Here is a 121,896-nt window from a genome sequence, read left to right as displayed (position 1 = left end):
GGGAATAGGAATAGTAATAAAGCATGATTAACAAATTCTTTCATTAGAAGCACCTGGCTCTTGGTTTTGGCTCAGGTCATAATCTCAGGGCCCTGGGATCAAGCCCTAAGTTGGGCTCCACACTCAGTACAGAGTATGCTTGTGATTTTCTCTCTCCCTCTCTTTCTGTCACTCCCCCTGCTCTCTCTCTCTAAAATGGAAATAGATAAATCTTTAAAAAAAATTCTTTTGTTAAATTACCTACACATGTATTTCTCATTTGCTGAACTGAAGTCTTTCTTTTTAAGAAATTGACTTGATTACTGTCTTTGGGTAAGTCACTCATGCCTCTGTAACCTGAAATGAATTCATCTGTAATATAGAAGGTTTTGATTAGATTATATCTGAAATTACCATGAGTTCCAAACCCAAATAGTAGTGTGTTTTTTCCCTTTAAATCTCTGTGAATTTGCACAGAATCGTAGATTTTACAACTCTAGTGTTCTGTCCTTACTCCAAAATCTAATTGAATAAAGCACCAGCATTTGTTAGCTCATCATTTGTTTGAGGACTCTTTCCCTTATATCAAAAGAAAAGAGAAGGAAACAGAGCAACAGCTGCTACAGTGTATTCACCTGGAAAATGCTGTTTTAATCTTCTATTTTATATTTACTTCCATAAAGCAAAGGCTTTATTCTGCAGAAAAGAGTTCTTGTACTCATTTATGAAGACAGCTGTGCCCACTTGCTCAGCCAGATGTTGAGTCCATAGAAACTAAAAGAGATCATTGGTAGTGTTGTAGTGATTATTGAAGCTGTTTTGGAGATGTAGTCAAATTGAAGAATTTCCTCAATAGCAGTGGAAAATATTTATGAAGCAAAGTTTCTTTTACATAAATGTTTAACATATTCCTGTTTTATTTTAGTTGAAAATGGTTTCAGTGTATTATGGAATTCATAGTCAAGGGCCTAATCTTACTGTTGAGTATCTGTAAGAAAAGGGAACATGGAATATAAGAAAAGACATACTTTGATGTTATTTTTGCTAGTGAAATATATTCCATGGGAATTTGATCTCTGAGGACTGATAAGCAAAGTCTTTTGAAGGGTTTTGTAGTGACAATGTTTTTGTGATATTCAAATCAATACCAGAATAGAATGAAAATTTTCAATAAGAGTAAGATCTCTTTAAGAGCTTCTTAATTGGACTCCCTGCTTCCACTTCCATCAAATTTCTACCAAGTATAAAAGTGATATTTATAAAAAGCAAATCAGATTATGTGCTATATTCTCCCAAAGAACAAAAAATCTTAGAAAAAAAGTGATCCCATCCTCAAAGAGATTTCAATTCTTGGATAGCCTTAGGAGGGACTCTGTAGTTGGGGCCAGTTTCATGGCTGTTGACCTGTATGGTCATGGAGGGCTCAGCACTCACTAAGTCCAGAATGTCTTAATGCTCTGTTCTCACTTTCTTAAAATCCTTAATAATTTTACCTTTGTTTTTTTTTTTAACACTCAAAGCAAGCTTTTTATTGCCATTTTGCCACTATTTCTTACATGCAATAATGAAAAAAAGGCGGATAAATTTCACTTTCTTCCACTACTTTTTGATACACATCTGATACCTCTATCAGCTCTGATTCCAGTCCTATGTAAGTTGATCAGAAAATCATACTTAAATTAGAGAAGGAGATAGCATTGCCCTACTGCTAACTCCTGTGGTTAACTAGCTTTACACATAAGTGGGGAATTGTCTTTTTGTCAAATACACTATAAACTCTTTTAGCTATAATTCATAAAACAGTGCATTGAGATTGGCATGATCGTACACTAAATGCAGAATCAGCTTGGTAGTCCTCTTTTCATTGTCAAATAAGAAATTGTGAAGATAAATGAACCCTGGGAATTTCAAGATCTGGAATGTGATGCCAGCTGGTGCATGGAAGAAATGAATTCAATCAGGCTACCTGATGTTTCCTGCTGCTGCCTGGAGCAGAGCAGTCTGCAAGGTTGTAAGAAGGCCCAATTTGTCCTTGTCTCTCTCATGGTTTAAGTGCCAGTAAAAAAAAAATAAATAAATAAATCAAAATAAAATCTCTTTAACTCTGTTTAAAGAAAGAAAAAATATATAAACTAAAGGAAACTTTATAGCAAGCCTAATATATTGGATTTTGGAGATCAAGGTAGAACTTTGACAACTGATTTTAGCAATTATGGTTTAACAAATAGGAAGATTGTTACTGTACAATGGGCAGTTTCTAAAAATAGAGATATAGCTTTTAAACTGACCTTGTGCTTTTTAACTCTGTGGTTTTTCTCTTTTTTTTTAATAAAATAATTTTTATTGGTGTTCAATTTACCAACATACAGAATAACACCCAGTGCTCATCCCGTCAAGTGTCCCCCTCAGTGCCCGTCACCCACTCACCCCCACCCCCCGCCCTCCTTTGAACTTACTTTTTGTAAATGAAATCTAATGGGACAACTCTGCCTTCTTATTTCTTTAAACAGGTTAAAAAATATCTTCAATGCCTTTTTTAGTTGTTTTCAGTGGGCAAGAATATTTGAATTACTAGTTTACCATTTCCTGCTGGATAGATATCTGAGCTCAGATTTGGTTTCAGTAATGTTTATATATTTGTTCTAATTTATTTTTTGAATCAATTTTATTAATATGTATTTCATTTGGTTTAAAGTTCATTGTTATAAAAGGAGTCATGATTTGCCCTTCTAATTTTTTATGCTTTATCTACAGTTATTTTTTCTTTCTCAGTCTTGATATAATTTATTTCAGAATTCCTTTTGTCTTTATGAATCCTGTTGGAAAAAAAAAATGAATCACCAATTTAAAATAATCAGCTTTTAACTTTTGGGGTGATTTTTCTTTGATTTCTATCTTAATTTTTGCTCTTCCTTGCAGTTTCCTTCCTTTTATGTTTTTCCATCTCTCTCCATGTCTCTTATGATTAACTTAAAAAAATCTCAAAGGATAAAGTGTTTGTTCCCAATATGAAAGTTGCATTATCTTGATATTTAGTTATATTCGAACATTGTAAAATTTTGTATGTGCAAGGATAGAATCCAGATATTGAGATTTATTTAGATCTGATTCTATATTCTTGAATGAAATAAATCAATTTCAATCTTTCTTTTTTTAACATACACAAAGAGGGCAATATATGTCCTTTTCAATATCTTATACATTGTAGGCCAAAAGTTTTAATATGTATTATTTTCATTGTTGTTTCATTCTAAGTATTTTCTTATTCTCATTATTATTTATTTTTAGACCTCATAAATTATTTGCCAATAAACATATTAACATTTCTTTTTTTAAGTTTTTTTTATAAATTTATTTTTTATTGGTATTCAATTTGCCAACATATAGAATAACACCCAGCGCTCATCCCGTCAAGTGCCCACCTCAGTGCCCATCACCCAGTCACCCCCACCCCTCAACTCACCTCCCCTTCCACCACCCCTAGTTCGTTTCCCAGAGTTAGGAGTCTTTCATGTTCTGTCTTTCTGATATTTCCCAGTCATTTGTTTCTCCTTTTCCCTTTATTCTCTTTCACTATTTTTTTTTTATATTCCCCAAATGAATGAGACCATATAATGTTTGTCCTTCTCCAATTGACTTATTTCACTCAGCATAATACCCTCCAGTTCCATCCACGTCAAAGCAAATGGTGGGTATTTGTCGTTTCTAATGGCTGAGTAATATTCCATTGTATACATAGACATCTTTATCCATTCATCTTTCGATGAACACCGAGGCTCCTTCCACAGTTTGGCTATTTGTGGACATTGCTGCTATAAACATCGGGGTGCAGGTGTCCCGGCGTTTCACTGCATCTGTCTGTATCTTTGGGGTAAATCCCCAACAGTGCAATTGCTGGGTTGTAGGGCGGATCTATTTTAAACTCTTTGAGGAACCTCCAGGCAGTTTTCCAGAGTGGCTGCACCAGTTCACATTTCCACAGTGCAGAAGGGTTCCCCTTTTTCCACATCCTCTCCAACATTTGTGGTTTCCTGCTTTGTTAATTTTCCCCCATTCTCACTGGTGTGAGGTGGTATCTCATTGTGGTTTTGGTGTGAGGTGGTATCTCATTTGATTTGTATTTCCCTGATGGCAAGTGATGCAGAGCATTTTCCCATGTGTGTGTTGGCCATGTCTATGTCTTCCTCTGTGAGATTTCTGTTCATGTGTTTTGCCCATTTCATGATTGGATTGTTTGTTTCTTTGCTGTTGAGTTTAATAAGTTCTTTATAGATCTTGGAAATGAGCCCTTTATCTGACAGGTCATTTGCAAATATCTTCTCCCATTCTGTAGGTTGTCTTTGAGTTTTGTTGATGGTATCTTTTGTTGTGCAAAAGCTTCTTATCTTGATGAAGTCCCAATAGTTCATTCTTGCTTTTGTTTCTCTTGCCTACATGGATGAATCTTGCAAGAAGTTACTGTGGCCAAGTTCAAAAAGAGTGTTGCCTGTGTTCTCCTCTAGAATTTTGATGGAATCTTGTCTCACATTTAGATCTTTCATCCATTTTGCGTTTATCTTTGTGTATGGTGCAAGAGAGTGGGCTAGTTTCATTCTTCTGCATGTGGATGTTCAATTTTCCCAGCACCATTTATTGAAGAGACTGTCTTTTTTCCAGTGGATAGTCTTTCCTCCTTTGTCAAATATTAGTTGGCCATAAAGTTGAGGGTCCACTTCTGGATTCTCTATTGTGTTCCACTGATCTATGTGTCTGTTTTTGTGCCAGTACCACACTGTCTTGATGACCACAGCTTTGTAGTACAACCTGAAATCTGGCATTGTGATGCCCCCAGCTATGGTTTTCTTTTTTAAAATTCCCCTGGCTATTCGGGTCTTTTCTGATTCCACACAAATCTTAAAATAATTTGTTCTAACTCTCTGAAGAAAGTCCATGGTATTTTGATAGGGATTGCATTAAATGTGTAAATTGCCCTGGGTAACATTGACATTTTCACAATATTAATTCTGCCAATCCATGAGCATGGAATATTTTTCCATCTTTTTGTGTCTTCCTCAATTTCTTTCAGAAGCGTTCTATAGTTTTTGGGGTATAGATCTTTTACCCATATTAACATTTCTAAATGAATAGAATTTTGAGTCTACATTTTTTGCTCTTAATTTTTGCCCTTATTTTACAAGAAAATATAGTGAGAAGGTCAATATCTAAGATTGATTTTTTGAGATTTGCTTTGGGGACTAGTATGTAATCCAATTTTATAACTCATTTATATTCCTTGTGAGTCTTTTTTATTGTCAGTTGTTTCTATTTTTATCACCTCATGATTGACAGGATTAGAAGCAGGGTGTTAATTTCTCCTAATTCCAGCCTATTTCTGGTTTATCTTTATGCCTAGGATATAGGTTCCCTGACTCTATGAGTCCCAAACTACTTTGGCACATCCTGAACACCAACTATGGATCCTTAACTTTTTAACTTTGCCAAAATCTTTGGTCCGCTTCAACCTCTCAATAGCCTCTTCTGGAACCAGCAAGTAATACTGGAATCAAATCAGGAATGTTCAGATACTCATGATGCCCCAAAGCCCTTAGAAAATCTCAAAGGAAGGATGCTTGGGTCTGCTACCTTCTAATAGTTGAGAGTCTCTTGATGTTTAAATAAAGCTTATGGAATAGTTTTAAAAATATATGTCACTTCAAGAAAAGGTGGGAAATGTTGCTAGTAAGTATAAAATGCTATAAATGGAAATCTTACACATATATATTACCAATATTAGTTCTGATATATAATTCCAATATAGTTAAAATATATAGTTCTAATGACAATTCTTTAGAAAGACTCCTCCTCTAAGTCCCTGAGATATTATTATTAAAGATGTCTCTCCTTATTTTTTGAGTAAGTACAGGAAGACAGAAGGAGAGGGAGCCTGCCCTGAAGCCCCTGGAGAATGAATAAGGATGATGGAAACAGTGTGAAATGTCTGCCTGGGAGTCTGATGTCAAGAATCAAAAACCCAACAAAAACAATACTTCAAGTATTACCATAATCCACTGTATTGTATGATTCAATTAATATGTACACAAGAAGAATAGAACAAAAAACTGATTATCCAAGTGAATACCATAGTCTAGTTTGCCTTTAAAGTTAACCAAAAATTCTGTATAAACTACAATTCTTTGTCAGTAGTAACTTTCTCTTATTATTTTCCTACCATTTATTTAGTGTAGGGAAGTGGTAATTTCAAGACTTGGATTTGGAATTTAGGCTGGAGAAGGGGGTGAGAGACTGAACAGAACTTCTCTGTTTTGGTTTCAAGTATGTAGGCTTCCTTTTTTTTTTTTTTTTTTTTTTTTTTTTTTATTTGCATTTATTCTATGCAGAATTTACTCCCGGGCCATAAGTTTTTGTTTCTTCAGTTTCTTCTGGGATATCTTTTTCTTCTGTGCAACCTCCTCTTCTGGTTTAGGAACAATCTGCTCTTTTTCAGTAAGAATCATCTCAATGTGGCAGGGAGAGCTCATGTATGGATTAATCCGGCCATGAGCCCTGTAGGTTCTACGTCGCATCTTGGGGGCTTTATTCACCTGGATGTGCTCAATGACCAGAGAATCTACATCTAAACCCTTAAGTTCAGCATTACTCTCCGCATTTTTAAGCATGTGCAGTAAAAATTCAGCACTCTTCTTGGGCCACCGACCCCGTGTCCAGCCCCACTGTTTGGCCTGCGCACACCTACCAACTCCACCATTGTAGCGACGGAATGGCACACACTGCTTCTGCAAAGTGACATCTTTCAGATACTTGGTGGCTTTTCGAATATGCATACCCTTGATGGCCTGGGCAGTTTCACGGGTGTTCTTAAAGTGAACACGAAGATTTGAACCTCTCGACTTGCATGATTTTGTAGGGTTTTCTGGGTCCAGCGAGTAGCGAACCATCTCCGGAGGTCACCTCAGGCCGCTCGGGGGAAGAGAGCTGTAGGCTTCCTTATATAGCAATCATGTACTTCCCACTTGGTCTTGTTAACTTAATGGATGTCTGGTTTTGGGGAATCAAGACTCAACTAAAGACAAATTGTGGTTTGTTTTCCTTTCATTTATTATCTGTTTCCTTGAGGTGAGTTGGGTGTGAATATTTTCACTTCAACTTAAAAAATAAACTGTCAATTGAATTAAATACTCTTTTTTCCTTAACCAGTATATTTCTCCCAGGTAGAAAAACCTTGTAGAGACATCAGGTTATTATCAAAAGGGTGCTTGTGGGAGCACCTGGCTGGCTCAATTGGTAGAGCATGTGACTCTTGGTCTCAGGGTTGTGAGTTCAGCCCTATGTTGGGCATAGAGCTTGGTTTAAAAAGGGGAGGGGGGTGTTTATGATTATTTTAAGTTTGGAATTCAGTTGTGAGGGCATGATTCATGCTCTTCCATTGTTGGAAGGTAGGGTGCCTTTTCCATGGACATGACTCAAAATACCTAATGGTCTAATCCTTATTGTTTGGACATTTTCCTATAATTCATGCAGCCTACCTCCTGAGCTAATTGGCATTATATATTACAGTTTGCCTCATGCTAATTCCCTTCCTATGGCTCTCTGTGGGGCTTCTGTCCCACTAGTTACACATGTACTTGGCAGCTCAAAGAGTGGATTATTTTTTCCATCACTCAGTATCTGGTTTATGTATGTTATGTGAAGATTTATTCCCCAATCCTAACCATAATTCATGATTAATTTAATTAAAAGCTTTATTCCTATGGACTCATTAATGAAAGCACTATGTGTCAAACATAACTTTCAGTGAATTGAATTGTTCTGAAAATAAGATGTTCTGCAGGTTTATATAAAAAGTCAGAGCAAAATGCTTTTTGCTTTCTCCACAGAATAGATGTAGAACGGAACTGTGAACAGTGGCATCAGCAAGTGAACAACTAGCTGAACAGTCATCACAGGACCAGAGGTTCTGACCGAATGCAATTGTTAATGTACTCTAATCTGATTAAGCCCCCTTCATGATTTTTCCAGATATACAACCATATATACCTGAAGTATCTGCCATGAGAATTTTTCTATTTTACTTTCAGAAATGAGAATAATTATGGCAACTAACATAATCAAGTGTGTTCTATGTTTTAGGCACTAGGTTAAGCCTTTACATAATGTAGACTCTTGAACCAAGTAATCCCCTTTTCCTCTCCAAAAAGCACTCCCTAAACCTGGCACTTTTTTGACTCTAATTTTAAAAATATTTCTCTTGGGACTCACAGAGGCTAGGTAACTTAAGCCCAGATGTATCTGACTCCCATCACAGTATGCTTTGGTTTGACACCCTCCCACCAACTCTATCCATTTTGGGTACCCACGATCTTTGTATCCTGACCCCTCTTTTTTTCTGCCTTTCCATATAAAAAACTATCTGTATCTATCTAGAAGGGTTTATTTTGACAGTAAACATCACTACAAATTTAAGTCAAAGTGTCAGATCTTTGAAAAACCCCTATTTTTGGCCTTATCCTTAACTGAAGTAATAGATTTTGTGGAATAAATTTTGAAATTGATGGGAAGATATCTTAGGCACAGGAACCTTGCTTGATGCCTCTGAAACCGTAACCCACAGATGTCCTTCTCCTTTATCTATGACTAAGACTGACCTTTTTAGAGACCATTGATTTCTTTGCTCCCCACTCCTGGGGCTGTGAGTGCCATCTCAGATGCAAAAAGAAACAAAAAAGAACTCAGGCTACATATGACGTAGAAGTGAGTCATAGGAAGAAAATGATAACTTATCTATTCCCAGATGACAATTATATTTAGGATAAGCTACCTTTCATCAAAGGCAGGGTACAGATAGACTTATTTTTTATTACTTTTGCAAAATACTTTATAACGTACTTCAGAAATTTTTTATGATAGCTTTTTAACAAGATTTTAAGAGAAATAGACACATCAGACAGATAAAGTGATATTTTGAAATGTGTTTTAGCATCATGTAATTGGTTTCCATACTGATAATTTTCTTTCACTTATTTACACATAAGCAGTATGTGTTAATTTAGGAGAACTAGTGTCTATTTTTCATTTTTTCTGTAGTTCTCATTTTGTACCAAATCTATCTTATATTTTTAAGTGCTTTACCAGTTATTCTTTAAATTCACTCAAAGGGTAGTTAGTATAATCTTTTGCTGTGAGACACTATTGATTTAATAACTTTTATAGAGCCAAAGACTACCAGGTGGAAATAATTGATGACACTGAAATATTGAGCATATTATTAAAAGTGACAGATTTATTCAAGCAGATTGAATAATGCAAGCATGAATGAGATCTGCACACATTATTATGAGATAGTATAACTTTGAATAATTTAGACCTTAGTTATCATTAAAGTTGAAAGAAAAAGAAAATTATTTTAAAATCCTAGAATACTTTTTAAAGAGTATTTATTTATTTATTTATTTGAGATAGAGATAGAGATAGCGAAGGATAATATGAGCAAGGAGAGAGGGAGAAAGAGTAGATTTCCCGCTAAGCAGGGGGCCCAACGAAAGGTTTCATCCCAGGACCTTGGGATCATGACCTGAGCCGAAGGCAGATGCTTAACCAACTGAGCCACCCAGGTGCCCCAAACCCTAGAATACTCTCAATGAGGCTTTTTCTTATGATCATAATATAATATCAAATACATTAATTAACACTTTCACTTTTTAAAATGTTCACTAAGATTACATAATTAATCGGGGCCCCTGGGTGACTCAGTGGTTGAGTGTCTGCCTTTGGCTCAGGTTGTGATTCCAGGGTCCTAAGAACGAATCCTGCATCAGGCTCCCCACAGGGAGTTTGCTTCTCCCCCTGCCTATGTCTCTGCCTCTCTCTGTGTCTCTCATGAATAAACAAAATCTTCTTTTTTTTTTTTAAATCACATAATTAATCACAAGAGTCAGAATTGGAAAATAAGAAGTAGATAGACCAAATATTATCCACGGGCATCATGTAAAACAATACAAATATCTAATAATCTGCCAAAATGTGTTCTTTCCCTTCCTGAAATTTAGGTATATGTTTATTTTTAAGGTATACATTTCTAACTGTTAGAAATGACTACACATTTCTGTTTTAAAATGTTCTTATCATTTTAAAATGGATTTAAAAGATGAAGACCATAAGAAGCTTTCATTTATAAGTACTAGAGTGTGCTGGTTTGATGGTTACCAGAAAGATTATGAATTTGATGCAAATAGACCTTCACAGAGTATTTGGCTTCAAACAGAAGGCTGTGGAAAAACTGGGCAGAATAGAACTTGGGAAGATGCAGCCGCAGTGATGTCACACATCAATCATTCATTCACGCCAGGGTGTATCTTATATAGGGTTCCAGATTCTGTTGGGCACAGGGGCCTCATTCATGAAGAAAGCAGCCAGAGGCCTTGCCTTTGTGGCACCTAGAGCACCAACCTGGTGGGGAAAACAGAGATGAAACAATAATAATCACAGGTAATGGATTTTATAGATCCTTATCCCCACCGTACCTGACCATGAGTAGATACCTCAGGAGACTTCCATAGACTGAATATTTGTGTCTCCTAAAATATGTATATTGGAATCTAATCCCCAGTGTGATGATATTTGGAGTTGGGGCCTTTGTGAGGTCATTAGTCAGGAGGGCAGAGCCCTCATGAACAGGTTATTGCCCTTATAAAGTAGGCCCCAGGGAGCTTCCCTTTCACCATGTGAAAGAACAGTAAGATGGGGGCATCTGTGAACCAGGAAGCCGGCTCTCACCATACTCCAAATCTGCCAGCACCTTGATCTTGGACCTTCCAACTTCCAGAACTATGAGAAATAAATTTCTCTTTCTTACAAGCCATCTTGTCTATGGTATTTTTGTTATAACAGTCATAGCAGACCAAGATGGAGACCTAATCTAGCATAGGGGAGAGTCAAGAAAGGCCTTCCCTTCACCTGAGATTGAAGAGTGTATTAGAGCTAAGTAGATGGAAAAGAGAGAGGAAATATTCTCTAGACAGGCAGAGTATGTTCAAAGGTCAGAGGAAAGAAAGAAAGAGCATGTGGTAAGAGGAACTAAAAGAATGGTGAGGAGTAAGGCTGGGCACTCATTCTCTACTTACTGGCAGTTCTAATAAAACTGCATGTGGAGTACATTCAAATGCCATTGGTTATTTTTAACAGAAGGGTTTAAACAGGAAAATGGTGAGGTCACATTTGCTCTTTTGATACATTGCACTGACTGCTTTAGTATAGTAGATTCAATTTTTTATTGTTGTAAAAATGAGAATAAAAAGAAGCCAAAAGAACATACCAAAAAAATAATTTCTCTTCCAACAAGAAAAGATACCAAGAATGTATGTCTCTAGGATGATTAGAAGTTGGACTTAGCAGGGGCACCTGGGTGGCTCAGTTGGTTAAGCGTCCAATTCTTGATTTCAGCTCAGGTCATGATCTCAGGGTCCTGAGATCAAGCCCTGTGTGGGGCTCCTGGCTCAGTGGGGAGTCCACTTGAGGATTCTCTCTCCCTCCATCTGCCCCTCCCCTGCTCATGCTCTCTCTAAAATAAATAGGTAAATCTTTAAAAAAAGTTTGATTTAGCTTTTTATTTTTCACTTGAAGTGTTAGAATAGAGTTCAGAAAAACAACTGTAAATTGTATGAAATCAGTAATCATATCCTAAACTTAAAGCTTAATTTTGACATTCAATGCACAATGAGAACAAAGAAAGCTATAGTTGGATAAATCAGTGATTATTAACAGTTGATTATTTCTTTACTCCTTTAACAAATATTTATGTCTCCCCCTTATCTAACATTGTTCTAGGCATGGGATACACAGTGAACAAAATGTGGTATCTGCCCTCGTGGAATCTATAGACTATACATTCTAAATCCAGAGGTTAATTTAAAAATCTTAAACTCAGCTGTATAGCTTTGTTTATTGCCATGGCCTACTCAGCCTGCCTTTCTTCACAGTCCTAAAAGCTTTCACCACGGAGTTCATTTAACTTCCAATCCATGCCTGCATTCCCCTCTTCCTACCAGGTCAATCTTGCCATAGGTTACAGGAGTGACCCTTATGCTGGGCATTGAAGACCTCAGAGTCAGTAACTCTGGCTCAAGTATGCCTTGCTGTGGCTCTAGTTCTGTCCTTGGTACCATGAATCCTGTTGAAGGGATTCCCTGGTTTGTACTTGAAGGATTGGACCCTGAACCTCACACATTCTGCACAACCTTCTCAATGCCTTGGCCCTCTGTCAGTGGTCTGTCCTCCACCACTCAGATAGACACTGTGGGTGATAACAATGATGATAATGGTATCAGCAATGGTGGTGGCTGCAATAGCAATGATTTTTAAAAAGATTTATTTATTTACTTTAGGGGAGAGGGGAAGAGGAAGATGGGGAGAGAGTTTTAAGCAGACTCCACACTAAGCACAGAGCCTGATGTGGGTGGGGCTTGTTGAGGGGTTCAATCTCACCAGCCTGAGTTCATGACCTGAGCTGAAACCAAGAATTGGAGGCTTAACCGACAATGCCACCCAGGTGCCCTTGCAAGAGCAATTATAACACAAGCATATATTTATAACTGCTATTTCCTTCATTCATATCACTTGTCTCATGTCACTTTCAGTTTAACATTTTGTCCTTGTACACATATCTTAATATTAGTTCTGACTTCCAGGTTTATGGATACATTGTTCATCCTGAAGTAATTGTACTATAGGATCTAGTTCCTGACTGATATTAAACGATAACTTCAATTATTTTTTTCTTCTAATGGAAAGTTTGTTTTGTCTTAGCTTCAAGAACTTACAAAATATAAACATTTAAAAACTTTTTTAGTAGAAGTTGAAATAGTTATTTTTGTAATTTCACAGTCGCTGAGGTTTTAAAATGTTAGCACATTTTAGTTAGAAAATTAAATTAAGACTAAATAGCTAGCACCAATTCAGTATCAATTAATCTACTTTAGATATTTAGAAATTCATTAGTTGGGATGCCCGAGTAGCTCAACAGTTGAGCGTCTGCCTTTGGCTCAGAGCTTGATCCCAGAGTCCTGGGATCGAGTCCCACATTGGGCTCTGTGCATGGAGCCTGCTTCTACCTCTGCCTCTGTCTCTGCCTCTCTCTGTCTGTGTTTCTCATGAATAAATAAATAAAATATTAAAAAAATAAAAACTTTAGAAATTCATTAGTTGATTAATTCAGTCAATAAGTACTTACTGGGCAATTTCTGTGTGACAGACACTAACTGGCTGTGTTCAGATGGTAGTCCCTTTGGTGAGGACTAAACATCCAACATTTCACTTGTGACGGACATACAAACCATGCACCATTGAGTTGAAGATTTATACAAGGCTTGTGGAAGTGATTTATACCATGTACTAAATGTTTCTAAATAGAAAATACAGTGTATTATATCTGAAAATAATTTCAAAAAGTATTAAGCCCCCCAAATTGCTACTTTGGGCTTCCATATTTTTGCCATGTCCTTGTCCAAGGTACTGTTTCCTTTCTGTCCACACCATGATCTGTCACTCCTTTTCATCACTTAAAACATAATAATTTAAAATGTACTTGTAACAAACCAATCAATCAACAGTTGCATTCATTTACCATCCATTCTATGTATGGTGCTAATGAACTTGAGAGAGGTTTGGAATTCCCCTTCTACACATTCTAGGCCAAGAGCCATCCTGTGTTGTGTATTTGGGGAGAGAAAAGGTTTAAGACATGGTGTTTTGATTTTCAGGAGCTTATAGACAAATTTGAGGGATATAAGTAATATGTATGGAATAACAAATAGTACACATGTATTTAAATGCTGAATTTTGAACCATCCTGAAATTCCAGGAAGAGGAAAACTCACAGGGACTTGATTTGGATGGAAGATGTTGGGTGACCAGGAGTGAGAAGGATGCAGATCAGGGAAGAAATATGATGTGGTCTGGAATTTGAAGGATGGGCACTGTTTTGGGAAGAGGACATTCTCTGGGCAAGAGACAGAAGAGTATGAGAGCAGAGGAGAAAGGAGTAAGAAATATATTTATAGAAATGACAACCTTAGAGTGTAGCACACTATTGGAGAAAATGTATTGTGAGTTTATTGAAAATTAAGTTGGATACTTTAAAGTCAAATTATGAAAGACTCAAAACCAAGCAAATGGTTTAGGTAGATGCAGAGAAAGTGAGGCAGGTTAATATAGATGGCTGTGTTCAAACAAGGTGGATCATGCAGTGGTAGTCCAAATAAACAGAACCAGGAAGACTGGGTTTGGGAGGCATTTATTCTCTTGTATCAATCTGCTCAGAAATCCTTTGTACCCACACCCTCTATGTCAACAAAGAAAAAAGAACAAAGAAACCAGTAAGACATCATTAAGTAATAATCAGGTGTTAAGATGCAGCAGTGACTGTCTTTTTTGAGTAATGGAAAGATTTCTCTCTCTGCCTTATACACTTTATATCCATAAATCTTCAGATTCTGGTCACTTAAAAAGTGTTACACAATAAAGACTCTGACAAAAAGATAAAAAGCAGGACGGATGTTTATTTCCAGAAAAAAAAAAGTGAGATAAATGAAGTATCATTCTCAGAAAACCCTTCATGCTTTTCTAGGCAACCTATTTAGTATCAGAAAGAATATGGCTAATGTCAGAGGTCTTATTACCACATGACATTCTTTTTACATGTGGAGTGAACAACTTTCTAACCATATTCATGAAATGAGACTTTAATCTCTTTTGGATTCTTTAAGAGGCTATGCTTCAGAGGTGATGTGGGGTCTGGCATGCCATGAACAACTCTATAATGTCAAATGCCATTGATTGGATTTGTGCAGTCCAGATGTCAGACACCACTCAGCAAATTGAACGTAATATTGTTGAAACTCATGACAAAGAAGGAAGGACAAAAGGGGATTAATTGTCAATTAGGATCTGAAGAAAACATTCGTTTATGGTTACTCACATTTTAAAGGTTATTTAGCTACATTTTAAAAGTCTGGAAACATTAAGTCATCCTTATTTCTTTTCAAAAAGGATGAAAATAGGAAATTACAACTATAAGGAATATAACTTTAATTTAATATTTCGACATGCATGTGTACTGTAGTAATAAAATTCCAACTTTTACTAGAAAAAAATGAAGAAAATAAATTGTCATTGGCCATCAGTGAGCCTCCTTTGTGTATTAAATGATGATTCATATGCATTCAACACTGGTCACAACATTATTCATATAATGACTGCTTTTCCAAGCTTCTAAATTCTAATGCAAGGTAGAAAACTTGAATAGGATTCAGGGGAGAACCAGAGATCTGCATTGTTAGAATATTAATACATAAATCCCAAAAGAGGAGACTAAAGAAACTAAAGTTATTTAATCTGGGAAAAAAATTTTTTTAAATATGTGATATCTTCTTTAAGAACAGAATAAGAAAAAAAAAAAAAACCAAAATGCTAGCTAAAAGATAAGGATTTTGACATAGGTATCAGAAAAACAACAACAAATACCTTCCTTACAAGTAATTCAACTAGACAGTTAAAATGTTATCCTTTTAGGATGGAATCATGTTCATCCATTCATTCACTCATTCGTTCATTCAAAAGTATTTACTGAGCAGCAACTAATGTACAAGATACACAAGATCCCTTGTTTCTTAGATCTTACATTATAGGAGGAGGAATAGACAGCAAATAAACCAATATGTCAAGAGTTTCAGGTATTAAGAAGTGTTATGAGGAGAACAAAATAAAGCAACGGGAAAGAAAGTGGCCACATTGGGAGTTTACACTTCAGATTGGTGAGTTAGGGATGTCTCTTTGGAGGTGGCAACATTGGCACTAGAACTTGATGAGAGGGAAACAGACATGCAGAATCTCGGAGAAAAGCATCGTCGTAGGTGGGGCGAATGGCAAATGCAAAGGCCCCAAAGTGGACTTGAACCCAGGAGACTCATGGGAGGCAGAAGGCCTGTGAGTGCAGAGAACAGGTGAGGAGGAGGAGGGGAAGAAACAGTCAGAAGGTCGAGGCCCATTCTGCAGGTTCTGGGCTACTCCAAGCCCAGCAGGAAGCTATGGAGTGACTTTGAATGGGATAGAGAAGTAGGATAGATAGGTTTTTCAGTTTTCTTCACCACCATGATTTGACAATAGCAACCCAAATGCTGGTGGTTTTTTGTTTTGTTTTGTTTTAATTGTTCTCTTCCATAGAAAAGAGATTATTCTAAATTTAGATGCAGAATCATTTAGTTTTCCAACTAACTTCAATATCTTAAAAACAAGGTCTTAGTCTATTAAAGAAATGTGTCTGAAAAGACTACAGGGATCTGGTTATCTTGGGAGCCTATTGAAATCTCATCCTTTCTAAATACCATGCCAAGACAGCATTCTCACTCTATTCCCATTGCTTTAAAATAAGAAAGAATATAAAATAAAAAAGGGTATGAAAATTGCCTTTATGAATAAATACTAACCATTAAATTAAGTAAAACTACTCTGTTTTATTTTGTTTCCTAGCTTCATGGTATTGAATCCATACCTCCTGTGTAGGAAAGTATGGATACAAAATAATAATTTACTGTTTATTAAAGTAGAAAAAGAAGGGAGTTAGCAAATATTACTACTTCTATCACTTGTATACTACCTAGAACTTCACATTAAATAGCCTGAAAGAGTGACTCTCCTGAGGTCTCAGACAGACTATGGACTAGAACTTGGAATCCTGAATTTTGGGTTACCTTCTATAACTTTCTAGAGTAAGTTAAACCTAGCACCTGAATAAAGACTTTCTATATAAGACAGCTTTTAAAATTTCATGAAAACTTTGGCTTTTAGTTCCATAAGAGTCTTATTACCAAAATGATAGTTTGTGTTTTTTAATCATAGGAAATCGGGTACCTAGATGGCTCAGTATGTTAAGCGACCAACTCTTGATTTTGGCTCAGATCATGATCTGAGGGTGATGCAGCCCTGCCTTGGGCTCCATACTCAACCATGAATCTGTCTGAGATTCTCTCTCTCTCCTTCTGCCCCTCCTGCTAAACACATATTCTCTCTCTCTCTATCAAATAAATAATTTTTTTTAAAAAATATAGGAAATAGATTTGTGCCTCTCCCCCTGACTTCGCTTTCATTTATCTAAATGACACTTATTTCAAAGCCTCCTTTTGGGTGCTTGATGAGATTCAGTTAAAGGACAAACAATGTGATCACATTCACTACCGTTCTTCTAAGTTATCAAACTCTGAGGAAGTAAGTACAGGAAAGTTGGGGCCAATTAACAGATTCCTGGTGTGGTAAATTATTTCTTTCTCACTATTCTTTAAACTTTTGTCATACTCACCATTTCCATTCCAGTGCTTATAATAGTCATTTATACATAGTAGATTTTCAGCACATTTTGTTGAGCAAATGAATATATGCTGACAGGTAGTATTCTTTATGAAATTCTTTGTTATAAAAATACTATAGGCTCTTATCTTCTCCTAGAGGCATGGCAAGAAAATATTTATTCTATTTCAATGTAAAAAGGTACTGACATTCTTTGTGATATCTGACTTAAAATGACTGTTTATAGAACTTACTACCAAAAAGGACTTGAGGAAGCTTAACAGTAATTCAATGAAGGAAATCAGTCAATCAGTCAAAATGTACTGGTGTATCTTCTGTGTGCCTGGCACAGCAGGATGTGATGGGGATGCCAGAATGGATGTGGTGTGTTCTCTACACCCAAGAAGCTCATTGCCTAATGGAGGCTAGCAATTAACTATAACTCATGGGAGTCAGTACAGCAGAGGTAATCTGAGCAAAGTGCTCTAATGCAATAAAAAAAGACAAATGCAGTAAAACCACAAAATCATTACCATTCTGATAAAAGAATAAGAGTCCTGCACTGGGTGGTTACAGATTAAAACACACACACACACACACACACACACACACACATCCCTGGGCTAATAAAACACTGGTATAAATGATTAAGGGGAATCATAAGACTTTCTTAGAATTATTTTATGGCACTAAATTTATCATGCTTGTCTTTATATGAGTGCAATGCATAACAAAGCTGGCACTGCTTCTATAGTTATACAATTTAATGTATAGGATTTTAAAAATAGTATATTTTTCTAAAATCAATATGACAATAATTGATGATAAAATCATGTAGTATACCTCCATGAATACATTCCTACAGGAAATAAAAAAGTATAGTCAGGCTGAGAGTTTTTTGGTTATCTGATTTTGTATGAGAGTTTAATCTAGAAGTTATAGATAAGTAAAGAGCACATTCCACATCCCAGTTGGACAGACTAATTGTATCCACTTTCATCACCTGCCAGGGACTCCCACCTCCAAGTATGACACAGAGCATGTATCCTGTCTTCCTATAAATGCCCAGCAGTCATTTTGCCAGCAGCATCAGCAATTTCTCCTACAGAGGCTGACTCCTCAAGCTCTCCACTAATCTAAAAGAAAAGGCTTTAAAGCAGAAATTAGGTTTCTTGCAAGTAAGATTTTGACGGCACTAGACTGATAATGAGTGTCAGGGTTTAAGAGGTCTGAGGACTAACCCAAAGAAGATTTGCCTACACAACTAAATTCGGTAGTGTGCTTTGGACAAGGTTGCATGAGAGGGGAAAGTGCCTCTCAGCGGGAAGCTGTCCAGAGCTCACAGAAGGGGCCACCATCTAGGGGAGAGGGAGAAAAGGGGACTTTTGGAGGGTGAGGGAATCAGAGAAAGGACTTGGTGCTTTTAGGTGATAGCCCTAAGCACTATGGGATGTCCCAGGGTCAAGAGGGTTGTAGTGATGTGGGGTCTTATATCACAAGGCTAGATCTTCATGGCCAGCAGATGCCTGGTGAAGTTTTGCAGTGTTATAAAATAGAAAGTTTCTAAATGGCTCAAAATCTGCTTTTCCCCCTGCCATTTGAAAAACAATGAATGTGTAAGTTTGTGTTTTGGTGCTTTATGAACTTTTGAACTAACAGGTCGCAGCCTGTAGTGAAGATACAAACAATCTGAAGGCCAGGACACAGAGGCCATCTTTGACTCATTTATATAACAATGATTAAAAAAAAAAAAATTAGGGTGGGAAGGGCAGAGGGAGAGGGAGAGAGAAAATCTTAAGCAGGCTCCACACCCAGCGAGGAGCCCAAGGCTAGGGCTCAATCTCACAACCCTGAGATCATGACTTAAGCTGTTATCTAGAATCAGACCTTAACCAACTGAGCCACCCAGGCACACCTCTTTTGTATTTTATTTTATTTTTTATAAGAACCAACCTCAGAAATCGTTCCATTACTTGGAAGTAGCAATAAACAGGAGTTTATGAAAGTTGTGGAAAATAGTTATTATCTAAGGTTAAGAATTTGAAATGGCATAAGAGGAAGATATATTCTGCAGAGCTTTTTATTTATTTTTTATTTTTTTATTTTTTTTTTTATCTACGATAGTCACACACACAGAGAGAGAGAGGCAGAGACACAGGCAGAGGGAGAAGCAGGTGCTGGGATTCGATCCCGGGTCTCCAGGGTCGCGCCCTGGGCCAAAGGCAGGCGCCAGACCGCTGCGCCACACTGGGATCCCTGCAGAGCTTTTTAATAACTAATACAGATCACATGATACGCAAGTTGGATGAAATACAGTGTGATGCATCTTATAAGTCACTTATACTCAGTTAATTAAATTATTTGTGGAGTCAAGAGGCCAGATCTGTTTGTGACTATGGAAATACACAACAAAGTTGCTTGTCTTCTGATTTAACCTCCTCTCAAGATTCTTTACACTCCCCCCCATACTAATAGAGCCAATGAATAAACAATTATGACTTGTGACTTCATCCTGTCTGGGCTAGATAAATGGCAGTAAAAGCTAAACTTTCCTTTGCTCTTTTAAAAGAATTTACATGTATGTTTCCATGTTTATATTCAAACAATATTTGGTTTTAAAAACTATTTAATAAGTAATTGATCAACATAGTTCATACAAATTTTACAGAGCTTCAAAAAATAATTTTCTATAAAATGTTTGGGGTAAACATTTAGTAAGTGTTGAAAGGTTTTATTATGATAAGTGTTTATCAACTATACTTTCATATGTAAGCAAGTCTAAATAATTTATTTTCAATGGTCTTAATTTGTATGTTCTTATTACTTTTAAAAGATTTTATTTACTTATTTGAGAGAGAGAGAGGGAGTGAGAGAGAGAAAGAAGGAGAGAGCACAAGTTAGGGAAGAAGCAGAGGCAGAGAGAGAGAAGCAGACTCCCCACTGAGCAGAGAGCCCAAGGCAGGGCTCCATCCCAAGACCCTGGGATCACAACCCAAGCCAAAGGCAGATGCTTAACTGTCTGAGCCACTCAGGTGCCCCATTAATTTGTATATTCTTAATAGCTTATTTTTAGTTCTTGACTTAATATAAAACACACTACTATACTTTAAAAATTCCATTTTTGAGTTCTAACCTGATTTTTTTTAATGCTATGATAAACTATTTATCTTTTCAAATATTGAGAATTATAATGAATCTGGTAATATCATAATATCATTTTTATTTAGAGAATGCAAATTATTCCTTTTGATATTTGAAAACATTCAAATTCAAAATCTAATAATTTAACAAGGAAGGTATGTCATTTTTTAATTGTTGTTGAAAAGCCAATGAAGGCAGGTATAATCTAGTTGGAAGAAAAGATGTCTATATTAGAAATAATCTAAAACAAACATACCGAGATACATGTCCAATATTGTGTATACAAAAGCTTGAGGTATTCAAAACAAATGAAAAAATCTAAGACATCTTCTGTTCTAAAACAAAAACCTGGGATGCCTGGGTGGCTTAGTGTTTGAGTGTTTGCCTTTGGCTCAGGGCGTGATCCCGGGGTCCTGGGATTGAGTCCCACCTGGGGCTCCCCATGGGGAGCCCTATTTCTCCCTCTGCCTATGTCTCTGCCTCTCTCTCTGTCTCTCATGAATCAATAAGAAAATTTTTTTTAAGAAAAATTTTTTAAAAACCAAACAAACCAAAATCAAAACAAAACAAAAACCTGATATAGCTGTATTAAAATCAGCCAAAATAAAATTTAAGACAAAGAATCATTTGAGATGAGAGTTATGTCATAATCTATCATAATACTAGAAGATTCAATATGTGAGGAAGACAATTATTTTAAAATCAAATTCATCTACTAACATATTTTCTAGCAAACATTGACAAAATTATAAGGAAAACTGGCAAAAGCCACATTTATAATAGGAAGTTTAATGTATTTTTCATCAGTGATTGAAAAAGTCTTAAAAAAAAGATAAAGATAAAACACAATTAACAAAGTTGACACCATGGACACTGCACCTAAAAACTACAGAATATATACATATATATATAATTTTTAAGTACACATGGCATATTTATAGAACTATTGGTCCATAAAGCAAATTTCAACAAATTTTAAAAGTCTGAAATTGCATAATTATGTTCTAACTCACCAGAGTGCAACTAATTTAGACATCAATAATAAAATAATTACAAAAGCCCGTTTGTTTCAAAATTTGAAAATACATTTGTACATAGTCCATTAGATGTGATTTTGATCTAAAAGGTAACAAAGACCACCTATCAGCTAATGCAATATTCAAGGGGAAGTATTTAGCCTTCACTGTTTCTGCTAGAAAAGAAGGAAAGTTGGGACGCCTGGGTGGCTCAGCGGTTGAGCATCTGCCTTCAGCTCAGGCCACCATCCCGGATCTGGGGATCGAGTCCCACGTCGCGCTCCCTGCGAGGAGCCTGCGTCTCCTTCTGTCTATGTCTCTGCCTCTCTCTCTCTCTCATAAATGAATAAATAAAATCTTTGGGGGGGGGGGGAGAAGGAAAGCTGAAACATAATGAGTTAACCGTGTCAAAAAATTAGCAAAATATTTCTGTCTCCTCAGCAAGAACAGTGAGTGTGTGAGTTCTGTGCTCAATAATTGGCTCTTAGACACAAATCTTCAGAGGTCACAGTCCTGTTCTCAAGGTTCTGCATCCCTCAGGGATCAGTGTCCTGTGTTGCCTATTGACCAATGTTCAAAAGCACTTGTGTTATATACTTTGTCCAGTCGTCTATTTGTTTAGTGTTTAAGGGTAAATACAAACTTTATGACTGCATAATTATTGGAAACGGAAGTATTCCACAGTCTGAATATTTAAACTTTCAAATAGCAGTTAGCTCTTGAGTTCGTAGTCTAACAGAGTTTTATAAAACCTTTATTCTGAAATTCTGAATATTTATTGATTTTGAATAGCTTTTCAAAAAATAGCTTTCAAAATCAATAGGGTAAGGGTAGGTGGTTCTATGATGGTTGGTATTTCCATGTTAAAAAAATATAGATGTCTGTTTTCTCTGTACCAGCTATTCTGGGAATTCTATACACATACTTAGAATTGGTTATTCACATAACATCTGCCTACTACAAAAACTGATTCTTGTTGAAAGGAATAATGCTGGAAGGTAGGGAGGAATATTGAATCTCCTTTTATTATAAATTGATGATTCTTTATTGTATGAGAAGCCGTTGTATGCTTTTAAATCTTATGATATATTATTACTTTAGCATAGAACATAATCATTGTATGTGGATGTGAAAACTTCCTTTTTCACAGAAGTTTTCAGATATCTAAAGTTTTTCATTGGTTGAAAAATTTGCTGCCTTTTTTTTTTTTTTTTTGATCTTTAGAGAAACAGCTTTGAAGATTTGGGAATGCCTTTTATCTTTCAAATAAATTCCAGGTTGAGCCCATTTACTACCTATTGTGGGCTGCAGATAGCCATAGAAATACCCTATACATTCTGTGTTCTTCATGAATAATAACTTTTTTTAGAAAGAGAGAATTGGTGGAGGAGGGCAGCGGGAGATGGAGAAAGATAATCCCAAGCAGGCTCCATGCCCAATGCGGGGCTCCATGTCATGACCTTGAGATCATTACCTGAGCCAAAATCAATAGTCAGCTTAACTGACTGAACCACCCAGGCTCCCAGGAACAATAACTGTTATTTGATATGCACATAACTCTAGAGAAATGTTGCATAATTCATCTATATTATTGTCAGGGGAAAAGCAAGCCAAGAATGAAAATTTTTGCAGATACCTCTCAATAACTTCAGATCAGTCAACTATCATCTGTGGTGCGGGTTCTGAGGCAAAGTAACATCTCCCCTTTGAATGAAGAAATTATGGTGAAGGAAAAAGAATTTTCCATAAGATATGTGAAGGAGCAATGTGTTTTTAGAAGAAAGGAGAGGCATAAGGCAGGAAATAATAGATGCTGACTAGGAAAAGAAAAGGAAGACACAAAACAAAATAAATAAAAACTAGCACAAATGAACAACCCTCCCCCCAAGATATCATGAATTCAGAGATAGCAAAATAGAATTTGTAAATAGAGGTATGAGTCAAATTTTCAAAAATTTAAGCAATAGAGACAAATTTAAACAATATGATTAAATCATAAACACATGCAAATAAATATGATTCTCTTATATATCTAGATATAACATATACATAGATATATCTATAATCTATAGTACTTTATATCTATATACTTATAACTATATATAATTTATAGAATGAAATATTTTAAATTTTATTAGAGAACTCTCTGCTTAATTATAAAACCTATTTGAAAAAAAAAACACTATAAAACTCTTCTGAGGGTCATTAAAGGACCCTTAAATATCTGGAGAAACACACATCATGTTTTAAAACATCAATTTAATCCAGTTAATATATAGATAGAATGTAATTACTCAAATCCAAGTAGAATTTTCCTTTGGTTTGTGACATTTTTTTTTTATTCTGATAGAGAAAACGCACGCTTGCAAGTAGAGAGGGGAGGGACAGAGGGAGAGGGAAAGATAGAGAATCCCAAGCAGGCTCCATGCCTAGCGTGGACCCCAATGCAGGGCTTGATATCACCACCTGTAGACCACCACCCAAGACAAAATCAAGAGATGGACACTTAACCAACTGAGCCATCCAGATGTCCCATGGTTTGTAACATTTAATGTATTTGATAAAAGAAGTGACAAAAATCACTGCTGTAACAGGGTACATTACAAATTATCTAGGATTATCTATTCAGCACCACTGATATATCCATTTATATGTCTAGAATTTAATTATTATAATTTTAAAGCATTCTTTTAGAGCTCTTGTTTTTCAATTCCAACATTTCAAAGCTATTCTGCTACTTGTTCCAGACGAATTTTTAGAATCATTGTGTCAAGTTCCATATTAATCATTGAAATATTAAAATTTCAGTAATTATATGTTAAACAGATGAAAGAAAATCACATTTTCTAGATCTTCCAATCCATGATCATAGGAGATCTCCTTCTATTCAGTGAGATGACTAAAGACAACCTCTTGATACAATTTTGTAATTTTTTTTCCACTTTTTAGCAGTCCTTTATAGCTTGTTAGATTATATCCATGATTTGATATATTCTCATTGTTAAAATAAGTGGGACATTGTATAGGACATATTGGTGAGATCTAGAAGAGCTATAAATTTTGTAATAGTAATAATAGCTGTTATGTTTTGAATAATTTTCATGAGGTAAATATAAGACATGAGGTAGAGTATCAGAGCTTTAGAAGTATTAACCCTATGAAATAAAAACTTACAGTTCTCCCTTTACATATGAAGGAACTAAAGGGAGAAGAGAGAATAAACTTTCTTGGAGTTTCTATCTCTATACATCACTACTTATCTTTTTTTACATGTTTTTATTTTTTTCCCTTTGGGTCCTTAACATATTAATCATAGTTGCTTTATTTTTTATTTAATTATTTTTTAAGTAGGCTCCACACCTAGCATGGAGCCCAGCACTGGGTCTGAACTCACGACCATGAAAACAGGACCTGAGCTGAGATCAAAAGTCAGATGCTTAACTGACTAAGCCACCCAAGTGCCCCTATTCATAATTACTTTAAATTCCTTGTCTGATAGATCTAAAATCTCTGCCATATTTGAATCTGGTTCTGACTCTTGGTCTGTTTCTCCAGACTGTGTTCTTTGCCTTTTTATCATGCTTTGTAATTTTTTGTTGAAAGCTGGACATGATGTAGTAGGCCAAAGGAACTGAGATAAGTAGGCCTTTAATGAGAGGCTTTTTTTTTTTTTTTTTTAGATCTTTTATTAAAATTTATTTTGAGAAAGAGAGACAGCAGAGCATAGGGGAGGGGTAGAAGGAGAAGCAGACTCCTGCAGACCAGGGAGCCCAATGTAGGACTCAATCCCAGGACCTCAATATCATGAGTTTTTATATTTATCAGTGTTTTTTTTTTTAAGATTTATTTATTTATTTATTTATTTATTTATTTATTTATTTATTTATGACAGACAGAGAGAGGCAGAGACACAGGAGGAGGGAGAAGCAGGCTCCATGTCGGGAGCCTGACACGGGACTTGATTCCGGGACTCCAGGATCGCGCCCTGGCCCAAAGGCAGGCGCTAAACTGCTGAGCCACCCAGGGATCCCCCTCAGCGTGAGTTTTTATGTTTATCTGGCTAGAACTTAGGTTGCATTTACTGTTTGTTGTGGCTATTGGTGTCAGAAGCTAAAATTTCCTCTGGTGTTCTTGTTTTTGCCTCCTTTGTTGTCTTGGGTTTCCCTAGAGACTTTTTTTTACATAGGCTCTGAGCTTTGAAGTTCTTTCAGTTGTCATCCCATTATTATGCAGGTGCCATATTGATTTGGTGATAAAATGGGGTGGGCATTAGGGAAGCATTCTATAGGTCTATGATTAGGTCTCAGTTTTTTAGTGAACTTGTGATTCTGGGCTATGCCTTTTACAAATGCTTCTCAGCTTTCCACCTCTTCCTACATTTCAACTGAGACAGGATGGATGGAAGGGACTAGACTTGGACACTTTCCTTCCACCATGTTGGTGAGGCTTCATTAAAATAATTTCCTTGGAGGGCACTCTGTTAAGGAGAAGAGAATGCTCTGGGCATTATTTAAAAATGATTAACTTTTCTTTTCCACCTGCTGGAAACTTACAGGGGGATTTTCTTCCAATTTTCATAAGGAGAATCCATTGGAGCTCCTGGAGGCAACACTCATGAAAGGGTGGAGACCCTATTACAACAGGCCACTGGGAGTCTTTAGTCCTCAAGCTAGTCCATACTATCCCTCCGGCAATCTGTCCACCACAGTGTAGTATTTCTGCTATTGGCTCTAGCAGCTGCTGCCACTCTAGGTAATCTGCGAAACTGCGTTCATCTGTCTAGCTTTCAGGACAGTGGCCTTCCCTATGACTTCAATCCTCTCATGGATATAAGAAAAGAGTTTTTAAAAAGGTTTTTAAAATATTGTTTTTCATTCCATGCTTTTTTTGTTGGAAGGGAGTGAGACCCCCAGGCTATCTACATGCCAGAATGGAAATCAGAAATCTCCAGCAATAAACTTTTTACATGTTGCAGTGCTGAAAATTGACCACACTGGTTTCCAATTCAGGAAGAAGCTCAGAATCTACATACTAAACTATTGTGTATATGTAAATAAATCTTCCAGTTCATTGAGAGGTCTGGATGCCCAGTATTTCCTTATATTTTCTCCAACTTACTCTTGTTACTTTTAGCCAGAATAACGTAAATAAATATAAGGCTACCTCTGAGAAAAGCTTCTCTATATTCTGTAGGTTTTGTTTGCAGGGTCTTGTGTATGTTTCTTTTTAAATGTAGATAAATTGTCTTTTGTTATTTAGGTGAAAATTGCTGTTTCTAGTATTCTTGTGTATACTTTATCCAATATTTCCACTCTCAGGTATCTATAACTGTGTCTTTCATAGTTTTGCCCCCACTTTTTAATGTTCTTAAAGAGCATATTTCCTTGTTTTCCTGATCACTGATTTCACTTTTGCAAGATACCCTGTAAACATTATAGCTTTACTTTTTCTCTTACAGTTTGGATTTTCTGAAATTCCCTTCTTCAGGTCACTCTTCATTTTTTGATCTCACATTGTCTTCTTATGATTTCCTGCTTCTGTTTCAGTGCATTTTTCTTGAGCTTACCTAGGAAATATTTTCTAAAATGTTCCCCTGGTTCTTACTGAAAACTGTATTTAGGGATACTTTTCGCTGTGTTTTTAGGAAACATAAAGAGGTAAGACTTTTTTCTGTCTACAGCACTAAGATCTGCCCAGTGCTTGGCTCAGCTTCAAAATGAAGTGCGAGAAATGTCCTTGGTTTTCTCACCACCCTCGAGTGCTGGCCCAGCTTCTTACTCAGATCTGTAACAGAATTGCAGGTTGCTTATGTAAATTAAAGATTTTCAACTTTTAGTGGATATTCATCTAGTGTGACTAACATGCTATCTTATATACCTTTACTTTGGGGTCACTCTACTGCTCTAGAGAATCAGCTAGAATGCTGGCTCTTTTTGTTAAGAGTGATGCATTTGATTATTTTATTTTCCTATGTGGTTACCTCTGTTTTCATCCATGTAACTTGTCTATGTATACATTCCAAGAAGCAAGGTATAACCACCTACCACATCATATTCTGCATAAGTCATGGACTAGGGGTTGTAGGTCTAAAATAAATCTTTAAAAGATTTTATTTATTTATTTATATTTATTTATTTAATAGACAGAGAGTGTGTGCCCATGCATGTGTGAGTGGGGAGAGGCACAGAGGGGGAAAGAATCTCAAGCAGACTCCACACTGAGCTTGGAGCCCAACACAAGTTTCTATCTCATGACCCTGAGATCATGACCTGAATCAAACCAAGAGACAGCTGTTTAACCGACTGTGCCATCCAGGTGCCCCTAAAATTTTTTTGAAAAATAAGATATGAAGATAGAAATAGGGGTGGAGAGTGAGAGGGCATAGATCTGCCCTCCTGGAGAAAGAATCCTCTTGAGGTTGGATGCCTATTTTCTGATTAGGTTTGATAATGGAGAGAATAAAATGGAGTAAGCACTGCTAGGAGGATTATTTAAAAGAGCCAGGAGGACATTGGAGAAATGGGGCTTATGCATGTCTTCTGTCTCAAATTCTCAAAATTTGTGCTAAATTCAGCTAAAAGTCAAGGCATCTGCTATGTGTTAAAATGGACATTAAAGAACTTAGCACCCATCACTAGCCCTAGCAACCAGTCACATATACATAGATTAGTGTAATTATAACTAAACCAACCCCAATCCCATTTTGTTCACAGCGTGATTGTAAATTCCTGTTTTCCATTTTAAAAAATTCTAACTTCTTTTGTCTCTCCAGAGCACACTTTCAATTTTGGTCAACCTGTGTCTCCCAGATTGCAATCCCTAAGACCCCAAACAAATTCACACATTTTATTTTGCAGTTTCATCTTTGGTTGGCTGACAGGTTTTGTTTGCAAGTTATTGGTAAAGTCTCAGAAGCACAGCTTCACAGAAATACATGTCAGTTTAACTGAAACTAAGGATAATCTTTTCTCAAGGTGTTTCAGAGTTAAAATTATTTAAAACATAAAATTATTTTTACAAATAATTTAAAAATTTTAAATTGTAAAAAAAGTATATTTTTTTCAAAGAATAGAATATTTAATTCCTTAACACCCCAAATAGCTGTTTTTCTGGATTGCCTTTATTCCACTAGATGCTTATAGTAGATACTTGGGTCCCCCAGGATTGGGTCTTCACTTCTCAGAGGCCAGCCACGGTGGCCACCAGGGGGCATCATAGCCAAATCTCTACCTGAGAATTGCCCTTGGCTGAAAGGAGCTGCCCTACCTGAGATGCCCTCCCCCTAGTGGCAGACCACATCCAACCACTTGTGAAGCTGAGAACAGCCCAGGCCACTTGTTCCAATTCAGGACATCTCTGAAGACCTTTCTCAGCCTCAGATGCTGCAGGAATCAGCAGAGGCATTTGTTGCAACTGTATCACAGTTCACGTTTTGCTCTGTCCAATCATGGTTCTCCTATTCATGTGTTCTCAAGAATACCTTCCCATTTTTCCTACATTCAGTATTTTTGTGGGAATCTGTTTCCCAAGAACCCAACTGGATACAATATTTCCGTTTGCCTTCTGAGATCAATCGTTTTGTCTTCTCTGCCAAGCTCTGCCCTGGGAGGCCTGCCTCTCAATCCTGCTTCTTTAGGTGACCTTGCCTTCTGGTATCCCATTGTTTTTAGCCTTTGGTAAATAAAGGCAGGAGATCAGAGGGCAGGAGGACAGTGGGACCTGAGTACTTAACCCCCATCGTCTTCACTGCTTCATGGTTCTGTCAGTAACTGAGTTCCTCTATGGTCAAGATTTTGTCAGCCTCTTTCCTGTGGCTCTGGGCCTTGGGCTGGTAATGGCTTCCTATTGTTGCTAGTTTAATACCTTCCTCTGCCCACATCTCTGTAAATAGTCATTTCATTAAATTTTTTTCCATTTAGTCTTTTAAGTGTACTGGCTGTTTCTTCCTGGGCCACTGAGGTCATTTTGAAAACGTCATTCTTAATTTACTGGTTCTAATTTCTATCATCAACCATTCAACAATATAAGGTTTAAAAGCTGCCATATGGAACATGTCATCCTCTTGTACAACAGAACAAGAAAAGATATTTTGAAACAGTTCATCATTAGCATAATCCTTTATTACAAAATGCTGGACATGAGAAGGCTCCAAAGGAGCACTCTGATATGGGGAAGGATCGTAGAATTTTCAATAGGATTTTACCTGAAACGGTCAGCCAAAGTTCAGCTGGTTTAGGGGAATCCCCCCCCTTCTCTGTGGAGGGATGTGTTTCAAGACCCCCCTAACACCAGATAGTACCAAACCCTATAGAGATTGTTTTTTTTCCTATACGTACCTATGATAAAGCTTAGTTTATTTTTTTTTAAGATTTAATTTATTTATTTGAGACAGAGAGAGAGAAAGAGGGAGCACAAGAGCAGTAGGCAGAGGGAGAGGGAGAAGCAGGCTCCCTGCTAAGCAGACCGCCCAATGCAGGACTCAATTCCAGGATCCTGGGTTTATGACCTGAGCTGAAGGCAGATGCTTAACTGACTGAGACACCCAGGTGCCCCTAAAACTTAGTTTATAAATTAGGTACAGTAAGAAATTAACAGCAACAACTAATAAAATAGAACGATTATAATAATATGCTGTAATAAAAGTTACGTGAATCTCTCAAAACACCTTCTCATACTGGACTCTTCTTGTGATGATATAAGATGAGAAAATGCCTGTGTGGTGAGATGAAGTGAGTGGAATGATGTAGGTATTAGAACATAATGTGAGGGTACAACTGACCTTCTACCCTATGTCAGGAGGAGGATCATCGTTTCCAGACTGAAATTGACTGCAAGTAACTGAAACCAGGGAAAACAAAACTCCAATCAGGGAGCCTGGGGAAGGACTACTGTAGTTGGCCAAAGATGATTCTCTTAAAATGGAAGGGGTTTTTCTTACAAATTCAAAGCCATTGTTTGCACAATTTGGATTTGGCCTAAAGAAGTAGAGAGGAGCAGTTAGGGATAAGGTCATGGGCAACAGGGCTGGAGGGAAGCAGCTGTGGGGGCAAAGTCATGTGAGAGGCACGTTCTCAGTCCTGTGGGTCTTAGAGTGAGGACATGACTTTATCCTCAAGATGGGCATTAAGACCTTAAGAATAGGGGACACCTGGTGGCTCAGTGGTTGAGCGTCTGCCTTTGGCTCAGGTCGTGATCCCAGGGTCCTAGAATCGAGTCCCACATCGGGCTCCCCACAGGGAGCCTGCTTATCCCTCTGCCTATGTCTCTGCCTCTCTCTGTGTATCTCATGAATAAATACATTCTTTTGAGAAAAAAAAAAGACCTTAAGAATATGTAGGAGAAGGTAAATATAATTTTTTAAAGTTTAAACTTCTTAGAGAACAAAAAGTACAGAAATAGATTAAAATAACTCGGCACACCTTTGAGACATTTACATTAATTTCCCAAAGTGAAATTATGCCTGGTTAAAACAATGAACTAGATACACCTTAGGAAAAGAATGATGACCCATTTTTTAGAATTTAGATAATTGAGTCCCTAAGCAAAGAAGGTTGGTTGAGGAACATAATTTGCCTAAATCATTGTGATTGCAATTTAAGTTCAAGAACCTGAAAAAATACCTAATACAAATTACTGAGATACGAAAATTCTCTTCTCCTTTCTTCCTTCCTAGTTACCGTGTCATTTGGCATCTGACCTTTCACTGAGTAAGAGGAAAAGGAACCCACTGTTCCAGGAAAAAGGCAGCACAAGTTCCAGGAAAATACTAATTCTTTCTCCTTCTTCCCTTAGCTGCATTAGGTTATTCACATTGCGGGTAGAAAAGCTCAGCGCTGGGGTAACGAAAATCAACTATAAGAAAAACAGACATTTACCAGGGAAGGTTGTTAGTAGGGAGTGTAAATTTGCTTCCTTTCCAGTCAACACAAGCGCAGGGGAACTACCATGTACCCCTGTACACCATGTACCCCACACCATGTGAGAGGTTGCCTGTCATTTTAACAGATTCTCTAACTCTGATTTACAACACTGGATAAATTCTGTTCTGAAGCAACTACACTCAGTTGTTCCCAGTGTGATTTCTTCCTTGCTGCCTTTGAAGTATATATGAATATAATTTTCAAGAAGCTGAACATGTGGATTATTTCACTTGTCATATAGATGGTCAGAATGTTGTGTCTCATGGCAACTGCTTTAAAACTTTAACTTTAAATTTTAAAAATATTAATTTAATTTAAATATTTAATTTATTTATTCATGAGAGAAAGAGGCACAGACACAGGCAAAAACAGGCTCTATTACTATGCAGGGAGCCTGACATGGGACTCGATCGCGAATCTGCAGCACCACACCCTGGGCTGAAGGCAGTGCTAAACCGCTGGGCCACCCGGGCTGCCCCAGGTTTTCTTTGTTTTAACTCTAGGAACTCATAAATCCATTTAGCAATCCCTGTTACCAGTCTGCTGAGGTGCCTGGGAACAAGTGGATACAGCTTGCTCTTATCTTAATAACTTATTTATACAAGTACCTTCCTACAGAAGTCCCTTGTGAGATTGTTCTCACCTGTGTTTTATGCTTACCTCCTTTCTGTGTCTTATTCCATGCCTTCATCCCTTCTCATCTTGCTCATCTGCAGTAGCTGATTTTCCACCTCTAAATTAGCCCTACAATCACTTGCTGTATAAAAATTCCTTAGTGTCTGCCTTAGTTTTCAGGACAAAAGCCAAGCAGCAAGATTGGCCTCAGATCGTAAAGGGCCAACCTGATTCTGAAATCTTACTTATTACCCGTTAAAGAAAAACTATTCATGATGTTCATGATGTTGTGCCCAAGATTGCGAATCCGAGAAACCACCAAGGAGCCGACACCGATGCAAGCACACGAGGGTTTATTAGCAAGCTCGAGCTTGGGTCCAAGTGTGCCCGACACAGCGGAGCAGGGACTTGGACCCCGAAGTGGGTTACAGCTGGTTTTTTTATAGGCTGGTCTAGGGGGTTTTCAGAAGAGATGGAGGAATTTCTCAAGTTCTGTTTACATTTTGATATGGGCTTTTAAGGCCATTGAGCTCTGTTCTCATTCTAATATGGGACTTTCTACCATGGGTGTGGGACCTGTTGTCTTTCTGATATGGGATTACTTGCCGAGGACATTGAGGACATTCTGCAGTTTTTCCCATAAAGTTCAGCTCTTATTCACAGGGGCCTAAGATGGCTGTCCTTGTGCTAATGCTAAACTTTAGGAGGGATGGCCTTATTTTTTCTCGGCCTCCACAATGACACTCGTGAAAGATGGTAAGGAAGATTTTATTTATGAGGAACCACTACAATGAGTGTTTGGGAGTGGGGAAGCGAGACATGGCTCACCTTCTAAACACCAGGATAAGCAGCGATTTATACCCAAGGTCAGCAGATGGAAAATTACTAAGAGGAAATGTCAAGTCAAGTCTTCAGGGATTCTTACTAGACTGGCTCAACTGAATTCTTGCTGAAGGCAGGCAAGGATGAGAAGACACTGAGCTGGGGGATGAAGAATTTGATCAGGTATGGAGGGTGATCAGGTTTAAGGATAGAGGAGATTGTCCCTAAATTGACTTAGCAGAATCCTTGCTAAAACTGGACTAAGTGAGCTAAGGGCAGAGCTCAAGGTCAAGGGCTACTCAAGAGAAGACCCACTGTTATTCATTTATTTTTCACTCCCACACTGGTATTCTTTGTAGCACAAAATTCTCTCATTGTATTCTGCTGATTCTTACCATATGGCCTTAAACATGCTATTTCCTCAGTCTGAAATTTTCTTTCTACCTGCAAATAGTTCACTCCTAATTATCTTGTAAAACTCAGCTTAAATATCTCCTTCTCTTGGAAGTGCTTTCTGACCCACAAGTTCAATTTGGATGCTCCTCTTCATTTGGATGCTACTCTTCTGGGCATCCTTTCATTCATTCAACAAGTGTTTATTTAGGGACGATTGTGGATTATTCTAGGAGCAAGGCACTGAAGATGTGGTGGTGTGAATGAAGCTCGCAGCTTCATCTGTCACACTTAATAGTTGTTCATTTAGCCGCTTGTCTCTTCCTATTGTCTTTAGTTCTGTGAGAGAAAGGTCATATTGTATTAAACATTGTGTGCCTAGAACCCAGCCCAGAACATGATGTGTACTAATACTCCATGTTCAGTAAATATCTGTGGAATGCAAGAATTAATGAGGGCAAGAAGTAAGAATGGAAAGTGTTGGGGATAGAGTTAAAAACAAACTCTCATGCTGTATTAGTTTACTAGGGCTGCTGTAACAAAGTACCACAGCCTGGGTGATTCAAACAATAGAAATTTATCTTCTCTCAGCTCTTGGAGGCTGGAAATCTGAGATCAAGGCACTAGCAGTGTTGATGTTTTCTGAGGCTTTTCTCCTTGGTTTGTAGATGGCCATCTTCTCCCTGTGTCTTTACATAGTCTTCCCTCTGTATAGGTCTGTGTCCAGATATCCTGTCCTTACAAGGATATTAGGCAAATTGGATAACAGCCACCCAAAGGTGGCTAACTGGCATCATTTTAAATTAACTACCACTTTACAAACCCTATCTTCAAATATAGTCACATTGTGAAATACTGAGGGTTGGGACTTCAATAATGGAGTTTAGAGGGACACGATTCAGCTGATAACACTTGTCTACCTCCATGAAGGTAGAAGAGATAGAGAAAGAAAGCAGCTTTATTACTGAACTGAATATTAAACTAGAATGTGATACATGTTGCATGTAATCCACTATAGAGGTGGCCAAGACAGGAAGAAATTCCCCCCTTTTGACAGTCAAGCAGATACAACACATTCCACACATGCTCTTGAGAGGAGCAATAACTAGCCCTCAACTGAGAAAGGTGGCTGCTCCACCTGGCACAGAGTTCATCCTAAATCTGTTTGGTGAGGTAGCCATCTGTGTTTGCTAATTGCTTTGTCTAAGGCAAGGATACATTTCCCTTACCTTTACAACAAGAGGTAGTTTGTAATTTGGAGTAAGGCACCCATTGGAAGTTAGGCTCCTGTCCTTTTTTTTTTTTTTTTAAGATTTTATTTATTTATTCATGAGAGACAGAGAGAGAGAGGCAGAGACACAGGCAGAGGGAGAAGCAGGCTCCATACAGGGAGCCCGACATGGGACTCGATCCGGGGTCTCCAGGATCAGGCCCTGGGCTGAAGGCAGGTACTAAACCACTGAGCCACCCAGGCTGCCCATGGATCCTGTCCTCTCATGGCAACTCAGACATGGAAGCTCTATCTTCTCTGATGGTTGTATTTTGAAGAGACGTCTTTCAGGTCCATAGGAAAACATCTTTGTGCTATAAAGCTGGACAGAGGCTTATTTAGCCTTCTAAAAAGATTTATGTACATCTCAAAGGGACGAAAAAAGAATTTACTGTAAAATTTCTAACGTAAATGCTGAAAGAAAAGGGGGGGAATCTCTTTCCTTATTTTTGATAGGTAGAATTAAATCTTTTATTTTTCACTTGTACTTGTCTTTACAAAGACAGAAAGGGGAAGTGTCAGACACCAGGTGTTTCCTTCTCTTCTCTGAGGTGGTACTCATGGATGGGACATTCATATGCATGGCACCATCCACAGGTATCCTCAGAGGTCCATTCAAATCCGCTGTGCTCATTTTGACTCTGTCCTCCCATCACTGCTCTTCAGAGAGTACAATAGAACTTTAGTTATGGCAGGTATAACTTATCCTCTGACTTATTAAAAGGGGAGACTTTCACATACATTCATAATTTAACTATTAATAGCAACAATTTACTTGCTCTGTCCTTTTAAACCACCTTATGGCGTTGTACTTGAGAACTACTAAAAATGACGCAAAATTCTAAAAGGAAAAGAAGAAATTGTGGTCTTTTTCATTAGAATTCATTTAGAACATTCATTACTAACCTCTTCTTTCCTCTAAAAACAAGAGGAAGGAAAACAAGGAATTATGTAGATAAATCATAACACTGATAAGGTACCTACTAACTACTGCTGCCACAGATAAGCTCCAAATTTCTCCAGTGTTACATTCTCCAAAGGCTTTGCTGCTTTGGTCACAGTAAAGGAGAATGTCAAGAAGCATGTAAAGGTGCACATTTTTTTTTTCTGGAACCAGATATTTGTGCAAACACAATAAACATTTTTAAAAAATGATTTGAATTGTGCATAAAAAGAGTAGCATGGAATTATAGAAAGCATGGTGGTCAGTAGATGGTAGGATTATAGACAACTTTTTTTAGACAATTTTTTTAATATTCTCATTTTCTAAATTTTCTACAATAACATAAAATAATTATAACAATAATTTTCTTAACATTTGGACAAAAAGAATTGTTAATTCCATGATTTTCTGGGTCATTTTCTCTAATTCTATGTGCTAGGAAAAAATAAGTATAAGTAGAGCTGTTTATCTCCACTCCAATGTCTGTTGTCTTTTGGCAATATGAAACATCCAGTTCTAAAGAGCAGCTGCTGAAGAGAGTAAATAGTCATTAGCGGGGTTGTACTTACTCTTCATGATTTCCGCTATGATCTTGAAGATGGTCTTAGTTATCCCCAAGATAGCATCTGGATGCACACATCTGCATTCTGTCATTTCCTGTTTAACTGCACTGGAGTATCAGATCATTGAGTTCTAATTACATATTTTAGCTGTGTTGCAAATAAAGAAGTCTTTTTCAGCCTTTTACAAATTTTCTTGCATAATGCAGCTAGATGGAACTCCTGTAGGATGCAAGATTTAGCAGAGCATTTTAAAAAATATCCTGGAGGAGTAGAGTGATGGATGGCCTATATGTCATCTGAATCTTTGGACTGTGTGTTAATTATGCGTTTCTGAAAATGGATGGAACGGCCAGACCAAACTACAAGGCCATTGGCAAAAGCCCAGGAGTCTGTCAAAATGTGGATCTATGAAAGGCCACTTTCTTAAGGGCTAATTGGACAGCCACAAGGTCCACCAGTTGGACTGAGCTGGGAGTACCTTTCCCCACCAGAGATGTGCCTGAAGCCACCGGGAAGTAGTGGCATTGCTTATGATTCTAGCACTACCATCAATGAAGAACATTGACTCCCATCTCACACAGTTGGTCTTGAGGAGCTCACCAAGTAGCCAGAAGAAGAAGTAGAAGCACCATTCCCAATTCTACAAGGCTGTCAGGCAAGGAGCTGAGCATGATGGAAGTCACATCCTCCTGTAATTTTGAAAGACCTTTGATGTCAGGTTGAACGCTGTCCTGAAGGTAAAATTTCCATTTTACCAAGAAGGCATCAGAGGCTTTATTGAGCTTCTGCTGGGAGGTATGTCTAGCCTATGGCATTGTAGGAACTTGAATACAGAGTAGTAATGAGTAGGGGCCAGTTAGGACTTTGGTTTCCAAAAGAGTCTGAAAGGATGCCAAAAGTTGGCACTCAAGACAAATGTACTGGGTTGCCACTGGGGTGGGTACTTAGTCTAAAACCCTTAGGAAGTCAGATAGACTCGTGTTTGGTCTAGTCTCTAGGAGGTATGGATGGTCAAGTTTGGCCAAGGTCCCAACTCATGAGGTAGTGCCAGATGCGAGTAAAGTTGAGGCTTGCTAGAATGCCCATAGGGTAGCATCTAAAAGTGCACTGTTGGGTCTCACCCCCGTAGAAGCTGGTAAAATTGTGGATGATTGCACATACAGGGCCAAGAATTAGAAGAGAACATGAAAAGGCCTAGTATGAGTTGTGTCTATCTGAGTGTAGTGAGTGGTTCAATAGAAAGCAATTGATGGTTGATGACCAGGGGAATCTCTCAGCACCTAGACAATGGAATGATGCTCAGAAACTTGACAGGTGAGGCTGTGCCTTGGATCTTGTGGGGGGTGGTTTCCCAGCACACTGCCCATACCACTTCCTCAGAAGGACCCCTCAGCATAACATCATCTGTACAATACCCCATAAAGCCATTTCCCAATCATAAAGTATTGAAATCCTGGCAGCAGAGGTGACACGCTATGGCAGGGCTGTTTAAATATCTCATTGTGAGCTGCATAAATGTGTATTAAGTCCCTTCAAGAAATCAAATGGGAATTTCTCTATGAAGAGAACAGAATAGAGCACATTAGTTAGAACAGTGAACTTGTGGCATGAGGAACTGGATCCTTAATAGGGGAGACATAGCACTGGAGTTTCCATATCAGTGGTACTGGCATAAGTACAGACCAAATGGGGCTGTTGAAAGGGGAGACTGTGGGGCTAATGATTCTGTCTCAAGCATATCTTGAATAGCAGTGGGTGGGTCCTCAGTGCTGTGTTTAAGTTGATATTGGTGCGTGTTTACCATCCTGACTGGGAGAGAATGAGAAATCAGTGTCCATTTGGTAAGTTCTACCAGGAAGGCCAAGAAGTTGGGCTTGTTTCATATGGTGTGGTGTCAATGCATCCATGCCTGTAATAGGAAAGAAAGAGCCATGGAGGCCAACCCCAGAGGAAGCTTTTGAGGCAAGTGGTACCAACATTTGCATCAAAATGGATTTGTACACTTTTGGTTATTTTACTGGCAATGTCCTGTATGCAGAAGAGCTCCTTCTTGAGAATGAATTTAGAGGAACTGCCAAGAAGGACAGTGACTTGGATCCCCAAATCTAATTGGGCCAAAAAATCTGTATTTTTATTGGACTACGAGGGTGGTATAGGGGAGATTATCACCAGGAGATGGGATAAACCCTGGGGAGCTACCAGTTTCCTAGGATAGTGGCTTAGGTGGCTGCCAGTTCTGGGGATTAGGGAAAGGGGTAGAAGGAATACAAGGGACTGAGTTGGGGTCAGAGCAGTTAGAGGATAGCTGTATGAGGGGTTGATGGGCTGTAGAAGGGGGCTTTAGCTGGGAGAACACTAGTTTTAGGGGCTGCACTTCAGAGATTGGCTGTCCAGTGATTAAGTGGCCAGGAACTCTGAGATTTTGTAACTTTCAATAGAGGTTTGTCTATGTATTCTCATAGGGGGCAAAATTAGATCAGGGATTTATTTGAGGGAATGGGGAGTCCTTTTCATTAGGGGAAATTTGTGTGAGGGTTACACCCTGTGGGGCAACAGAGGCAGAGAGGCATAAATGGAGTATCTGGGTATTTAGATGGGAATTTCTTCCATGTCTAGCAACTATGTCAATGCTCTCCAGTACCTTTTGAATTGTTTTGGCAGTTCCAATAAAATTTAATAGAACTCCCTGTAATTAAGGAGAGTACTTTGTGAAAAGATTCTCTGGACTTGAAGTTAAATGGAGACCCTTCAGGATTAAAAATGAAGAAGAGGTCATTTGGGTTAGAATGGTTATCAAAAAGATAAGAAATAACAAGTGTTGGCAAGGATAAGGAGAAAAGGGAATGCTTGTGCACTGCTGGTGGGATTGTAAATTGGTTTAGCCACTGTGCAAAATAATTTGGAGATTATTCAAGAATTAAAAATACAACTACGATTCCGCAATCTCACTTCTGGGTATATACCTGAAGGAAATGAAATCACTATCTCAAAGAAATTTCTACACTGTCACATTCATTGTTCATTGCAGCATTATTCACAATAGCTGAGGCATGGAAATAACCTAAGCTCCATTGATGGATGCATGGTCATGGATAGAGAAGAGGTGATATACAGATGCAACGGAATATTATTTGGCTATAAAAAAGAAGAAAATCCTGAAATTTGCAACAACATGGATTCACCCTGAAGACATTATGCTATGTGAAACAAATCAGAGAAAGATGAATAATGCATGTAAAGGAAACAAAAGCAAAAATGAACTATTGGGACTTCATCAAGATAAAAAGCTTCTGCACGGGTGATTCAGTCAGTTAAGTGTCTGACTCTTGACTTCAGCTCAGGTCATGATCTTAGGATCGTGGGATTAAGCCCTGGATCAGGCTCCGCATTGGGCATGGAGCCTGCTTAAGATTCTCTCTCTCCCTCTCCTCCTGCCCCATCCACCCCCCATGCTCTCTCCTGCTTTCTCTAAAAAAAAAGAAAGAAAATGCACATGAAGTACTCAGCATAGTGTCAAATAATGAGTCCTTGTTGAAATATGTGTTAATATATTTAAAATGCAGGTATTCTTGAGCACAAACCACCATAGATACTATAATGCAAGGGCTCTTAGTAGTATAGAGAGGCCTCGTCACAACTGAGTTACACTAAAAAAGGCAACACACAATGGATGAGCTCAGATATAGAAGATATCAGAAGAGAAAGAGTGTCTTCCAGGGTAAAAGTTTGAAGAGACTGTAGACTACTGCCTAACCAATGGCATTAATAAGGCTAAAGATTCTGATAATAGAAGGGAAGTGGTCAATTTTGAAATAGGAATATTGGGATGGGATATGACAGAGGCACAGGAGGAAAGGTGCCTGTGGACCAATATGGATGTTGGCCTAGTAGCTCCATCCCTCCAGTGGAAGTAGGTACCCCGTTTTCCCAGCCAGCTGTTCACACATCTTGCTTTACCCCCAGGTTTATTTAATCACCTTCTGATTATAATATCCATTCCCATGGAAACCATGCTGTAGAGAAGAGAATACACTGACTGAATCTATATATTCCAGCCTATGTACCAGTTATATTTTAGGAATAAATTAATAAATCGGTGTTTTATTTTGTTAAAAAAGGTATCAGAAAATTTATATTTAAAAATGCGTATGGAATTACACTGATAAACTTGAAAGCGCTTTACAAATGTTCGCTATTACATTGGTAAAAGCTCACCATATTCTGAGAAAAATCTGCATAAAATGGAAATACCTTCCTGCCTTCCTTTCTTTCCTTTGTGTTGAGGAAATGGTGGGTAGGGTGAGGTGGGCACATAGCAGTCAACAACAGACTAGTGCAGGGAAGTCCTTGCTCCTAAGCATAAGGACCGTTAACAAAAGCCAAGCACAATGATAAACCCAGCTAAATCTCTCTAGAGCTGAACCCATAGTGTAATGGTCACTAACAACTAAAAAACTAATTGAATTTTAATTTTTTTCACAGATGCATTAAAAAACAATTTATCAAAAAAGAAAAAAAAGGCAATTTATCATGGCTTTCAAATGAGCTCTCGTGTGGAAGATTGGGGAGCTCAGTAATATATGCTGAATGATTTTTATTATGGTTCTGGTGTCTGATAATTCTGTATTTTATTTCCCCAAAGAAGAAATTAACATTAATTAGAATTAATTAATTAATAGCAAAGATTAAACTTTTTAATTTTAAACTATATAATAATTTATAAATGCAGATCTTATCTCCCATGTCACCAAACATTTGTTTGGCCAGAATAGAAAGTTTCAGCATTTAGGGTTTTTTTTTAAGATTTATTTATTTATTTGGTTTCTTTTTTTAAGATTTATTTATTTATTTTAGAGGAAGAGAAAAACAAAGAGCATGACAAAGGGAGAAGGAAAAAGAGAGAGGGAGAGAATCTCAAGGAGAATCCCCACTGAGTGGAGCCCAACCTCATGTCCCTGAGATCATGACCTGAGCCGAATTAAGTCAGATTCTTAACCAACTAAGCCACCCAGGTGCCCCCAAAATTTCAGCATTTGATTCAAACTCATTAAAAGAGCTCAATGACTTTATTGGCGATGCATTTACCTAAATAATGAACTGTCTTCAAAACCTTTTTGGGAGACATTGTGGGAGGATGTGTAGTAAAGGCAAATTTGTCTATCCAAAGATTATGACAGGTAAAATTTATGAAATAATGAAGCAAATGAAAAAGAATCAGTTTAAATCAAGCAGAAAGATTTTCAGAAGAGTAAGAATGTATTGAATCATTATTAGGAAGAAATCTAAATTTTGTTTGGAAATAGACAAAGTTCATCAAAATTTGTTCAGAATTTATTTATTTAGATTTTATTTATTTATTCATGAGAGACACACAGAGAGAGACAGAGACACAGGCAGAGGGAGAAGCAGCCTCCATGCAGGGAGCCAGATGTGGGACTGGATCCCAGGATCTGGGATCACGCCCTGAGCTGAAGGCAGATGCTCAACTGCTGAGCCACCCAGGCATCCCTGGTCAGAATTTAAATGCACTTCTTGTATTAACTGAAGCCATTGTCTTTTTTTTAATATTTTATTTATTTATTCATGAGAGATACAGAGAGAGAGAGAAGCAGAGAGACACAGGCAGAGGGAGAAGCAGGCTCCATGCAGGGAGCCCGATGTGGGACTCAATCCCGGGACTCCAGGATCATGCCCTGGGCCGAAGGCAGGTGCTCAACCACTGAGCCACCCAGGGATCCCCTGAAGCCATTGTCTTTATCAATTATATAAAAACTGTAAGATCCAGGTGTAAATTCATATAAACGTGATTGTCCTTAAACGTTTTTAAAACAAATGTAACCCATATTTTAACCATGAAGCAAAAGCCCTGTGATCTTTGCTATTATATCCTTATATTACCTTTTTATACACTTTGTCTTTTCTCCCCTAAAGTGTATCACTTGAAAAGGAATCTGAGTTCACCTTCCCCTAAACCTGTGTATATGCCTCTTCTAAGGACAGGGCATTTGGTGGTAAAAGATTTACTTCAAACATCACCTTAAATCATCTATAATCATATGCTGATAGAAAATAAGTGTTGGTTGACCACATAGTTATCACCATAGAGCTTTTTAGTGAATATAAGAAGTATAGTGTTGTATTGGTTGCTTAAAAAAAAAAAAGATTTTATTTATTTGAGAGAGAAGCAGAGATCATAAGCAGGGAGCGGGGTAGAGACAGACTCCCCACTGAGCAGGGAGCCCACTGTGGGACTGTGGGACTCAATTCCAGGACTCTGGGATCATGACCTAAACCAAAGGCAAATGCTTAACCAACTGAGCCACCCAGGCACCCTTGTTGGTTGTTTCTAAGAGGAAGCAACTTGGGAAAAGAAAATTTGAGTTCAGAGTCAAGTCTAAGTAAAAGGCCAGAGCTTCTATAATTGCCCTAAAAGAAATCTCTATTTCCCAGACCTGTAGGATCAGGATTTCTGAAAACCAAACTCAAAGTCTAATCCTGGAGTTGGCTAAATAATAATGTAAGATGAATCTCAATTCTCACTTAGTCTCTTAGGTTAACATTAGGGCATTGATTATGAAAGATTGGATTCTCAAAATTTGGAATGATCAAATGAGAGCAGATTGAAGCTGAGATAACCAAACCCTAAATTTTGTCAAGCCACCTTTGCCAATAGGAGCATGCCCTTCTCTCCTCTTTTAGCAAGTTAGTATGCCCTTGCCTGTAGAAACTCTACAGGTCTACTGTGAGGTAGGTGTCTTGCACAGACTTCTAATTCCCCTCAAAACTCCCTTCCACCACAGCACAGATCTTAGAGCGAAGTCCACTAATGGAAGCTCCATTCTTGTGCAAAACTTCCATTCAGCCCTTTTTGTTTTACATTTATGTATGACCTGACAACCCAGACTCACCAGACAGCTTAACAAATCCCATGTGATAAAGACAAAACTAAATAAACAATAAGAAACCACACTCTCAAAACCGATGTTGGCAACAAAAATAAAGCATAAACTAAAACAATTTGAAAAAAGAAAAAAACAGATGATGGAAGAGAGTAGAAAAACAAAAAGAAAGATAATATGTCCGTAGAGCAAGAATGGAGTACTACACAAAGAGCAGTCACAGAATAAGAAGAGCTTATGGGAATTAAGTATAAAATACCAGAGATAAAAAATAGTAAGATATTTTGAAAGATAAAGTAATATCTTAGATAAAATAGATATAAAGTCAGATATGTTAAGTAGGAGCAAAATGATATAAAAACTAGAGGATTAGCACTGTAGGACACATTTACATAAAATAGAAAATTAGAAAGAATAAAGAAAACAAAAGGGAGAAATTGTCAAAAGTAGTTCAAGAAAATTTTCCATATCTAAAATGTCCACGGAGGTACCCTATAAAATAAATGAAACAAAACCACAGAAGTATATCATTGTGGTATTCTATAACATTTATAACAAGAAATTATAATTACTAACAAGAAAAAAGAAAAAAAAACTTAAAATAATCAAAAGATGAAATGGAACTGATTTCTCATAGAAACACCTGAAACAAGGCAACAATGAATCAAAGACCATGCATCCTTTATCTGGAAGCAACTGGAAGATGGGGTTCACTATAATGAGAGGATATGCAGAGAGGAAGAAAAAGAAAAATGAAACACACAAAAGACATTCAGAGAGTCCCCAGGATTTTGGCCCAAAAGGTCTTAGGATGATTACCTGGGCAGCAGACCCAGAGGGCAAGTAGTTCATATGGGACTAGGACAGGAGGCTTCAGGAAAGTTTCCTCCAAATGATGAAATTAATAGGATATATCTAAGAGTTTCAACTTAATGACACAATAGTTACACAAATAGGGGACACTTAGGAGTTGAATTAATTATAAGTACATGGTAAATCAAGCAACCAAATAGTAGCAGATTCCAGGAAGAAAAAATTACAGGTCACCATAGTATACTACAAGGCTTGGCAATAAATATCTAACCATCCATGATGTTGATGTACAATATTGGAAGAACAGAGAGACAAGAAGCATGCCTGTAGGGTAAGTAGTGATAGAGAAAAAGAAGTAAGTCCTCAGCTTTCATAGTGCCAAATTCATAGATTATGCCTAAAACAGAAAATTTAGGGATTGCTGGTCTGAATAGATTACACAGAGGTGAAAACCAGAAGAATTAAAATTGTTGCCTGGAGGGTGGGATGGAGGTGAGGGGTATAAGAAAGCTGTTTTCTTAGTAAGCCATGTGGAACTATTTGCTTAACATATGTGCTTGAGTAACTTTGTAGAACTGTTTGACTCAATATGTGCATGTATAGCTTTGAGAAAAGTTTAAAAAACTAAAAACACAATTCATTCATGAATTATTAAACATTTCTGATCATGCCTAAGTGAAGTTTCAGGAGATTAAGCACAAACCAAGATAAATGAGTGGATAAATGTAATCAAATATATTATGGTTCACATAAATTTTATCTAAATGTTACTCATCTTAAACTCAGTAGTTTGAATGAATCATTAATAATGCACAGATGACACTAAAAAAAAGAAGAGCTTATTTTTTAAGTCATTCATCTATTTTTTTTTTTGGCCAAATAATTCAGGGAATGATTTTTCCAGATATATTGTTTGTTGTAATCAGATGAGGGGGCTTCTCCATATATCTTGACACTCAGGACAATTTATCTTTGATCCTTCAGGTTGGAGTTGGATATCCCTAATACCTTGTATAGATGTGTGAATTTCACTACATTTTTATACATTTTTCTTCCCTCTCAATCAGTGGGGTTTGTGATGAGTTATTGTAGCCTTTCTTTTCTTGTCCCTATAAATGTTGGCCAGCTTGAAAGTCTAACGTCAAAACAAAATAAGTGTAATCGAGTGTTGGAAAGAAAGCCATCTGAAAATGGTTATTCCCTCCCACCCCCAACCAATGTATAGGTTCTGGCAAAAGTGTTCCTTCTGTTATTTTTAAGACTGTCTAAGACTGAATAGTTTCTCATTGAACAAGCTATGGAGAATGAATACATCCAGGTCACAATCAACCTGGTCCTCAAAGACCTCCTAGTTTATTTGATTAACTTCAGCCAAAAGACAGATTATATAGTTATGTGACATCTGAAAGTGACTTTGATAAAACTGGGTACATGGTGACCTAGAAACCTTTAGACTTTGTCAGATAGGAGTAAGCATAACAATGTAAATCCCTTTTCTCCCTGTGGTCAATACTCACTGTACCAAAATAACCATTATGTTATCCTTTGTGCTTCTGTTTGCCCTGGCTCCTTTCATTTAATCAGATGCCCCTTTGGAAATTCCATTTTCTCCTCTTCAGCTTTGTTTCCTAGAAAAACTTTTTTTAGCCATGCTTTCTTGCATATGTCTTTCCATTTGGCAGTGGAAGAAACAAAGAGAATTTTGAAGCTGTGACAACTCATGGTTCCCACAGGAGTGATTTACAAATTTGATGTTTTTTAACTCAGCTAAATTGGGATATTTCGTCTTCTTTTCTGAGATGCCTTAAAATAATACACAGGAAAGTCTAAAACAGGCTTACACACTCTAAACATTAGTTTTTTAACAAGCAAAATATTGAATAGATTTAACCCCATGAAGACCGTGCAAATCCATTAAGGTGAAGGAATCCTTCTTTTATTTAGCTCTTCCTCCTTCACCATTATTTCTTAGTGCATATATTTTTTGGATGGTAGAGGACAGGAAGTGGAATTTCTTCTTCCCACAACTACAGCATCCTTGCCTCTTTTACAAAACTGGAAAACCTTATATAGGTATATTTACTATCTCCAGAGACTCTGGTGATAATAATTTCCATTGTATTATCTAGCATCTAATTAGTCCATTTATGGAGGTAAAATCCCCAGCTTCTTTCTAAACCAATTTAGAGTCTAGACCAATACTTCACAAACAGAACAATTCACTTAATAAAGAAGTTTCTAAGAATAAAGAAATAAGAAAAGAATAAGAAAGAAAAGAATAAACAAAAGTTCATTATATCATAGTTTTGACTATTAGTTTCTCTAATTTTTTCTGTTTCTGTTGGATATAATTTTAACAGTGATTTGAGAGTTTTTTTGGAGAAATGAATCCTGTGGGCTATTTGAAGTGTAATAGGAAATTTCTGCTTTTCTAAGCTTGGAAAGAATGAAACAGTTAAGAATAAAAGAATAAGTTGAACATATTCAATTTTTTTACTATACAGAATTAAATATTTATAAAATATTTGGAATAATGAGAGAATTTATTCCATCTACATATAAACAATTTGGGCTCTGATGATAATGCAGTGATTTGCTTGATTTATTGCCTGATTGCCTGGGTATCAGCTTTTTCTTTCTTTCTTTTCTTTTTTTTTTTTTTTAAAGATTTATTTATTTAAGGGGGGAGCGCAGAGGGAGAGAGAATCCTGAAGCAGACTCCCTGCTGAGCACAGAACCCTACATAACTATATCCCAGGACTCTGAGATCATTACCTGAGCCAAAATCAAGAGTCAGCAGCCCAACTGCCTGAGCTACCCAGGTACCCCCTGTGCATCATCTTTTTAACAAAAAGACAGTGAAATTGCATTTGTCACTGTACTTGATGCAAAAAGCTCATAGAGAGGTTACCAGCTGACAGTCTTGTGGATACTAATATCACAAATATTTAACATGTCTGAAGCAAGGATGAGCTTGAGGAAGGGGACAATACTCTAATTTCCATTTTACTGAGTCAAGTAATCTTTTGAATTTTACTCCATAGTCCCCAATGTTCTATGAAGTCTTCCTTTTCTTTCTTTCTTTCCTTTTTTTCCCCACTAACAGAACTGAGACTTAGGGCAGTTTAGAACGACCTTGTCAAATCAATCCCAGCGCAATGTTCTATCATTAGCTAATGATACTGGTGGAAAGTACATTTTGTTGTCCTGAGGATTCTAGGAAGTCTCATGGAGTGGTAACTCAGGAACCCAAAGACTTTAAGAAGCTTCTTAATGGCATTTTTCCACAGGCATAGGACCATTCCCCTAATTGAACACTAACAAAAGCCCTCATAAAATTCTTAATATTTTATTCAACAGATGATTCATTAGAATAATTTTCTAACTTTAGGATTTTTTTAACTTCAAATTCATCATTAATGGGTGTTTTGTAAAAAAGAGAGAGAGAGAGAGAGAAAGCCTTTGTATCTAACATCAAGTCACAAGTTTAGTACACTAAATTTATAAAAGAAAATGCCAAGCACCTACTGTGGGATCTGGTGGAGGCTGGCAGTGTGGGCAGTGAAAGGATTCACCCAAGACAGAACAAAGGAGATAGAAATTTATTGACTACACTGCAAAGGAGCAGTGGTAGGACAGCAAAAGAGAGACTGTCTGCCAGGAGTCAGTGGTGGGGTTTGGGGGGCTGTATTTATGAGGGGAAGGTAAGGAAGTATGGGAAAATATGGAATTTGCCTTTTTTGGTACGTGTACCTGCTTGTAAGTAGTGCAACTGCTCAGAGAGGGCTCATGGGTATTTTGAGGTGGGTCTCCTCTCTAAAGAGCTGTGGAGGCTGAGAAAAATCAAGGCCATTCCACCTCAAGTTTAGCATTAGCACAAGTACAGCCATCTTAGGCCCCTGTGAATAAGAGTTGAACTTTATAGGAAAAACTGCAGAATGAATCCCAAATCAGAAAGACAACAGAGCCCACGCCCGTGGTAGCAAGTCCCATATTAGAATGAGAACAGAGCTCAATGCCCTTGAAAGCCCCATATCAGAATGTAAACAGAACTTGAGAAATTCCTCCACCTCTTCTGGAGGTCCCCTAGACCAGCCCTTAAAACTAAGCTGGCACCCACCTCGGGGTCCAAGTCCCTGCTCTGCTGTGTTGGGTACACTTGGACCCATGCTCCAGCTTATAAATAAACCCTCTGCGCTTGCATGGGTGTCGCCTCCTTGGTGGTTTCTCAGATTCGCAATCTTGGGCACAACAGAGCCTGTTTGCATTCAGCCCCAGGGGTCACTGTGGGCCTTTTTACCATACCAAGCTTACATTTCTCATGCCTGTTACCTAAAAGCAGTCTCTACACCTCTTGTATCCACATCCTATACTAGTAGCTGTAAAGGAATAAGTCCAGCACAACTACCATCCTCCAGGATTTAGTGGTCCGGTGTTTGCTACTGACATGGATCCTAAATTTGCCATTCTACATACTAAATGCAACAAAATAGGCTTAAAGATGTTAAAAAACAAAATGCAACTGAGTAAATTTAAAGATCTAATTGGCTATATTTGACAATTCATGAACTGGGCAACATCCCTCTAGCAAATAGGAGGGAGCTCCCGGAGAGTTGTAGAAATGAAAGGTCTTTAGGGGCAGAAGGAAAATGGGACAAGGAGGTTATTAGAAAAAAAAAAAAAAAAAAGAATGGTTTCTGGCAGGGTCACCTTCCCTTATGGGGGAAGGCAGGAGATCTCATCATGCAGACTACCTCACTAAGGCTGATTAGGAAATTCAAGTCTGATTGGTTTAAAATTCCACTCCTAGGAGAGGTGAAACTGCAATGAGATTAGGCATTGAGTTTTGGTGGAGTTTAGCACAAGTGAATCCATTTGGGTCCTGCTGTTTCTTTTTAACAGACACCTCCAATGGGGCTCAGGGTTGAGAGTGCCCTCTATGTGCTGAGGATGCTCTGATGATTACAAAGCCTTCAGAGGGGATACAAAATAGGGAACTGAGGGATGCTATTTATATGCAGAGGAAACTGTTGAAAATTTCTGAACTGACCCTTAAGTTATTAGATATGGGGAACAAAGGCAAAAAAAAAAAAAAAAGATTTGCTTACTGCTTACAGCCTATTGACAAATCCTTGAAACAGACTGAGTGACCTTTCTCTGGGAGCTGGGCTGTCTCAAGGTTGACACTTTGCTGAGGGCTACAGACAGTCTTGGCTTAACATCCTCATGACCCCTCAGGATCCTGTGAGTCTAATTTAAACATATGGAAATTCCTCTGGAACTTCTATTGTGCCTATTGTGCCTTCTATTGTGCCTATTGTGCCTTTACCCTTCCCACCCTGCCCCAAGATATCTGTGGGCAACCCAAGCATCTAGCCTACTGATACACATCTGAAGGGTCTCTCGACTGAGGTTTTATTTAGCAGTGATAAAGGATCTTTTCCTAAAAATACTTAATCCCTTTAGAATCCTGGAAACTTTGTTTCTAAAATACCCCAGAGGATTGTACTATCCCTAACCCCCTTCCACCTTGAAAATATATAATCAGTCACCCATCACAACCCCAGGGCAGCTCTTCCTACCCATGGGTCCTGTCTCAGTGCTTGAATAAAACCACCTTTTTGTACCAAAGAATTTGTACCACCTTTTTGTCTCAAGAATTTTTTCTTGACCCTTTGCTTCAAACCCCAACATCTCCACATCAGTATTCATCTTATTTCTTATATCAGTTGATAGGTCAATAATTTGGGAAAACTTGGTTGCTCCTCTCGAGTTAAGGACAAACAGGGCTAGGCAGGACTAGGTAGGGGGCTGAGGAAGTAGGCTCACAAAAATCCCCAAAAAAGCTGAGGGGTAAGGAAGTCAGAGGTAAAGGAACAAGCCAGACCACCCTGCCCTATGTGTCAGTGGGAAGGGTGTCTTGTTATAACAGTTACTTGTGACCAACAATGAATAACCAGACCCCAAAGAAGAAGTAGGCCATTAAAGATGTTATCAATAGTCCTTACTCAGTGGTGATATCAATGGAAATGTTAAAAAAGATTTAGGTTCCCTGATTAGGCTTTCAATAAAAGACCAACCTTACAAGCCCTCAGTGGCAACCCTGTGGGGACCCCTCTCACTTCTGAGAGCTTTCTCTGTATCTTTACTTAATAAACTTCTGTCCTTTACTCACTCTCCGGTGTCCGCGAGATTCATTCTTCAACTCTGTGTGACAAGAATCAAGCTCTCCCGTATCACTCTTATTTATGAACAGATAATATTGTTACTTTATAGGGGATATGATATATCTCAGTAACAGAGGCATTTTCCTCAATTCCTTTTTTCAGAGAAATCATCCTCATCTACCTAAAGCTCAACTATGTTACCAACTTCACTGTGATTTGAATTACAAAAGTTATTTCCCATGGAAGGTCAGGCAATCCCTGTCTTTGCAGGCTAATATAATGGACAAATGGCACCTAGGAAAGGCCATGTATAATTAATAATGGAGGCCAAAGTAGTAATTATGGAAAGGCAATCTTGAAGTACTTGTCTGTGTAGGAGAGCAATATATCATATGAATCTTCATTCTGAGTGGCAAAGGTACAATAGATTTTGGAAACTGAATTTTTTTTATACAAGCAATTTCAAATAAGTCATCCGCTTGATGTTTGTAAGCTGCATAGAGTTTTAAATCATATGCTTCCTCTAGCTGCTAAATCACAGGAACATTTTACTTGACTTGATCAATTATCTGAATCTATATGTACCTCCACTGCTTCTGTGTGAGCCAAGAGGGAGTCAAGCCTCTGAAAACTGGGCTGCATAGCTGCTTTAGTCCAATTTCCTTACAATGATGATTCATGCACTTTCATAATTCCAAAGGTCGCTGAAGGTTGTGTTTGTGCAAATTTGGGAAGGCTGGGAGCTCAGAAGAGAACTAGAGGCAAGGTTCTGTCATCATCATGTGTTATCAAAGGATCCGCTAGGCCTTAAACATTTTCCCCAAATGATTTCTTCAAGGGGCAAAAAAATAACAGTAGTGTGGAAAATAAAACCTAAAGCAATCTTGGCAGTTCGAAAAAAATGCGTGCAGGTAGATGATTTTAGCAAACAGAGACCACAGATGAGTATGCTGTTCATCAAATATTTGGTGGACTTTTTTTTCCTAATATAAAGTATCAGATGGTAAAGAAATAAGCCCATAGTGTAGACATTATTGAAAGAGAACAAACTTGCCCAAATTGGAATCATTTGTCCCCAAGGACAACAAACTCAGGCTTAATTATGGTTTCATCCTATTCCTGGAATATTACCTTTCAAAAATCAATCTGGATTTCCTGATCATCACTAGTGAGGTCATCTTCATGATAAAAGCTTTGCCTTTCCTTTCCAGACAAAAGGTGTCCTGGCCTGAAAACATCGTTTTTTTATTTTGGTAATAACTTCTTGTTTCAACCTTCTTCCAATAAAAACATTTCATTTCCTAGGACTCCTTGGAGCCTCTCTCTACTTGCTAGGTCAGATGATGCTAATTCACAAATTGCTTAATAAAGCCGATTAGATCTTCAAATATTATCGGTTGAATTTCATTTTTCTAACATGCTAAAATGAAAAGTTTCCTCTAGTTTATGGTTTCCAGCAGTAAATAAAAATTAACCCCAATATCAAACGTTATGGATTTCTAATGGGAAATGACTAAACTCATTAGAAATAATAACATTCGTTCTGTAATAATAGTCCCTACTTCTGTAATATAATTGGATCCTGCAGAACTTTATTATAAAGTAATATACACAATACTTTTGTTAACAATAAATAAAACAAAACTCCTGCAAACACTAAAAGGGATTGCCTAGTCTGGTGTCTCAAGAACACTCAGATCATTTTCAGGCTCCCCATTCTCATTCTGTACTCACTTTTTCTGTTCATCTCTTTTATTGATTCCAAAAGGTTATTTCTGTCATTTGGAGCCTATCCCTCCCCTCCTCTCATCCCAGGATTATATGGGATTTGTTTTGGGGATTTACTTTTGTTTTCCTTTTAAATTGGCTCCAGAAGAGTTTCAGTGTGGCATATATAAAAGCACACCCTACTCTCCCAAGGGTAAGGACTGATTTTCCTTCCGTGAAAGGAAAAACCTTATACTGCACGAGGTATCTCTGCTTGCCTTAGCTCTTCTGTTACTTACACTCTTTATAATCCTTTTAATGTGTGTATAGTCCCTAGCACACTTCCCATTAGTTACAACTTTGGGTCATTAGGGCCCTGATTCTCAATCCTGGAAGGTGTCACTCTAGTAAACCATCTGTGCCTAAGTGCATGTGCGAGCATACAAGTTTGCATGGTGTTGTAAAAACCACCCAGATGATTTGGAGGCATTTTTCCTCTTCCCTCTACCCTCCATGTCACTGATACAATGTCTCTTTTTTGTTGTTGTTAAGTGGAAATTTCCTTTCTTTTTTTCTTTTGTTAAAGATTTTATTTTTTTATTCGAGAGAGAGAGAGAGAGAGAGAGAGAGAGCACAAGCTGGGTGAGGGGCAGAGGGAGAAGCAGTCTCCTCACTGAGCAGGGAGCTGGATGTGGGTCTTAATCATTTTAAAATAAACTTTTAAATTATTTATCTTCTCCATGTTTCCTAATTTCTCCTTTTTTGTGTATTTGTGTATGTGTGTGTTTATTCTTCAAAATGTACTTCAAAGATTTTACATATTCATTTACCTACTGTTAACGTTCTAAGTCTTCCCCCAACAAAAGGCATGTTTAACACTTACATCTTCTTCACTAAACCAGAAACATATCTAGGGTTGAAAAGATAACTGAACATCATTTTGCCTGTAACATTTATCACTATGTGGCAGATGAATAAATGACTGAATAAACTGTGTTTTTTAGACTAATGGTCACTTGATTTGTATCCCAACTTCTATATCAGATTTTTAAAACATATTTTAATAAGTTCCTCTCTTCTCCTGTTCTTGGCAGTAATGTTTGTTATATATAAATATATAATTATATATTAATATTATAAGTATAACATTTATTGTTACATATGGTCTTATAGAATTATATTATGAGACATTATACTCAAGTTTACATTATATATGCATTATATATAGTCAAAAGAAAATTCAGAGAACTTTACTTGATATGCATGTTCTACTGAATAAGAGAAAAACACTTCTCAAACCAGGAGATTTTCACCCTGTGAAGTTGGTGTGAAGTTCAGGGCATAATGTCACAGGATGGCTTATGAAGTGAATACGGAAACTTTCTTTAACCTTTAAAATGAGTGGTGATTATAATATGGGTTTCCAGATGGCATGGGACTGGTTAAAAGTGATTATCTTATGCTAATTTAAGAGGATGACTTGTTTCATTTATGATTAGCAGAGGCATTCACAAGAGATAATCTAAGCTAAATTTAGCTTATATTCTTGAAATAAGCTAGATTTAATTTTATATGGCTTAAATGGTTTTGTCTGCTTAGGAGATTTTTCAAGTCCGGTCTCCATTTTTTATATATATAAATCTTCATTAATTCTATCTTCATAAGCTGTATTTTCCTTAACCATGTCTCATTTGAATGCTATTCTTTTTTGGAAAATACATGCTATTTATTTATTTATTTATTTATTTATTTATTTATTTATTTATTTAAGAGAGAGTGCATGAGCAGGGGGAGGGTCAGAGGGAGAGGCAGAGAATCTCAAGCTCACTCTGCACTGAGTGGGGAACCCAAGTCCAGGCTTGATCTCACAACCCTGAAATCAGGATCTGAGCCCAAATCAAGAGTCAGATGCTTAACTGACTGAGCCACCGAGGCACCCTTGTTCTTTTTTTTAAGTTTTTTTTTTTTAAGGAAGTTTTAAAGATTTTATTTATTTATTTTAAAAAGGGAGAGAGAGAGAGAGACTATGTGCTTGTGAGGGGAGAGGGGGAGAAGGAACAGAAGAGGACCAGAGAGAGGGGTAAAGGGAGAGAGAGAGGGACAAGCAGACTCTGGGCTGAGCTCAGACCCTGACAGAGGCTTGATCTCACAACCCTGAAATCATGACTTGAGCTGAAATCAAGAGTCAGAAGCTCAATAGACTGAGCCACCCATCAGAGGACTGAGCATCTCTGATACTGTTCTTAAGAGTGGAGCCATGGTGGACCAGTAGCATAATGGACATGTGGTCAGGTGCAGCCTTGGTGTACTTATACTTCTTTCCTCACCAGCACATTAAGTCTGATGATGCTACTCCCACTTTTCACATCAGTGTCTTTAGATACCCTTCCTATGTTTCTGGCAGCCACTAACTACAGTCTTGAAAAGAAAATAATCACATTAGCAAGTCTTTAAAAAAAAGATTTAAATACAATATATAGTCTAACCTTTAGTGTATTCCACAATTTCTCTTAAGTTTATGAAACATATATATATATATATTTTTGCCTGGTTTGACCCTATCTTGTGTCTCATATCCTCTGTTATTATTTCCACATATTTTAAGCCTCTTTATTTCCTAAAAATAAATTTAGAAAGTCACCTCATTGTTACTTTAGTCTTATTGTGTTAGTCATTTCACCTTTCTCTCAAGAGCCATGGAAAACGTGTGTCAAAGCTTTGCGTAGGAGAAACAAATCATAGTGACATCTGAAGTTCCAGAGTACAACCAAAACCAAAACGAAAACCAAACAAAAACAAAACAGAAAAGAAAGAAAAGATAAAGAAAAGGCATAAAATGATGAAAACTGCCAGATAGAAGTGTGGGGTCAGTAACTGTATGTACATCTTGGATTTGCCACTATTTGTATGAACTTGAGTAAGTTAGTAAACAGATGAGAAGATTTCTCATCTTTTGTTAAAACAGTAAAAACTATTTTCCCCATTATGAATAACCTTGTAAAATTTCCTGCACTGTTCTTGGCATTTCGAAGATGCTTCAATACAATTCAACCCATAGTTTGTCAGGAATGGTGCCTGACCCTAGCAAGATGAAGCAATATGCTCCTGTATTAGGGAAGTTCAGGGTCTTCTTTGGTTTCCAACACACCCCTGGCACCTCTTTCCTTCAGAGTATCACTTCAAAAAATGCCCTCCCAATGGATCACAAGAAATGCTGCTCAGCGATGTTCTCCAAATCTCATGTTGGAAAAGGTCTTGATGTGAGGTTACTGGATGAAGGTCTATGGTTTGTAGAACATCCTATTAATAGAACCACAAGCACAGATGGCCCAGAGTTCTTTTCAGGGACAGCTTTCTGAACAACATCCATGGCAGCTGGTTTCTATGACACGGTCTTTACCAGTGGAAGAAGGAATCAGGTGGCCTGGCTCAATTTCAACTGGGTGGCACCTCATGGAATTGGACACTATTTAGCATAAATTTACTGATTTTTGAAACAGATTGTCTTCTGATTTTACTGCTCTTTCCTTATGAAGAGAGGTTTCATCTGCTATGAAGCTTAGCGTGTTTACCTCCTTTCTAGCTCATATTTTGCTTCTGTGTGATTTACTAATGAGAAGTCCTTGTTTTTCCTGAATAATAGCAGAATTACCTAGAAGAACTTCTATAAAAAGTCATATTTCTGGGCTCTGTGCCAAGAGATTCTGATTTTGTAGGTTCAGGGTGAGACTTGGGAGCACATACCATAAAACTCTTTAGGTGATTCTGACAGCGAATCCAGAATTTAAAACTTACTTAAGAAAATGTGCCTCTGGTTGTATTTCTAGTAACTTGACTTCAGCCTTTCTTACCTTGTACCTCATTTCCAGTAACTAAATCCAGGATATGTGCTCCAATGCCCAAGTCCTTTTACGCTACACTACCTAGAACAAACAGTGGGCTTTACTTTGCTGGAAAGTGAAAAAAAAGTTGCCTTTCTCCTCATATTTTTCACCTAAAACAAAGTCCTAAATTCTAAATTCCAAATAACCTGGCCATATAAAAGGGAACAGAATGCCTTATTGCAGACCTGGCTGGATCTGCAATTTTATCTGCTTTTAGTTTCCTGACACTGTGCTGTGCTGTTTGTCAACCAGCCATATTGGTGGCTCCTAACTTCAGCTATTTCTCTACACTACCACCTGTTGCCTGACATCAAGTCCCTGCATTGGGATTCTCAAATTTAGACATTCATATGGATCATCTCCAATGTATGTTAAATAAATTTTTGCACTCATTTGTCTGCTAATAAATCAGAAACTGGAAACTGACCTTAGGATCTAGATTTTTAGAAGCACTGGATAATTCCAGTGGAGTTACTGCTGAACCATACTTTAAGAAGAAGAACTAAGGGGAGTCTGGGTGGCCAGTTGGTTAAGCATCTGCCTTCAGGTCAAGTCCTGAACCCTGAGGTCCTGGGATTGAGCCCCATATTAGGCTCCCTGCTCAGTGGGGAACCTGCTTCTCCTTCTCCTATTCCCCCTGCTTGTGTGCTCTCTCTCTGTCTGTCAAATAAATAAAGAAAAAGAAGAAGAAAAGAAGAAGAAGAAGAAGGAGAAGAGAAGGAGAAGGAGAAGGAGAAGGAGAAGGTGAAGGAGAAGAAGAAGAATTTATAGCTAATTTCATTACCCTAACTTTTGGTTCCTATTTTGTGGGTATATCTTATTCAAGTCTTAACTCCTTTAGGTCTAATCCATCCTGCTGCTGTTAACATGCCACCCATCTGGCTGTGTGATGAAATACATCAGCATTGAATTAGATTCAAATGTCATCTCCTCCATATCGGAGATGAAGCTTATCCTTTTCTGCACTTTCATTGCTTTCTATTTGTTTCCTTCTTTTGCTACTCACCATATCCCATCTTGTGTTATACATGTTTATCCATCTTTAGAAACTGTGATGTCCTCCAGGGCTGGATCCAGGTTGTCTCTCTGTTTCCAGGGCTTGGCATAGTGACCAAGGCCTGGCACCTAGCAACTGATCAAAAAGCTTATTCGATGAAGGAAAGAGTGCTAGACTTGGAACTGGAGGTATGAGGGACTTATGTGATTTCCAGAGGTTTATTCTCTTTTTAGAAGATAGTGATTTGAAGGTATTTTAAGACTTTATTTGAAAATGTCAGGGATCCCTGGGTGGCGCAGCGGTTTGGCGCCTGCCTTTGGCCCAGGGCGCGATCCTGGAGATCCGGGATCGAATCCCACGTCAGGCTCCCGGTGCATGGAGCCTGCTTCTCCCTCTGCCTGTGTCTCTGCCTCTCTCTCTCACTGTGTGCCTATCATGAATAAATAAAAATTAAAAAAAAAAAAAGAAAATGTCAGTAAAAAGGAAAATCTTGCCAAAAAGAACAATTGGTTGTAATGGTGAGAGAAGCAGTATTGTAGGAAGGATGATAAATATGACTACAGTGTCTTTCCATCTGGTCACAGGTTTGACAAGGAGATTGTCAATGGGTGGGATTTGGTAATTATCCAGTAAATATGAGTTAGATGGAAACCAAATTGGGCTTAAAGACAGGGTGTGCAATATATTAGTCTCTATAGCAGTTGCCTATTTTTAGGTCAAAACAAATGAAATCAGCTAGCTTTAGAAATTGACTTATCCAAAACATTTTTTTTCAGAATTTGTGTAATACTTTCTTTAAAAAGAGGGCCCAATATTGGACATTAGTGTTCCATTTCAACACAAAGACACCTAAGCTTTTTCAGAATGCTGAAAACACTAAGAAGCTAGAGAGAGCAATTCACCTCATCATTTCTCCTACAATGTAGTTGATAACCAGACTTGGACTCTCAGTTTTACATATTTCTTTTCCTTTCCATCCAGGGACGGGACTAATGAAAATAAGTCTGCCTTAGTTTTTCACTTATTTCTCTCCTAGAAGCCACAAGAACAAGAACACTTTGCCTTGTCACTCACAAAATGATGTGATGCCAAAGGCATCTATTTCCAAGAAAATTAGCCAGTATCAGAAAATTCCTGGTTATTATTGCAAGAAGTCCTCATGCATTCACCAGCTGGAGTAGTATAAGTGGAAGTTGATGCCAGTAGGACATCAGTGCAAGAGTCTATTTTTTTAAAAGCATTTGTGGGGCAGCTGGGGTGGCTCAGCAGTTTAGTGCAGCCTTCAGCCCAGGGCCTGATCCTGGAGATCCGGGATCGAGTCCCACGTGGGGCTCCCTGCATGGAGCCTGCTTCTCCCTCTGCGTCTCTCTCTCTCTCTCTCTCTCTCTCTAAGTAAAATCTTAAAAAAGAAAAAGGGTTTGTGTGCAGAGATCTGGATATAAAGTATATAGGTAAGCTTTCTTTCCCCCCCTCCTTTTTTTTTTTTTAAGAGTTTATTTATTTGAGAGAGAGCGAGAGAGCATGAACTGAGGGAGAGGCAGAAGGAGCAGCAGACTCCTGGCTGAGCACGGCCGGTCGTGGGGCTCCAACCCAGGACTCTGAGATCACCACGGAGCCCAAGGCAAATGATTGACTGAGCCACCCAGACGCCCCTTCTAGGAAAGCATTCAACATGATGAACTCAGCCAGTGTACTTATCCAGTCTTCTGGATATTATCACAATCCTCTCTCCTTCAATACTCAGGATCCAGGCAATAAGAAAAAACACACCAGTTAATGTAACATGGTTTAATATGAAGAATTGTCAGTCAGGAATTAGGGAACTGAAAATTTATTTATTTTTAAAGATTTTATTTATTTATTTATTCATGAGAGACACAGGGGGAGAGAGGCAGAGACATAGGCAGAGGGAGAAGAAGGCTCCCTGCGGGGAACCCAATGCGGGACTTGATTCTGGGACCTTGAGATCACTCCGAGCCAAAGACAGATGCTTAACCACTGAGCCAGCCAGGCATCCCAGGAACTGAAAATTTAAATAGGTAGGACTAGTGATTCACAGAGGTAGTAACTGCAGGAAGTAGGTTCATCCCTATGGCTGGAATAAAAGAGAAAGCACCAGGATTATTAAATTTAGAAGCTAACAGTAGAGACTGTGGGGTTAAGACCCAGACCTGTAAGGAAGGGGGCTCCCTTGCTGTAATTAGTAGCCTAGAACCTCATGAGAAGGTACCCACAAAACGTGTGGAAGCCTGAAGTTTACAAAATAGATGAATGAAAATCTCTGCTCTTGAGATGCTCAAAAGGTAATGAGGAAGGTAATAATATATGTGAAGGCAATTTGCAAACTGCAAGTACTACAAAAAAGGCAACTTTCTGTTATAGTTATTATATTACATTTCATGTGTATACTTATGATCTTTCAAATAAGATATTCTGGGGCAGCCTGGATTGCATATCTTCTGTCCCATTGTCAAACCACATGTTAAACTGTAGGACTTGATTTTTTGGCTTGGACTATACAATAATCAGCTCTAATCCTACACATAGCAGTCAGCTTCTAAATCTACCTGATGAGGACCTAGGCTTTTCACAGTCCCTACATTGTTGGTATTCGATCTGTTTGTTCTAGTCTAACTTTTCTGAGTTGGCTTCAGATGGTTCTAGTGACTATGTTAGCTTCTTGGAGGCTGAACTGGGTGGAGTTGGGAGGGGAGGGAGTGTTGCTGTTGTCATACCTTTTGAAATATTTTAGGCACACTGAGCAAAGATTGAGTCATCAAATCCAGGGAAGAAAGTGTAAGCTGTCTTACTGTTTGTGATTCTATATTTTGTTTTATGCACAAAAAACAGTTTATTATAAAAGCTTTAAGAGTCAGAAAACAGTTCATCAGGAGTCCACAAATTACATATACTTACAGAGAGAAAATAATTTCATATCAATCTTTCTAGGCTCTACTTGTACACAGGTGGCAAAATCAACATTTGTATTTTGGTTGATTATAAAGAACATGACATCTGAATATGAAATAATGGGTACGGAGAATACTTCCTCTTGATTTAAGATAACAGTCTTTGCTTCACCATTTCATCCCCGAGATGAGATGATTCACATAAACGTTACATAAATACTCTGCATTTTGTCAACAAAGAAATATTCTACAAATATCTGCAGCCAGGATCTCTCCCTGTAATTAGCTTCTCATTATGCAGCTCACCCTTCAATCCACTCAAATCGTCCTTTATGCTAATTGCATAATATTTCATTGTCAGCAGAATGTACAATGGTGCTCTCACCATCTAACAAAAGCTGGATCTTTAATCCAGACATTTTGTAAAATGAAGCACATTGCCTGGCACATAGCACTTAGAAAGTTTTGGTTGGTTTATTGAATAGTGTCATAATTAAAATATGGATAGGTACAACTTAAGTGACACGTTATACCACTGTGATATAGTACTCAACAATGTCTCCTACATAGCCCAGTCCCTCTCTGGATTTCTCATTCTTATACTTAAAATTCTAAATAAATGATATGGAAATTACTTGTGAAACTTAATGTGATGACTCATCAGAAGTTATAAAGACAGATATATTTAAAATATTTATGATCTTTTTGCAATTCTTTTCATCTTCCAAAGAGCAATTTAATGAGTAATAATAGTAATACTTCATAATAAAACTTTTGAGTCTTTCCCCTGTGACCACTAATGTGCTAAGATTTTTATATGATTCACTTCACTTTGTAAAATGTTATTTACAAGTAAGATCCTATTATTATTCTTTTTATAAAACGAAGAAGAAAAACGAAGGTTTAGAGGGTTTAAGTAAATAACTAGAAGATACCCAGTTAGTACATGGGAGAGCCGAGATTCAAGGCCAGGTCTTTCTAACACCAAAAGAAGTAAATTTTCAGAAGTTTTCAGAACTAAATTCGAGCTGGAAAGAAAACATAAAATAAGACTATGTTAAAATGATTGGAAAGTGGAGCCTGAAATTCAGAAAAGGAACTTGAAGTCTTTTGAGTCAGAATTAGAAACAAAACCAAAAAACTTTCAGTCCTATACAATGTGAGTAGTGCTTGAAAATTCATCATCAGGAAATGAAATTTTGTAAGGATTTTGACTGCCTAACACCCCTTCTGTTGGGGAACCACTCCCTTCCTATCCTGTCTGGCGCTGATGGGGCTGCCAAACATTGTGCCCCATCATCATAGAGATGGATATAAAGTAGGTTCTATTTCGCCAGAGAACTCTCTCCTTCCACCAGCATACACACACTCACACACTCACACACACAAAACAACAGAGATCCATCAAATGATCCAGCACCTAATTGGTACCAGGCAATCAGTCCTGTGGCATCGGTATTTGCCCTCCTGAATCAGAAGCTGTTTCTGTGGCTGTTGCTAAACTGAGACATTGTGAATCTTAAGTAGTCGATGGCTATCTTGTCTGGCCCCACAGATGAGACCAACAGTTCAGAGGGAAACAGAGATAAGACAGAGCTGTTGATACTATCTCAGTTCCAGTATTCCAGTGTAATAACTCAACTATTCTGTTTATGGGCAAAGAGACTGTTTCCACTATTTTGCAATTATACATAATGCCACAGTGAACAACTTTGTTCACATATTTTGGTATTGTTGAGATATATCTTTAGCATAAATTCCTTAGAAATAAGATTATTGAAGCAAAAGTTAAAGTTAATATGCTGTTTTATGGAAGTTATTGTCAAATTCTACTCTATATAGATTTTATCATTTTGAATATCTACCAGTAATGTATGCTAGAACCCATTTCCCATAGTCTTGCTAACAGTATGTAATAAAGTTTTTGAATTTTTGAGGATATAATACCATGACAAATGGAACTTGTTTATTTTTTAATTTGCATTTCTCTTACCAAGAGAAATTGAGGTTGAACATTTTTTCATATGTTTACAGACCGTTTATATATCTCTTTGTGTGTGTGTTTGTGTGAGAAAGAGAAATGTACTTTGTTCATTTTCTCTATCTGGTTGTTATATGTTTTCCTCATATTGTAAGCTATTTCTGTGTTAGAGACTTTTAAAATATACCTTGCAGCCTAGTTCTTGCAGTTTGTCATCTGTCTTGGCTTTTCTTTGTTCTGTTTTTTTTTTGTTGTTGTTGTTGTTTTGCTATACACTATTTATTTATCATTGCTGTGTATCTTTAACTTCAGTTTGGCTCACAAATTCTATCCAGAGTTATTCCCCAAGGAAAGAACATATGTAACTGTGACCAAAAGAAATATATGATCAAGGCATTTTGGTTTTTTATTTTCCTTTGCTTGTTATTTTTATGCAGTCTTCATCTATAAAGTTCAGTCACTGTGACAGAGTTTTCATTCAATGTGTCTAGAATGCTGTCTGCACCTCAGAGGAGTATTTTTGAATTCTGGGCAGAGAATGCATCATGTGAGTACATGGTCATGGAGAGCTAAAGCAATTTCCATTGATTACTTAAGTTAATTCACTCAAGTAAATAAATATTTAATGAAGATTATTAAATTGTTTCATTGAATTTTTATAGCAAACACAGATGTGTTTCACTACTACATCATTTATTTTTTATTACTTTAGGAATATGATTGAGTCCTTAAAAACTGCAATGTGTTGGATGTTTGTACCTCCAAGTATGCAGGTATAAAGACAACATTCGTTGCCATCAGAACAGTGGTTTTTGATAAAAGATGGATTTATGAAACTCATCTCCTTTCCTCTGTCATTCTCTTGATAATTTTTACTGTATGTTATGGCTTATTCTAAGTAATTTTGTGAATTCTTCTCTGTGCTCTTCTGATTTGCCAATTAATTATCTAAACACAAATAAATGCAATAAAAACTTAGTTAATATAATAAAACTTTGTGCTTAAATTTTTTACTTCCATGTCAAATACTTAGATCTGTGAAAGTATCAGCATGAGTAGGAAAATTGAATAAAACTAATCCTGGGAGATTGGGTGAACTTAGAAAAATTATTTAGAACTTTCATCTTTATATTTGATTCTAAAATATAATGACTGTTATTATAGACATTTTGAAAAAAAGAAAAGGATGAAAAAATATCTCCCTAGTTCCAACATAATTAAATAAATGAGAGTTGTCATTTTGGTATGGTTTCTTATCTAGTAGTCAATATGTAATTAGAGATTTTTTACACATGTATTATTTTTTTTACACGTGTATCCTGCTTTATGTTTCTTCATTTATAATACTATATATTTTATTTCACCAGATATAAAATAATACTTAACATTTCTGTATTTTTTTCAATTTTTTAAGTTGAATTCACTTTTTAATTAAATGCAATATTTTCATTTGAATCTTTAAATATTTGTAGGACTAGCTATAGAAGAAAGTACAATTAAAAATTTAAATAGCAGATATATTGATCAGGAAAATTAATTGCCATATTTTATGTGTTTAGTGTCATGTGGTATAATTAAGAATAAAAAATGTAGACCTGAATGTTTAGCAGATTTACATATTCCTCTTCAGTCGTTAATGGTAATGTTTATTTTTCTAGAATGCATTATATTTAAATACTGGCTCTCATATCTCAATAATTTTTGTTGAGTTCATATACTCACTAATTTCTTTGTAATTGTATGGCCTAGTCTCAGATGGGTAAAGACGAAAATTAATATTTTTCTATTCTTGAGGTATCTTTACCTCAGTAGATGGTAAAAATTAGGATTTTTTTCATAGAATATATAAATTTTTAATTTTACTTAAGTATTTATCATTGGAATTAGAGAGATTACTTTTTATTCATTAAGAGAGAGTACAATGTATATTGATAAGTTCTCAAGATTACATTTGGAAAGATTGGTCAGGGCAGAAAATACTGGAAAATATCACTAAAAGAGAACACACCAAAACTGTAGTCAAAGGAAATGAAGTTGTAAACTCCTATTTGGTATTACCAAAGCCCTTTTGAAATTGTTGGCAATTTATTCCTTTTTAAAACTGTCTTCCTGGTTGGGCTGCCATGGCATTGCATTTTTCTGATTCTCTGGCTTTTCTTACTTTCCTCTTAGCTCCTTTTAGTTGCTCTACTATACAGCTGTTTCTTCCAAATATTTTAATAGCCATCATTGTTCTTCAGATTAGAATTCTCAACTTGGTACGAAGGAAAAGAAAAATAAATATGATACTTCTTCAGCAGCATTAAAAAGACTATTGTAAACCAATCCCTCTTTTTTTAAAAGATTGATTGATTGATTGATTTAGAGAGCAGGAGCAAGGAGGGAGCAGAGGGAGAGAATCATTCAAGCAGACCCCCAGATCGGTGCAGAGCCCGACCCGGGGTCCATCCCAGGGCCTGTGAGATCACGCCCTGAGCTGAAACAAGAGTCAGATGGTTAATCAACTGAGCCACCCAGGCACCCCCTAAACTAATATCTTAATACTATGTTAAAAACTCAGAATACATTTTACTTACTCCCTTTGTTTATATTCAGCCAAGCCCCAAAAAGACTTACTTTGTCATGCTTTGCTCACATTTCTCCTTCATTTCAGTTCCAGCTACCATAATCCAGATTCTTATCACCTGACTCTTAATTATCATGATATTCTTCTAATTTCTTCTCCTCCCATGTACTGTCTATTCTGTTGCCAGATGGCTTTTCCTAAAATATGGTCCTTCATCATAACTTTCCTGTTTACAATCCTCAAAGGTTCCACATTATTTACGGCATAATGCCTACTCCTGGTCCTGAAGGCTTTCTGCTTCCGGCTTCAATTTAACTTTCTGGATTTTTCTTCCACTCAGTTTTTTGATGCACTATCTCCCATCTGTGCTTTGTTTTGGCTCATTACCTACTGTGTGGAATGCCCTTTCTTTGTCCCTTTATACCTTTAAATATTTAATACCAGATAAATCTCAATTAGGGAGAGGGAGTCTTCTTTATGAACAAATAACATTTATAAACATGTGTTTACATATACCATTAATTGCATATGGCATTAGGATATCAAATTCAATCCATAATTGCTGATTGTTTATGTACTGGGTACTGTGGACCATAAAAATATTAAGTTTATCCATAATCTTGGGAAATGTACAGTCTAGATCAGTGCTGTTTGGTCAAGTAGTCAATTGCCACTGAGGCTATTCAGCACTTCAAAAATGTGGCTAGTGTGACTGAGGAATTGAGTTCTGAAATTTATTTAATTTTGATTAATTTACATTTAAATTTAAAATCTGAAGCAGTGTAAAGGGTTTTTCCTGTAAAATATAAATGTATTATTTTGGTAGAGTTATCTTGTACTTTAATTGTTGCATCACAAAGATATTATTACTGCATTGCAGGATGTGTGCTAGATATTTTTCCTAGTATTACAAATAAATGCATCATCCCTCCAATAAGTATTAACAGATTGACTCAGTACAAATGTTTTCTATGCACTGAGGTAACATTGTAGTGTGTTTATTTGAGTTTTTAATACAGAGAGCACAAGTTACTGTGATACCTACTTAACTGTAACTAGGGATATAATGAGAATACTTACCACTATGATTAAATTATCTTGCTAGTTAAAAAATAAATGTGGCCATATTTTAAACATTTAAATGAATTAAATGTACAGAAATTTACATTACTGATGTAGAATCAAGACTGGAAGAAGCTAGCACTGTGCCTGGAACAGTGGGACAGAGATTGAAACTAGAGGGAAATATGTCTCAAATCTCCCAATGAATGGAAGTTACATTTTACCCCAGCAGAGCAAAAGGAGAAGCTGTTTGTTTTGTAATAGATTTTTTTTTCTTTAAAGATTTTATGTATTTATTCATGGGAAATGGAGAGAAAGAGAGAGGCAGAGACATAGGAAGAAGGAGAAGCAGGCTCCATGCAGGGAGTCTGATGTGGGACTCCAACCCAGGACCCCGGGATCACGCCCTGAGCTGAAGGCAGACACTTAACCGCTGAGCCACCCAGGCATCCCTGTTGTGTAAAAGATTTTTAAAGAAGGGCTTCTGGATGGCTCAGTTGGCAAAGCATCTGCCTTCAGCTCAGGTCATGATGGGGGGGTCCTGGAATCAAGCCCTGCATCGGGATCCCGGCTCAGCGGAGAGTCGCTTCTCCCTCTCCCTCTTTCCTGCTAATGCTCTCTTCTCACTTTCTCATGCTCTCTCTCTCTCTTTCTCAAATTAATCAATTAATTAAAAAAGGTTTTTAAAGATAATAAAGTGGATAATATGAAGAGATATTTTCAGCAGATACATAGTTAATTTGATAATAACTCTTCTCAACAGTAAAAACTTAAAATAGAAGCAACAAAATTAGTCACCTAAAATCAGAATAATAGCCCAATCACAACAAAAAAAAATATTAAAACTTTAACAGAATCTGAGCTGTAACTATGGCCTATTAAAGAAGCTGTTAAATGACTTGATTTTTGTTTACAAAGAGAAAAACTTTTGAATGGAAATATATAAAAGGGGGGATTGCCTGGGTGACTCAGTGGTTGCTCAGTGGTTGAGAGTCTGCCTTCAGCTTAGGGCGTGATCCTGGGGTACTGGGATCGAGTCCCACATCGGGCTCCCTGCATGGAGCCTGCTTCTCCCTCTGCCTGTGTCTCTGCCTCTCTCTGTGTCTCATGAATAAATAAATAAATAAATAAATAAATAAATAAATAAATAAATAAAATCTTTAATATATTTAAATATATATGTATATATACATATATACACATACACACATCCATAAAATGAGTTATTATTTCAGATGGATAGATTTTATTAGAAAGTCTTAAAAAGATATTTTATGAAAAATGAAATATTCACAATTAAGCCAGCAAACAGCCATAATACAAGAGCTTTCTAACAGCATCAGTGATAAATTGGACCTAAACAGGATGTCCTTTTCTTTCCCTTTAGTTGAGTGTTAGAATAAAAGAGTACAAATAGCACCATGGGTATCTTTTGCTAAGAACTTCCAAAGATACAAAGAAATGTCAATTCACAGCTGCATGGACTAGATACTTCTGAATCTTCTATATCTCCAAAGAATTTAAGCTAAATTAAAAAAATAATTTCTATCATGATGACAGTGCTCTAGTATATTGGAATTTTACAAGAGATTTTATTTCCTTGTTCCCTGATTCCATTCAGTAACTCTACAAAGTGTTTAATGAGCACACCTGCTCAGTGTATGTGGGGATAGACTATGAATCACTGCCAATTTGGGGAACTATTGAAGAAATGCAAGATGACAAAATCTAATATCTTAAGTTCTTCACCCATGATGAGTTGAGTCATGGTGGGGTTTTAAAAAGATTTATTGTACTGTTAATTCCAATTCAAGATTTTTTTGAAACTAAGAAATGCTTGCTAAGTATTTAATAAAAACAAAAAAATGGCAGTATGTTTTTTTTCTCTGATATTACACTCTAAATGGATAATATAAAATTGAATTTCCAAGGAAAGGAAAAACTTATTTGTGACTAGGTAGACATGTATGGTAACTTACGTCAAAATTAAAACTGTGCATAATACAAAACAACAATAAAGATTTTACACATTTTTATAAACCGTTGCAAAACATTTTAACTGTAATTGACAATGTTATATAAATTGACTACAGAAACACAAGAAAAATTGGAAGATTGCTTTGTTGATATTAACTTAGAGTTGATTTTTAATTTATGCAATAGTCCCAGCATTCAATGTTAGCAATACTGAATTGACATAAAAGTTAGTGAATGTACTTAATGAATAGGCTTTGCCTCAAAGTCAAACCAGTTTTTTAGAAAAAGATGAGCCAGTTTTGTTACCATAGATATGAATATTAAAGGAAAATAATTTTTTTGGTATTCCATTTAATATTTGGAAAACTTTTACATGTGTTTAGAACAACTCCAGCATGTGAATCTACTTCTTCAACTGTAAATGTTATGAAATCTAAATGCAGATTAACTATTTCTGATGAGAATTTTGCATCTGTATTAAGATGTCTTATAAGTGTAAAAATACATGTTGGATTTCAAAGACAAAATAGCCTATAAAATATCTCATCTAAATATTTTATATTGATCACATGTTGAGGTGATAATATTTTGGATATGTTGGTCCAAGTAAATATATTATTAAAATTAATTCCACTAGTTCCCTATTACTTTTTAATATGGCTACTAAAAGAATTTGAAGTTATTTAATTTCTACTGGTTAATACCGCTATAAACAACTCTATTGACATTGTATTACTATTAACCCCTTAGTATTAGTTAGCTTTTTAAGGTACCTCATTCATGTTCCCTACCAAATTACATTCTACTTGAGATTAGGGATTGGGCTTTTCTCTTTTCATTTATGCACCTTTTATGGAGAGTTTGCCCAGAGGACAGAAGGTACAATCAATATGTATTCCTGCACACAAAGCACTTACAGTCAAATGGGAAAACATCTATAAATAAGTAATTAAAATACAGAAACAGAAGAGTTAGAAGATATGGGTTCAAAGGACCCCTCTGGGGATGCCTGGGTGTCCCATTTGATCAAATTTCTTTTGGCTAAGGTCATGATCCCAGAATTTTCCTTAGGCTCCCTGCTCAGTGGAGAGTCTGCTTCTCCTTCTTCCTCTGCCCCTCCCCACACAGCTGACGACCTCAATCTTTCTCTCTCTGGTTTGCACTCTCTCTCAGACAAATAAAATCTTACAAAACAAAACAACCCTACAAAGGATCCCTGTGCTAGAGCAGAGGGAATGATTGAAATACCCACTACAGCACTCCAGCAGGTACAGAAAATCCTTAGTTAAATGGCTCTGAGACTAATAATATCACAAATGGAATTCAAACTTTTGAATGTAGAATGGAGTCAGAGCAGTGGGGAAAATGCTTTGGGAAAGAATACTCAGAATGGCAGATAGAGTAAGAACTGTGAGAGAAAAGGAATTAAATGATGTTCAGTGTGCTTGGAGGGAAGTCTGGTTTCACATGAAGTTCATGTTGAGAATGAAGGATGTGACACATAGACTCCTAAATTTGGTGTAGAATTTGGGAGTGGCCTCATATAGTAACATGAAAGCATGCATCTCTCATCATATCTGCCTTTTCAAAAAAGATATTCTTTACCTTGCTGTGGTGTTTGAAGCAAGGACCATCTCTTTGAGGAGAGGTTGTGAGAAAGCCTGTCTTAGAAGTGCAAAGTTTAGGACTCTCTTTACTTCTGCTTTGGCGCCCTCAAGTGGTCATTTGAAAACAGTTATTTAAGACCATATTATTCTTGCGATGACCATTGAGTATTCTAAAAAAAGACTATTAAATCTATGCAATACACTTTGCAACTATGCACCATTTTTCCATTAGTTTTTGCCAAATATTTCACTAATGTTGCACCTTTGAAGATCAAGCTTTTGGTAAATTAATCCAGAGAATGTGTCTTTTAAAATAAATGGAGGAAACTACTATTTTGTAAGTGGATTTTTAATTTTTTTTAATTTTAATTTTTTTTTGGGGGGGTATTGCATGGCCTAGAAGCAGTGATAAAGTGCTGGCCTTGGGTGTGTTGAGATAAAGACAGAAGTGAATCATCAGTCTGTTGAAAATTCTCTACAGATGTTTCTGTGCCAAAAGAGGAAACTTAGAATTTTCCATTGTCAAGGAGCATCCCTAAAACCGCCAAGGTTGACTGTTTGGGTAAATGGCCATGTTCTATATCTTTATCTACATAATAATGTACTTCCTTAAACTTCTCATGAATTGTATAGATGAACATCATGCGTCATTGATAAAATCTGTCCAATAGCCAACCTTAGACACGGGCATATGTTTCTGAATGCATGATACTCCTTCTAGTTACATATACCTAACATCTTTTGTGACCAAAGGAAGATTTTCAGTTGTTAAATTTGCATAGTATATGGATCTATCCCAGTCATAAGAAATGAACTCAATACTCATTCTTTTCAGAGCAATTAGCTAGATTTCATGAGAAAACTTTATACTACATTTTTATTTCTGACAAAGTGTAAAATGATGCCACTTTGGTGTGATGACAACAATTTTACATGTATTATAAAACCTTTCTCTTGAAAGTTCAGAGCATTTCATAGTATATTACTTCATTTGTCTTGATACAATTCTTCTAAGGTGGTGTGATTGTAATTACATCTATAGGTTTTCAGATTTTTCAGTTTAGTAGAAGAGCTGCCAGGACTGGGAAATCTAGAGACCGTGGTAATTGATGTTTGGCAAAAGCAGAAAGAATTCTAAGTAACCAACTGGTAATTAACAGATGCAGAAGTCTAGCACATTAAGAATAAAAATCCTAGAACATTGACTATAAACCTAGGTAATATTTTATACATTGTCTAACATAATTCCAATTTTCTAAAACAACATTATGATATGAAAGTTCCTCTCATAAATTACAAAAGAGAAAGGATAACCAATGGTATAGTTGGGTTCTGTTGTACGAAAACTCTAATGAGCAATTTCCATTAGCATTTATGTATTTCTGTGATTGTGAAATTATGAGACTAATTATGAGACTTTAATTTGATCTGGGCTTAACAAAGCAACAATATTTCCCTGTTGAAACCCTTACACTTTATTGTACCTACTTGCCCTACATTTATTGGTAATGCAGACTTCATGTAAGCATATTGGATTTGGATGAAATTGTGGCATCAAATATCAAAAGAAATGTATATTTATTAAGTGTCTATCATGTATAACGACCAACTCAGATATAGTCTCTTGGAATAAAATAATTTGGGGGCTTATATTTGTGAATCTTCAAACAAGTAATATTGGTCTCTATGACTAACTTTGCCTCACTAGTAAAGCAGGTAGAAAAAGACTTGTTTTCTTTAACTTACAAAGTTTATGAGGAACGACTGAGATAATTCATTTAAAAGGCATTTTTTAAATTCTAAAATTCAAAATTTTAACTTTAATTCACTCCATTTATTGTATATTACTAGATCAAAAAACCAGTGAATTCAGAGATTTGTCTCTGTTTATATGTCTCCATGTAACAATAAACAACCAATCATTTCCAAGGTCTGTAGCATAAAAAGAAAAAATGATTAAGTTGATAATCTTTGGTTAGTTCACATAATTATTTAAGAAAATACTTTTTGTTTTACTATATTTTATACTCTTTGTGATGTGTGTGTCTTCTTTGTTTTTTGCATTTCCTTCAGTCTAACCAAATGCTTGGCACCAATTAAGTGCTCGCTATGTTATTTTAAGTTTGTTAATAAATTAATAGACTCTTAGCAGTAACCCAAAGTGTTCCAGTAAAGGCTAAAGTGACTGTAATAGCAATCAAAGTTATTAGTATTCATAATAACTGCAATAGTAATTTTGTAATAGTAATTATTTTCATAGTATGTCAAAGTTGGTTCAGTATTAATAATTAAATTACAAAATGTATTGGAATGCAGAATTAATTGGTGTGATAAGTATGTAAAGGAAATTACCAAAAAGCCAAAGAAAGCTTAACAGCAGAATGACTGCCACTTTATGCACCAGGAGAATGATATCCTACCAAAAATAAAGCAATGCAGAGTTCCACCAAGATAAAACTAGATAGTAGAAACTAAGATAAATGCATTCCAGAGAAGTGAATTTATATACACACCTGGAATGTAAAACATATTCCTCGACGGGCAAGCTAGTAATACATTGAAAATACACAGAGGCAGAATTTTGGAGAAAACTGTATATGAATTTTGCATAAAAAGTCCAGTAAAATGAGGAATGCCTGGGTGACTTGGTTGGTTAAGTGTCCAACTCTTGATTTCGACTTGGGTCATGATCTCAGGGTTGTGAGATTGAACCCTACATCCAGCTCTGTACTGGGTGTGGAGCCTGCTTAAGATTCTCTCTCCCACTGCCCCTCCTCTTCCATTTCTCTTTCTCTTACTTAAAAAAAAAATCCCAGTAAAATGAAATTCTGAGATGTTCAAGAGATAGGACAATGGAAGCTCTGGGTGTTGTTCTAGGCTACTCAAACTTTATTCGTGAATCTGTTTATAGGAGGGTAGTGTTTCTGTGGGCTGTGTATGTATAAATAAGTTAGCAAACTAAATTTTGTAATAGATAAATCTTTTGAAATCAGAATTCTATGTTTATTGTTCTTACATCTTAAATTTTAATTCTGAGGTTCATCTTTCTGAATAATTTGATTGCAAGTTCTCTGGAGTAAAATGATGGCTTTTCAAGTGGAAATATACTTCCATATAGAAAAACATAATTCCTATTGAATGTTTTACCTAACTTCTGACTTTTATTTTTATTACATATATTATGTAGAAATAAGCCCGAATTCTCTAGCATGCCATTCAATACCCCCTACAACATATGGCAAGTATGTATTTCCAGTTCATTTCCAAATATTTACTCCTCCTTCCCCATATTTTTCTGTCATCCATAACTAGCTCACAAATTAATAACTTCAATCAAAGCTTTTGCCTCTTCCCCAATAAAAATGAAAAAGCTCAAACAGTAAACAGGATCATACACACACCACATACTATGTGAATTCCTTGACATTTGACATTTTGATTTGTGGTTGCACCTGTGTTGGTTTCATGTTTCACATTCTGGTTTCATTTTGAGTTGTAACTAGCCATGTTCAGAAATAACCAAGTTGGAGTTAATGAGATATTAAGAGCTTCCCTTTGGGGAAATTCTTTTTAAAAAAAAATATTTTATTTATTTATTTGACAGAGAGAGAGAGAGCACAAGCAGGAGGAGAGGGAGAGGGAGAAGCAGGCTCCCTGATGCAGACTCAATCTCAGGTCCTGGGATCATGACCTGAGCTGAAAGTAGATGTTTAACTGACTGAAGCATCCAGATGCCCCGGGGAAATTCTTTATGGGACAAAAAAAAAAAAACAAAGTTGACAACTATGGATCAATTTCTCAGTAATAGGAAACCAGTGAGATGAGATGTTTTGTAAAGGAAAAGAGGGTTACATGCAAGAATCAGATGTACAGGGTTTGAGAGATCTTGTGGTGAGAGAAGTGATAGGAATTCAGCATTTACTGGACATGGCTATCAGATTTCTAAGTCTGAGTGATGGAGGAAGTTACTCCTATTAATTTAGATAAGAAAAAGAGGAAGAGAATATTTGGTGGAAAGGATTACTTGATCTTCAGTCTGGACACCCAGGGGGGAAAATGGATAATTCTAGAAATTTGGAGATGGAGTTTGGGAAAGACAATGTAATTGTACATTCCTAAAACAAAATGGTTAACCTTCTAAAGAAGTAGGATTTAGTATCTAAAATCCAGAACAGGGATGCATGAGTGGCTCAGTGACTGAGCATCTGCCTTCCGGCTCAGGGCGTGATTCTGGGTTTTGGGATGGAGTCCAGCATCGGGCTCCCTGCAGGGATCCCCCTTCTCCCTCTGCCTATGTCTCTACCTCTCTCTCTTTCTCTGTCTCTCATGAATAAATAAATAAAATCTTGAAAAAAAAATCCAGAACACCGTAAAAACAACAACAAAACAAAAATGATTTCTGGAGGACTCCCATTATAAAATACCCACATTAGTGTTAATAATTGAGAATGGAAGAAACCATATATCTTTTAAAAAATTATGGTTAATAACTTCAGCCTATTCCTACAAGATTTAAGAATGCAATATCATTAATTACCTCCAGATGTATAAAGACCAAAATTCACATGAAAAAAATATTTTTTTAAAGATTTTATTTATTTATTCATGAGAGACACAGAGAGAGAGAGAGGCAGAGACACAGGCAGAGAGAGGAGCAGGCTCCATGGAAGGAGCCCGATGTGGGACTCAATCCCGGGACTCCAGGATCACACCCTGGGCTGAAGGCAGACACTCAACTGCTGAGCCACCTAGGCTTCCCTCACCTGAAAAATATTAATTACTTAAGTGCCTTTTGCTCTTTTAAGCACTGGAGCTCTAGGGTGGGTGAGGGGGATTGAAAGAAGAAGCAACATGTTGTAGAAGTTAACAGTGTGGGCTTCAGTCTGGAATTACACTGGATTAGTTCTGAGGCTCTGCTTTGCCCTTTGGCTGAGCCCGAGTCTCCATTTTTTCATTCGCAAAGGAGATTGCTAATACTTCATAGAGGGTTAATTAATAAGGAGCAAATGTTGGAAAATGTCTAACATGATTGGTAAGAATGAAAATAAATGGTTCTGTTCTTAGACCAAGGATTTAGGATATCTGTCCATTTGAGAAGGTCTCAAAATATCTTTTCATCTTTCCAAGAGATAGTGACCTAACTTGGTCTCCTTTTACATATTGGCTCATATACTTTGCAGGGGCTCTTTCCATCCTTCTGTTCTGAATCATTCCTGTTTGCAGTATGAGATATTTTTCTTCTGCAAAAATAGTATCACACACACAAAAATAGTATCACATACTTAAGTTTTTAAACTGCCTCAAGACTTTTATCTAGACCATTTGGCTTTCATGTTTTAACAACACAAAATAATTTAACTGAAGTAGTAAACCTGTAATGAGAATATTCAGAAATATTTTTATTTTTTTATTTTTATTATTTTTTTAAGATTTTATTTATTTATTCATGATAGTCACAGAGAGAAAGAGAGAAAGAGAGAGAGAGAGGCGGAGACACAGGCAGAGCGAGAAGCAGGCTCCATGCACCGGGAGCCCAACGTGGGATTCGATCCCGGGTCTCCAGGATTGCGCTCAGGGCCAAAGGCAGGCGCCAAACCGCTGCGCCACCCAGGGATCCCCAGAAATACTTTTTGAAACAGGTTTGTTGAGGAAGAGTTTACATACCATAAAATTCGCCCAGTATAACTGGGTAGCTTCATGATTTTAGTACATTTATAGTTGTATAAGCAGTACCACAATCGTGTTTTCAAACATTTCTGCCACCCCCAAAAGTCTGCTAATTGCTTTTGCAGTTAAAACCAGTTCCTACATCCAGCCTCTGCATCCACCAATCTGTCTTGTCTCTATCAATTTGCTTTTTAACATTTTACATAAACGAGATTATACAATATGCAATCTATTGCCCTGGCTTCATTTGCTGAGCATACTGTTTTGGGATTTACCCATGCTGTGACATGTATCAGTGTATATATATTTTTTGTTTATTCATAAACCAGTTGATGGACATGTAGATAATTTTCACTCTGGGGCTAGATGAACAATGCTTCTATGAACATTGTTATGCATGTCTTTGTGTAAATATATATTTTCATATCCTTGATAGATTCTTGGAAGTGAAATTGCTGGGTCAGATGTTTAACTTGATAAAATCTGCCAAGTTATTTTCCAAAGTAGCTATGTTCAATTCCTGTCAGTAATGTAATAGGACTCAGTTTCCCATATCCTCACCAAAACATGGTATTTTCTATCTTTTTAATTATAGCCATTCTAAAAGATGAGAATTCATTAGTGATTTTTGTACATTTCATTGTGATTTGATTTTGCATTTTCCTAATTACTACTGAGGTCCGACATCTTATGTTCTTATGTGGTTATTAGCAATTTGCATATCTTCTTTTTCTTTTCTTTTTGTGGAGACAGTCTATTTAAATCTTTGATCATGTTTTATTTGAGCTCTTTGTCTTATAATTGAGTGGTAAGCAAACACATTTTTAAATAGTAAACTCTAAAATTACTTGCATTCTACTGAGCCACCACTCAAGGAGAATAATAAAAACATTGTTATGTGGAGAATTTTAGCAAAATTAAATTAGAAAATATTTGTATTTCTCAGGTACAGGATACACGGGGGAATTCTATTGAGAGCTGTTTGAAGGATTGAACCTCACCATCCTTATGGTGGGGCTTCCTTCTGCTGTTTTGCAAGCTGGTTGATGTATCTCTAGGCATCTCATCCATATTCCAGACAGAAATAAAGGAGAATAGTAAAATGCCCTTTATTTGCTTTTATTTGGATGCACTACTTAATACATTTCTGCTTATATCTTATGGTCCAGGATTGGGTCAAATAACCATCTCAAACAACTACAGGACTGAGATGGGGTGGGGAGTGATATCTAAAAGATATTAATCACAGAATAGTTTGTAATAGAAAAATTAATCAACATTAGTTAGGAAATGGAATTAGCTAATTATTCAGTACCCATCACATAGAATTTTATGCTATTAAAATTATATCTAAAAGATGATTTAATGATGTGAAAAATATTTTAAGTGAATATATAATATACTAAATAACATATAAAATGACCATGTATTTGTCTTAAAAAATCCTACTTTTTAAGGCTTAAAAGCAAATATATCAAAATTTCAATAGTATTTATGAGTTCATAGGGAAATTAAGTAGAATGGTAATTTCCCTCCAAATTTTGTTAATTTTCAATTTTTCTCTGAATTTGCAATACTTATATTTGTCAGAAAAAATATTGCAATATATCAACCAAGTAAATTTAAAGAAGTAACAAGCCTAACATTGACAGAGTAAAGTTTTTCCTATGGTGCCATATAATAGGTATTAAAAGAAACAAGGTGGGAAAAAGCTTCAAATTTGTGTCTTGCCCAGGAAGTTGGCATACTTGAGTGGACATGCTGTGGTTAGTAATTAAACATATGAAGACATGGGGAATCTACATAAGAGGAAGGAAAACCAGGTACCAGGAACTAAAATTAAAAACAAAAAAGAAAATGAAACAAAAGCCATGTTTGGCTATCTTTACTGCTTTTGGGTTATTCTTGTCTCTTAGACAACCTCATTCATGAAGTCATTACTCCTGTTATTAGTCTCTTAGATTTTAATTCCTTCCAAAAGGTCATATATTCACAGGGAATAACTAGTCAATGAAAGAATATATATTCAATTTGGCTCCAATTTCTACTGACACCCATCATTAAAGGGCTTTAAGACATAGGAAGGGTCTGCTTTGCAGAAGACATAAAAGTTTGGGATGAGAATCACCTAGGCAGGATATAGTGGGTCTGGTAGTAGAGAATGCCAGAAAAGTGTAAGGTCATCTAAGAAGTTTGAATTACTTATTTAGGCTTCTGTCAATTAGACACCTGTTCACCTTTCTACTATAGCAAATAGCCTAGTATCCTGCACATATTAAGTACTACAAATGTTTATTGAGTGAGTCAACAAATGAATTAACTAGCATGACAATTCCCCTCTAGGAGACAAGAGACATCTGCTTAGGTATTGAGGGATCAGCTATGAAGCACAAGGTCAGGTCTGAAGTAGCAGTTAGTGTGCTCTGATGCCAGGTCACCCATCACAGCTCCTGAGATGTTTCCCCATCCTCCATCTTTTTTCCCTGCCCAGGACAGGTCTTGGATCTAAAAAGAAGAGTAGGTTTGAGCATTCATGAGCATTAGCTGGTGCATAGTGAGCATTAAAAATTAGAATTGGACAGATTCGGGTATTTGTCTTCAACTTGCTTTGAAGTAAATACATATTTATGATAAATTTAATACTATTTCAACTCCTGGAACAAGGTTTTTCTCTTAATGTTCTTTTAAGTTATGTTGCCTGGTGTATAGGCTTTGTTATATGTACTTACTGGGATGAATTATATGCTTCAATATATGAAGACACAAGTAACTTTTTTCAAGAAAAAGGAATGGCAAGAAATTGTAATGGCAAAGGGCTACTGGATATTTTTTAATATATTTTTCCAAAGAGATTTGCTAAAAGATCAAAGAAAACATAAATCCTTGAGAACAAGAACAGTTAATCTTCCCTGAAGGCCACACTCTACATACTAACTCTTTAGGCCAGACCCTACACTCTATAAACAATTTTTGCTCTCCTTTCTAAGGCAACCTTTTAAGACATAAGTACTCATACTTTTACTTACAAGTCAGAAGCATCTGGGCATAAGCCTTTCAACTACATTCCTTATTTTATGGCCACAAAACTTAATTTGTAGGCAGATGTCATTACAGGGGATGGTGAGGCAGATTTTACCTAGAACCTAGTTGCCATTTACTCCACCCACTCAATTATACAGACTCAACTAGCTATTGAATTAAGCCAGTCGGAGAAGGACAAACATTATATGTTCTCATTCATTTGGGGAATATAAATAATGGTGAAAAGGAATAGAAGGGAAGGGGGAAGAAATGTGTGAGAAATATCAGAAAGGGAGACAGAACGTAAAGACTGCTAACTCTGGGAAACGAACTAGGGGTGTTGGAAGGGGAGGAGGGCGGGGGGTGGGAGTGAATGGGTGACGGGCACTGGGGGTTATTCTGTATGTTAGTAAATTGAACACCAATAAAAAAAAAATTTTAAAAAAAAGCCTATTTTGTCTGTTAGAACAAACTTAAGAGAAATCTAATTTATCTCATAAACTTTACTTGACTCCAAACTTCTTATTTTATTTTAAATGAATTTTATCTTTAGATAGACTTTCACGAATCTATGCCTTAATAAGGGGTTCAATAACTATTTCATTTGTATATTACATAAAAATGTCTTGGAATCTATTTTTTAAAGAATTTTAAAATTTAAATCTTATTCATGCCCTTCTTTCTCCATACATTTAAAATTTTGTGGTGAATAATCCCTTTGATTCTCATCAATTTTCTTTTTTTCTTAGTTATATTTACTAGCTTCAGGCTGCTTTTCTCTCTCTTGATAGAGAGATAAACAGATATAAATATAGATATAGATATACAGACATGTAGATAGATCAGTTTTATGAAATTGAAAGGTATTTAACTATAGATATGCATCAGTCAACTTATACAGATACCCACTTCTCATTCTAACTATAATCGGTACCAGGTAGAAAATAATAGTAAACAGAGCACTAGGCCCAGATGGGAGGATAGAAATTCCCATGGCATTTTACTTGGTTGCCACAGAAAAAAGCTAATTGTAAGCCGAATGGAATAAAAATTAAAATGGGAATTAGTAGAGAAGAAGATGTAAAGGTGGTAAGGGGCAGCCAGAGAGCTAGGAAGACAAGCCATGGAGCCAACGTTCCAGTATTTTGAAGGATGCTGAGGAAGACAAATGATCACTGGCCAGGTTCAGGCTCTTGGACCTACTAGGAAGTTTTTGGCTGCCTTTGAGTTCAATTTAAATTGAGTGAAGACAGCAAATGCTGTCTAAAAGAATAGTTGGGGTGAACAGAAAATGAGATTAGGTATGTGTCAAGAGTGAGAAAAGACTTAGAGCAATGGTCTGAGGCGAAAGCAAAGTCAAAGGGTTTTTGAGTTGGTTTTTTTAATTGATGAGAAGATACCTAAGATTGTTAGGCAAAGGTCAGGTATTGTAGAGACTGTGTGATCAAAGAGTAGAAAGAAGATTAAGACCAAGAGAAGGAGAAATTTAGGGACTATGGAATCAGAGTGAAAGTGTACACTTGAAGAGCGAAGAACCATCCTTGTCAGGGAGGCAGGAAGAAGCAATGAGGGAGAAAACATGCCTGGTTTAAAAGGAATGTGTGAAATAAAAGGATTGTGTAAAGTTTAAATGGTCAAATATTAGTTATTAAAATAGTATTCTCACTGAAGTGTTGATGGGAATGGAAAATGTTTTGGTAGAAAAAGGAACAAAATATGAGCACAACAGAATATGGTTCATATCAATTTGATAGAAAGAAAGAAATACAGAAAGAGAGAAGGAGGCATAGAAGGAAGGAAAAAGGGAAGGAGAGAGGAGCAGGAGAAAGGGAGGGAGGAATGAAGGTTGGAAGAGAGCTTGCACTTCATAGAGGAAAGGCTGTAAGAAGACAATGGGTGACAGTCCAAGTATCTCAGTTACCAGGGCCGCTGTGAACACACTTGATTTAGAAGTGACAATGACCGGGAGCACTTAGGTGGCTCAGTTGGTTAAGTGTCTGACCCTTAATTTCAGCTCAGGTCATGATCTCAGGGTCTTGAGATCAGCCCTGCGTTGGGCTCTGTGCTGGTCATGGAGCCTACTTAAGATTCTTTCTCTGCCCCCCACACCTACCTTTCTTTTCTTTTCTTTTCTTTTCTTTTCTTTTCTTTTCTTTTCTTTTCTTTTCTTTTCTTTTCTTTTCTTTTCTTTTCTTTTCTTTTCTTTTCTTTCTTTCCTTTCCTTTCTTTTCTTTTCTTTTCTTTTCTTTTCTTCTTTTCTTTTCTTTTCTTTTTTCTTTTCTTTTCTTTCTTTTCTTTTCTTTTCTTCTTTTCTTTTCTTTTCTTTTCTTTTTCTTATTTTTCTTTTCTTTTCTTTTCTTTTCTTTCTTTTCTTTTCTTTCTTTCTTTCTTTCTTTCTTTCTTTCTTTCTTTCTTTCTTTCTTTCTCTTTCTTTCTTTCTTTTCTCTCTCTCTCTCTTTCTTCTTTCTCTTTATTAATGTTAGGCTTGGGTCAGTGGAGCTGGTGTACTTGGGGACAACCTTGGTGTCCTCAGACACAGCATGCTTAGCCAGCTCCGCAGGCAGCAGCAGACACATAGCCCTCTGGACTTCCCAGATGTCAGTGTGGTTGGGCCTGAGTACTGGGCCAATCGGCAGTCTTGCCAGCCATATGCTCAATAGGAAAGAGTCACAGAGGAAAAATTCAGAGAGGAATGAATTTTCAAAGGGGTTGAAAAATCCCAACGTGGAAAGAACAGGCAACTCTATAAACCTCACATCGCACAGGAATCTGAGATTTATAAAAAAAACTGGATGATTTTATTTCCACTTAGATACAGTGGAATTTGATGAACTCCAAGAAGATATGTAGTCTTCAAATTCCCTCCTTTGTTACTGCCCAAATATTTGGAATTTCAACATTTATAACAGATTTATCTTGTTCAAATATTTTCCATTAAAATTAGCAGAACTTCTAGGTAACATTGGTGGATCAAATGGACAGATATATTTATAAGGGCTTTCACCCACAGAAACAAAAAGACCAGAAGAGGAGGTAAAAGCAACAAGATTTTAGAAGCTGGAAAGTAATCAACTCCAAAAGCCTCAGAAAGCTTCAAGCTAACCTTGTAGTGGCTAGAGCCCAGAAGCAAGTTAATTTGTGCTGCAAACATCTCAGAAAGTACAGGAATTGGAAATATCTGGTCATTCTACAACTGAGGTTCATGTGAGGCTGGAACCTGAGGATTAAAATGGTCTACATAAGAAATATTGAAATTTCTGTCTCTGAGAGTCTAAGCTATGTATAAGAAAGATTTAGGAATAAAGATGAGTCACCTAAGGAAGTTTCTGCATACTGGAGTTCGAAATAAGTTTTGACTTCTGACAAGATTCAGAAAAACTGTTGCTTCATATATTTGCAAGTTTGCATGGATACCAATTACACATGCAAATCCAGCACTTTCCCCACCCTTCCTCAAATGAAGGTTTATATATTGGCAATCTTTCATTATAAAATAGGAGCTAAAGTTTTTAGCTTGAGTCATCCCTCGAAATAGGCAGCTGCTCCCTTCTACCAGCTGATATTTCATATTAAATTGTCCCCCAGATATTTCATCAAAATGGCTTGCAGCATACACCCTACATTTATTTACCTCATGTCCCTTTTGTGGCTCATTGTCAATCTGCACAATGGGGAAGTCTGGGCGGCAGCTGCAAATTTTCTGGTTTTCAATACACACAGCATATTTGTCAGCAATTACGTCTCAGGCTCACTATCTGCACTTGTATTCTCAGTACAGAGTAGCGATGGCAAATTAATTATTACAATGATCTGGACTGTGCACTCTCTTCCCTATAATGCACACTGAAGCCCTTCCAGCTCATGGATAATTCTAGCCACCAAGAAGCAGTGATGAAGAAACTACAGCTTCTATGTTTTAAAATTCTTTGTGGCTCCTAAAACTTTTTCCTAAAGATAGAATAATTTTATCTTTAATTCCTAGATAGGTTTGCTACACATACTTATTGCCCTTGAACAGTGCTTTTCAAATTTTTCTTTTTTTAATATTTTATTTATTTATTCATGAGAGACACAGAGAGAGAGAGAGAGAGAGAGGCAGAGACACAGGCAGAGGGAGAAGCAGGCCCCATGCAGGGAGCTCGATGTGGGACTCGATTCAGGGTCTCCAGGATCAGGCCCCGGGCCGAAGGCAGGCACCAAACCACTGAGCCACCCAGGGATCCCTCAAATTTTTCAATAGTATACTTTTAATAGTAGAAGAAACTCATTCTTGGAAGGCTGGGGACACAGAGTAAGATCTGCAGAAGGGTGGAAAAAGGTTTGTTGATCTCACATTGTAATTCAAAGATATACTAGTTTAATGTTCCAATAAAAAGATAATTTTTATATATCACTGTAACACGGGGGAAATCATATTGCAAAAGCTTGTGTGAAGTTTATGCTCTGAGTTTGAGGATACCTTGGCATATCTTCTCATTCCTGGGCTCTGTGCATTCCAGATTTGAAAAGCAAGAAAGATTCCTCACAGGAAGCCATGATGTCACTTGCTTCTAAACCCATTCAAGTGTATTTCTTTTTACTTTTACCCCTTGAGAAGTTAGTTTTTTTTTTCTAAATGTTGTAGATATTGAAGACTTCTTATAAATTCTTCTTGATAACTAAGTTTTATACTCCAATAAACTTATAAATTTCAGAATTTCAAAGGGACTATTTTAAGTATGTAAAAAGCTATTTACCATAGTTCTTAGGTATGTAGGCTTGAAAGTCAGATGATTTGGGTTTGAAACCATCTGGCACCTTTATTTTTTCTGACAAGTGAATTTGACCTTCTTAACTGTTCTATCCCTTAATTTTCTCACCTATAAAATAGAGGTAAATGTAATACCTACCTTTTAGGGTTATTGTAAAAATTACATGAAATACTCTAAGTGAAATACTTAGAATCGTACCTGGAAATAGCACAAATGACTACTGTTATTAGCTGTCTTTCTTGGATAAGAAAATTGAGTCCAGAAGGAGAGAAGTTCTAACTGCAACAAAGCTTTTAGTAATTTCCAAAATTACAACCATACATATCTAGAATTCTCCCATTAAGAAATAGTGACTATTAAAAAAAAAAGAAATAGTGACTATTTCTCTTCAAATGGCCACCAATTCTGAAAATGTTGGCATATCTTTCTATGCAGCCATTCCCAACAAAAAGCCAAAATAATAGGCCATTTTGGATATTCTTGACTGTGAACTCTGAGAGAGAATATAACATATGTAATGCATATATTTATTCATTCATTTGTTCCTTCACTCATTCCAGGCCTATGCACCGAATACCTGCAGTGGGTTCACATAAATTACATGAAGCCAAAAGTTCACATTTAAGTCCATTTTACTACAAGCAATTTGGTAATCCCTAAACTGGGGTTGGGGTTTCTGTTTCAGCATTTGAATACATTCATAAGAACTAGTGGTTCAAATCACAACATTATCCTGAATGGTTTGAGCCCCGCTTTGTAAGCTTGGTCGGACCTTTTCTACTGCTGGAAAACTTTTCTCCAGGAGTCTGTTGCATTATATAAAGCATGTTCTCTAAACTTGCCTTATTTTTTTTTTTTCAAACCCGTCAATTCTACCACTATGGCCTCTTTTTGACAGTGGCCTATAAGGATGTTAACAAATTCATTATTTACAAGTAATGGTTCTTACCTGTCTTTCTCAAAACTGGATGTCCATGAACACATCTTCTCTTCTTCCTTCTCTCAGAGAAGCCAATACCCACCCCTTTGCAAAGGCTAATCCTTTCTCCTGTTTCTGATCCTGTTCAAGTCCTGGGTTTTATCAATATCTTGTTTTCTCCTTCTCATCTGGCTCTTCTCCTGGTGCTTTATCAATTCCTGTTGTTCTGTTCCTCTCACCTGGTTCCTCATTATTAGTGTGTCAGCAGGAGTTCCTGCTTCCAACATAATCATGTGTTTTCCACCAAAAGATCTAACATCTGCAAGTAAAAGAAATTAGAATCATTTTCAAAACAGTTAGCTCATAATTTCACTACACATTACAAATAACTAATGTAACCCATTTACTCAAGTTAGATTTAGTTGTGTATAGATTTAGTACATTATGAGGAAATAAAATATTTGGGCTGTAAAATAATCTCAAAGAATCACACAGTATTTTAAGAAAGGTAGACATGGAAAATCAGGACAAGCTTATAAAGATGTTTTCACAGTGTATTTACTGTGTACTTTTCTGGGACTTGCATGTGCTGGATATATATGTAAAGAAATAATCTCTATCCTTTAAGAGTTTACCCTCAGAAGATGTTATCTGCTCCTCAACCGGCATTATAAACCTATGTTATAATCTTCCTATACTTTAGGCGGGAAAAGAACAGGTATTAGATTCTCCCAACACTTTAGGCCAGAAAAAAAAAAAAACTGATATAGAGATGCTGAAGTTACCTGCTTTTAAATATTTATGTAATGAAATCTCGAGGGGATGCTAGATGACTCATTAAGATTTATTTGTTTCGCTCAAATTGTGATGATTTGATTTCTGCATCTCTGAACAGCAACTACAGATCTATATTTCTCTGTTTCTATTTCATTACTCACTGATAATTTTATTTTATGCTGCTTTGGAATTCATCTCATAAAATGCTATATGTCCTCACATTGTGTTGTGTTCCTGTTGCCTGATCCTTCATGACATAGAAAAATAAAGGTTCGTAGGAAGAAATAATCTGCTCTTTCTTTGGAACCATTTAAAATCAACTGACATTTGAGAATGAAGTAAAGAGAAAAGATGATCATGTTTTCATAAACTGTATCTAGAAAGATTTGCTCTTAATTTACAAAATCAGAATACAAAGGTAAATAAAATAATTATTGCTTTCTAAAATGTTTCCTTACAATAAAGAAATTTGAAATTTAGCTAAAAGGAAATTTTGTATTTAAAAAACTTTTTTGGGGGGTGCCTGAGTGGTTCAGTTGGTTGGGAGTCTGACTCTTGGTTTTGGCTCAGGTCATGATCTCAGGGTTGTGAGGGTTCCATGCTCAGTGGGGAGTCTGCTTGAGATTCTGTCTCTCTCTCCCTCTGTCCAAACTACTCTCTTTAAAATAAATAAATCTTTTAAAAAACTTTTTAATATATATTAATATATATTTTAAATACTATTTAATATATATTATTAAAATGTATATTTATATATATATTTATAAAATATATAAATTTATAAAATATATATATAAAATCTAACAACTTTTTATCATACCCAGACATGAAAGGTTGCCAAAGCTGATCTGGCTCTGGGTCTGGGAAGCAAGGAGCACCCAAAATACCATTAAAGACCTCTCCTGTTGATAGTCAAGGCACTAGAAACAGTAGGTCTGCATCTAGACTGCCTTCTCTAACATATCCATGCACTCCTTGATTCACTGCAGATTGGCTTCTGACCAAAAACATTTACAGAAACTTTTCTCTAAGACGAAGAATTGTTTCCATGTCACCAAATCCAATGAGTACTGTTTAGTTGTAATTTTATTTAACTTTCAGCATTGACACCCTAATCTGCCTCTGTCCTTTGTGACTCTCTCAGCTTCTGAGATTCCATTCTCCTCGTTTTCCTCTTTTGTTGCTGTTCTTGCTGCTGCTGTGGCTCCTTCTCGGTCACCTCTTTGGCTCCTTTCTTTGACATGGTACTCAGAATGTCTGGACTCTGGAACAAACATTCCTAGATATGACTTAGGATTCCAGTTGGGGATAAAGGAATGAACAAGTAAACAAATGAATAATCATCCTTTTTATGGCTTTGATTTCAGAGTGCCAGGGAAGGCCCTCTATACCTACAAAATGACTCTCTCCAACCTACTAAATGGGCCTCCTCACGTGGGGCTTAATCCCAGGACCCTGAGATTATAACCTAAACGGAAGGCAGACTCTTAATTGACTGAGCCACCCAGGTGCCCCATTGGTTTTATCTTATACTCCTCTCATTCCCAAAACTGCCTTCATGAGAATTCTCTGCTTTATCCTTGGTTTCTTTGATGAGAAATATTCCTGACCTTTTTTTTTTTTTTATGCCCATGCACATCAACTCTGATGGAGTAGAATAAAGAATGAGGATGAGACATTCAAACAGCTGCAAAGGAAGGAAAGCCCAAATGATATGCATTGTGCCAGAAGTATAGAATTTACTAAGTGCAGAGAAAGTAGGGTTATAAGTGATGATGTTGCTGAAATATGATAAAGGTCAGGGCCCAGAGTGAGATTCAAGTTTGTATTTGGATCCTTCTTTTCTGTTTTCCTATGGAGGAGTCCTACTCTTATCTCTTGAATTTTGAAAGATTGAAAGGGAAATCTTATAAATTATGAAATGTAGGGTCAGCCAAAAGTTTGGAAAAGAATTTGCCAAGTGGGAAGGAAGTCATGTAGAACAGAAAGAGATGGAGCACTGAAGAGAAACGCTCCCTGCCTTAGAATTTAGCTAAAGGTCAGCTCTACTTTAAAGACTTTCTGTAATCTCTCTAATACATGTATACACATGTTTCTGTATTAAATTATTTTTAGAAGTGAAGCAAATCTTCCCTCTTTCAGATGGATGTTATCACATGCAAACTACTATTAAGAGGGATATTTGGTGCCCAATTTGTAGGCTTAAAGCTTCCATGGAACTCTTAAATAATTTCTTGACTAATTATATAGTTATGATTCTGTCCTCACCAAATATGGGAATCCCTTCAGGGTACCTAATACAATTATAAAAGGTACCTATTAATAAATGACTAACATAAGATGATAATACAATTTTTAATGAGGAAATAAGCCATGTAGAAACTTTATCATTAGAAAGGATATCTACTTAAAATCAATATTTAGTCAGACTAAGAAAATATAGCCTAATGACCGTGATAGGGCAAAAAAATATGTGACTAATTTTTCCTTGGAATAATTCAAGTTAAAAAAAAGTTGCTAAACATGTAAGGCATGCATAACAATGTACAGACAACAGAATTTATACCCATGATTTAACAAACTTAAGAAATAAAATCTTCTATCAATATTTCTGAAGTTAGCAATGTGCCTTTTTAAATAATACATCACTCTGTATTGTTACAGAGTTACATACCCAGATGTAACCACTGTTCTGAATTTGCTTTTCATTCCTTTGCATTTAATATTTATATATGTATCCATAGTGATATATGGTATTATTTCCCTATTTATAAACTGTATATAAATGTTTTATTCTGTATGTATTTTTGGACACTATCTTCTCACTCAACATTTTGTTGGAGATATTGATGCATGTAGACACATGTAGCTCTAGTTCATTTATGTTCCCTACTGTATGTATATATGCATTTATTCATTCATCAACAATTCATTGAGTGCTTACAATGCACTGTTTTAGGTGTTGAGGATATAGTACCTAGTTTATATAAACCTTACATTCTATTTGGAAGAGTCAGTAGTAGACTGAACAGAATAAATAAGAAAATATATCTGCTATCTTAGTCAGAGGTGGCAATATAAAGAAAAATAAGGCCAGAGAGGGGTAAGAAATGCAGGGAAATGGACTGCAATTTTAAATAGGAAGAAAAGGTGTTTCACTTAGTTGGGAACTGTTGCGTAAAGACCTGGAGGAGATGAGGAAGCAAGTCATGGACATCTTTGTAGGAAGAATGTTATAGGCAGAAGCAGGAGAAAGCATAAAGTCCTGGTGTAGGAGCATAGCAGGTGGTTCAAATAATGCTAAAAATGCTAGGAGGCTGGATGAATATTGGGACAATAATTTGTAACTAGTTTATTTATTTCTCCTTTAATTTTTATTATTTCCTTCCTCTGCTTGCTCTTTATTTAGTTTCTTAATATGGAAGTTTAGGTTATCAATTTACTTCTCTAAATTTCCCTCCAGCACTGCATTTATTACATCCCATAAGTTTTGGTATGTTGTTTTCTTGTTTTCATTCAACTCAAAGTATTTAATAATTTATCTTCTGTTTTACCCATTGTTGTTCAGGAACCTATTAATTACTGATTTCTTTGTAATTGCACTTCCTTATGAACAGAAAATACATTTTGTTTGATTTCAATCTCTATAGATTCACTGAAACTTTTTAAATGGTCTGCCATATAGCCTATCCTGGAGGATATCTCATGGGTTTTTAAGAAGAATGTGCATTCTGCTATAGTTGAGTGGAATATTCTGTGCATATCTGTTAGGTCTCCTTGTTGTTGTTTTTAATTTTATCTATCTATCTATCTATCTATCTATCTATCTATCTATAAATATTTATTTATTTATTTATTTATTTATTTATTTATGAGAGAGAGAGAACACAAGATGGGTAAGGCGTAGAGGGAGAGAGAGAAGCAGACTCCCTGCTGAGCAGGGAGTGCTGAGGGGCTTGATCCAAGGACCCAGGATCATGACCTAAGCTGAAGGCAGATGTTTAACTGACTGAACCACTCAGGCACCCTGGTGTTCTTGGTTTATAGTATCATTCAAATCCTCTATTTTGTGGTTGATCTCCTATCTAGATGTTTCGCCCATTATTGAAAAGGATATTGACGTTTGCAACTATTTTGTTGTGTTGTTATTTAATTTAATTACTGATATGAGAACTTAGTATTTTTCTAGTTTCTACATTTCTTAATTGGTAGCCTATTACTATTGAAAGAAATTGCCACAAACTTTGGTGGCTTAAAATAACACAAATTTATTAACCTACAGTCTATGGATCAGAAATATGAAATGAGTCTTGCAGAGCTAAAACTCAGCCCTTTGTCAGGGATGAATTCTATTTGGAGGCTATCGAGAATAATCCATTCCTTGCCTTTTCCTTCTTCTATAGGCTGTTCATATTTTTTGGCTCATGGCTTCTGTCTTCAAAGCCAGCAATGGCCATCAGAGTCCTTTTCACATTGAATCCCTCTGTCTTCTGCTACTGTCATCATGTATGCTTTCCTGATTCTTCTGCCTCTTTCTCCCACCCTTTAATGATTCTTGTGATTGTATTTGGTCCACTGGATAGGATGATTTTCTTATTTAAAGGCCAGCTGATTATTGACCTTAATTCCACTTGCAATCATAATTTCTCCATCCCTTATGTTACATAACATATTCAAAGACTATGGGCATTAGGAGGAGATTGTTTTGCCTACCTCAGTATCTAAAATTTTTTCTTCCTCTATTCCTTCATTATCTTATCTTTTGTGTTTAGTAGATTAGATATCTTTTAATATGCCATTTTAATTTTCTTATAGTTCTTTTTATTATATTTTAAAGTTTCTTTTCTTAGTGTTTGCCCTGGAGTGTTTGCAATGAACATTTTGATTTATAGCAGTCTGGTTCAGATTAATACCAAATAAATTTCCATTTTGTATATACAAACTCTGCTCCTATATAACATAGTTCTCTTCTACTTTCTTCATGCTATTATTGTCATAAAAATTATATCTTATACATTATAAGCACATCAACATAATCTTAGAATTATTGCTTTATGCAATTGTCTTTTAAATCAGTTGGACAAGAAAAGAGATATAAACATGCATGCTTACTGTCATTTATATTTTCCTGTATAGTTACTTTTACCTTTCTTACATTATGTGGGTTTGATTTATTGTCCTTTCATTTTAGCTTCCATGATTCCTTCTAGTATTTCCCATAGGGCAGCTCTGCTAGCAACAAATTCCCCATTTTGGTTTGTCTGTGTATGCCTAATTTTTCTCTTTCAGTATGTAAGGTTTGCTAGATGTAGAATTCTTGGGTGGCGGCCTATTTCATTCAGACTTTTGAATATGTTAGTTCACTGCCTTATAGATTCCCTGTTTTCTGCTAGAAAATCAGCTGTTAATCTTACTGAGGATCTCTTGTATGTAACAAACTGCTTTTCTCTAGCTGCTTTCAATATTCTCTTTTTGTCTTTGACAGTTTGATTATAATGTGTTTAGATGTTTAACTCTGAGTTTATCTTACTTGGAATTTGTTAAGCTTTTCACATGTGTAGATTAATCTTTTTCATTGCATTTGGCAAGCTTTTCACCATTTTATCTTCAAATATACTTTGTGCCCCTTCTTCCCCTCCTTCTGGTATTCCCCTGATGTGCTATGTTGGTCTACTTGATGTGCCACAGGTCTCTAAGGCTTTGTTCATTTTTTCCTCCTTCTTTTTCCTTATATTACTCAGACTGAATAATTTTGATTGACCTATGTTCAAGTTGGCTGATTTCTTGTGCCAGCTCAAATCAGTTGTTAAGAGCCTCTAGTGAATTTCTTATTTCTGTTATACTTTTCAATTCCAAAATTTCTACTTGGTTCCTTTTAACAGTTTCTGTCTCTTTATTGATATTCTCTAGTGAGACAGTAATTTCATACTTCCTCTAGTTATTTAGTGATGGTTTACTTTACTTCTTCAAACATACTTATAAGAGCTAATTTTAAAATTTCACCTAATAAATCCATTGTCTGGTCTTCCTTAAGGGCAGTTTCTAAATGACAGCTTTTTTCCTTGTGTAGGAGTCATATTTTCCTGTTTTTTTTTTTGGCATGTCTCATGATTTTTTTTTTTTTTGGCAAAAACTGGTCTTTTAAATAATATAATGTGGCAACTCTGAAAATCATATTTCTTCCCTTCCCAAGGTTTGTTGTTGATGTCTATGTAGTGACTTCTCTAACAAATTCTGTATATATTTTTTGTTATTTGCAGCCACTGAAACCTCTCCTCAGTTAACACAGTGGTCAGTTAATTATACAAGCATTTCTTCAACTGCCTGGAACCAGTAACACTCCCAGCATTTAGAGGGGTTCTGCATGTCTGTGTTGGGGCATGCATGTCTTTATTCCACTGACAAGCAGCTTACCCTCTGTCTCAGCCTTCAAGTCCTGCTTGTGCAGAGCCTCAAAGAAATTAGGTCTTTTTCTGAGTCTGTGCACATCCCTGCACATGCATGTGACCAATAAACACCCAAAAATATTTAGAGATTTTCAAAACTCTCTATAAATATTTCATTTCAACTTTTCCTTTTAAGTTTTTTGGCTTTTGTCTGAACTTTTGTGACCACTCCAGACTGCTGTGATATGAAACAATTGCTACTGATTGTTTTGGAAAATGTTCAAAGTGGGAAAGGCTGTCCACACTAGCTGATGTCTGACTCTGAATCAGGCCAAATAAAGGCAAGCTGTACCAGTGGGTGTTTCTTAGAAACTACCAGACAGGTCAAATACTGATGATTCTCCAGGGATGGGACTTGAAAAGAGCTTCAAAGCCATTTGTCTACTCCAGGGGCTGCTAAACTTGATTTTTGCAGTTACTGCAATTTTTAAAAGAAATATGCTAATTTTAATTGTGAATTGTGACTTGTATTTGTTCTGAAAGGCTTAGTGATATCACTCCAAGTTCATGATTTACCTACAAAATTTCAGTTGAGTTTTTGCTTCAAACTTCTTTGGAGAATATCAAATATATACTTTTTGTTTTATCTGAGATTTATTGTTTATTCTTATACAAGAACAGACAGTATCAAGGAAGAAACCTATCTTCCTCTTACCCATCTCCCACAGGCATACCTTTCCAATTTTGAAGCATATTTTGTAAAAGTTCCTTATATATTTTCTCCAAGGAAAGAGATCAATATCCAGTTAACCTATGTATAAGTTTTCAGGGCTATTGCAAACTAGGGGATGGAACTGGATGAGGGCAAGTTAAAAAGCCATAAAGTTCTCTGTTCTCACCAAGATTTAGCCACTTTTTGAATAAATCCTCCTCCGACTGTTGCAAACATTTGGTTAATTTTCAAAGTCTTGAAAGTTGATTTTTTACAATATTTACCAGTGCTCTCACTGTTTTTATGGAGAAACAGATTTTCAGAGGTCCTTACTTTGCCAGTCTGGAAGTCAAACCCTTTCTTTGCCCATTATAAACTTTTTTTGCCTTCTTATTTTTCAGTTATAAGTGGTCTTCCTATGTTCTGACATAAGCCTAGTGTCTGATACATGCATTTCATACATTTTGTTCCAGTCTGCTTTTTGTTTCCTGTTTCACTAATGGTATTCTTAGAAGAACAAAAATTTTAATATTGATATAGTCAAAATTATCTTTGGTTAATTTTCTTTTATGATTCTGGCTTTTGAAGAACTTTTTTTTTCTCTTTGTTGGTTCTATCTAAGAAAAAATTGGCTACTCCACGTTTACAAGGATTTTCTCATATTCTCTTTTTGAAAGATTTTTGTTTTTGATTATACACTTAAACCCATAACTATTTCATATTAATCTTTGTGCATTGTATGAGGTAGAGACTGGTTTCATCTTCTCTATATGGATATCTCTTTTTTTGTAAAATAAGAAAAAAATTGACCTTTAAAATTTATGCAGACTCCCTACAAATTAGAGGAAATTTCTGCTTCTTTCATACCATTATGTTTATTAAATAGATTCTTTTCCTGCTTGATCGCTTTAATTTCACCTGGACAATGCCATATTCGATGGTAAATGTCCTTTATCCATCTGATCACATTACAGCCTCCTGTTACCTCTGCTGAGATAGTTGTCATTATTTCTTGGAGATTATAAGGTTGACCATGTGTTCACATTTATAGAACTTTATAATAAAATTCTGTGAGCAATGGTTATAATTCATAGTACATAACTATGATCTTACTGTCTTAATTGTGTGTTTAGGACCTACTCATATAAGAATACTTTAGGTTCTACGTGATGTCAGCCTAGCTCCAATTTAGATGATTACATTATAAGTACCCTCCAGGGGCACCTGAGTGGCTCAGTTAGTTGAGTGCCTTTGGCTCAGGTCACAATCGGAGGAGTGGGGCACAGTTTGGGATCTAGCCACACATCAGGCTCCCTGCTCTGTGGGGAGCCTTCTTCTCCCTCTCCCTCTGCTATTTCCCCTGCTTTATTGTACTTGCTCAAGCTCTCTCTGTGTCAATAAATAAATAAATAAATAAATAAATAAATAAATAAATAAAATCTTAAAATAAATAACATAAGTGCCCTCCACTCCACAAAATGTATAAATGTAAAAATGAAGAAAGCATATATGGAAGTGGATATAGTACCCTTATTTCACTCTACCTTCTACTCCCCCTCTTCAGGCCAAAGATAAAGAGAAGAAAACAAACATTCCACTTTCAGAATTTCTGTCAGGCCAACCTGAATTTTACAGGACTAAAATGTCTGTCTGTGAATCATGGTTGGCCACGTTCCCCAAGTTCCTTAACATCTATCATGATGAACAATCTACACTTCCCTGATTCTGGTCTCCTCCCAGGATGTGCAAATTATGTCTGATTTCAAAAGCGTATCTCTGATTCTGACAAAGCATAAAATTATATTTTTCTAAAATTAAACTAATAATATATGAAAGAAATTCTGGTCAGAATATATGAAGGAAAAACTTCATTAGGTATAATATGTTTGAGATAAAATGACTTGGCAAATACAAAATATATGTGGTATAAACTTACAACCAAATAAGCAACCACTGAGTTGAATAATATTCCTCAGCTATTAAAATATTGATAAATAGGCAGAAGGGAATGAATAGATGAAAGCCAAGAAAAACCAAAGGCAGATGGAATAAGAGCTGATTAAGACAGAACCCTGAAGAATTCTTTCTTTTTTAATCTGGAGATAGAGAAGCATTGAAGCAAAAATGTGATAGTGAATCACAGAGAGAAACTTGAAGATTGACCTAAGAGGTCTAAACTCAAGGTCCAGATGAGTTCCTCAGGCAAGAAATGGAGTTGTCTGAAATAAAAGCTGAAGGGGTGAAGATTGTTGCAGGAAGGGCTGAGAGTCAGCTGGCCAGTTTCCTTGATGTACTCTTCCCTCTGGTCAAAAAAACAACTGGAAGGGAAAAACATTTTCTATATCTAAAAGAAAGACATTCTTATAACAGTAAGCTTTCATTCTTCTACCCTGGGAAGTTTCATTTGCCAAACACTGTAGTTCTCCCTGTTGCAGCCTTAAACTGACATTGGGATTACATGGTAAAGATGTTCCTGGAGGTGATTAGTAAAACCAAAACCAAACCGAACTAAGATAAGGGCTGCCCTTTTCCATGGGTATGTTATTTTCAGGTCCTATATTATCTACACCAATTTTATTTTAATAGCCCAGATGACACTTATAATACAACATATAATCTCATTGATGGTAATAGGTTGCTTTTAAATGTATCAGTCTGGGGAAGAGGGAATTGACAGCTGCGCTTATTTACAATGCTTCCAGAAGTTAGAAGAACAGAGTAAGAAAGATTAACTTATAAATTTGCTACTTCATGTTTCTTTCATAACTCTTACAAATAGAGGTGATTTAAATTTTTTAAGCTGTTAAAAAACAAATGCAGCTAAGTAAATTGTAAGATTTTATTGTTTTTTTTTTTCAATGATTCACGAATTGGGCAGCATCCCATCTAGTAGGCAGGAAGGAGCTCTAAGGAACTGCACAAAATGAAAGACTTTTATAGGCAAAAGGGAGCAGGAACAAAGAAGTTATATTAGGCAAAAAGTGGTTATTATAGGGTTACTTTCCTCTAGGGGAAGGCAGGATCAGGGGGATTCCTGATTAGACTAAAACTCCACTTCTAGGATAGGAGAAATTCTCTTGTCTTGGTTGGTGATGTGGAGCTTAGAATAAGCAACTTAATTTAGGGCTTGTTGTCTTGATTTAACAAATGCATAAAATCGTGTACACAGCTGTAATTTCTTTTGTAAACCGGAAGTTAGTAGGAGCCCTCTTGTCTCTTTCAACGTCAGATATCTTCAGATATCCTTTAGGATTTCAAAGCCCTTTCTTCTGTGCCAGATTCCTTGATTTATAGATATTATTTTGTTAATATCAGCCCAGACATAGGTCTTAGTCTTTCACATTTTTCCATAAGAAATCAACACATAGTAGGCCTTTTGTGAGATTGATATTTTTTTAAATTTCTTTTTATTGGAGTTCAATTTGCCAACATATAGCATAACACCCAGTGCTCATCCCATCAAGTGCCCCCTTCAGTGCCCGTCACCCAGTCACCCCCACCCCTCACCCACCTCCCTTTCCACCACCTCTTGTTCGTTTCCCAGAGTTAGGTGTCTCTCATGTTCTGTCCCCCTCTCTGATATTTCCCACTCATTTTTTCTCCTTTCCCCTTTATTCCCTTTCACTATTTTTTATATTCCCCAAATATAAAATGAGTGAGACTGTATAATGTTTGTTCTTTTCTGATTGACTTATTTCACTCAGCATAATACTCTCCAGTTCCATCCACGTCGAGGCAAATGGTGGGTATTTGTCGTCTCTAATGGCTGAGGAATATTCCACTGTATACATAAACCACATCTTCTTTATCCATTCATCTTTCGATGGACACCGAGGCTCCTTCCACAGTTTGGCTATTGTGGACATTGCTGCTATAAACATTGGGGTGCAGGTGTCCCAGCATTTCATTGCATCTGAATCTTTGGGGTAAATCCCCAACAGTGCAATTGCTGGGTCATAGGGCAGATCTATTTTTAACTCTTTGAGGAACCTCCACACAGTTTTCCAGAGTGGCTGCACCAGTTCACATTCCCACCAACAGTGCAGGAGGGTTCCCCTTTCTCCACATCCTCTCCAACATTTGTTGTTTCCTGTCTTGTTAATTTTCCCCATTCTCACTGGTGTGAGGTGGTATCTCATTGTGGTTTTGATTTGTATTTTCCTGATGGCCAGTGATGCGAGGCCTAGATATGGCCAACAAGCACATGAGATTGATATTTCTTACTGAAGATTTAGGCATGACTGGAATGGGTCACCTTTGAGTGTGTGACTTTCATTGTCTTATCGACCTCTGGCCTTTTCATGTCTACACCTCTCCCTCTCAGATTAGACATTTCTTCTTTGGTAGCTACAGATTTTTTCCCTCTACTTAGCTTTCTCCAGTTTCTATACCCTAAATTTGCTTGATCAAATCCATCCATGATTTCTGTTTACAGACCCCACCCACCTAAACGGCTTTTGTGTTATCCATGGTGAAAGCATTTCAGCAAGACCCTCAGACACAAAAGCATATTCAGTGGAATTCTGAAAATATGAGAATAGGTGAATTTGGAAACCAATCTCAGTGAGCACTATCAGCCTCAGGATTCTGGCAGTTCTTTGATTAGGTCACGAAAAAAACAAAATTAAGAGATATTTATAAGATTATCCATGTGTGGGCAGCCCGGGTGGCTCAGTGGTTTAGCGCAACCTTCAGCCCAGGGCATGATCCTGGAGACCTGGGATCGAGTCCCACGTCGGGCTCCTTACATGGAGCCTGCTTCTCCCTCTGCCTGTATCTCTGCCTCTCTCTTTCTCTCTCTGTGTCTCTCATGAATAAATAAAATCTTAAAAAAAAAGATTATTCATGTGTTAAAGCTACTATATTCCGATACATTTTAAAATTGAGGTAAAACTGACATATAACATTGTATTAGTTTCAGGTGTACAACATAATGATTTGATATTTGTATTACGAGATGATGACACCACTAAGTTTAATTAACATGTATCACCATAAATAGCCACAAATTTTTTTTTTTTTGGTGATGAGTACTTTTAAGATCTACTCTCTTAGCAACTTTCAAATATGCAATACTGTACTATTAACTATAGTCACCATGCTATACATTATATCCCCATGGCTTATTTCGTTTATAGCTGTTAACTTGTACCTTTTGACCTCATTTTGCTCCCTCAACCCTACTCCTTACTTCTGGCAACTACCAATCTGTTCTCTGCATCTATGAGCTTGGCTTGGTGGGGTTTTGGGGATTTTTGTTTTTGTTTTTGTTTTTAGATTATACATATAAGTGAGAGCATGCTGCCTGACTTACTTCACTAACCGTAATACCCTCAAGGTCCATCCATGTTGCCACAAGTGGCAAGATTTCATTATTTTCTGTGGTTGAATAATCCATTATATATACCACATTTCTTCTTCCATTCATCCACTGGTGGACATTTAACACTATTTCCATGCCCTGGCTACTGTGAATAATGTTGCATTGAACATGTAGGTAATTATATCTTTTTGAATTAGTCTTTTCATTTTTCTTGAATAAATACCCAGAAGTGGTATTGCCAGATCGTGTGGAAGTTCCATTCTTAGTTTTTTAAGACCCTCCATACTGTTTACCACAGTGATGGCACTAGTTTACATTTCTACCAACAGTGTACAAAGGTTCCCTTTTCTCCACATCCTTGCCAACACTTGTTATTTCTTGTCTTTTAATAATAGCTATCCTAACAGATGTGAGGTGATATCTCTTTGTGGTTTTGATTTGCATTTTCCTGATGATTAACAATATTAAGCATCTTTTCGTATTTCATGAAAGGACATCTGTATGTCTTCTTTGAAAATTTTCTATTCTGACCCTCTGCCCGCTTTCTTTTTTTAATATTTTATTTATTTATTCACAAGACACACACACACACACACACACACACACACACACACACACAGAGGCAGAGACACAGGCAGAGGGAGAAGCAGGCTCCATGCAGGGAGCCCGATGTGGGACTCGATCCCGGGACTCCAGGATCATGCTCTGGTCCAAAGGCAGGCGCCAAACCGCAGAGCCACCCAGGGATCCCCTCTGCCCACTTTCTAATTGGATTTTTGTTTTTTTTACTATTGAGTTGCATGAGTTCTTATATATTTCAGATGTTAGCTCCTTATCAATGTATATGATTTGCAAATATTTTCTCCCATTTGGTAGAATGTCTTTTCGTTTTGTTGATGGTTACCTTTGTTGTGCAGAAGGTTTTTAGTTTCATGTAGTCCCACTTGTCTATTTTTACTCTGCTGTCTCCAACACATTTTGGGGTCATTAATCAGTCTTTCTGTCCTCTAAAATTTCTACTTTCTTCTCCCAAAAGAAGAAGATGCAACAGGCACCAGACATGAACTCTGAGTGGAGGTCAGGTTTAAATGTCTTACCACTGATCTTCTAACACCAAGTATAATTCTATCTAAATGTCCACTATTTTACATGGGGGCTGAACATTGATGGTACAAACTGAGTAAGGATACCCTGTATGTAACACCTTTCTCATAGAGTATAGTATAGGATTATCTTATTTCTTGAACCAAGAATTCTAATTCTTTCTGGTTGTCTCACATTCTCTGTGTTTATAATGTACCTCATGACTTATATGAAAGAATTCTCTTGCAATAAATGAACCTATATTAAAATGAACAAATGGGACCGACCTAAAGTTAGAGAAAATCTTCAGTTTATAATCGAGCATTTTAGGGCACCTGGGTGGCTCAGTGGTTGAGCATCTGTCTTTGGTTCAGGTTGTCATCTCAGAGTCCTTGGATGGAGTTCTACATCAGGCTCCCATGGGGAGCCTGCTTCCCTCTCTGTCTGTGTCTCTACTTCTCTCTGTGTGTCTCTAATCAATCAAGCAAGCAAGCAAGCAAGCAAGCAAGCAAGCAATTCAAGACAAGTCTGTGTCTGATCACTTAAAAGTTGAAAAAATCATGTCTGGGTAACTCCAGTTGTCATGGTCAAGAATGTACCTGAGGTTTACCATACTAAATTCAGAAATGCTGACTCAGACTTTTCCAGAATTTTTGATAACCTTGTCTGTACTCCACATTCATAGGCTATTTTGTCTTTGAAATAGAACCTCCATATAGAATGTGAAGATTATATCTTTTATGGTATATCTACTCCCCTTTGCAGATCGAATCATTTTTTGTAACCAGGTGCTTTCTCTATCAGATTATTTTTTAATTTTGTCTTCCTAGGTATGTGATTAGATTCTCAGCCTCTTCTAGTAGAATAGACTTTAGACACTGAAGTATATAACTCAATTGTGCAATTAAGAACTGACCTCTGGGTTTTGTTTTCTCCAGCACAATTATTTAAACTACTTGACATTAAAATATGAAGCCATTCTGTCATTTTTGAGCAATTTCCTGAATAATTTCCAATTTCCAAGCCATTTGTACACAGGAAACTGCTGATTAACAAAGGTTGCACCCAATGAAGTCAGGGGCCTTTCATCTAATTACAAACATTTCTTATTATCTTCAATTAAGTCTACTGTGATCCTGGAACAACTTTTCATATTTGCAACCAAGCTGTGGAAAGACACTAATGGATATCAAAAGCATTACTTACCTGACCAGGAACTAAGAGTCAGGATCCCTATCAAAGTCTCTGCTGTAGAGACCTCTGGAGAGACATGTGTAAACACTGGTTATGGAATGTAGAAGTTATGAGGATGAAAGGTACAGCATAGGGAATAGAGTTAATGGTATTATAATAGAGTTGTATGGTGATGGTAGCTAGCATCACTATGTTGCATACCTGAAACTAATGTAACAGTGTGTGTCAACCATACTATAATAAAAATTTTTAAATAAATACTAAATCTTTAAAAAGTATCTGCAAAAACTTTTAACTCAAAACAGATGAAAATGTAAAATTCCAAGTTCTGAAGATAACAATAGATACATTTTCTTATAATGAAGTACTGTCCAACCTCAGTGATATTGATTCAGGAATAAATATTAATTTATTATTGATCATTTTAGAGACATTGATCCAGTTCCATTTCTCTATTTTGAATTTCTAATCTGTATACTATATGAGCAACAACATCACTGCATGAGTTGTGCAGAATTTCTTCATTTAATTCATTTGTATTGTCTTCTTTTCGAGCCCACTTAAACTCTCAAGTGTCAATGTCCTGGGTATGTTAATTATTTATATGCATTTTATTTCCTAGGGAATAACTTTTACTCAATAGCTTTTCCTATGTATCTTTTTCCAAGGTCATTTCTCAAATTCTTTCAAATCTCTTGCTCTTTGGTTAGTGTCTGTAGCAAATAAAATCATCTTGCAAAATGAGGACATCAGGTTAAATTCATTTTACCTAGTTCTAAATTCCTCTCCATAGTCACCCTGTCAATTTTTTTTCCCTGTTAATTTTTAAATGGAGTTTAGGGAGTGGCCCCTATGCTCAGCCTCTTTTACTAGCATCTTTAAGTATTCAGCCTACTGGCCTTCCCTTTGGAATTTCGCCTTATCCAACAAATATCTTGAGGCTGGAACAGTGTTGCTGAGCTATATTGGAGCCCCAAACAAAAGGAAAAATATATGTCCCTATCTACGTTTATCAAAATATCCTTTTATATTTGAACCAAATGGAAAAGTCAGTAATGACTCCATGATTTAATAAAATTTGACTATATAAGTTTCTGTGTTGCCCAATCTGTTTTTACACCATTATCAACCCTCGGACTCTCTGGCCCTGGGCTGAAACTAATGTGGTGTGTAAAACAGCCTGAATTTTGATATCTTGTTTATCAGATTTTTTCATTAATTTTAATTTTTAAAAATATTACATTAAAATATTATTTATCTTGATTACTGAGATTTTTGGCACCCTTTTAAATATTATATCACTGATTACACCCTGATCCTTGTCCTGAGCTTAAACTTTTTTTCAAAATTAACCTCTAAGCATTCAACATGGTACATTCCTTTAATCTTTCCCTTTGAGGGAAAAAAAACCCCAGCCATGTACTCTTTTCTCTGCCTTTTCACTAGTTTCAGCTCCCTAACTATCATCACTGTTTGGAGAAGTTCAAGTTGAGAAAGGAGGAAAAAATCCAGCTTCCATGAGCTCATCATCTGGTACATCAGCCAAATTGCTCTTCTGTGGTTCCAACATGTTCCTCCCTTTCTAGCTTCTCCCTCTCAGTCTCTTTAGCTACTCAGCCTCATCTAACCTGGTCCCCTCTCCTTCCCCCTTACTCTGACTCTCTAGGCTTCTTGCACCTTTGTCTCAGCTTCATGGACCTCCATTCTCCTCTCAGGAGCATTATGCAGCCATCTCTGGCAGACATGCCACTTCAAGCTCTCATACTTTGGGACTATGAGAACAACAAATTGAGGGGTTAGTGTCAGATTTATAACTTCGAGTCAGGAGTTGGTTACCTACTATGAGTGGAGAACAATTTCTTTTTTTTTTTTTTTAATTTTTTTTTAATTTTTATTTATTTATGATAGTCACAGAGAGAGAGAGAGAGAGGCAGAGACACAGGCAGAGGGAGAAGCAGGCTCCATGCACCGGGAGCCTGACGTGGGACTCGATCCCGGGTCTCCAGGATCGCGCCCTGGGCCAAAGGCAGGCGCTAAACCACTGCGCCACCCAGGGATCCCTGGAGAACAATTTCTAAGGGTCTGTTTTAAATTGTTTCTCCTGAATCAAATGGGTTTGTACCAACCAAAGTCTCAAAAAACAGGCTTTACCCTGACTGTAAGGAGAAAGATTTAGTACTTATCCACCATACTAATCATGTAGACTCTAAACATTATTTATTGTAAATATATTTATTTTCCTTCCATCATTTTAATACACATATTATGTGTTATTTAACATTTTAATTTTATATAATTTAAAAGCATTTTATTTTATAACATAATTACTGTAATGAATTATCACCCATAATTTTGAGTACATTGTGCAATTAAAAAATATCCACAGCTCAGGATCACATGTAAATACTTTTCATTAATGTTTTTTTCTCCCAGTGTATTGTCTCTATTACTTACCAGCTGGACAGACCTGGTAAGTGACTGAAATTTCTTTCTTTAGTTTCCCCACTACAATAATGAGGACATGATTAATATCCACCTCACGGACTACTGAGGGATCCAGTGAATCAACATGTGCCAAGTGCCCAGAACACTGCCTGTTGCCCAGCAAGTGCCCAATCCAGCAAGTGTTAACCACCATCATTATCATTATTAATATGTATGGGGTTCTTTCGTGTCAAGGTTCATTTGTCTTTTCTTGGCTAAATTGTGTCTCATGTTGAATAAATTGTATCATTTTGAATTCAAAACAGAACTCAATTATTGTATTAATCTTTTTACTTTGTGAAAAGAATTAATAAAAAAGAGGTATCACAATTTACAAAGAAATAGTTTCTTTTTCCTTACTTTTTATTGAACACTAGGATTTTCCAGGCTAAGTAGAGTCCCAAATATGATGAATTTGTATTGTTAGAAAATAGAAATAAACGGTACAGAGTTTAGGGTTTTATTTTTGTTACAATGCATTTTTTTAAAGTAGAATAAATGGGGCTACTGATTAAGTGATCCTCAAAATATTCATGAGAAGGAGAAGTAACACAAAGTTCTAGAGTTCTGGATATGTCTTTTCTGACTAGCAAAAACCATTTTAAAGTCCTTGAAATTTAGAGGTTGGAGAAGATGATTTTTGCTTTAGGAAAAGTCTGGACAAGAATGAAACTTTACCTTAGAACAAATTCATTCAACAGAATTTCATTTACTTAATCATGGAAATTAAGAGCCTGAAGGGAATCTTGGTAACTGCTTGGTTTTACACCCACATGGTATTTGAGTGGCAGTGAGATCACACACAAGCACACAGTAGTTAGGGTAAACATTGGTCTTAAAAACTATGAGCCTCAACATATCTAAAACCTGACTTCCATTTTCAACTTCTTAGAGGTTGCAATTTTTACATTCATCAACAGTGGAATTTTGTTTCTAATTTCCCATCTAAAGGACTGGTTCTGGGTGCCTGGGTGGCAGTCAGTTAAGTGTCTTCCTTCAGCTCAGGTCATGATCCTGGGGTCCTGGGATCGAGCCCCGCACTGGGCTTCCTGTTCAGTGGAGAGTCAGCTTCTCCCTCTCCCTAGGTCCCTCACCGGACTCATGCTATTTCATGAATGCTTTCTCTATCTCAAATAAATAAATAAATAAATAAATAAATAAATAAATGCTTTAAAAAATAAAGGACTGGATCTTCTGTTATATAATGCAAGTGACTTACTGGAACATATCATTTCAGTGAAATGTTGACATTCTGTATGTTTATCTTATTTTAATATTTCCTTGAATTAAGCTTTAATTGTTAAGAGAATGAGTCCTTAAGTCTGAAATGGAAGAATAACATTCATCTTTTTTTATAAAGAAACACCTATATTTAAAGAATTATTATAAGGATTTCTCTCTATTATTTCCACAAATCAAGGATACTTTTGTCATTATCATAATAAAGACAGCTACTGTTTATTAAGAGCTCCCTGTAGTCTGTATGTGTATCAATTTCCATCTCTACCACAATTCTACAAGTTACATATTGCTATGCTCATGTTACAGATGAAAGACCTGAAGCTCATAGAAATCACATAACAGGCTCAAGGCACAGTCAATAAGCAGGACCCAGATCTTTCTGATTTAAATTCCCATACTCGAAACGAACTAGGGGTGGTAGAAAGGAAGGTGGGAGGGGGGTGGGGATGACTGGGTGGCGGGCACTGAGGGGGGCACTTGATGGGATGAGCACTGGGTGTTATTCTATATGTTGGCAACTTGAACACCAATAAAAAATAAATTTATAAAAAAATAATTATAAATTCCCATACTCTTAACTACTATGCTATAGTGCAGAATTTTCCCCCCAGAAGACTTCTAAAAATATTTTTTCATACTCACACCTATTTTAAGTATTTCCTTTATTGTTTGTTTGTATTATGAATTGCTAATGATTTTAGTAAGAAGATTATAGACCTCCATGCAGAAATTCATTCTGACATCCCCCAAAATCAATAATTCTTTGTCATAATAAATTTTCTCCATTCTCCATTGCAAGTAGGCTATTGTTTGCTTTTTAAATTATAACTTTATTTTTCAAAATAGACTCAGAGTAAAAATATATAGAGATAGGTAATAGAAATTTATTTAGCCTAGGAATAATACCTGTAAAATGCAAAAATCTGGATGATGAGCTTCTTTAACATTTTCATGATTATTTACAGGAGTTCGTAAGAACAAGAATCCCAGGTGAAAGTCTTACTGTGGAGTGTTCTCTGCAGTCTTAAGAGGTGTTACTCTCAAAAGAGAGGGAAGCTTTCCTTTCAGAAATGTTCAACCCAGGAAAGGGAGGAAAGGGGGCTTACCACTTAGTCTCTGGGGCTAGAAGGATTGTGTAAGGGAGAGAATGATGTTTACTTTGCATATAAAGATTATGAGAGAAGCACCTACTTGATGAGCTCACAAGATCATGGCAAGAAGGACCTCTTCCACTGTGCTGAGGAAAAGGCTGGAGGCATCCCCATCCCTGTAGTCTAGTTCTCCAATGCCCTCAGAGGTGTGGAAGAAAACATCAAGGTTCCTGTATCTTTATGTGAAGAAACATGCATTTAGGGGAGAGGGAATAGCATGTGATCATCCTCTAGAATATAAATGGACAAAGCAAGATAGAGGCCCAAAGTGAGCCGGACTAGCCTTTGATGTTGCTATAGGAAGAAGTGGCCGTGTCTCACTGAGAAGGTTCTAAAGGTCACATCCAGGAAGCCATCCATCTCACTGGCAGGGAAGCCTCAAAGGTGTGGAGCTCACCAATGGCAGAAAAGAACAGCTTGCCTGTGAATGAAATCAGGTGTCCACATGGAGCCAGAGTGGGACCACAATTGCCTCCCCACCACCGATACACGGCAAGTTTAGATAAATTTGAAAATTCTTTAGTCATCCATTTCTCCTTCCTGCCACAACCCCAGAAAAGCTAGACTGAGAAGAGAGAGCAGAAGATGTGTAAGTAAGAGAAGTACAGGAGCTCCACTCTCCTGGGCCTTTCCACTCCAAGACCTTGGTGTGAGAGGAGAGGAGAAAAATCAGACTTGTCTTTTCCTTATTCTATTTCCTCCTTGAAAGGAAAAGAGGGTAGCCTTAAGTATAAGGCTACTTAAGACTGATGCTTTAAAGATGTCATTATATGGGGCACCTGGGAGGTTCAGTCAGTTAAGAGTCTTCCTTTGGCTCAGCTCATGATCCCGGTATCCTGGGATCAAGCCCCATGTCAGGCTCCCTTCTCAGCAGAGCGCCTGCTTTTCCTTCTCCCTCCACCCCTGATCATGTGCTCTCTTTCTCACTCACTCTGTCTTGAATAAATAAGTAAAATCCTTAAAAATATATTGCACTTGTGTAACGTTAGAAAAAAATTAAATATCGTATGTTAAAACTTCTCACATTTCCTTCAAGTACCTCCTATATATTCTGAGTCCATATTTTTTTGTATTAGGTCTGATGATACATTTATAGCTGTTACTGCTAATTACATATGGAAGTGAGCAAAACACAAGTGAAAACAATCAACATTTCACAGACTCTGCAAATGAAAAGTTTCTCCATCAAGAGCCAAACAAAAAAGTCAAAGCCCCCTTGTTTATTGTTTCTAACATCTGAAGTTTAGAAGAAAGCTAAAACTATGCTGACCAATGCTTGTTAATCCTTTTTTGCTTTATAAGACATCCTGTCAGCCCCTTCTTGACTTCCTTGTTTATGACTGCCCGGACAACTTCTTACTATCTTTCACATGGCTTTTTAGCCATTACGTTCTCTTCTTACCAGCCTGGACTACTTTTCTTTATCTGAAGCCAGAACTCATCTATTCATGGGGGAGAGATTCTTGATGTGGAAATGGGCAATGAGTTTTGGATATGACGCCAAAAGCACAAGCAACAAAAGGTGAAGCAGAGAAGTGGGGCTATGTTGAACTAAAAAGCCTTTGCACAGCACAGAAAGTAATTAGTAGGGGATCACTAGGTGGCTCAGTGGTTTAGCGCCTGCCTTCGGCCAGGGCGTGATCTTGGAGTCCAGGGATCGTGTCCCACATGGGGTTCCCTGCGTGGGGCCTGCTTCTCTCTCTGCCTGTGTCTCTGCCTCTCTCTCTCTCTCTCTCATTAATAAATAAATAAAATCTTTAAAAAAAAGTAATTAGTAGGATAAAAAGGCAACTCATGGAATGGAAGAAAATATTTGCAAATAATATATCTGATAAAGGGTTAATTTCCAAAATACAACCACTCACACTGACACCACATATATATGCAAACACCACAGAAAAGCCCAAAAAAACTTATAGTATAGCAATCGATATATTCTCTTATATTGATCTGATATAAACAACACTGTAAATTAGGAAATCACATCTAAAATAAAATCAAAGTACTCTTACATCCAGAGATATATATTTAATTTATTAGAGAACATTTTAAGCTGACGTCAAACATTGTAATATAATTTTCTTGATGGGGGAAGTGTAATATGACAAACAAAACACTTGAGAATGTTTAGGTACCCTCTTAAATATATTAACATGATAAGATAAAATTTAGTCCTCAAACTGGAACAGAGCAGTTAAGGTAGCAGGCACTGGCCGATAATCAACTAAGGCTTGCTAATTAAATTGTACTGCAGCGGATAACAATGCAGTTGATGATGCCCAGCATATTCCCTGATTGTCACAAATTGCTGTTACTTATGAAACAGAGCAGTAGCTTTCCACTTGAATATTTTCCAAACCAAAAGAACTGCTTGTATATGCACATATGCTTACAGGTGTTTGATAGCTATTGCAAAGTATTTTTTAATAGATGTTTTAATGTACACAGCAAGCTTTCGCAGTTTTTCCCCGTTGTGAGGTGGCATTGTCAAGCACACAATCACTTACAAGATTCAAATCAGAAACCTTAAAACTCCTCCTGCACAGTTTCTATGCACCAGGAATATACCTATGTGCACATATATTTTGTATCATCATTCGCCTACTGTTGTCCTATATCTCAGTATGTCAGAATATGTTGCTAATACCAAGTCTTAGCTCTCAAGAGGTATTTATACTCCCAACCAGAATCAAACAAACATCTTTGCTACTCTAAAGGACTCACTGAATGTGGAATTTGCTCCCTCGGGAGGATTCTTTTCAACAATAGAGGAAATCTAGTATACTCCAGATAGCCAAGTGGATGTAATGTAGAATTGGAATTTCAAGCACTAGAAGATGGATAAACATGTTTTGGCTGACTCCTAAGTCCCATTAGTGAGAACCTGGTCACAGAACACAGAAACTATAAGTCTGATTGATCGGTCTGTGCTATGCTGGCAATATTCAACATAAACAATGATTTCTACATGTTTCTCTCAAAACTGGCTTCAAGGGAGCAGAAAATCAGTCATATGAAATCATGGCTGATGACCTCAGTCCATAGATTTGTACATCATTTTTATGATCAACTCTAGATCACCTAAACAATAATCGACTCATTAGGAGGAATATATCTAATAGGCACAGTGTGGTAGACAGTCTAAGGGATTGTTCTGTGAAATAGAAGATATGGGCTATAATTTATATGTTGTTTTAGGTGATGGTGGAACCTATGGAATTATTGTTCCTCCTATTATATCTTTTTATAGCACCATAGATGTCACCTCAAGATGCTTATCACAATTACAAATTTCACATTTTTAAGTAATCGTTTGATTAATAGCTGAATCCCTCTGCCAGACTTAAGTCCATGAGAACAGGAATACTGTTAGTTATCATTGTGTGTTCTATACCCAGAATTTATCACAAATCTGAAGCATAGTGTAAATGCACAAACATTTACTGAATACATGAATGAACAAATTTAAGTTTTCTGGACCTCAGTTTCTCTGTGTGTTTATTGAGAGATAGAGGTTTGGACTGCTATTTCATGATCTCTACCTTTCAGAAGTTTAGCAACTATCTGGACACAGAAGACGTGTATGAAACCAGAGAGGAAAGACCAGTCAAAATCAAATGTTCTCTTGTGGGTTATTGAGTTCAGAAAATAAATAAATATGTCTACAATACAGATAATGGAAAAGATTTAGGAAAACATTTCTAAGTTAATGGTAGAGAAATGACAAAAGCAAAGATACAGGCAAAAATGAAAATGGGGTGTGCAGGAGAATGTGCAGATATTTTCCGTATCTGCATGTTTATATGATTAAAATATCAACTTATTCTATTAATTTTTTGTGTGTGTGTGTGCTGTGTAATTAAATGAGGGAGTAATTGTCATAGCCCAAAACTTTGTGGCTGGCTTCATCAGAATTTTTAAATTATATTTGCAGGCTCCTGGAAGTTCAGATTACAAACATCACATCCCAAATCTTGGGGAGATTGAATGACAATGCAATACTCCCTGAAGATAAAATGGCCATCCCCATCATACTGTATGGAGGCAGGTTGTAATAATAAAGATGTTTGCCTTCTTTCAAAGATAAAGGGGAAAACTTCAAGTGCTTTAAACCTGAAAGCAGGTAGATAGTAACAGTTTATAATGGTCTCTGAAATGACCAGAAAGAGAATTCCAATAGCCTGAATGATTAGAAGTGGGACTTCAAGTCAGGAAATTCAAAGGTTCTTTATAAAGCCAAGCCCCTCACATTTATTTAAAGATGTATGTGATCAGAGGCACACAATTGTGCAAGTGCAGCATCCTTTTTGCTTATCCAAGAGAATATACAACCGTTGGGCACAAGGCTTTTTATTAATACGACTGAAATCAGAAAGGAAAAACCCAAGTTGGGACAAAAGACAACAAAGTGTGCACACAATTACGAACAACTCCATGAAGAGTGAAGAATGAGGACTACTTCTTATTTTTAGGCAATTTTTTTTTTTGAAAAAGAAAGTCCATAAAAAATAAGTAAGTACAAAAATAAAAAAGAGTCTACAAACAATAAGCAAAAGCCCATATGTCTGGTACATGGTTTTGACTGGTGGTACAAGGTACATTTAAGAATAAGTTTTGAACGAAGAATGATTGGCAAGAAAAGCACTTTCTAGGAAACCTTGGTTTATCTTTTACTTTTGGATTTAAGGAATTATTTTTCACATTGGACTATACTTCAAGTTGCGAAAACCTCAAAACCTCTATTTATAAATTTACTGTATTAAAGCTTTCCCCGAATCTATCTTTTTGTTTTTCCTCTATGCTTGAACACTAAGTTAAAGTGTTTCTGCAAATATTCCTTCAATATTGGTGGAATAAAGGATAGTTCTTAGAGCTTTGGGGATACAAAAAAAGAGGAAGCTATGATTCTTACCCTGGAGAGAATTTGCAGAAAGCCATGGGAACATCAAAAGGTAACTTGCAGTGTAGAACAAGTGAGGTGGAACAGTATTAATGAGTATGTACTGAGGATTCTAACAACTGAGAGAATGATCCCTGGGGTCCCTTCAAGAGGCGCTGTGGTTTAATGTGGGCTTTGTAGAATGACTGGAATTGTTACAGTTGCAGAAATGGGAGATGGAAAAAAACAGTATGAAACAGGTGTAGATGTTGAGTTTTATGGTTTCATTTGGGTTGACAGAGAGTCGGACAATCTGGTTACAACTGAAGATGCATGAGGATGGTGAAGGGGAGACAAGATGCATTTTTAAAAATTAAGATCATGCATAAGATGAAAGAGTAAACACCACTATAGGTTAAAGCCTTCTTCAATATTAGAGATACTCTCAGTTTTCCTAAGTGTTAAATTTTCCCATGACCTCTGGTGTGTGGGAACCAATGATTTGCAATCTTGGATTACCTTAAATTCGGTGACTTACCTGATTTTGGAGGCTGCAGACTAAGCCTAGAGCCTTGCCTAGAGTTCAGAAGGGAATTCTGAAAGCAATGTTCTTTTCTTAGTGGCAAGCCTTCAATCTCCAATGGGAAAATTGTGTTTGTATGTAAGCATCATTTTTAGTATCTGCAAATGTCACGCAGACCTTTTGTTTTTTACTTCTATAACCTGCACATAGTGTATATTTAGTTAGAAGCTCCTCCAACTTTAAAAGATCTATTTACTTTAGTGCAAAAATATCCCTAGTTGCTATATGGGTTATATAGACTCATCAAATATATTCCTATCTTCTAATGTAAAGATATGGTAAGATGGGGTTAGTAATTCTTTACATGTTTTTAATACTGATAAAGAAGCCAATTTTTTTTTCTGTAGCAAATTATTCTGTTAGAAGTGGCAATATACACTGTGTCTTAAAACTGAATTTTGACCTATTTAAAAGTTGTAAATGTATTTTAACAATATTAAGAGAGTTGTTTTTAAGTTTCTAAAAAGATTTATGAATGAAAATTTTTAAAGTTTTATGGATAAGTAAAGCAATTACCATAATTTCATGTTTTGCTATGTCTATTCCTATTTCTGTTTATTTCTGTTTTGGTTTATCCACATGCATCTATAACGTACATACAATTTGGCCATTTTCTTCTTTCATTTGACACCATATGATAAACCTTTTTCATACGTGTATAGTTTTAAAAATAGCTATATTAATTAAACCTTTTTTTAAATGCTTCTTTTAAATTTTCCTCTGTAATTTTGAAGCATTGATTTTACTGTTTTCACTTGTTACTTTCATAATGCTTAGCTTGAACTCCTATTATTTTTTCTAACGTGACAATTGTATGTTTATATTCTATTTTTAGGTTACTTTTAATTCTCTTCTAGTGAAGAGAAGATGTAACCTCAAAACCATATGTCTTCTCATAACTCATTAAATTCCAGAATCTGAAACCCCAATTATTTTTATCCTTTAACAACTGTTTGTTTGTTACTTAGGCTAATTAATAGCACCTCTTCTCCTTGTAGGACTCTTACTTTACTATTATTAAGCAATAACCCAGGCACTTCTGTGATTTTGTTTTATAATGAGAATACAGTTTCAGTGTTCATCAAAGATGTTAGATTTTCCCCTAGTCCATAATTTAATTGGAGAGTTTACATATCAGTTAAGTTTGGGGTTCTTGATTATATCCTTCTGTATTCCACATTAAGAATTCTTGGAGTGAGCAGCCAGCCATCTGAGATCTTCCATTTCCAAGACAACCTTTCTACTGCCTTCACATACAAATGACACCTGGCTGAGAGTTTTGGCCAAGATCTGTTTACTTTTGGATACCAGGCCATGAACTAACATTGATATTTGTGATGAGGTTCAAAGGAGTCTTAATTTTAATGGACTTGAAAGGAAATTTCTTTTGCATGAAGACTTGAAAAATTTTTCTTTATCTTTCAAGTGTAAATATTTCACCAATGTGTATGTGTTGACTTGCGATTGATTTTGCCTGCAATATCAAAAGCACTTTGAATAGCCAATGATATTTTTTTGTTTGCATGATGACTGACTATAAAATCTTCATATTCGGTTTTCTTCCTTGATAATTCCTACTATTTGCATGTTGGCTTTCTACATTTTATCTTCCACACCTGCCATTTTTCTGTCTGGTTCTTTTCACTAATTATTTTTTCTCTATTTGTTATTAGCTCTGCCTTTTATAATTTTTTCTTTGTTTTGGTAGAATTGATTCTTCCACACACTGCTTCTTATTTGTTCTTTTGCAAAATTACTTGTGACCTCTTTTCATAGCTGTGATGCTTTGTTTTACTGTCTCAGAAATATATTTTTTCCCCTAAAGTACTGCATCCTGTATATTGGACCTATTTCTAGAGTGGATATTAGCTCCAGGATTTTTCTTCCTTCTTTCTTTTCTTTCTCCTCAGAATTTTCACATTCATCTACAACATTTATTTCTGCCTTGTCCATGTTTCATTTACAAATGTAATTCTTAGAGGCAAAGACAAGATGGGCCTTTGCTTCAAAATCCTTTCTTTGGGGATCCCTGAGTGGCGCAGTGGTTTGGCGCCTGCCTTTGGCCCAGGGTGCGATCCTGGAGACCCGGGATCGAATCCCACATCGGGCTCCCGGTGCATGGAGCCTGCTTCTCCCTCTGCCTATGTCTCTGCCTCTCTCTCTCTCTGTGTGACTATCATAAATAAATAAAAATTAAAAAAAATCCTTTCTTTGGACAGTTAACAACAGAATGCACTTCTTACCCATCTCATAGGTTCCTTGTTAGGGTCAGATTCTTTCGTGGCGTTTTAGAGCATGAGTTAATAAAATGATTGTGATTGTAATGGAGAAAGAAGTCGACAAGTATGTTCCTTGAATTCAGGAACACACATGTTTATTTACTTTCTACCATTATTTATCACAAAGCCCTTCTCCAAGGTCTTACATTGGAAATGACTAAAGAAGAGCTATTTTTGACCAGCTAACTTCCAGATTCAGAGGATGGAGAAAATTTTGGATTCAAGAACAATTTCTAATTAACTTAAAGTTTTTTATTATTTATACATGCATATCACTTTATATAAATGTTATTCTACACATTCATGGAAATGCCCATAAGCAGTCTTTTTCTTTTCTCCCTTTTACTTGGCTCTCTCTGCCTTCTCTCTTTTCCTTAGCTCATCAATTTATGCTCCTCCCCAGATAACGCATATTGATAGCCTAGTACCTATCAATCCATACTTTCTCCATGCTTTCTTTTTAAAAACAGGAAGAGATTTTCCACACTTATCTGTATCATCAAACACTCAACAACTCCTACTGGCAACCTATCTAGGTGGCATGATTTATTCTTTTTAATGGATGCATAATATAAAGAGTATATAATGTTTAATGGTATGGGTGTACCATATTTTATTCAGTCATTTCCTTATTGATGTGTTTTATCATATGAGCAATGTTTTATACTGGTACTTTAATTTCAATGGGATAGATTTCTAACTGGACTATTGGATCAAGGGACACAGTATTTTTAATTTAATAGATGACTGCATATTATTGCCCTTAAATCTGTTTTATGTCATTTAACAGTAATGCATTAGAATACTCTTTCCCTGGTCCCTGTCAGAAGTAAAGTTTTTGTAAAGTTTTCTTAATAGTCTTTTTGGTAGAAAATATATCTTACTAATATTACATTTCTGTGACTTTTAGTTTGTTTAATAGTTTTTTTTAAAAGTTTATTAGGCATTTGAATTGGATCTTTGATGAATTGTCAATTATCTCTTTCTCTCCTGGGTTTTTTATTTGATATTTACCTACACTATACTTTAGATATAAATCCTCTGTCTTCTGGATTATCAATTGTCTTATAGTTAATTACATATCTAGTTGTGGCTGCAACTGTGACTCATAACTCATTTTATGTTTGTATATTATCACCTATATTCTAATGGAGTTTATTAACAAGATGATCCTAAAACTTTATTCATTCTAAACTCCTTCCAGAACACACTGATATTTTATCCTCTTAATTCTTCCCAATAAAACACAGTCTTATTAATTTACTCAAAATGAATGGAGATTATATAAAAAAACAACATTGTGATATTGAAAGAAATAGTCCTTCCTGAAGTCTGGGTTGTATTTTCAGGAGTTCTTTTTAATGAGATAGAATGCAATAGAATTCAATATATTTTTTATATTTAATATATTTTTTTTAGCAAACATAATATAGTTTTGTTTTCTGTGAGGAAAAATCTGAATAACGTTTAAGTTTGAGCTCTATCTTTAAAATCATCCTAGACTCCACTGATGATGGGGAAATTAACATTTGTTGAATCTTTTTTTTTTTTAGATTATTTTATTTATTTATTCATAGAGACAGAGAGATTGGGGCAGAGACACAGGCAGAGGGAGAAGCAGGCATCATGGGCATCAGTCCTGACATGGGACTCGATCCAGGGTCTCCAGGATCATGCCCTGGGCTGCAGGCGGTGCTACGCCACCGGGGCTGCCCCATTTGTTAAATCTTTTAACCATGTAGCAGGTGTGGTGCTAGGTGTTCTCTCTACCATTTATCATTTGATCCTTACACCACCACCATTAAGGCATTATTATTATGATTTTACAGTAGAAAAAAATGGAGGCTCAGAATAACTTGCCAAGAATTCATGGCTAATAAATATGTGAGTTGGATTTTAGCCAGATCTGCTCCCACCCCTGTTAGCCTCTCTGTGTAAGTTTAATGGAACAGGGTGAGTCTCAAAAAAGAGGGACAACATTGAAAGAGCTACATACAAATAGTTCTGATAACTGCCCACCTACCTGCCCTGACAGTTGCAAACATAAAAAGAAAATGAATGTACATGGCCTCTTTTTTATTTTGTTGAAACCCATCAAACAAATAACTGCCAAAATTTATGATAACAGGACATAGGGCCCATTTTTCATCTTATAATGAGGGGAGGCGAAGCCAACAGTTTGGTGGCTTGGAATTCTGTGACTTTATCAAAACATTCCACTGAACATGATAATGTTAAAGTAACCCCTGTAATGACTCATATCACTACTGGGGAGAGGTCACTGGAAAAGGGACTTGGCTCCCATCCTCATCTGTGAACTGCTTTTATGTGCTGGCTGCAAGATAATTTCATGATATAACAGTACACTTTTAGAAACACAGAAATTTGAGAGGATACTTTTATATTTGTTGAATCTAATAATAAAAATATTATATATTTTTTATATATATATTTTGGATGTTTAAAATAATCTTTATCTTTAGAAAAGCACCTAGCCAATACTTGTTACATGGTAAATAATAATTACACATTTATTATAATAAAATTATTGTCATTTTTTATATTACAGAACTATGGTCTGTGATAGTTTAGGGGAAAATATGTGGTCTTATATCAGGAGAAGCACTGGTGTAGAGCCTTCCCTACTGGTAAACTCCACTCCTGATAGAGTTCTGGGCCCTATCATTCCAACACAAGATTTTCTCCCCACTTGCTAAGGCAGGAGAAAGGAAAAATTTCCACCTTCCATGTTTTTTTTTTTTCCATTAGATATTGTATATCCCTGAAATATATAATGTTGTTTCATGGGGGTCTGGAGGATAAATCGGTGTATTTGTTATAGTTCTCATCTTTAGAATGTAATCTTTCTGAATATCTGATTTGTCCCCAGTACCTAAAACAGTGCCTCACACAGAGAAGGCACCCTGAATTTATAAATGAATTATCTTTCTAATTTTACTTTTTACTTAACCTTATGGTTCTAAGATCTATTCATATCACTGTTTTTGGATTAGCTTATTAGTTCAGGCTGCATTGTTTTCATTGTATTCATGTATCATATTTACAATATATCATAATTACAGTATTTTCAAATCCAGGGCAATGGACACATAGGTTAGGTTACCTCTAATTCCTTCATGCTACAACCACAGCTCTTGTAAACATTGCCCCACCTGTTCTATCTCTCCTTGGACCTAGGATGTAAAGTGTATGAACACCTGATTTTACTTAGTTCTTCAGATTGTTTTTCAAAGTGGCCGTATCAGTTTATTCCTCATAAAGGTGCCTAAATGTTGTCAATTCCCAATGTCCTTGATAGCATCCGGCAGGCGTAAAAAGTGTGAACTGTGCTGTCTGAATTTTTCTTCAGCCATTTTCCTGTGGAATTTCCTGACATATTCTTTTTGACTCTTAGGAGCACTTTTTATTCCTAGTATTATTTTCTCTTGGTTTTACACATAATGAGTATTTTATCTCTCTTTATCTTTCTGTATGTTTGGCTTCTATCTACTTTAAACTTCTGCTTGCCACTAACTTCTACTTACATGTGGCTTTTTTTCTTAACCCTGACTTTTGCCACGGTATCTGGGTTTGTCTTTCTCTCTGTGTCTTGAGCCAAAAACTCTCAATATCTAATTGGATTATTCAATCATTGTTATTCTGTTGAGGAATGCTTTCATATTACTTCATCTCAAAGACCATTGATTGGTCTAGTTTATAAATGGGGCTTGGGTTTTACAATCTTTCATGGAAAAATCATTACAGGACTAAGGTGGCAGGATCAGATTGTTCCAACATGGCATGTTATGTAAAAGAGAGATAGAGGTGCATGTCCTTTAAAAGGGGATGGTAAACATGACAATTATGAAACATGAAATTTCAGCACTAGGCCTCATGCATTTAATAAAAACTCTTAGCAAAATGGGTAACAATATCTGGTTTGTGTTTTCTTTTAGTTGTTATTTAAAATTTGTGTGAATTCAGAGGAAGACATAGACATGGCCAACATGCATATGAGAAAATGCTCTGCATCACTTGCCATCAGGGAAATACAAATCAAAACCACAATGACATACCACCTCACACCAGTGAGAATGGGGAAAATTAACAAGGCAGGAAACAACAAATGTTGGAGAGGATGCGGAGAAAAGGGAACCCTCTTCCACTGTTGGTGGGAATGTGAACTGGTGCAGCCACTCTGGAAAACTGTGTGGAGGTTCCTCAAACAGTTAAAAATATACCTGCCCTACAACCCAGCAACTGCACTGTTGGGGATTTACCCCAAAGATACAAATGCAATGAAACGCCGGGACACCTGCACCCGGATGTTTATAGCAGCAATGGCCACGATAGCCAAACTGTGGAAGGAGCCTCGGAGTCCAACGAGAGATGAATGGATAAAGAAGATGTGGTTTATGTATACAATGGAATATTACTCAGCTATTAGAAATGACAAATACCCACCATTTGCTTCAACGTGGATGGAACTGGAGGGTATTATGCTGAGTGAAGTAAGTCGGTCGGAGGACAAACATTATATGTTCTCATTCATTTGGGGAATATAAATAATAGTGAAAGGGAATATAAGGGAAGGGAGAAGAAATGTGTGGGAAATATCAGAAAGGGAGACAGAACGTAAAGACTGCTAACTCTGGGAAATGAACTAGGGGTGGTAGAAGGGGAGGAGGGTGGGGGGTGGGAGTGAATGGGTGACGGGCACTGGGGGTTATTCTGTATGTTAGTAAATTGAACACCAATAAAAAATAAATTAAAAAAATAAAAAAATAAAATTTGTGTGAATTGACTTCCCATTTATGTTTTATTTTTCCATTGATTCTTTAATTCTCTTGACAATTATTTTTCTGTATGGTATGAGGTAGGGATTGAAAAGTAATTTATTAAATACTCCGCTTACTTATTTGAAGTACCACCTTCACATATTTAATTTGTGTATATTTGGCTTACTTTTTGAACTTTATTCAATCAGTCTTTCTATTTTGTTATTGCCATTTTAAGTACTGCTGCTGTGTAATACATTTCCATCACTCTCTTGAGAAATCTTGGATAAATAAGAATTTTTACAAAAATAATAGTATTTTAAGATATCAGTTTTGTTGTGTATTAGAGAGCACATTTATTTTATTTGGGAATCTATAAAATCATTGTACAATTTCCTTGAAAACAAGAGTCATATATGGATATTTGTTTTTAAAGGGAATCTAATATAAAAGTAAAATTTTAATTTGGAAGACTTTTATGGAATTCTGTGAAACTTGTTTTTATGAAGTGTTATTAACAAGTAATCTACTCTTGCAATCAAATAGCAACAGGTAGAGATAATGAATCTCTGATTCATGATTTGAATGAACCATTGGTAATAATGTCACAAAAAGGCTGATATCACCCATCTTTTGGCTGGGAGATCTGCTTAGTGTCTACGCCTGGCTAGCATACTGCTCTTATCAATTAATGGCAATGTTTCTTATCTGAGTTCATTTAAAAGGACTTTTAAGAGTCCAGACAATGAGGAGTAGATTGCCTTCAAGCTCTCTGTGGTACATAGGCATGAGTCACATTGGATGATTTCACCTTAAAAAGGCAAGGACATCAGAATATAACTTGACTTAGAACCCCAAATATTCACCATTTTGATTCCTTCATAGTAATGCATCTATTCTTCATCTTTTTTTCGGGATACTTAGGCTTTGCTGTTGGATTTGAAGTGAATACGATATATAAGTGGAAATGCCAGGTAGGACATTAAATATATGGATCTGAAACTATACAGAAAGGTGTAGACCAAAGAATTAAATTTAGGAATTATAGAGTTGATGACATCAACCAAAGAGAGTATATAAAACTAAAATAGAAGACTACAAGATTAAACTCTAAAGAAAACCAAAATTTAAGGAGTAGTTAGAAGCCAATAAAGTATGGAGGTTTTAAGAGAGAGAAAGGTATGAAATAAAGAGAAAGGGATGCCAATCTTCAAATACAAAGAGGTTTGATCGAAAAGTATCCATTGGGTGCCAGGGTGGCTCAGTTGGTTAAATGTCTGCCTTCAGCTCAGTTCATGATCCCAGAGTGCTGGGATCAAGTCCTGGGATCAAGTTCCGCATTGGGCTCCCTGCTCAGTGAGGAGTCTTCTTCTCCCTTTGCCCCTTCCCCTTCTTGTGCTCTCTCTCACTTGTTCTCTCTTCTTCTCTCAAATAAATAAAATCTTAAAAAATGAAAGAAGGAAAGAAAGAAAGAAAGAAAGAAAGAAAGAAAGAAAGAAAGAAAGAGAAAGAAAGAAAGAAAGAAAGAAAGAAAGAAAGAAAGAAAGAAAGAAAGAAAGAAAGAAAGAAAGGGACTCCACTGGGTTTAAAATAAGTTGATCGTCAACTTATACCCCCAAGACATTTCAGTATGGGGTTGTGAAGATAGCCAGCTTGAAGAGGATAGAATAGTAAATAGAAAAATGAGGAAATGAAGATATTGCTTTACTTTGGGGTGCAAGGAGGAGAGGAATACAAAATATAGTTAGATATGAGGGGAATGTAGAGACAAAAAGCATTTCTTAAGGGCATGTGGCCTTGAAGAAACTTATATAAACATAGAGCAAGTAAGTACAGAGAAAGTGCATGTTAACCATTCATGGGATAACATAGGAATGCTTTCGAGGAAATGAGAGGCAAGGGGACTGTCAGCGCAGATAGATTTAACTATGAACAAGAAGAACATCTCTCCTGCTGAGAATGAGGATTGTGGCATTAAATATGTTCAGTGGGAAAAGGTGGAAGTTGAGAACATTTTCCTGTAAAATATGAGGTGAAACTGCTGAGAAAAACAAGAGTAGAGGTAGGATGCATGGCTTGAGAATAGCTATATAGATACAATTAGTCATTGAGGAGCATGTGAAAGGAGTTAGAAAGTTATTCCCTTTGAGGCTATGGTTGGAAACCATGATATTCCATGTGCACAAGCTCATTATGTTTCCCCATCATTTTCATTAGTCCGAGCGTGGAAGCAGAGCTAATGAAGAACACGACTGGTCCAGAGAGTGAGGTTCATACCATAGACAAGGTGAGAAGGAATTCAGGGACATGAGTTTGCTGATCAGACAATATCTGAGTGATTCAATACAGATCTAGTTGAAGAACAAGGTATGAAATAGGAAAAGATTTGAAAATTACGAGAAATTGATAGGCAGTGATTGTCTATGATAATGAAGTCAAGGAGAAATGAAAGAATAGGAAGTGTGCACTAAAAGAATGCAATTTGGAATTCAAATTTTCAGAAGGTATACAGATTTCAGTAATAACATGGTATAGTCATGTAAGAGATTGAGTTTATTAGATATATCAATGTTTGTAGTTAAAGAGGTTATGAAAATTAAGTCATTTTTAACAGCATAGTTACATTACATACTTCATTAACTCTCACACTGTAAGAAATAAAAAGAAAACTAAAATTACTGAATACAATTTTTAAAGATCTCTTGAATACATTGATAAGCTAAGAAAAGAAAGAGAAATCTTTAAAGGCCAAATAGTAAATGAATAAGGAAAGTCAGAGAAATGAATGGAACAACTCTTAAATGGAAGAAAGCTTTTGTCTTGAGGACATTTGCTATCCTGGGTTAGCATGAACTTTGGATTTCATGGGCCTGGAGACAGAAAGATCAGGAGATAAAGCCCAAAGACAACTAAAACCTGTGAAATTATAAGGATAATCAGAAGAAAAATAAAAATAAATTCTTAAACTCTGAGTACTACATATATTATATAAGGATGGGCAAAAAAATAGACCCACTATAGGGAAGGGATCTGAAAGAGAACAGGTGCTTCCCTGGGTATGATGGGAAGTCAACTCTCATGGAGGCTTGCAGCCTGAATCCCCACACAGGGGAGAGCCAAACATTTAAAGTGGTTCCCACATACTGTTCCAATATGTCAGCTAAATGCAAATTCAAATCCTCTCAGAAGGAATTCTACAACATTTGAAGCCTGTTTTCATATATAAAATTCCAATAAGTTAAAATCTCATAGAAAAAAAGACAAAATCACAAGGCAATAATCCACAGAAATAAAAGATTGAAGAATAAGCCTTCAAATATTGGTTCTTCTGATCAAGAATGTAATACAGAAACATTTAATATATTTTTTAAAAATCAAAAAAGAGGTAGGAGAGGAAAGCAAAAGGACTCTACAAAGGGAAAGAATATCTTCAAAGGAATAACAACAAATCAATGGATGATTTCTTAAGAGAACAAGGCAAGCCAGATGACAGAGAAAGAAATGTCAAACTCTAAAATTTTAATTATTTGATTGATACTTCCAGATTTCACATGAAACAACCTTTAAGCTTCTAAATGCTTGGAAAAAATCTACTGAAATGTATAACGTGTTGATTCAGTGTTCATGGTCACAATGTAAGCTTTTTATTAATATAAAGCTAAAACTAAAGCAAAGATTTTTATCTTCAATTTCATAGATCTAATTCACTTGGCAGCAGCTCTAAAAGCAATCAGAAATTCAATTTTCTCTTGGTTGTAATGAAATTTTGAATTTGTATGACAAATCAATGTATAATGTTTTCCTCTCATGATTAAAATTATGGTTTTTCAGTGGTGCTCTGTACAAGGGTAAAGTTAGCTTCAATTAAGACTATCCTCCTTGTTTTCTTATAGTCACAATTGATGAAATAATTCAGATTCCTTTATTTTCCTTTTATTTTTTTGAAACATATCATACAATGACTTTCTTCTTTGATATGTTTTCACTAAGTATTCCTTTGTCCTTAGGTTTTAAAAGAAGCTGAATTATTCAAAGAAATAAACAGCAATGTTTTCAGCACTCCATTGTTCAAAACTTTTAGCTTTAGATCCTGCCTGTTCAGATTCATGGCACACATTTCTGCTATAATAATGTGTCTGCTTCCAGGCTGTTAGTGTGGACCCATAATCCTTCCCCCAATTCCCACACCTGTTTAGTAGGTACCAGGAGCTCAACAGGTATACAGGATCTATAATTATTTTTGTTCCCTGTGACTCAACCAGAAATTACAGAAGGATAAGGGAAGGTTAATTTATGATTACATAATGTGTGCAATTGTCAGGGGAGAAATTATGCAACATAAGCGTTAAAAAGTATTAAGACGGGGATGCCTGGGTGGCTCAGCAGTTGAGCACCTGCCTTTGGCCCAGGGCGTGATCCTGGTGTTCTGGGATCGAGTCCCGAATTGGGCTCCCTGCATGGAGCCTGCTTCTCTCTCTGCCTGTGTCTCTGCTTTTCTCTCTCTGTGTCTCTCATGAATAAATAAATAAAATCTTTAAAAAAAAAGTATTAAGACAATGGTAAATACATGTATTCAGAAAAGAATCTCAAGATTCTGCTAGCAAATTAAGATGTAATATTTTATAAGCTTTAAAAATTAAGAGTAATTTCTGTGGTAAATATGTTCAATTTAACCTAAAGAGCTGAGAAATAGTAGAAACAATTGTTAAAATTCCATTACAGCTTAAAAAATAATTTCAAGTTATTGGTGAATGGAAAATGTTAAGAGTGGTGATTCTGAAGTGAATGCCAATACTTATAAAAATTAGAGAAAAAAATATTATTTGTCCTACCTCATGAGAATCAAATTCTATGTGATATTAAACTTCATAATTATCTTGCATACAATTTTTTATTTTATAGTTCTTTTTTTTATTTTTTATTTATTTATGATAGTCACAAAGAGAGAAAGAGAGAGAGGCAGAGACATAGGCAGAGGGAGAAGCAGGCTCCATGCACCGGGAGCCCGATGTGGGATTCGATCCCGGATCGCCAGGATCAAGCCCTGGGCCAAAGGCAGGCGCCAAACCGCTGCGCCACCCAGGGATCCCTATAGTTCTTTTACCATTTTATCACAAACAGTTTTCCAAGCCACTGCAAAGTCTTTAATCTTGTGATTCTACATATTATTTGACCTAGTAGGTATATAGTATTTTTGTTGTTAGAGTTTATCATTATAAATACTATGGATTTCTTTGTGATTCTGACTTCTTTAGAGTAAATTCTCAGGAGTAGTATTGCTGAGCCACAGGGCATGGGTAAAGTTTCATTTATTTCCAAATTTTGCTCAAGAATGTAACCACAGAAGAGTAGGATATGTGGACTAGGGAAGAGTTAGTCCCAGGGAGGAGGAGGAAGAGTCTTTCTCAGGTTAGGACACACTGGGAAGGTGATAGAAAGAAAGAAAGAAAGAAAGAAAGAAAGAAAGAAAGAAAGAAAGAAAGAAAGAAAGAAAGAAAGAAAGGAAGGAAGAAAGAAAGAAAGGAAAGACATGCACAGGAAGTATAAAGAGAGACAGAACTCTTTACAATTTTTCTTTGGGTTATCCATTAGCTTTCTTTCTCCAGTATAATAATTAGTTCATAGCTAGAATTCATACCAGGAATAAGGCGAGGATCACTTAACTTTTGGTAGAAAGAAATGAACCTTTAGTTGAAAGAAATAGACAATGATCAAAGTTCACAAAGCTGTGGAACATTCAGGAAAGAAAGTGGATATATAATGCCGAAACACTGACTGATGAATTTCTAAAAGAACATGGCAAAATAAAAACATCTCAGGTAATAGGTTGTAATTAGAAGGAAAAAATAAAATAGATGAACTATGATAAGGAGAGTTTATTGAATGTGAGGCCATTCAATTGAAATCCCAAGCCCTGAAGAAACACTCTAAAAAAGCAACATTCCTGTACAGGGTGATGGGGGTGGAAGGTATGTGTTCTTATGTTTTCCTGAGGAGGCTAAGTTCTATAGCTGACTATCAACAGGAAATATCAAGGTAAGGAGAGCCATCTAGTAGATTTAAAATAAAAATTTAGAGGCTCTTTCACATAACCAGAACCATCAT

General features: G+C 36.4%; 1 long non-coding RNA gene across 1 annotated transcript; it reads left to right on the top strand.

The window, feature by feature from the left end:
* The first annotated feature begins 10,325 nt into the window (after window positions 1-10,325).
* On the top strand, window positions 10,326-101,135 carry LOC140616333 (uncharacterized). The gene is made up of 3 exons (XR_012016871.1): window positions 10,326-10,461; window positions 25,360-25,505; window positions 100,893-101,135. It is a non-coding gene; the product is annotated as an uncharacterized lncRNA (long non-coding RNA).
* Window positions 101,136-121,896: the final 20,761 nt, after the last annotated feature.

Source organism: Canis lupus, chromosome 1 (genome assembly GCF_048164855.1).
Source record: "Canis lupus baileyi chromosome 1, mCanLup2.hap1, whole genome shotgun sequence".
Taxonomy (NCBI): Eukaryota; Metazoa; Chordata; class Mammalia; order Carnivora; family Canidae; genus Canis; species Canis lupus.
Note: the sequence above shows the minus strand (reverse complement) of the source record. Positions and strands in the feature narration are given on the sequence as shown.